The sequence below is a fragment of the Orcinus orca genome, chromosome 17 (assembly GCF_937001465.1).
Source record: "Orcinus orca chromosome 17, mOrcOrc1.1, whole genome shotgun sequence".
NCBI classification, from domain to species: domain Eukaryota; kingdom Metazoa; phylum Chordata; class Mammalia; order Artiodactyla; family Delphinidae; genus Orcinus; species Orcinus orca.
Window position 1 is genome coordinate 17,152,522 of NC_064575.1, and position 121,896 is coordinate 17,274,417.

At 41.8% G+C, this 121,896-nt stretch overlaps 1 protein-coding gene across 1 annotated transcript; it reads right to left on the reverse strand.

Annotated features, from left to right (window-relative positions):
* Positions 1 to 46,361: 46,361 nt before the first annotated feature.
* On the reverse strand, positions 46,362 to 103,016 carry C17H8orf89 (chromosome 17 C8orf89 homolog). Its single transcript, XM_049700384.1, has 5 exons — positions 102,852 to 103,016; positions 101,144 to 101,297; positions 97,079 to 97,134; positions 86,403 to 86,590; positions 46,362 to 50,492 (listed from the first exon to the last, which is right to left on the reverse strand). Exons 1-4 carry the CDS (start codon positions 102,976 to 102,978, stop codon positions 86,451 to 86,453), a joined length of 477 nt encoding a protein of 158 aa, XP_049556341.1. The 5' UTR covers positions 102,979 to 103,016; the 3' UTR covers positions 46,362 to 50,492; positions 86,403 to 86,450.
* Between the last annotated feature and the right edge of the window lie 18,880 nt (positions 103,017 to 121,896).

The window sequence follows — 121,896 nt, forward strand, 5'->3', positions numbered from 1 at the left end:
TTTAATATGAGTGAGTCATGAGCATGAGATACACCCTATTCCCCCCAAAGCCTTCATTTTCCCACCCACTTCCATCCCTTTATTTCCTTCCTATCCCTTTCTTTTAAGTTTTCCTTTCATTAAAAATTACTTATATGGGCTTCCCTGGTGGCGCAGTGGTTGGGAGTCCGCCTGCCGACGCAGGGGACACGGGTTCGTGCCCCGGTCCGGGAAGATCCCACATGCCGCGGAGCGGCTGGGCCCGTGAGCCATGGCCGCTGAGCCTGCGCGTCCGGAGCCTGTGCTCCGCAACGGGAGAGGCCACAACAGTGAGAGGCCCGCGTACCGCAAAAAAAAAAAAAAAAAACTTATAACTTTATAGCAAGAATTGAGGTCTATAAGAAACTATCATAAACTAGAGAGCTAAATGCCAGGAAAAAGAGAGGAGTTTGGAAAACAAAATTGATTTGGAGCAAAGCAGAGAGCAAAATTCGCAAATAACAGGTTGAGTGCAAATTGCCCAAGGGTTTGAGTCTGTGGTTCATGTCTGATATTAAGTGGACTTTGTAAATAGCCAGTCGTCTAATGTACAGACATTAATTTTTGAAATATCAGTAGACCTAGAAGAAGTGGATGTTTGACCCAGATAAATATTACAGACAGCTATGAAATTCACAGCTGCCGAGCAAATATGGCTCAGGAAAAGCGCAAAGAGCAGTGAAATTTCCCTGCATTTCATGAAATCACTTGTTAGTCCGTTAGGCGTGTTGTCAAATGATGCTCTTTTCAGAGTCTGTTTCATTGAGGGGTGGATAGATATGATCCTTGGGAAAGTTGCTGGAGGGAAGAGAGATTGCTAGACAGAGAGTTAGGAAAGCTGTCCCTGCGGAGTAGGGTTTGGAAAAGGATCCGTAAGGAAGAGACAGGGGCGATCAGGCAGGAAGGATGTGGGAGGCTCTTTCAGCCCGGGTTGGGGTGAGAACAGAGACATCCTGAGGAGCAAGGGAGAGGTCAAGAGTGTGTCTGCTTGGGAAAAAAGAGAAAAGGAGCCCGATGAGAGCGTCACAATGTCTCATGCACAAATGCAGAGAAGGGAGCGGACTCCTGAGCAGGAAAGAGAGGTGTGCCCGGGTCAGAAAGCCTGGAGAGTGAGATTGCTCCGGAAGCAGCACTTGGCCTCAAAAAACACAAGAGCATTGTGCTGCTAAGAGTGTGAGTGAAAGCCTGCAGATAACCTTGACAAGGTCTGTCCTTTGAAGCAAGTTTTGTTTTGAGTCAGCAGATGTTAGAAACCTTCAATGCAACATCGATCTACACAGGCTAAGTATCGTCCCCATCTCTGTGATGTATTGGGTTGGCAAAAAGAGGGGTAGAAGTCCAATGCGTAGAGCAGTGGTTCTCAAACCCAGGGTGACTTTACCCGTCCCAGGGGACATTTGGCAATGTCTGGGGATAGTTTTCATTGTCACGACTGTGGGGGGTTGGGGAGAGGGGCGGTGCTACTGGTGTCTAGTGGGTAGAGGATGGGGATGCTGCTAACCACCCTTCAGTGCTCAGGACAGACCTCCCTCTCCCGCAGCAAAGGATCATCCAGTCCAAAATGCCAAGAGTGCTAAGGTTGAGAAACTCTGGGATAAACTGATCCGTCCTTTCCCTTTCCTGTGTTCCATGCTGAGGACACCCGTGCGCAGGTACATGCGGACTGAATTCAGGAATCCAGTCTGGGTCCCAGATGTCAGTGTGTTGGGCTGTCATCTGGAGACCAGAGAGTGACTGAGTAATGACAACAATAATAGCTACCAGTTTTGAGTATCATGTGCCTGGTCCTGTGCTTTACTCATCTCTCATTTAATCTCCACAACAGCCCTGCTTGTTAGGTATTCCCAGTTCACCTTCACAGAGGAAGAAACTGGGACTGCGACCTCCTGTAAGACAGGGACCGCATCTCTTTCATCTTTGAAATCCAACTCCAGGCACATGGGTGACACCCAGTGAATGTTTGTTGAATGACTACTCTGTTGGAAAGTAGGCCTCCAACACAAGGTTTTGATGACTCAGGAGAACTGGTGAGCGCTTCCACTCACCACTTCTCTCCCTCAAGAGGGCTGGCACAATTGTTCAAAGCCATCACTCCGCAGCAACATCGGGCTTTGGTTACTTCAAGCATGGGACTTGGCGACTGGCACCAACAGATACAAAGAGAGTCGTGGTATTTGTCGGAAGAGAGCTTGATGGAGAGACACGGTTTTCTCTGCCTTTTGTTATGCTTCTTTCTTTTTTTTAATTCTTAAAATTCAGAATAATAACCTACATGTTAAAACTTAAATTTTTTTTACATTTTTTTCAGCTTTAACTAAACATTTTATTTATTTTTAAATTTTTCATTGAAATATAATTGATTTACAATGTAGTGTTAGTTTCAGTTGTACAGCACAGTGATTCAGTTAAACATATACATATAAATATATATATATTCCTTTTTTTACATTCTCTTCCATTATGTTATTATAAGATATTGAGTAGAGTTCCCTGTGCTATACTGTAGGTCCTTGTCATCTATTTTATATATAGTAGTGTGTATATGTTAATCCCAACCTCTTAATTTATTTCTCTCCCTGCCCTTTCCCCTTTGGTAACCATAAGTTTGTTTTCTACGTCTGTGGGTCTATTTCTGTTTTGTAAATAAGTTCATTTGCATATATATTTTTTAGATTCCACACATAAGCGATATCATATGATATTTGTCTTAAAAACTTAAATTTTTAATGCTCATGTTTATGTGTTGTCGTTTTAAAGCAAAAGTTAATTTAATATCCAGTCAAGAAGAGGAGAGGAAGAAGGAAGGGAAAGAAACAAAGTGTTGTTCTAACTGTGGGATCACCCTGTTGTTTCTAAAAGAAATGGGTGGTTAGAAAGTTGATCTTGGGATTAAAACACAAACAAGCTTGACTCAGTAAATAGTGCTTTTCTCTTCTGTTTTTTTTTTGCATTGATACGTACAGTGCACTGAAAGAAAATGGTTTTTGTAGTTCTTGGCTTGATAATGACCCTGGAAAATGATTTTGGAATGTTAGTGACTGCAAGAGATTGTTTATTCCATTACTTTCACCCTGACCAAGCCCACATCTTTCTCTAAAGCATGTCTTATTTTTAGAGTTTATAAATCAAATGTATTGTCAAGATGGAATGCAGCATGAAATGCACTTGCAAACAAAAACCCAGCCTTATTCAGCAGTCCTTACACAGCAGAAACCAAAGTGCTGCCACTATGACTTTTCTCTCCATGAGGCTATAACTTTGGACCCTTCTTGAGTATTTACCATGTGTTATTGTAAAAAAAAAAAAAAAGATGAAGAAGAAGAAAGAAGTCTACCTTTAAAGAAAATTTGGTTATTTGAACAAATATTTAGCAGGAAAGACAAAAACCAACACATAATTCTTATTCATTCCAACATTTGAGACCACTAGTTTTAAATATGTAAAACCCACTGGAGTATATGAATATTTAAAATGGGCATGAGAAGGAGACTAAACAGAAGAAAGCAATTCATGAACATACGATCACCTCCACGTCTAGGAAGAAAGTGTAGGTCTCTGGCAAATCGCTGATTCTCACTGCCTCCCAGGCCCCTCACTTGAGAGATGAACAGGTTGAACCCTGTTTTTCCAGGTCCCTTCCAGGTCTCACACGTCATGATTCCCTCTATCTCACTCCCAAGTCCATTAACCACTTCATAAGTCAAACATATTTTGCAGAACACTGATTACAGCCATTTGAAGGGTTTTGTTTTAGACCAGAAAATTCCAGTGGGAATCTTGAAGTCAGCCTGATAATGGAACCAGCTTCCAGGGGAAATCAAGCTGCTCAGAGAGGGACCAGCTCAACGGCACTTTACCGCTGATGAGCTGACACTAGATACATGATGGGAGCACCTTCCCTTGTCTTTGCTGATGGCATCCTAGTGTTTAAAGAGCCTCTGCTCCTTATTCCCCTGTCAGGGGCCCCAGCCACGGGGACCTTCAATTGCCCATAGCCGTCCCACTTTCTGACTTTGAACCTTAGGTTCACCACTGCAGAGCTGTCTCCTATTTCTGATTATATCTCATTCAGATACATACCTTGAAACCCATTGTGTGCCTTTCATATGGGCCCTAGTGACCTTATACCTCAGAAAGTTTTTATGTTTATTAGTTTAAAGTTTTTATGTTTATTAGCTCACTGGTTGTTTGGAAATGGCAGTGTCCAACAGTAATATCAGAACATCCAGTTTCGAAACATAGTCCTACTATAAAACAAACCCCCAAAAACCTGTATTTCACTTTGCCTTAATTTGCTCATCTGGAAAAAATGACGACTAGTCACAGCCTTTGCCTCCTCAGTCAGACACTGTAAGGAAAAAATGAGGTATATATGTAAAAGAGGTCTGAAAATTTTTTGCTAGATATGATATCAATATAAAGTAATATTCCACAATGAAATTAATGTTAGGGCCATCTCCAAGAAATATTTTAAAATGTGTGTGATGCCTCTTTATGTCAGGTGTTAGATAAATTATAGGTTTCAGGTCCAAGTTAATAGAGTGGTGGGAAAGAATTCTCTCTCTCCCCACGCCTCCCACCCCCTCTTTTCTCCTTGCCTGAAACATCTGGCAGCCCTTTGTAGTTCTGGATGATTTGATTTGGAATTCATTAGTAATAATTGATGTGTTTTCTGGAATTTGTTTAAACAGTTAATCGTGTGGTGGGCAGCTAAGCCAAAAAGGATTGTGTCCCAAGTACTGAGATGGGCAAGAACGAGTGCCTGGTGCCTGAGGCTTTAGAAAATCTCCCCCAGGGCTGCCCCTCCCCCGCTGGGGGTGGGAGGGAGCTTGGCTGTCGTGGGGGAAGCTCGGTTTCCTTGCAGTGTTTGTTCTAAAGGCTCCCTTTCGGCAGAGTGAGGAGGCAACAACCAAAGACATTCGTGCTTTAATAACTATCAGTGATGTGGCCACACAAATACATAGGGCTAGGAACTGGCATTTAGGTTTAAAACTTGGAAATCTGGAAAAGAAAGTGTCCACACTGGCAACTCTAAGCAGAGTGGGGAGGATTCCCCTAAGGCAACTCTGGGGCAAGGGTTCTTCAACATTCTGTGGGTCGTGGACCTCTACAAGCATCTGATGAAAGCTACCGTCAGATATGTGTGACACGTGTATGTTATATATATGAATATGTGTGTGAGTGTATGTGTGTGCAATTCCCCTGGGCACACAATTGTGATGGGTTCACAAGTGCATCTAAGACTTGGGTTAAGAAGCCCTGAAACACTGATGGTAAAATAACATTATGTCCGTTATGAATCTTTCTGTTATAAGTAACAGAAAACCCATCTTTTTTTATAAGCCCCATTTAAAATTCAATGGGCATAAAATTACTTTGTTAAATTGTTATAAACATTTCAAAATGTATACTTTCAACTTCTGCCCGTATCTTGTCAACAAACACTTTGTAGACTGGCCTGGGTCCATGGGTCTCTCTGAGTCGCTAGCCCTGGACTAATCACAGCCCCTCTTACGCCTCTGGACAGCATCACTTTTCTCCTCTCCACTAGTTAACTGTCATCAGCATTCAAACATACTGCTAGTTCGAACTGACTTAACCATAAAGAGAAGTTATTTTATTTATTTATTTATTTATTCATCATGTTATTTAATTCTTCCTCTTGCCTTCAAAACGTGAGCATGGGATTCAGCCTTCCTTCCGCATTCCACATATTGACAAGAATCCAGTATATTAACCATGAAGGGAAGTTATTGATACTACGCCCACAGAAAAACCAGTTGAAGTATTTTAAAGGCTGTTTTATCCTTAAATCGTTCAGCATGCCTTTCTAAAAATTAAACTCTGTTTTCACATAACAGTTATGCTAATATCACACTTAAGAAAATGTAAAAATAATTCCTTAATATCATCGAATATTCTAATTTCCCCCATCCATCCCCCCATGTTTGTTTACAGTTAGTTTGTTTTAATCAGAATCTAAATAAGGTTCACACATTGCATTTGTTTGCTGTATATCCTTGGTCTCTAATAATCTTCAAAGTTTCTCCCTCATCAACACACGCCTGCCATGTTTTCCTCATGTCACTGACTTGTTGAAAAGGTGGGTCAGGTCTATTGTAGAAGGTTCCACATTCTGGTGTTCTCAACTGACTTTTTCATGATGTTGTTTAAACAGTTCTTCTATCACTTATATTTCCTACAAACTACTAAGTTAGATCTAAAGGCTTGATTAAATTTGGGCTCCAATTTTTGGTAAAACTGCTTGGTAATGTTGCAATGTATTCATAATGTATGATTTTGGAGGAAAAATGTCTTACCCTCTCACTTTTAAGGAGATGGAAATTGATCAGTGGGTTCGAGTGATGAGAACTTTATCCCTTCCTGTAAAGATATTCTTCCCTATTTATAATCAGCAAATCATCCGTGGGTTCATACAAAGTGCTATCAAATATCAAAGATGTCTACCTCTGCAGTAATGTGTTGGATTTCCTTTTTGGTTTTTTGCCTCTCTTTTTCTTGACATCTATAAGCAATGCTTTAGAAGGTAGTTGAAAAGTAAAAGTTTTGAGTCCTTGTATATATCAAATGTCATTATTTTGCCATCATACTTAATTAATAGTATGACTGAAAGTAGGTTTTGAAGAATTAGCTGAAACTTGAGTTTATGTAACTTCTTATGTGGAATGTTATTTCTTTCAACTTCCTTTGTGAAACACATGTAATATTTCTGAACAGGTTCCAGCCTCCAGGAACTATGATAAATATGGAAATTCCTGGACAAGTCTGGGTGCTTTTTGCTTTAGTGTGAATTCAGTTTCTGTAGTGTGCTATGCTCTTCTTATCCAGCCCCTAGTTCTCTTCCTCAAGAATATAGAAGCTGACAAATCTTGCAAAATTGGTGACACTGAATATTTGGGTTTTTGTTTTCTACAAAGCAATGATATATATTTTTTTTTTTCGGTACGCGGGCCTCTCACTGTTGTGGTCTCTCCCGTTGCGGAGCACAGGCTCCGGACGTGCAGGCTCAGCGGCCATGGCTCACGGGCCCAGCTGCTCCGCGGTATGTGGGATCTTCCCGGACCGGGGCAGGAACCCGTGTCCCCTGCATCGGCAGGCGGACTCTCAACCACTGCGCCACCAGGGAAGCCCAGCAATGATAATTGATCAAATATTTTTCAAGTTTTCTTTTTATTTCACAGTGATGTTATTTTCTCCTTTTCATCTCTTGCTCTTTTCTCTGTAGAACTTCAGGCTATTTTTTCTTCCTTTGTTTATAGCCAAACATTATCCCCATGGGAAACCATTTGTTAACTTAATATGCTTCCCCAGAGCTTATGAATTCATAGATGATATCGTGGAAAGATTGGAAAGACCTTTTTTTTTTTTTTTTTTTTTTTTGGCCACACCGCGCGGCATGCGGGATCTTAGTTCCCCTACTAGGGATGGAACCTGTGCCCCCTGCAGTGGAAGCACGGAATCCTAACTGCTGGACTGCCAAGGAATTCCCAGAAAGACCCAACTTTTCATACTTTTCAATACACACCTTGGGTAGAGGCAGTTTATGTTTTGCTGGTATTCATTCCATTTGAAGTAGCTAACTTTCTTTTGGAATTCTAAAATTCTTTCAATTTTGTGAAGATGTGACAGTAACAGTCATAAGGGATGATGGCTTCCAGTTGCGTTATTGAAATAGAATTTAAGTAATAAGAAAAATAGAAAATTGGGAACTTATGTTCAAGACAAATAACATTGCTATTTATAAGCCTCTGACAAAGACATTTACTATAAATCTTTTTTTTAAATTTATTTATTATTTATTTTTGGCTGGTTGGGTCTTCATTGCTGCGCGCGGGCTTTCTCTAGTTGCGGCGAGCAGGGGCTACTCTTTGTTGCGGTGCGCGGGCTTCTCACTGCGGTGGCTTCTCTTCTTGCGGAGCACGGGCTCTAGGCGCACAGGCTTCAGTAGTTGCAGCACGTGGGCTCAGTAGTTGTGGCGCACGGGCTTAGTTGCTCCGTGGCATGTGGGATCTTCCTGGACCAGGGCTTGAACCCCTGTCCCCTGTATTGGCAGGTGGATTCTTAACCACTGTGCCACCAAGGAAGTCCCTACTATAAACCTCTAATAAGTGTTTTTTCAGGTGCAGATATTGGTATTGCTGAAGTTTTCTAAATACATAAGAATTACAGAATTTCAGAGTTTTGAGGCACCCTAAAGTGATGATGTCTAACCATTCATCTTACCCATGACTCCCATATTCCTCCAAATAAAAGGGCAAGCGCCCTTGGCACTAGCCCTTCCCTGGAGCAGAATCTTCCTGCCTCTTACCCCTCCCCCCATCCAGTGAGCACCTGCAGTGCACCAGCTGCTGTGCCAGGGGCCCAGGGACCTCAAGAGGCAACCTTGTGGGCACAGAGAATAGGAGGAGGATAGATGAGGATGAAACAAAGTGAGACGCTTCTAGATGCTAAGAGTCAAAACAAAACAGTGCATCCCATAACATGCGATAAGAATTCCCACTTTGCCATCCTCCCCCCACCCGTCCCCCAACTGGCCAAGCTGGCAAGTATTACAGCATGCTTACAGAACTGGTCTTATTTTATGTTCTGAAAAATGTCATTTCACCTTTCAAGTAGTGTTACGTTGACCCCCATTCCCTGTGGAAAGATTTCATGATCTTAATCTTATAATCGTTAAGATGACATTGAAAAAGAATGGGGAGGGTTGTTTTCCCAGTTTTTGTTCTCTCCTGTCTCCCTCTGGTTTTACCTGAGAATAATCTTGGGGACTTCATGGGAATCCTGAGAGCCCAGGGATGGTCAGTGTGTCCTTGTCATTTCTTAGCCCATCCTTCCCCCAATGTGACTCTGAGTACAGCCTATAGACAGTGCAGGTAACCTGCCCACACGCTGTCTCAGATCCTGTCAACCAGGAAGAGGAGGGGGTGAATGTCCAGGGCCGGCTGTACCACGCCTTTGTAGGTATGTATATAAGGGTCTCGAGCATCCATGGATCTGGGTGTTTGTGGTGGTAGACGAGGGTGGGGTTGTGGGGGAGAGTGCAGTGTCCTGAATCCAGTCCCCAGCAGGTACCGGGGGACACCTGTAACCCTCTTCACGGACATGGAGGGTTATGCCTCCCCACTGTCCTTGAGGTGTTCTATGATCTATTTCTTTTCTGCTTCCTATCTCCTTTCTTCTTCTTCTCTATTTTCTGTTTCCTTCCCCTCCTTCACTCCTTTTGTTCTCTCTTCCTGTTTCTATTTGTCTCTCCCTCTCTCTCTGTCTCTCTCTCTTTGTCTCTCTCTCTCTGTCTCTCTTTATCTCTGTCTCCACATCTCTCTTTATCTCTGTCTCCGTTTCTCTCTCTTTGTCTCTGCCTCTCTCTCTTTATCTCTGTCTCTCTCTTTGTTTCTGCCTCTCTCTCTTCATCTCTATCTCTGTCTCTGTCTCTCTCTAGCTCTGTCTTTCTCGCTGATGATGGGACAGCATTCTGGACATGGATCTAGAGACAGAGATAAAATGTTGCAGCAGCAGAAGGAGTACAGAACATGGGGCTAAGGTTCAGGAAACTTGGATTCCCTCCCTGACTTTGTCATTAATATTTGTGACAGAATGAGATGAAAGATGCGAACGTGCTTTGAAAAATATCTCAGAGTACAATTGTCCATTCTTCCCCAGCTCCTGCTCTCAAAGTGAGATGAGGACACCCAACGACCGTAAGAAGTCTCGTCAGCCACCCTTGCTGTGCCTGGCGTTGGTTCGGAGACTCCATTCAGCATATAGAACTATTTTTGAGTTTTAAAAGGCCCAACTTAGAGTGAGAAAATCTGAAGAATTTGTGCAATACCAGACACGGGTGAAACCTGAGAATACAGTAAGTCCTGAGCTCAGCTGAAAGTCCAGATCAATATTGTCATTCTGGAGTTGCTGTTCATTGAGCTCCACGTGGAGGATTACGGTCACGGTGAGTGATGGGACTCTTGGGTCCAGCTCCGTACCATGAAGGGCATGACACAGACACATGTCGTTACCCCTAATGACATTCTTTTCTTAAATTTATTTTTATTGAAGCATAGTTGATTTACAATGTTGTATTAATCTCCGCTGTGCAGCAGAGTCACTCCGTTATACACATATACACATTCTTCTTTATATTCTTTTCCATTATGATTTATATTAGGATATTGAATACAGTTCCCTGTGCTATGTAGTAGGTCCTTGTTGTTTATCCATTCTATATGTAATAGGTTGCATCTACCAACCCCAAACTCCCAGTCCATCCCTCCCCCATCCCCCCATCCCCCTTGGCAACCACAAGTCTATTCTGTGAGTCTGTTTCTGTTTTGTAGATATGTTCATTTGTGCCATATTTTAGATTCCACATATAAGTGATATCATATGGTATTTGTCTCTCTTTCTGACTTACTTCACTTAGTATGATAATCTCTAGGCCTATCCGTGTTGCTGCAAATGGCATTATTTCATTCTTTTTTATGGCTGAGTAGTATTCCATTGTATATATGTACTACATCTTCTTTATCCATTCATCTGTTGATGGATGTCTAGGTTGTTTCCATGTCCTGGCTATTGTGAATAGTGCTGCTATGAATATATGGGTGCATGTATCTTTCTGAATTATGGTTTTGCCCAAATATATGTCCAGGAGTAGGATTGCTGGATCATATGGTAGTTCTATTTTTAGTTTTCTGAAGAACCTCCTTACTGTTCTCCATAGTGGCTGCACAAACTTACATTCGTACCAACAGTGTAGGAGGGTTCCCTTTTCTCCACATCCTCTCCAGCATTTGTTATTTATAGACTTTTTAAATCATGGCCATTCTGACCGGTGTGAGGTGATACCCCATTGGTTTTGATTTGCATTTCTCTAATGACTAGTGATGTTGAGCAACTTTTCTTGTGTCTCCTGGCCATCTATATGTCTTCTTTGGAGAAATATTTATTTAGTTCTTCTGCTCATTTTTTGATTGGGTTTTTTGTACTGTTGTTGTTGAGCTGTGTAATTACATTCCTGAATGGGTCACTACTGATCTCTCTGATACGGGCCTATCCCCAAACACATGCCATGGGGAATGAAAGTGACTCTTACAAACTGCTGTGTGCATGCCTAGTGTAATCATTCCTTCATTATCCCCATACATTCAAGTCCTCTTTTCACTCTCGAATTTCTCAAGCCAACGGGTACAAATAAATAAAATGGGACACTTCGGAAGCTGAATGACCTGCTGCAGTTTAGGGCTTCAGTGAGATAAAGCAGAAGTTGTCAAAGTGTCCACCAGCATCAGCATTTCCTGGGAACTTATTATATAGTAAGTCCCCTACATATGAACCTTCAAGTTGTGAACTTTCAAAGATGCGAACATGCCCAGAGAAAGGACGAAGAGAGACAAGAGGAAGAAGAAATAACTGAAGGACTGAAGAGATTCACAACGCAGGAAATGGCAAGGGGATTTTCTTTATTTGAGGAGGCACTGTTAGTTTTGGAGGCACAGGACCCGAATGTAGAACAGTACACGAAGTCTGCTGCAGCTGTGCAGAATGCCGTCCATGTCATCTATGACGAGAAAAAAAGAGCTACTACCCAGACATCCTTGGATCATTTTTCCAAGAGGGCAGATAGAAGGGCTTCCCTGGTGGTGCAGTGGTTGAGAGTCTGCCTGCCAATGCAGGGGACGCGGGTTCGTGCCCCGGTCTGGGAATATCCCACATGCCGCGGAGCGGCTGGGCCCGTGAGCCATGGCTGCTGAGCCTGCGCGTCCGGAGCCTGTGCACCGCAACGGGAGAGGCCACAACAGTAAGAGGCCTGCGTACTGCAAAAAAAAAAAAAAAAGAGGGCAGATAGAATTGAATCCATCAAGAAACCAGGACCTGTGCCATCAACGTCAGGCGTGAGTGAAATTGCAGCTCGCCCTCCGTCTCCTATTGCTGGCGATCCTGCAGCTCTACCATCTCCCACCTCCTTTCCCTCCTCCAGTCAGTAACTCTTCTTGCCTGTTCACTCGATACCAGCCCCTGGATGCCAGCTGTTATACTGTACTACTGTACTTTTCAAAGTACTGTACTGTAAGATTAAAAAATGGTTTCTTGGGCTTCCCTGGTGGCGCAGTGGTTGAGAGTCCGCCTGCCAATGCAGGGGACACGGGTTTGTGCCCCGGTCCGGGAAGATCCCACATGCCGTGGAACGTCTAGCCATGGCCGCTGAGCCTGCGCGTCCGGAGCCTGTGCTCCGCAATGGGAGAGGCCAAACAGTGAGAGGTCCGTGTACCGCAAAAAAAAGAAAATAATGGTTTCTTTATTTTTTGTGTTTGTTTTTTATGTATTATTTTTATTTATATATTACAGTATAGTACTATGTAGCCTATTGTGTTAGTTGGGTACGTAGGCTAACTTTGTTGGACTTACGAACAAATTGGACTTATGAACTTGCTCTCAGAATGGGACTCGTTCATAGGTAGGGGACTTACTGTAAATGCAAATTATCAGGCCTCAGTCAAGACCTACTGAGTCAGAAGCTTTGGGGGATGAGCCCCAGCAATCTGGAGCTAATTCAGCCTGCCAGGTGCTCCAATGCACATAAAACGTATTCGTTTTCTATCACTGCTGTAACAAATTCCCACAGATGCAGTGGCTTAAGCAATACCTATGCGTTATCTTGCAGTTTTACAGGTCAGAAGTCTGACATGGGTCCCATCAGGCTGAAATCAAGGTGTTATCAGGACTGCTTTCCTTTCTAGAGGCTCTAGGGAAGAAACTGTTCCCTTGCTTTTTCCAGCTGCTAGAGGCTGCCTGCATTCCTTGACTCATGACCCCTTTCCACCATTTTCAAAGCTAGGGACAGTGGATCCAGTCCTGAGATGGCAGGTCCTCTGACCCTTCTTCCACTTTTAAAGATTCATGGGATTAGATTAAGCCCGCCCAGAAAATCCAGATGACACTCTCATCTCAAAGTCAGCTCATTAACAAACTTAGTTGTATCTGCAGACCTATTACCTTTTTGCCATGTCATGTAACATATCCACAGGTTCCAGGGATTAGGATGTGGGCATCTTGGAGAGCACATTATTCTGCCTGCTACAGTCCACCCCTCTGGCCTCCAAAGATCCACATCTGTCCCACATCCAAAATGCATTAACTCCTTTCCAGGTCCCCCTAAGTCTCAACACATTGCAGCATCAACTCAAAGTTTAAAATCTCATCTAGATCTCATCGGCTCAGAAGTCCCAAATCTCACCATCTAAATCGTCTAAATAAGGTAGGGGTGAGCCTCTGGGTATAATCCATCCGGGAGCACAATTTTTTTCTACCTGTGGACCTGTAAAGCTAAAGAAGCAAGCTATTTATTCCTAAAATACAATGGTAGGCCAGGCATAGGGTAGCAGTTATAGATGGTCTCATTCAAAAAAGGAGAAAAGGAAGGAAAAAAGGAATCCCAGATCTCAAGCAATTTTAAAGTCCAGCTTCAGTTTCAGGGCCTTGGAATAATTCTCTGTGGCTCACTGCTCTGCTCTCTAGGTCATACCTCCCTTTTTGTAGCATGTCTTTGTAGCCGAGTAGCTTTATCAGCCTGTGTCCTGGATTTTGGAGGATCACCAGGCTTCTTTCATCTCATAGTCTCTCTGTCCCTTTCAGTCCAAGCTGGAAGTGTTTCCGCTGGTATAAAATTCTCAGGAACCTGGGTCTTCCATGTAAGTCATGGTGATTCACTCCATTAGACAACAGGATCCTCTAAAGATCTTTCCTAGATAACCCCAGCTCCACTTTTGGCATCTGCTGAGATGGCTGATGGGATCTCTGAGCCCCATTCTTCAACTACAAAGAGATTTTTTTGTGACTCAATCTTCTGAACTTTTAGTCTTTCTAAGGTGTTAGCAAAGGGTCCAGCCACACCCTCTGCTTTTCCTCCAGACCACGCTCTTCTGACTGTGAATCTCTTCATTTTAGCATCTTGAGACATCTGGATAAACTGAGAATTTCCCAAATCATCAAGACCCGGTTTCTTTTGGTTTACCTGTTCTTCCCTCAATTTATCTCATCCCTCTCCCTTTTTACTTCAGGCAGCAAAACCAGGTCACACCTTCAACACTTTCCTTGGAAATCTCAGCCTATGCAATACCATCATTCACCAGTTCTGCTTTCCACATAACTGCAAGACACAATTCCGCTAAGCTCTCTACCCCCATGTAACAAGGATGTCTTGTCCTCCAGCTTCCAATAACTGTCCGTCTCCCTTCTAAGTCTTCACCAGCAGCACCTTTAACATCCATATTCTACTAGCAGCTTTTTCTCCATGATTATGGTGTTCTCTAGGGCAATTTATATTTTCTCTACCATGTTCCTCACTTCCTTCTAAGTCCTAATTAGCAGAACCATTAACATCTAAATTTCTGCTAACTTGTCTGTTCAAGGCAATCTAGACTTCTTCTGTCATACTCCTCAAAATTCTCCCAACCTCTGCCCAATTCTAAAGCTACTTCCACACTTTTAGGTATTTGTTATAGCAACACCCCACTTATGGTACCAAAGTTTGTATTTGTTTTCTATTACTGTCATAACCAATCACCACCAACTTAGTGGCTTAAAATAATACAGATTTCTTATCTTACAGTTCCATAGGTTGAAAGTTCAACAAGGGTCTTTCTGGGCTGAGGTGACAAGCTGTCAGATGGGTGGAATTCTTTGTACTTAGACTTTGACTTGGACAGGTTGAAAATGTGTCTCAGACCAGACAGCTGGCACTATGGTAGAGCATCTAGCCCAATGCTTAGAATCCAATAGGAGCCTAATAAATACTTATTGTAGGTAGATATGACCGAAATTTGTACTGCTGGCAAAGAGAAGATTGAAATATAAACACTATGAACACAAAGACAAATACAAAGAGATAAAAGGAATTAGAATATGCTAACTATAGAAGACAAAGATGTTCCAACATAAGAATAAGTGGTATCCCTGAATTAGACAGTCTGATACATGGATTAGTAAAAAAATCCTAAGATATTAGATGGGGAAATTTTCCTGACTTGGAGGATAAACTGAGTCTGCAGATCAAAAGTTCATACCATATGCCAAGAAAAATGCATACCAAACAATGTAAATGAGATATACTCTGGTTAAGTTATTGAAACTCACAAATTAAAATCTCTAGGGATCCAGGAAGAAGAAGAAAATCGCCTACAAGGGGAAAAATTAGATACTAAATATATATATATATATATATATATATATATATATATATATATTTTGTGTGTGTGTGTGTGTGTGTGTGTGTGTGTGTGTGTGGTATGCGGGCCTCTCACTGTTGTGGCCTCTCCCGTTGCAGAGCACAGGCTCCGGACACGCAGGCTTAGTGGCCATGGCTCATGGGCCTAGCCGCTCCGCGACATGTGAGATCTTCCCGGACCGGGGCATGAACCCATGTCCCCTGCATTGGCAGGAGGACTCTCAACCACTGCATCACCAGGGAAGCCCCCCAAATATATTTTTTTTAAAAAGAGAATAAATGTAAGAGAAAAATCTCAACATGAAATAACTCAGGTAATACTGTTTTTTGATCCCTGCTTTAAAAATATCTGAAGAAATTCAGGTATCTGAAAAATAAATCAAAATAAAGAAAACAGAAATGGAAAAGCCATAACAAAAACACTATTGTTGAACTTTGCTCCATTTAAGTATATAGTTAAGACAAATATTTAGGGTATTTTGGGTTGCAAAATGGATATAAATGCTATGAACTCTGCCTAACAAAATAAAAATAATGTCACAAAATCGGGGGGTGGGAAGTGAGAACTTTGAAGACGTTTTCATAGTAAAGCAATGACTGATACTGCCTAAAATTTTAAATGTAATTACAAAGAAAATAAAGACTCAAACTTCTAAGTGTTAAGAATGTCACACCAGACCCACCTTTAGAAGGTTCACAATATACCTGAAGGTTTTAAAGGAGCTGAGTAGCCACAGTAAACAAACAGAACAGAGTTTCTCAAATTAACCACAGAATACTTTTTCATGTGGTGTTCCAGAGAACATACTTCCAAGAATGCAGCTCTAGTCACAAGTAGAAGATGAGATCCAGCAGGAATTATGCAGAGAACTGGGGCTGTGTGATCTAGAAAAAAGAAAAATGGAGCAACCATAGTCTTCAAGTCTGTGATGGTTTATTGTTAATAAGAGAGTCTCGATGGTCTCTATATATACTAATAAAATGAGAAAAAAAATAGACTACACTATCCAATCAAGTATTTATTGAACGTTAATCATGTACTCAGAACAACGTGAGCACCACGGGAGGTGAAGTGGGGGAAAAGGTCCACAGTTAAACCATTCTCACCGGGAAATAAAATAAGCCTCGAGAAACAGTGTAAAACCACATCAAGTGGTGTCATTAAACTCCCTGTTTCTTGTCAAAACATAACGTGATAAAGATCATGGGGGTGGGGTGGGGGGAGGGAGAGCAGTGGGAGGGGTGCTATCAGGGGAGTTTTGTGGAGGGGAGGGACCTGAATCGGGCTTTTGAGTGAGAACATGGGCACCCAATGGGAGGGGACCAGGTGGAGGGCATTCAGGGTAAGAAGAGCAGGAGGTAGGTCTTGAGAATGAGGATAAGGCCCTTGTGCAGGGCATCCTGACTAATAAGACAAAGATAAAGCCAGAAATATTTGGGCTGAATAGCAGGGAAACTGGATTTAAATTCTTTAACAGCAAGGACCTCATCTTACTCACCATCCTGTCTCTAATATCCAGTGAAGTCCCTGCTGCTGAAACAGCACCCAATAAATACAGGTGGGATGATTGGAGCTTTCTTAAACCTAGGGCTTGCTGGCTTTTAAACTGTTAATAAGGAAGTTGTAAGAACCGTCCGTCACTATATCTTGAGTGTCTACAATGTGCTGGGTTCTCTGATAGGTATGAGAAAACAGTGGAGGCAGGTAAGGAGCCCACCTGCAGGGGACCCTATTAAAGTGGAGATGTTTGCCTGGAAAACTCGATGTGTCACAGTCCACTGACACGGGTGAGTTAAACACAGCTTTGACTAAGGTCGGAGGGGTGAATTACATCCTCTTCCACCCGTGAGAGTCTACAGCCAACCCTGAATGGTATGAATGTTCTGTCCACTTAGCACAATGCCTAAAGAAATGCTATCATAACTTGGTCAGGTGAGGGACAGACCCACCCTGACCCTGGAGGAGACCTATGAGCACCCATCCCATCGATGACAACATCCCAAGTCAGGTTGTGCGGATCCACCTGATCACAGATAGCTCTGTGTGTTATCGCAGAATCCAGTGAAGGCTCACCCAGAATGATCCATATGTTAAGCACCATGATGGGCTGGCCCCCTGCTGGGGTTAAGACCAGAATCAGTGAAGATATGTCTTAAGCGGGTAGGGGTCGGTGGGAGGTACTTAGATAAGCACTCAGGGGCTTTCCGAATATTCCAGTCCTCTTTGCAGGAGTTTCAAAGTTGAACCTTATGCTGATTTACATCCTATAAAAGGATTCAATGTGCTTTGAACTCACAGAGCCAAATTTCATCATAATTTTTTCCCTAGATTAACATTCAATTAAATATGATGATGGAGAAGATATCCTTCAAAGTTTTATCAGTTGCCTCATCTTTCTCCTCCCACCTCCCTCCTGCCCCTTGTCCCCTCCCTTCTCGACTTAAAAGTTGGAGGATCTGAGTACATTAGAAAACGTTAGTTAGTGACATGTTTCCTTTACATGTGTGTTGAGTCAATAAGCATTGGATCATGGTAAAATAAAATACTTGGAAGGAAAACAAGCCCAATTCTGTGTCTTCATGTTATTTAATTGTTTAAATTCCTTTTCCAAATCTGCCATATCTATATATCATATCTGCGTACATAACACCTTGCTAAACACGTAATGCCATAAATCAAATCAATTGTTGATTTCAGTTCATTGCTTTCTGTTCTTTTCATACAGATGATACATCAGCTCCTGAATATTTGCCCAAGAATTATCCACCTTGTGAATCATCTTATTTTCAAGAACCACTTTCTCTACTCATTTGTCATTAGCAAACACTGTGTCAGGAGGTTCGTGTTGGAGAGTCTTTAGAAATAACTGAATTAAGGGTGGTTCTAAAATCCAGACTGAGAATCCAGCAATTCCGCTTCTAAGCATGTATCTAAAGGAAACAACAACACTATGTTGAACAGATATCTGCACCCATGGATGAACCTTGAAAGAATTATGCTAAGTGAAATAAGTCAGACAGAAAAAGACAAATACTGTAGGATCTCTCTTATATGTGGGATCTAAAACAAACCCAAACTCATAGAAACAAAACAGATGGGTGGTTCCCAGAGGCAGGGGCAGGGGTGTGAGTGAAATGGGTGTAGGTGGCGAAGAGGTACAGACTTCTAGTTATAAGGTAAATTCCAAGGCTGCAATGTACAGCATGGTGACTGCAGTTAGCGTGCTGTACTGTATACTTGAAAGTTAAGTGAGTAAATCTTAAAAGCTCTCATCACAAGAAAAAAATTTGTATTTATACAAGATGATGTATGTTAACTTACTTTGGTAATCATTTTGCAATATATATATATATATATATATATAATCATTGTGTTGTACACTTTAAAGTAATACAACATTATATGTCATTTATGTCTCTTTTTTTAGTGATTCAGTTATATATCTATATATACATTCCTTTTTCTTCAATTCTTTTCCATTATAGGTTATTACAAGATATTGAATATAGTTCCCTGTGGTATACAGTAAATCCTCGTTGCTTATCTATTTTATATATAGTAGTGTGTGTCTGTTAATCCCATATGCCTAATTTATCCCTGCCCCCCCCTTCCCCTTTGGTAATCATAAGTTTGTTTTCTATGTCTGTGAGTTTGTTTCTATTTTGTAAATAAGTTCATTTGTACTACTTTTTAGATTCCACATATAAGTGCTATCATATAATATTTGTCTTTCTCTGTCTGCCTTACTTCACTTAGTATGATAATCTCTAGGTCCATCCATGTTGCTGCAAATGGCATTATTTCATTCTTTTTTATGGCTGAGTAATATTCCATTGTGTGTGTGTGTGTGTGTGTGTGTGTGTGTGTGTATCACATCTTCTTTATCCATTCATCTACTGATGGACACTTACCTTGCTTCCATGTCCTGGCTGTTGTGACTAGAGCGGCTGTGAACTAAAACAACAACAGCAACAACAAAAGTAAGACCTTGCATGTAAGATCACAGCACTTGCAGCCTGCACAAATTTACAACCAGGAACTTTCTTAGAGAGTTCCAGTAATAAAATAAATGAGATCAACATTTTTACAAGTTGCTTCAATCAAATGTCACTCACCTAAAACCACTGTCACCAAACACCTATTTCCAAGGTGTCATTCCTTCGAATCTGGCATCAACAGATTGTAAGCTGGTCCTATGAAGTAGCTGGGTGGTATGCAGTGTTTTCATACAAGTTCTAAACTACTGACCGAATGCATGTCAACGTGGAAATACTCTTTTGGAAAAAGTAGCATTTTTCTTCTACAATGATAGAAACAAGGTTTTTTCCTCCAGCAACTGGTAAGATGTTCAGTACAAAAGGTTGAGAACCATTGCCCTGATGGCCACCCAGAGGATATTGTAATTTATCCAAAAGATCAGTTCTCGGGAGTTTCTGCATTTCGGAAATACTGTGGCGAGTGGCAGCTTGATGCAGAACAAATTTTGACGTGACAAATTCCTTTGAAATTGTGAGTCCATGATGGAAATATGTAAACCCTGAGACCTCAGGAGACTTCAGAGATCAATAAGGTGGAAAAGGACACAGCAAAAGAACGTACAAATTTCCCCTCCCTAATGTGGATTTTTGTTTTATTTTGATTTTGTATCCAAACAGTATTCTTTACTCGCGCGCAGATGTTCAGTAAGAACTGGAAATAGTAAGTTCAGTCAAGGGTGCCATTTGCTTTGTGTTCAACACACATAGTCAAAACAAAAACAAAAAAAAGAGGCCTCCAGAGAGTCTTCCTTGTATGACTGCTCTCTCTTTCCAGGTGACATGAAACGAACACAGTCGCCCACACCAGCTGAGCCCTGCATCCTGAGGGAGGCGGTTCCGCCTTACGTGTGCTGGAGCATCCAGTCTCCCACGGAGAGAAGGGTGGTGAGGTTTGAGCTGCATCTTCAGATGCTGTTTTCGCAAAACGTGAGGACTGCTTTATATGAACTCCTCTTCTTAGTAAACTCAGTTCCAACGGGAATCCATCAAGCTTCACCCTTCTTTTTAAAAAGAATCCTAGAACTAGTCTATTTACCTTTTTTTTCATAAAGTCTATGGTGGAACTTCCTGACTTTCTGTGTATTTCTTCCATTGGGCTATTTCTTTTCTTTCTTTCTTTTTTTTTTTTGCAGTACGCGGGCCTCTCACTATTGTGGCCTCTCCCGTTGCGGAGCACAGGCTCCAGACGCGCAGGCTCAGCGGCCATGGCTCACGGGCCCAGCCGCTCTGCGGCATGCGGGATCTTCCCGGACCGGGGCACGAACCCGTGTCCCCTGCATCGGCAGGCGGACTCCCAACCACTGCGCCACCAGGGAAGCCCCTGGGCTATTTCTTGAATCACCTTACTTTTTTCTTTTTTTTTTTTAACCTTTAATCAGCAAGGTTTTTTTTTTAATCTGTATTTTTAAGTTGAAGTATAGTTGATTTACAATGTTGTGCTAGTTTCAGGTGTACAGCAAAGTGATTCAGTTTGATATTTATATATGTATATATAGATAAATGGAATATTTATAAATGGAATATTTCCTGCCGTATAAATAAACAAAGGATGTCACGGTCACTGATGATTGCAGTCCTCCGATGTGAGCTGGTGAGCCCTGAGGAAACTCAGGATGTGAAAATAGGGCCCAAGATAGCTCAGGTGCACATCAAAGGAATGATTTCAGTGAGCCCAGACTTTTGCATCTTCCCATAAATAGAAAAGCGTTAAACTCCTTAACTTGAGATATCTGGTTTTCTTTATTTAACAATAATCTTCTGACATTCCCAATTACCTGCTCTTTGCTGCAAAACTCCTATATATCCTGGCCCCACCCTCCCCTCCTCAGAGCAGTTTCTCAGAGATACCTGAAATGCTGTCTCCCAGGCGGCAGTCCTCATTTTGTCCTAAATAAAACTTAACTCAGGACTTCCCTGGTGGCACAGTGGTTAAGAATCCACCTGCCAATGCAGGGAACACGGGTTTGAGCCCTGGTCTGGGAAGATCCCACATGCCCCAGAGCAACTAAGCCCGAGCGCCATAACTACTGAGCCCGCGCGCCAAAACTACTGAAGCCCGCATGCCTAGAGCCCGTGCTCCACAACAAGAGAAGCCACCGCAATGAGAAACCCGCGCACTGCAACGGAGAGTAGTCCCCGCTCCCTGCAACTAGAGAAAGCCCGCGTGCAGCAGGGAAGACCAAACACAGCCAAAAATAAATAAATAAATAAATTTATTTAAAAAAAAAAACTTAACTCACAACTCTCACATTGTGCATTTTTTAGTCAACTATATATATTTTTTTTTTCAGATCCTTTTCCATTATAGGTTATTACAAGATATTGAATCTACTTCCCTGTGCTATCCAGTAAGTCATTGTTGTTAATCTATTTTATATATAGTAGTGTGTATATGTTAATCCCAAACTCCTAATTTATCCCCTCCCCCTTTTCCCCTTTGGTAACAGCAAGTTTTCTTTCTGTGTCTGTGAGTCTATTTGAATCACCTTTTGAGGATATAGCCCTCCTTCAGAAGACTGGTATGAATAATCTATGAACGCAAACTATATGATGACACACCTGGAGGTTTCAGAAGAGAAACTCAGAGAGGCCAAGATGGTTTCTTCTGGAAAGCACTAAAAAAGTACCTAAAAAACTTCTTTGTGTTGGAAGTCCAAATGAGAACCTTGGTCCACCTCATCTCAGGCAAAGCATCTCAGCTCTCTAACCCTCAGTCTTCTTATGATAAAATCCTTTCCCAGAGCAAATTGTATTAGGTCCTTAATAAATCAGAAACTGTGGAGGGTCTGAGATTTTACTCCACTTGCAAGCTAACAAGTTAGCCTGCCACATCACAGGTTTATGTTTATACCAACAGAAGACACAAGACCTCTGTATCTCTGGGTCAGAGACAAAGACCATTTCTTATCAGAAGCAGCAGCCAGAGCAATATCTCGCTTTGGTTCACCAACATGACAAGGACCAGATGTTCCTGCACATACAGTGGGGTATATCAGAGGAGAGGAACGCTGAAGTTAGGAAAATCTGATTTTATATGGGGCTGCTGGTAACCTGCCCATCCTCCCCTCTAAAGAGAGAGATTACTTATTACTTTGGAATGTAAGCTAAGCTCCTCCAGAGAGCAAAAGAAAAGGGCGTTATCTTTATTACCCTGGGATGTCTCCAGAGAAAAAGAGAGACATCTCTAAGCTTTGCTATCCTGGAGTGTCTCCTCATACAAACAATGGGCATATGTGCCTTTGCTCAGAGGACCTCAGACATGTAGCATGTAGGAGCACGAGGAGTCCATAGGTAAATGGCCCCCAGCAGTCACTCGCTTGGTTGCAACCCTCCATGGATTTCCTCTGTAACTAGAATAATATCCAACCCTGCCTTGTCATAACCTAGGAGGGCGACTCGATCTGGTCCCTTCCTATCCAGTCTCATCTCATTCATCTCCACTGGTCTCATCTGTGTCTCTTGGACATATCAAGTTGATTTTCTTTCTCTCTGTTTGAAAAATTTTTATTGGGGTATAGTTGATTTACAGTGTTGTGTTAGTTTCAGGTGTACAGCAAAGTGAATCTGTTATACAAATACATATATCCACTCTTTTCTAGATTCTTTTCCCATATAGGCCATTACAGACTATTGAGTAGCCTATCAAGTTGATTTTCACCTTGAAGTTCTTGAACTTGCCACTTCCTCTGTCTGGAACACTATTCCCTGGGGTCTTCCCATGACTGATTTCTGATCTCCATCAAGGACATAGCTCAATTGTGACCTCCTCAGAGAAGGCTTTCCTCTCCCCAACACCAGTCCCTCTCAGTCACATCACCATCTCATTGTCTTCATGGCCTTTATCATTATCTTCTGTTTCGTTCTCTGTTTACTGTCCGTCTGCCCTGCAAGAATGTTAGGTCCTATCAGGGTAGAGAACTTTGTACCCAATTCTTAACCTAGTAGCTAGAATAGTATCTGGTTTATTTTAGTAAATATTTGTTAAATGAAGGTTGAATCTGTAGAATGGAGATAATCATAGTTATTCCATAGAAGCTTAGATAATCTATAGTATGTGAACATGCTTTGTAAACTGTAGATAAATATAAGGGAAATGTATTAATAATGGCTCCAATCATGTAGGGATTGAGGGCAGGGTATGATATAAGAGTTAGCCCTACACTGTACTCTAAATAGTCATCAGTCTACCCTAGAACATAACATCCTCTGGCAGAGGACATATATCAAATTCAAATCAATTCAAAAACCTGTAAGGATTTGGTGCTCGTTTGTATACGCATTTTACTTTTGATTTATCTGTGAAAAACTAGGAACGGAGAAATGAATTTGATGCAAACATATTGTAAAAATGTCTTTAGAACTTTACCCAGTAGGGGACTAGACGCTCAGTAAATGTAAATTAAAATGAATTGAATTAATAATCCAATATGTAAATAAAGATTATTTTCTTCATTCAACAAATATTTATTGAGAATTTTCTGTTTACAGGATGCTGTATTAGGGTCTGGGGATCCACCAATGAAAGTGAGTTTCTGTTTTCAAGGAGCTATTTATTATCAGATAGAGATGGACAAATGAAATGGCCAAATCTAAGGTAATATTACTATCTAGTAACATTGACGGAAGCAGAAAATTCATATTCTTTTTCTGATTTGGCTCATGACTTATCCTCTCAATGGTTCTGAGAACATGCTGACCCAGACTGTCTTAATGTCCTTCTTCCAGATTCTCTTCCTTTATGAGGATAAAGGCTTCCTTCTCAGCTGTCAAGAGCTTCCATCAATGGGGAGAATAGGACCTGCCACATTTCTCAATGCCAAGATCAAATGAGACTATATGCAAAACAAATTGTTTTATAAACCCTAAACTTCCATACAAATGTCAATCATAGGAATTCCCTGGTGGTCCAGTGGTTGAGAGTCAGCACTGTCACTGCTGGGGCCCCAGGTTTGATCCTTGGTTGGGTAACTAAGATCCCGCAAGCAGGGCGGTGCGGCGATAAAAATTATTTTAAGTAAAAAATACACACACAAAAAAGTCCCAACATATATAAAATTATATTTATTTTAAAAAATGTAAATCATTGTTATCTACCAGTTCCTCATCACCCAGTAATCACTGAGTGCCTGTTAAGTGTGGGACACTGTGCTGGGCCCTGGAGCTGCAGTAAGAAGGTCTTTTAGTAGAGCGTCAGAGACAAGTTGGAAATGAGCATGAGGATCAGATTGTAGCGTGCATTAAAGTCTGAACAAGGGAATTCAGACTGATCCAGTGAGGAAATGGGAGTCATGAAAGATTTACCAGGCACAGAAGAGTGATGTGGGCAGACCATGGTGGCAGTTGTGCTATTTGCCAACAGTCAGTGGGAGGGCCCGCGTGCAGCTTGCCTGTGGTCCTGGTGGGAGGTGATTAGAATCCAAAGCAGGGAAGTAATAGTGAGAATGAGGAAGAGGGATGGATATAAGCATTACTAGAAAAAGAATTGGCTGCCAACTCATCACTTATAATATACTACTAGTTACATGCGTGGGATCTTGGGATTGGCTTGCCTGAGTTCAAATCTTGGCTCTACCACTTACTAAGGTTGTGCATGTGAGCAGTTAACTCAATCTTTCAGTTTCCTCATCTATAAAATGGGGATAATATTAATATAGGGTTGGCCAAAATGTTCATTTGGGTTTTTCTGTAACATCTTCCAAACGAAATTTTTGGCCAACCCAATACCTACCCCATAGGGTTTAAGTACATACAAAGATCTTAGAACTGTGCCTAGAAACACATAAGCACCCAGTGAAGATCAGTAATTACCATCATTAAACTCTTCAGAGATGGCTCACAGATTCCCATTACACTCAACTCCTCTCATGAACCTGGGAGGCTTACATGTACATTGCAGATATAATGCCCTTGCCTGGACATTTCCATACTTTCTCTGTTTAATGATCTCTTTAACTTTAATTATTTTCATCTCTATATCTATATATTTCTAGGACCACACCTGCCATCTTATTATCGAAACTAGAACTGTTTTCATATCAGAAATCTTAAGCTGCAACATTCTACTCTCTGCACAATGTAGCTCTCTCAAAAACTCATTTCTACTACACCAGTTCTTCAACCTCAAAAATCTCTAGTCTCTTTGCCTTCTATTTTCTCCCAGTTGATGAACTCCTTCCTGGTATCTCTTCTTTCTCTTCTGCATCTGGACCCCATTGTGTTTTTTTGTTTTGTTTTGTTTTGGGGTTTTTGGGGGGCCACCTCATGTGGCCTGCAGGATCCTAGTTCCTTGACCAGGGATCCAACCCGCACCCCCTACAGTGGCAGCGTGGAGTCTCAACCACTGGACCACCAGGGAAGTCCCTGGACCCCATTGTTGACAGTGTGAGCATCTTTCTCTCCTCTCTTTCCCTAGCATCCCTATACAGAAAGTCCCCTACATACAAACCTTCAAGGTGCAAACTTTCAAAGATGCGAATGTGCGTTCACATGTTCAATCATGTAAGTTAGTTCACGTGTCTGGCGTACATTGTCACTTGCATTCATCTACTACCAGTGGCTGTGCTTTTGTGTACTTTACTGTACAATACTGTATAGAGTACGGTAGTATAGTGTCTTTATTTCAAGCCCAGGATGTCTGGAAGCAAGTGTAAAAGCAGCGGTGTGTAGCCAGTTGTGTTCGTTGGGTACCTAGGCTAACTTTGTTGGACTTATGAACAAAATTGGACTCACAAAAGTGCTCTCAGAATGGAACTTCTTCGTACGTAGGGGACTTACTGTAACTCTGGGGCTGGTGACCACCAAGCCTACATCCAGGTCATAACTCCCCTTTCTAAGGCTACCCCCAGTCTGCTCGGTGCTGCTGGGGAAAAGTCACACAACTCTGAGGATGGACGCTGCTTGTGTTGCACTTGCCCTTGGTCGGCTCTGTCCCCCAACTTCTCAAAGATGGTCTTAGCCTTCACCACTCTCCACAGGCTTCTTCACGAAGCCCTCTTTTCTCAGCTGACGACCTCCGCTGAGGAAACAGAGATCTTCAAGGGCAATCTGTTTTAACCTCTTGCTCTCCAGGCTGCCAATTTGTCTCCAGCCATACCCATTCTTACCTATGCCAGTCTCAGAGGATGAAGAGTCAGGAAGAGGTGTTCAAGACCAAAATCTCCTCCTGTATCCTTAATGTCTTCCATCGCCTCCTCAAAAATCTGCTTCCCTTGAACAACCTAGCCCACCTCCTGAATTTTTTAAACCTTTGTCTATTTGGTGACTTTCCCCTTCAGCCTCCTCTAAAGAAGATTCTTTCAGACTCAGAGAAAAATAACATCTCTTTCAACTCCAGGCTCCCCTCTGGTTACTGTCAAATTTCTCTCTCTTCTCTTTCTCATGCAAACACCTTGAAAGAGTAATCTACATTCACCGATTCTAAGTTTTTGCTCCTGTTTCCCCCTCAAGGCCTTGTAGTGTGACCTCTGCCATTATTCAGCCACAGAAAGAATGAAATAATGCTTCCCCTACTCTTCTCTCTATCTTTCTCTCTCTCTCTCTCCAATGAAGTTCTAACTGGCAAAGCTGATGAACATTTTTCAGATTACTTTATGGACCTCTCCTCCATTGAATACTCTTGTTCTCACTCTCCTTGAGACATTTCCCTCCCGTACTGTCCACAGTGATGTCTTCTTCAGTTGTTTTCATGCTCCTCTTACTATTATTTCCTGTCTTCTTCATGGGCTTTCTTTTGCTCTAGCCATCCTTTATTTATTTTTTAAAATATTATGTATTTATTTATTTTGGCTGCGCCGGGTCTTAGTTGAGGCATGCAGACTTCTTAGTTGCGGCATGTGAACCCTTAGTTGCGGCATGCTTGCAGGATCTAGCTCCCCAACCAGGGATCGAGCCCAGGCCCCCTGCACTGGGAGCGTGGAGCCTTAGGCACTGGACCACCAGGGAAGTCCCTCTAGCCATCCTTTAGATGTTTTCTAAGGTCTCTTCCTTAGCTGACTGCTTCTCTTATTCTACATAATTTCCCAGAGCAGTCACAGGTGATTTTATTCTTTTTTAGGGTGTTAATTACTACATATTACATGCCAATAACTCAAAAATCTACCTCTTCAGATCCTTCTCTCAAGCACCAGACTTATACACCCAACTGCCTCTGGACACCTCTACCCCGTACTCCACTGATATTTGAACTCAAGGTGTCCAAAAGGCAGCTCACTATGCTTCTTTCTGAACCAGCTTATCTGCCTCCCCCCACCCCGCCCCACCCCACCCTGCCCTTAGTTTGTAGCACACCTTTTATTCTGTCACACAAACTAGAAACTTGGTGGTTATCTTAGATACCACCCACAACTTTCCTTCCCCTCGTGTCCAACAATCATTTACACTTGCCAGTTTTACTCTCTAAATATTTCTCGGCTCTATTCCCTCCTCACCACCCTAGTTAGGACTCTCACTTTCTCTTACTTCTCTTGGACCAGTGTAATCATCTCTTCATTGGTTTCTCTGCCTTCAGTCCTGGATCCCACAAGTCTGTTCTCTTTTCTTATTGAATCAAATCCAGGCTCTTTAATATGGAGAAATGTCTCCATAATCTGGCACTTGACAAATTCCCTAACTTCATTTTATTCTTTCCTCTCTCACAATTCACACTCTAGATATGATGACCTGGTTTTACTTTGCAACCTTACTCTCTTATTTCAGACTTCTAGTCCTTGCTTGGCCTAGGCTCACTGACCAGAAAGCCTTGAGCACATTTCTCTCCTACACACACCCCCCTTCACTTACTCAGGTTCACTTTCCTGGAGAGCAGTCTCTGATGGGTTTTCAACCCCCCTTTATTTTGGCTTTTGTCTGTGCTCCTTGTATAAGTCTCAGTCACTGCACTTACATTCTTTTATGATTTTCTCTTTGCATATCTGCTTTCTTCACTGTACTCACCTCCCCTGTGAGAAGCTGTCTGAATTATTCTTTCATCTCCAACATCCAATCTGTTATAATTATGACAGATTAGGTGCTCAAATAATATTTGTTGAAGAAAAGACAGAAAGAACGAAGGGAGGGAGGGAGAAATGGAAGAAGAAAGGAAGGAACAAAAGAAGGAAGGATCATTTTTGTAGTGGAAAAAATGTCACTTTCAAATACAACTGTTGATTAAATACAGTGATGATAAAAAGAGACATAAACACTTTGATTCCATCTCGGTTAAACCTGGAAGAAATTATAGGTTAGCATCAACTGGATGTCTTGGGGGCAAAATCCTCTTATGTCAAGTACTAGTCATTAATAGACAGGTGGGCTGAACAACTTTTCATCCCTATAATCTCAGCAGCATAAAGAACAAAGAAATCAGACAGAGGGAAAATGTCTTATTTATATTTGAATGATATGGGCCATGACCATTGCTACGTTTCCTAAGAAGAAACAAGAAGTTTCCTGAAATATTCACAAGTTCTTCATGGGTTTTTCTGTCTAGGATGGTCCTAAAATTTAAATACAAAATTTCTGGAATGTAAACTTTAATCTCAAAGCATGTAAAAGAGGGAATTGTTTATTTAATCTATAGAACATGTTTGTTTCAGGGACTGGAATTTGCTCACTTAAATGGTAAATTAACTGTTAATCTGACTCATTATTATATAAATTGTGTGGAATTATTTGTTCACTAGAGAAAATTATTCAGGTCCCTGGGTCTAGTTTTCCTCTATGACAATTTTGCAATGCATAAAAAAAATAAGAAAGTCTTATAACTAACTTAAACCCAAACACCATGAGAAGTCTAGTATCTTTGCAAACATATTATTGCTTTAAAATTTTATTTTATTTTATTTATTTATTTTTTTGGCTGCATTGGGTCTTTGTTGCTACACGCTGGTTTTCTCTAGATGCGGTTTACTCTTCGTAGTGGTGCACGGGCTTTTCCGTGTGGTGGCTTCTCTTTCTGTGAAGCATGGGCTCTAGGCTCACGGGCTTTAGTAGTTGCAGCACGCGGGCTCAGTAGTTGCAGTACATGGGCTCAGTAGCTGTGGCTCGCGGGCTTAGTTGCTCCATGGCATGTGGGATCTTCCCGGACCAGGGCTCGAACCCATGTCCCCTGCACTGGCCGGCAGATTCTTAACTACTGCACCACCAGGGAAGTCCCCATATTATTCGTTTTTCCCACCACACACTGTTATGCATTCAGGTTTCTAAAAAACATTACTGGAGGTCCAGTCTTTATAGTCTCTGCATAGAAATTTCTTTCAAAATATTACAGACTTTATTTTTAAACTTTTTAAATGTAAAAAATAATACAAATACCTTCTACTCTGCCCTGGTTGGAATTTCCCAAACATTGGAAGCAATTTGAAGTCATTCCTCTATCATTTTTTTCCATTTCAGTAATATTTTCCCCATTCCTCTTAAGGAAAAGATTAAGATTATTTTCCATTTTATGGCTTAGCTGCTAATAAGAGGGCATTTAAGAACAGATATCAGGAAAAAATTAAAGAGCTGGGGAGTAGGACACTGCCGAGAGCAGGTCCTCATTCACTGTCTAATTACATTATCATGGATCCAGAATGAAATTGCTTCTCTCCAAGAAGCATGGCCAGGTGATGACCCAATTATTAGGGGAACAGGTGAAGGAGACACTTGAGCGCTGGTCTCAGAAAGCTGTACGAAGCAGGACTCCGATTCTGTGGGTGGTGTGGCAGGCGTGTGGCAGGCATGTGGCAGGCATGTGGCAGGCGTGCAACACGGCTCATCGGTGCTACAGTGACCACCTGAGACAGCAGCAGGCCTGGGCCAGTGGGCAGGCATCTTGCTGTGTGTTTATATCCATTAGATGAATGGCCAGTTACACGAATGATGGGCTATTCAGTTGGAAGTGGCCTTCGGAAAAATAAATAACAAATCCCTGCCTTTCTAACATCTCCGCTCTTTTGTAGAAAGGAAAGACTTAGCCTCATCGTTCTCTTTTGAAATTAGTAGATTTTAAAGATGTCTTTGATAAATTTCTTGGATTTAGGAGTAAGAATTATGATAGGATTAGCTGCTCTTACTATATGCTGCACACTTTACATTTATTTTCTCAACGAAGCCCCTCAGTGACCCAATGAGTGTTATTGCTCCCTTTCACACAGCTAATAAATGGCAAACCCAGGTCTGAACCCCCAATCTGTCCGACTCCAAAGCCCTTGTCTTGACCACAACCTATGGCACTTGCCAGGTCTTAAGCCAAGTAGAAGACAAGCATATCTGCTGATCAGGCTGGCCAGCCTTGGAAATAAGCAGCCACCAGGACCATAGCTCCTGAAGGCTCTCCTAAATGCCTGCCACCGAGCCTGGAAGATAAAGTGAAGGTGAGCCATGGTGGTGGCAGTAAGGAGGCAGAACCCGTGGGACTTGATGATTGCGTGAGCCAAGGATGGTTCCCAGGTTTCTGACTGGAAGGCGTGAGGCAGTGGTGGTGCCGTTTGCTGAAATTGGAAACAGAGGTTGAGTAGAAGGTTCGTGATGCTGGGTTCAGATTGGGATGTGTTGGGTTTGAGATGCCTGTTGATATTCAGGTGAACACATAGACAATTAAACCTGGAGCTAAGGAGAGAGGTACACATTGGAAAATAGAAATGTGGATGTCACCAACTTATTGGGACACATGAGGTCAGAACTATGGATAAGTTTGTCCTAAGAGAGCCTGGGGAATAAGAATGGGAGCCTTGGTCTGGACACCTGAATGCTACCAACGTGTACAGAATGAATAGAGGAAGTGAAACTATGAAAAGAGATGGACCGGGAATGACCAGAGAGAGGGAAAACCAAGGGGCATTATTCTAAAAACCAAAAGAAGAGAAAATGTCAAGAGAACTTGCCCACCCATCTCTAACACTCCAGATAGGTCAGTAGATGCGTTCTGTACTCCCAAACACCTGCCCAAGACTTTATTATGTCTTAACACTGTTTGTTTACCTGTGTCTCTAATTCAGGGTCAACAAGATCTTCAAGGGCAGGGCCTGGTTGTCTCTGTATTCCCAGGATCTAAAATATGTCCAGTGACTTGGGCAACTGAGAGCAGTTTCAATGAGTTGTAGGGGTTGACTTCTGGTTGGAATGAATGGGGGAAGAGGAATTTAAAATGTGGCTCAATCTCAATTATCCACACTGAGGGAACAGAACAGAAATGTGGGTGGAACACAGAAAAAGAGGTAAGCTCAAAAGTTACACTTGACTTTGAACACAGACTCCATAGAGAGCTTATATTCTTTCAGAGACCCAGGCAATCCCTCCTCCAGTCCTAGCCCTCCTGTGTTGTGGCCTTAATGTCTGCAGTTGAAACCCTCCCAGGAGGAGGAAAGAGGCAGTCAACACCTGGAACGGGATGAGTCCATGATTAAGTGAGAACTGACTAGTATGGAAGGGGCGTAGAAGAATGAAGCTTCGTGTAGGTAAAACTCTGCTGCTGTAGATAACAGAAGGTCTGAGCATTTGCAAGCCAGTAAAACATTTTCAAGCCTTGAAGATTTTCAAGCACTTTAAGAGTTTGGACTAATGTCATTTAGAGAGTGTTTCCTTTATAAAGGTATCATTACAATAATGAATGTTTTGCATTTGGGGAAGTGGTGTCATACTTGGAATGTTCAGCCGAAGGGGAAAAGATTAGTAGCTATTTAACGACCTCTGGAGAACAGGAGGATTTTCGTTTCTTGAGTCTTCTTTTTTTTTTTTTCACCCCAAAGTCAAATGAAGGGTGGCGTAAGGAAAAATTGAAAACAGAAATAAGTGAGCTGGTTTGATCATAATAATTTAAAAAGTACTTCATGGGCTTCCCTGGTGGTGCAGGGATTGAGAGTCCGCCTGCCGATGCGGGGGACACGGGTTCGCGCCCGGGTCTGGGAGGATCCCACGTGCCGCAGAGCGTCTGGGCCCGTGAGCCATGGCCGCTAAGCCTGCGCGTCCGGAGCCTGTGCTCCGCAACGGGAGAGGCCACAACAGTGAGAGGCCCGCGTACCGCAAAAAAAAAAAGAAAAAAAAAAAAAGTACTTCATGTACGTATCAGTCTGTTTTTTAAAGTACTTCCACAGGCATTATCGGATTTGATGGATATTTATAAACAAACAAACAAATGCAGTTAGCTGTGATAATCCTCATGAAAGAAATGAGGAAACTGAGCATCAGATATAGCTTCATCTTCCGTAGCACCATTTTTTTTTTTTTTTTTTTGAGAAAATGCCCAAATCAGCATTTTCTTCCTGGTATATAATGATCCTGCCACCTGCCTGCCCTCCCTCCCTTTCTACTTTCTTTTTCTTCCTTCATTCCTTCCTTTTTTCCTCCCTCCCTCCCACCCTCCTTTCCCTCATTCTTTCCTTCCTTCCTTCAGAAAACCATTAATTGAATACGCTGCTATTGTGATATAATAAGAAGTATATATTTTGTTCTTCATCCCTGGCTCCAGAAACAGCTCCAGACTAATAAAGGTGAAAGGAGCATCTTTTGTTATTCATTAGCCCCTTTCCACCACACCCGAGTTTATGTTAATGAGGTGACTTTTGGAAAGCCCCGAAGGAGAGGGGAGGTGGGTTTCCAGGGCAACCTGATTAGAGGGCTGGAATTTTCAAACCCACGTTTGGCATCAGAAGTAGTAGCAGGAGAGAGGGAAATGGAGTTTTCTTTTTAGTGGAGAACTATACAGGGCACTGAATCTAATAAATATCTTTATTATTATTTTAGTACTATTTTTATTATTATAAAATATATTATTATTATAAAAATCTAATAAATATCTTACCTGTGCTCCCAAGTTCTTCTATCTTCAAATAGACCTTCTTCCCGGAAGATGTGAGCGTTCATGGTAGTCCAGGGCATGGCCCTGGGTCCACTGACAAGCTCTTTGACCTTGGGCCAGTTGTTTAAACTTTGTGTGTCTCAGTTTCCTCACGAGTAAAACAATACTTCCCTCAGAGGGTTGTTAGGAGTTTGAAATGAGTTAGTATTTGTCAAGTGCCTACCTGGCACACAATAAACATTGTTTAAGTGTGTGTTTAATAAATAAATGAGCTGGGTTACCTCAACATTCCTTCGTGGGAGAAGAATTACTCTTTATTCCTATTGCTCAGCAACTTGTTCACACAATAGAACCCATCTCCGAATACATGGGAGCGAGATATTCTCATTATTCTTTCTTTCCACCAACTAGAAGAAATTCCATAAATGAAAGAGTTTATGAGAACCAAATGCATATAACCAAACATCTCTCCTAAGGGCTCAGATCCAATGCCTACTTAAGGAAGAAAGTCTAACTCCTTCATAGGGAGTGCCCTTTACGCAAACCCCCAGGGGGCTTTTCATATCTGAAATGGAGAGTTGATGATTCCAAGAGACCACTTTTTGAGATTGTTGAAGTGATTTCATCAGTTTATGCCCTTTGTGGGTGGCTGGGAAGATTTTACAATCTGCAACCAATTCTTTCCAACCGCTGGAGAAGAGGAATATTCACTCATGGTTGTTTCTACTCAGGTCCCGAGGTCACAGCATGATTTTTTTCTTTTGTCCTTACAAGGAAATCTTGAAAACTTTCTTCAGACGGGGAACCAAAAATAGTGACAAGGAGGAAGGGTTGCCAAAGATGTGTCCTTTATTTCCCCCCCCCCTTTATTTCATTTATAGTAAAATGTTAATTCTATGAGAGTGGTTTTGCACGTCCCTCCCACTAGACACTGTTTATCTCGAGGGGTAATTCATGCCCCATTTACTCCATAGCTCTCAGGATCTCTTATATTTAAACACCTACAGCAGCTACTATTCCTTTCTATTCATTTTTACTTACCAATAATTTTTCAGAAGTTTACACTCAACCTCTTTCTGTCTCTGCCAAATTTCACCAGATTTCTATAATCTCTAAGAGAGGCAGCATTGGATAAATGCTAAATCAGATAAATGCTAAATGCAAATCAGAGCACCATGGGCTCTGGGGGCAGAACATGGGTTCAAGTTCTGGATCCACCACTGGCTTTGAACTTGGGAAAATCATCTGTCCTATTTCCTCACTTTTTTTTAATAAGATTTTGAAAAATATATTTATTTTATTTATTATTATTTATTTTTGGCTCCATTGGGTCTTCGTCGCTGCGCTTGGGCTTTTTCTAGTTGTGGCGAGCGGGGGCTACTCTTTGTTGCGGTGTGAGGGCTTCTCATTGTGGTGGTTTCTCTTGTTGCAGAGCACCAGCCCTAGGCGCACAGGCTCAGTAGTTGTGGTACGCGGGCTCAGTAGTTGTGGCTCGCGGGCTCTAGGGTGCAGGCTCAGTAGTTGTGGCACACGGGTTCATTTGCTCCGCGGCATGTGAGATCTTCCTGGACCAGGACTTGAACCCTGGATTCAACGTGTCCCCTGCATTGGCAGGCAGATTCTTAACCACTGCACCACCAGGGAAGGTACTTATTTCCTCACTTAACAAATGTAGGTAACAATACAGATGGCTCCCCTTCCTTCCCCACAGAGCTATTGAGAAAGTCAAGTGAAATGATGTAGAAGCACTCAAAAGCTCTATTTTAAAATAAGTTACATTTATGCTTTATGCATTTTTGGGTCTGCACAGCCAATTGGGCACTTAGCAAATGCCACCTGAAATTTAAAAATATTTGTTCTACTGCAATGTGAGTGCCTTGAGTTCAGACATATCATTGGTGCTTAATAAATGCTGATGGTTGATATCATGTTCATTTAGCAGTTTACAATTTCTTTTAGTAGACACGAATTGGGCATCTCCTGAATGCTTTGCACTCTATTGAGCACCAATGGGGAGAAAAGGTAAGACTCGGACTCAGCTGGCGGAACAGAAGTGCAAAAAAATCATAGTTATTCAAGATTACATATGCTAGTAAAGAGCTTAGAGAAAGCATTAGACTAGAGGCTACTGACTTATCCTGGGAAAGTTGAAGCCAACTTCACAGAAGAAGCAGTGCTTTCGAAAAAATGTGGGTGGGAGCCATTCACACACATTCCATCAGTGGCCCTTCACAAACTCTTGGGAAGTAAGCAGGGCAGTTACTATATCCCCACTTTACATGAAAAACTGGGAGCAGAACATGTCAGAGGTTTGCCCAGGAGCTCCTGGCTATGGAGAGAAACAAAGTGGGCACAGAACTGGCTCCTAATCCAGTCCTGTTTCTACCATGCCTCACGGCTTCCCTAAGTAATGACCATGAGTTCAGCCCTGGAGGAGGTCAGGTGTTTCTTATTTTCTCAGTTAGAATGAGTCAAGCAACCCAATTCATTTAATTTATTGCTTTTCCCCTTCCATTTTTCATAATTCTCTTATTTATGAGGCCAGAGTTCTAAGTGATTCCCCTTCCAGGAATCTTCCCTAAGGAAACTGTCGAGAGACAGACATAGATTTATGAACAAAAACTTTCCTTGCAGAGCTATTTATAATGACAGAAAATAGGAAACAACTGAAATTTCCAACAAAAAAAGACTAGTGGGCAGCCCCTAAACAGCTTTCCATGTATTTTATAATGACATTTTTTAAAGTGCTTACAATTAATGCTATTTTTTAAAAAAGAAGACAGGATGAAGACTCATGTTCCCAGTTTTGTTGGGTATACCTGCCAACACATGCGCAGAAAAAAAGAGAGGGGCTCTCAGCAAGATGTGTACAGTGGCCATCTTGGAACTATTTGTATTTTCAATACAGTGTGCATTTTATCATAAAAAAAACAATAAAATTTGTTTAATAAAATGCAAAATTCATCAAGAGGGCAATAAAACAGAGACCAGATTTCTGTATTATTCACGGTTCTCCAGAGAAATAGAAAAAATAGAATTATACATATACATTTATATACATATATATACATAGAGAGAGAGAGAGAGAGATTGATTTTAAGGAATTGGCTCATGTGATTGTGAAGGCTGGCGAGTCCAAAATTTGCAGGAAACCCAGGAAAGAGTTGACGCTACAGTTCAATCCAAGGCTATCTGCTGGCAGAATTCCATCTTAATCAGAGGTCAGTCTTTTTCTATTAAGGCCGTCAACTGATTGGATGAGGCCCACCCACATGATGGAGGGTAATCTGCTTTACTCAAAGTCTACTGGTCTAAATGTTAATTTCATCTAAAAAATACCTTCACAGAAATATCTATTGTAGAATAATATTTGACCAAATACCTGAACACTGTAGCCTAGCCAAGTTGACACATAAAAGTAACCATCACATTTCCCCAACCACTTAAGATTTCTCACCAGTTGACTCAACTGTGTGAAGACAGGCCCTGTCTCCTCTCTGTCTTCCTGTTGTTTGGTACAGGTCTGGCTCATGGTTGAGCAGGTGTTGGGATTAGTGTGTGGGTGAGTGAGGGACTGATCTGCTAAGAAGTTAGCCAAGAATATTATAAAATTATCTGCTCAGAATATCCCAAATCTACAGTCAGGGTCGCTTAAACTGGGACCAGGCCAGCCATGCCAGAGGAAGCCACATCACACTCTAAGGGCAGGCTCCAGCCACCATAATGACCCCAAACTCTACTCTACCCTCGTTTGTAGACCTACGAAAAACTTGCCCTGAGCCCAGAGATTACTGAGGACATGGAGCCTCCCCAGTGGTGTTGTCCTGCCAAAAGCAATGGTCAGGTGGAGGCAAGTGTTCTTCAGGACCAGAGATGTGGACCCTCTGGGGGCTGCCTGAATACCGGGTCCCCCCTGGTTGGCCTCCATTGCCTCAGTCCAGGCAGTGAAGAGAAGCTCTTCATTGTGCGCTACAGCCGGACAGAGTTTCCTGCTGCCTCAGCCCCTGATGAGAGTATATAGCTTCTCCAGACACCAGAAAGTTCTCACCCATCTTTCAATATGGGCTTTGTCCCTTCAGGGCTTCTTGTTTTACTGACTAGGTCAACTCTTGTGTTGGGCTAGAATCTTCCCTGCAGCCATAGAGCCCCAGAGCTTCTGACCCTCTGCTGTTCCACCTCCATCTGGAGCCTCAGAAGGGCTGGACTCTGGGTGCCCAGTCAGTTCAGAACAACCTGGATTGGTAAAGACATTTCAATAGCTATAATTACCAGAGCACTAAGGCCAGGAAATTCAGGAGGCTGATAAAGTTATTTGAAAGAAGAATCAAAGAGCAAGGTTGGTTTCCGTATACAATGGATGGGTAAAAATCTTCTATTTAATGAAGTGATCTTGTTCTAGTTGTACAAAAGGTATTTTTTTATTTTGAAAAATCTACTACAAGGAACAAGTTCTAAGATCTCACTTATTTCATAGGAAAATTCAGACATAAGAGTCCTTATTAATCAACTATACTTCAATAACATAAATTTTTTTAAAAAAGAAAGAGTCCTTATGGAGGGAAGGAGAATATACTTTCGTTTAGGGATGGGGATAGTGGTTGTGGTTGGCAGACATCTGACCATGTCAGTGCCCCAGTCAGTGGCACGCTTGAGGTGGGGGTGAGGGGAGCAGGCATCACCCCATGAAGGAAGGGACCTATTAGGTGGGCTGGTCCCTTTCTAAGCACAAAAGTGCTAGCATACAATCTGGATAGGAGGGTGTTAGCTCCGTGTACAGCAGGAGAGCATGCTTGGCGGGCAGGTATCCCAGAAAACCAACAGCTTGAAAAGTATGGGTCACAGCCGCTGTCTGATGTGATGACAGATGTGATAACACCTTGATGGGGCATTTACCTACAGCCAGGCACAGTTCCAAGTGCTTTGCATAGATAATCTCCTTTAATCCTCACAATGTCCCTATGCCGTAGCTACTAAAATTCCCCCACTTTATAACTAAGGAATCTGGAGCCTAGAGAGATGGCATGATTTGATTTGCCCAGAGGGCTCAACCAGTAACTGATGGAGCTGGGAGTTCTTCCAGCAGTGCGATCCCACAACCGTCACTCTTAGTCTGTATGCTACACACACACACACACTCACATACATACACATACACAGATTTCTTGGGATGCTAAAGTCAGATGCCTTTTCTTTTTCCCTCGTGCAGAAAGATGACATGCACACTACTCACTTTCCTCCTTTCCCAGTCCTAGCCTGAAGCAAGTTTCTGACCCCTACCCCTGTTCCACCTCACCCCAAAATTCCAGCTGCAAATCTAAGCAGCTGTGTTCAGGTCTTGAGCTTTCCTCCTTTACGTTTCCTGCTGTGAAAGCTCTGGGCTAGGAGGTCACCACGTACTAGGATGAATGGGCGCCCTAAGCCCGTTAGATGGCCGCCCTTGGACACGTGTTTCTCTGGTGCTGTTTAGGGGAGCAGTGTGGAGGAGAAGCAGGTGAGCCCCGGGCTCTGGAGACCTCAACTCTGCCTCCAAACAACCAACAAGGATTCTTCTCTCTAAACTGAAGAAACTCGTCTCAGCCATCTCTAAAACTCTAACAAAGGGTGCCTCGATGGTCTGTTTCCAGGTGTGTAAGACGGTCAGTCCTCCTTTTGTAGCCACCAGGCTTTCCCAGGGAGCTTGATGGGTCTATCTTTGGGCAGGAATGAAACACAAAGAGGTTAATTTTGGGAAACTGGCCATCCACACACACAAGTATTCATGGTGTCCTTTGGGGCATAAAAAAGCAAGACCCAAACACTGATGGCGAATGCATCTTTGCCAAGTCCTGGAGGGGAGCTTTCTGATTTACAGGTTCAAGTTCATTCCTCAATCCAGAACAACTTGTTCCTCTTCCTCTCCTTTCTGGATATTTGTGGAGGCGAATTCTAGGATTACCTAGTCATTCAGTGAACATAAAAATGGTGTGAGACTAAATGACTAACCTTTTTAGATCAATAAGAGTTTCCTGAGACCTATTTTTGAGAAAGGTAAATACTTGCTGTTTATCCATTCTGTGCATTAGACAGCATTAGGAAAGCACTAAAGAACAAAAATGACTTCTGGGAGGCAGGCAGGTGCCCAGAGGCATTGAGTTGGAGCCAGGGGGCCGTGTATAGTTAGGGAAACCACCCCCCACAGAGCTAGAAGATAGCCAGTTTCAGTTTGATGCACCACCCTGGGCTTTGGGATTTGCTGAACCTTCCTTAGAACGGCAGGGTTAATGCTGTGATCTCATCCTCTTTCAGACTTTGCTGGGGCCAACCAAACCAAGAGAGAAAATAAGTATGGTTAGTGGCTTGGCAACCGATAAGGTGGGTGGGGGACTGATACTGTGTCATTCCTGACTAGCTGGTTTCTTGCGTTTTGAAGCTCTCCTTCTCAAGCTAGGAACCCCCCAAAACTATACTTTCCAGCTTCACTCATACCTATAGTATAGACATGTAACCAGAGCCAGCTACGTAATTTGTGGGGTACAGTGAAAACGGAAAATGTGTGGTCCTTTATTAAAATGTAGGAGTGAAAGTTACAGTTAAAGGCACTAAAATAGAATTCATTTTTCTTTAAACATATTTTATTACTCATAAAATGTACTATGGGGTAATAGTGATACATTAATACCTACATAAATTTATAAATTGCAAAAAAAGTTGCGCCATGATTTTAAATAATATTCTAAGGAAGATACTTTATTAATGTAATATCTTGACTGATCTTAAGATTTTTCTAACTTGTTTTTCTAAAACTTCACTTATTACCTTCTCAGAATTTATGCTTTTAACAACATGATTTCAATCAATATAATCAAAATGAAGTCAGTTGCTCTTAGCAAATGTAAGATCACAAATAACTTTTCACAATTTGTAATTTTGAGAAGGACTTTTCTGACACCACTGCTATTGGCGTTCTTAAGAGTATTTTGTAGTCTCTGACAACACTGGGATAAATTTTTGATAAATTATTTTGAAATACAAATTTTAGTACATCTAGAGTTGACGATTCTTGCAGAACGAATTTTCTAAAAAGATTTAACTCCTCATACAAATCAGTTTTGTGTAAGTCTGAAATTAATTTTAAATGTAAATTTATACAATGACATTTTGATGTTTCCTCTGACAATTCCTATAATTTGTTGAGGTCATACAGGAAACCGAAAGTGGTCCTATGATTTGTGCATAATTCAAAACACACCTGTTCATACATTCTGTCACGGTATCTTCAAATACAAAGAAAAATTAATCATAAAATTATCTTCCTTGTTAATAATTGGTTCATCCAAAGCTTCATATGAAAAGAATTCTCTTTTCCATCAAATATGGCAATCTTAAAAATTTTTAACTTTCCTCTCTAACCCGGTGGCAATTTGCTTTGCAATGTTGCAGCAGTTTTAAAAACCGGATTCTAAATTCTTGGAAGAATTCCAATTATTTCCTAATACGCTTTATTGCAATGTCTATATGTACACAGCTTTTATTTTGAAAAAACGTAATAAGCACTAGCAGTTCCCATCCTGGTTCTCAGGCTGGAGAATCTAGATTCAATTCGATTCACTGTATAAATATTTGTATAGATGCTGCAAGAATGCACAGACCGCCTGGTTTCCCACCGTAATCCCTGCCCTACTCCATATGCAGCCCTCTCCTTCTCCCAGGGAGCGGCCACTGCCACCACAGCTGCTGCTTCTTTTACTGTCGCTGTTGCCATCACCACCACCAATCTGGGCCCAGGTCCCTGCCCGCTCCCACCTGGGAATTTCACAGTACCCAGGACTGTCCCCAGGTGAGGCCACGGGCACTGGGCATCCAAGCCAATGCTCAGGGTACACACTTCCCTCATGCCTGAGCCCATGTGTGCATATGCTGCCACCCAGTGCGTCTCCTCTGCACTCGCACATGCTCCATCGCCCCAGCAGGCTTCACATACAAAACTAAGTTCAAAGATAAGATTATTCAGAGTTTCAAGACAGCAGCAGCAGCAGCAGACCATTAAACCAAGCATGGGCCGCTTCTGAGAGAGGAGCCCTGTGCACGAACTTGCCAAGGTCACGCACCATAGAGCCACCGTGCATGTAAACACGGTCCCAGGGATCTGACACACCCCGGAGAGAGTTCGATTCAGGAGTGAGCTGAGCAGAGAAACAGGTGTGGCAGGGAGCCTTCTGTTTTGCCAACACAGTTGCCCGTGGAAGCAGTATGTTTCTGGGGTAGACAGTATTGCCACACCACTGCAACTAGAATGGTAGGGTAGAGGCAGCAATGTCTCCATCAAGTCCATGAGGGAGCATTATTCTGGGAGGGACTCCTGGAAATGTACCCTGGAGCCCATTTCTCTAGATCCTCTGGGGTCCTATGGGCCATCTACTATCTCTTAATAAATCTCTTTCTGCTTAAACTAGGTTGAGAGAATCCTTGTTTGCAACTAAGAACGCTGATATTCTGGTAAATGTTTTCTCCATTTTGCAAATGAAGAAACTAGGGTTCAGAGAGAATTTGTCTATGGCCCATTGAAGTAGTGAATGGTACAGTAAGGATTCAGACCCAAAGCCTGGGATCTTGGCTACTGCACTGCATCAGTTCTTCTTCATACAACATCAGAGAACTCACGAAATCATCCTCTATACTGCACCATAACTTTGTACCGAATATTCGTTAATTTTTTCCTTGAATAACATCTTTTTTTTAAACATAAGTTTATTTATTTTTGGCTGTGTTGGGTCTTCGTTGCTGCGTGCGGGATTTCTCTAGTTGCCGTGAGCGGGACTACTCTTCGATGCGGAGCGCGGGCTTCTCATTGCAGTGGCTTCTCTTGTTGCGGAGCACGGGCTCTAGGTGCGCAGGCTTCAGTAGTTGTGGCACGTGGGCTCAGTAGTTGTGGCTTGTGGGCTCTAGAGCTCAGGCTCAGTAGCTGTGGAGCATGGGCTTAGTTGCTCTGTGGCATGTGGGATCTTCCGGGGCCAGGGCTCAAACCCGTCTCCCCTGCATTGACAGGCGGATTCTTAACCACTGTACCACCAGGGAAGCCCCCTGAACGGCATCTTTTCCTTGGGGGAACTGCCTCTTCTGCCCTTGAAGGTACTGTCAATCACATGCCTTGACTCCTCCCTCAGTGAATGGGAGGTATGTGATATAGCCTGGGCCAATCAGAATATCCCATCTTCCTAAACACAATAATGGGTCCAGTGGTAGACTTTTGACTCAAGCAAGGTCATTCAGAGTCCCCTTTGGAGGATAATATGCAAATTAGTTGGGGTCATCTTTCTATCCGAATGGAGTAAGAAAGTAACAGAAAAAAGCAGAGCTGAAAGACACTCCTGATGATATCATTTGAGCCCCTGGATCTAGCCATTCCTAAGGCTTAATAAGTGAGGTGATGGGGCTTCCCTGGTGGCGCAGTGGTTGAGAGTCCGCCTGCCGATGCACAGGACGCGGGTTCGTGCCCCTGTCCGGGAGGATCCCACGTGCCGCGGAGCGGCTGGACCCGTGAGCCATGGCGGCTGAGCCTGCGCGTCCAGAGCCTGTGCTCCGCAACGGGAGAGGCCACAACAGTGAAAGACCCGAGTAACGCAAAAAAAAAAAAAAAAAAAAAAAACACGTGAGGTGATCAATTATTTTTACCTATGCTACTTTGAATTGGTTTTCTTGTCTCTAAACATTAGATACTTCGTACAGCAGAAGGGGCAGCGGGCTTGAATCATACTCTTGGCTACCACCTGCTGGCTGCTTCCATAAGTGCTTGCGAAGACTTACTCTGACCCGAAAAGCTCCTCACCAGGGGCCATTTCTCTCCCATTGTTTATTTTCCATTTCTGTTCACAGTGGAGGTCACATTGAGCAGAAATTACTGCTACAACCATCCACTGTACATATAATTCATGTATCCTTTCTTCTCTTTACCCTCTCTCCCCAGCCATGCCTGGCTCTCAAATAAAAGGCATTACCAACCCTTGTCAGAGACAGAGAAAGGTACGAAGAACTTCTCTTTAGACTTTTGACTGTCTATTCAACCTCTGGTAGCGCCAGAAACAACATGAAATACTGCAGATGATGTGATTCATTATAGATCATGTGACTTGGTCAAAACCAGGGTCTGGCTTTCTTCAGAAATATAAACTAAAAGGTACTAAAAGGAACCACGGAATTGATCTCCTTCAGTCTCAGTCAGTGTCAGCGTGTGTGGCTCTCACTGGGATACAAGAGACAGTTTCATAGGAACATGGACATGGAATTAAATAGCATGGAATCAGAAGTATGCCCATCTTTCCCAAATCTAATAAGAGGAAGCATCAGACAACCAGGAATTAAGGGTCAGTCTATAAAGTAACTAACCTGCATTCTTCAAGAATGTCAGTGTCATGAAATGCAAAGAAAGGCTGAGGAATTGCTCCAGATTAAAGAAGAGTAAAGAGAAATGACCACTAAACGCAATACGTGATCAGAACCGGTGCCTACACTGGGGAAAAAATGCTATAAATGTCATTACTGGGTCAATTGACAAAATCAAATTATAGCCTGCAGTTTGATAGAAAAATTGCAGCCCTGTTAAGTTTTCTGCATGTGATTATTTTACTGTGATTATAACAGAGAATAGCCTTCTTCTTAGGAAATACATACTGAAGTAGAAAGGGCATGGTTGATGCAACCAACTCAGTGGCTAAAAAAAAAATGTTATAAGCATATATAGAGAGGGTAAATGTGGCCAATATTCAAAACTGGTAAATGTGGATAAAAGCTCTACTGGAGTTCTTTTGTACAATTCTTACACCTTTTTTTTTATAAGTTTGAAATTATTTCCAAATAGAAAGTTTTCTTACAAAAGAGTTAGCCAGTCTTTTAATTTTCTTTCAACCCTCATGATTATGTCAAAGAGAAAGTATCAGTTTGGGATTAATATATCTTTAAAACTTTTCTAACACTTGCTAATCTCCCTTTTTAATAAAGAGAGCTCAGGCCTCTGGCTCAGTCTTTGGCAAGCAACAGTTACCAGCTAGAATTTAATACCTCAGTTTTGTTTTCATTGTATTTACTTTCTATTTGTGGGAAGTGGGGTAGCTGTCCTTGCGTGGTAAGATATACAATTACCTTTTAAATAGATTTATATAATTAGAAATGAGTTAATATAGAGAAATATTTATGTTTCATTTTAATGTAAAGTTAATAAATATTAATATAAAAGTGCAGGTAGGGCTTCCCTGGTGGCGCAGTGGTTGAAGGTCCGCCTGCCGATGCAGGGGACGCGGGTTCGTGCCCTGGTCCGGGAAGATCCCACATGCCGCGGAGCGGCTGGGTCCGTGAGCCATGGCCGCTGAGCCTGTGCATCCGGAGCCTGTGCTCCGCAACGGGAGAGGCCACAACAGTGAGAGGCCCGCGTACCGCAAAAAAAAAAAAAAAAAAAAAAGTCCTATCTTTACCCTCCAAATGCTACTTGCATTTTTTTTTGCTGAGCTGTGTTTCTTATTGTACAGCTGGTCTTGGCACTCCTGTGTCATGAGTCACACGGCAATGGGTGGTGGAATGGGCAATGGCCAGGAGGGCTCCCTCATCTGCGTACCTGCCCCACCATCATCACTAGGGACTGTGTCATTGTAGAGCAGCCACCCAACGTTCATAGTTCCAGTTTCCCTTCCTGTAAGATGAAGCCATCACAATAGACCCAGAATAGACCAAGAATAGAAACATTAGTGCGTACTAAATGTCAGGCAATTTGTGATTAAACGTCCTATCTTGGGCTTCCCTGGTGGCGCAGTGGTTAAGAATCCGCCTGCCAATTCAGGGGACACAAGTTCGAGCCCTGGTCCAGGAAGATCCCACATGCCGCAGAAAAACTAAGCCCGAGTGCCACAACTACTGAGCCTGCACTCTAGAGCCTGCATGCTGCAACTACTGAGTCCCTGAGCCACAACTACTGAAGCCCGTGCACCTAGAGCCTGTGCTCCACAACAAGAGAAGCCACCGCAGTGAGAAGCCCACACACCACAACGAAGCGTAGTCCCCGCTCGCCACAACTAGAGAAAGCCCGCGCGCAGCAACAAAGACCCAACGCAGCCAAAAATAAATAAATAAATAAATAAATAAATAAATAAATTTTAAAAAGGAAAAGAAAGAAATAGTTGAGGGAAGCAAAGCTGGGTGTTCCCATGTCCTGAGGCCCCAGCCCTGTCCCCAGCTCTCACACTCAAAGTTCCTGGAGCTGACAGTTAAAATACTTCCTTTTTTTTCTCATGTATTTACTCTCACACGATGCTATTTTCCATAAATCTGTAGGTGGGTTTTAGTTGCCCTTTGGTGAAAAAGCAGAGGTACTGGGGTTGAGTCAATGTGTATGTATGATCTAGTCCCTCTGCTGCTGTCATCATGGAATTCAACCTCAGGAGCAAGAGGAGAATTCCCTCTGCTTACAGGGGTCCCAGAGGAAGCCGTGGGACAGCTTCCTTGGTCTCATCCCAGGCTTGACCACTCTGACTAGCCTCCCTCATGCCACCTGAATCCACCTGGGCACGAGTGTGTGTGTGCCTCTTCTGTTCCTTCCTCCGTGGACAGCAAATGTCCTCCAGTCTTTGTAAAATAATCTTTATGTGTTTGAAGGTGATCACTAACCTCCTCAAGTATCTCTCCTCAAAGTGAATGTACCCACTTTTTCCATTCCATGCATAAAATAACACTTTCCAATCTATTCATCATCCTCTGAGCTTTTGTGTTGTTTTCTCCTGTCACTCTAAAGCTGTGGAATCCGGAACAGAATACGGTATCTTGAGGGTATGTGCAGTCAGTGCAAAAATGCTCAACATTCCTGCTTCCTTGGGAAGACTGACCCTCCTCTGGTCTGCAGGTCCCTCTGGACTCTCCAGGCCTGAGCAAATCTGTTCTGGGGGCTTTGGTTGTTCAAGTTCCATCCACGCAGCATTTTAAGTAAGAGGTAGTGCAGGAGGGTCCTCAGAGATACACCCTATAACTCCATAATTGGGGAGTCCAGCTTAGTACCAGGTCACTACTAAAAGGTTGACAAGTCCTAATGTTTCCCTAGGGAATCAAATTAAATTAAAATCAGGCATTCAGGTCATTCTGGAACTTGACAAACTCCTACCAAAGCAGCCTATTTATGGGAGGCTATTATGCAGAACGATATTAGGGACATTAAAAAAATCACAAAGATGCCCCTCTCCCCAGCACTAGGGGAGAAATTCTACACTGTGCCTGAAAATTTCAATTACTGAACACATATGAGCTTCTTTTTTTTTTTTTAACATCTTTATTGGAGTATAATTGCTTTACAATGGTGTGTTAGTTTCTGCTGTATAACAAAGTGAACCAGCTATACGTATACATATATCCCCATATCCCCTCCCTCTTGCGTCTCCCTCCCACCCTCCCAATCCCACCCCTCTCGGTGGTCACAAAGCACCGAGCTGATCTCCCCATGTGATGCTGCTGCTTCACTAGCTATCTATTTTATATTTGGTAGTGTATATATGTCAATGCCACTCTCTCACTTCGTCCCAGCTTACCCTTCCCTCTCCCTGTGTCCTCAAGTCCATTCTCTGTGTCTGTGTCTTTATTCCTGTCCTGCCCCTAGGTTCATCAGAACCATTTGAACACATATGAGCTTCTTTTAGCAATTCCATGTAAGAATCTTGCCCTGCCCACTTTGCAGGAATGCACTAATATATGGTGATATCCTTTAAAAACTGTAAAAGCAGAGAGAGGAGAGAGGGAGGTGGGGGTAGAGCGAATTTTTACACAATCTGTGTCTGAGGCCATCTCAGAACTGCCCCAGCCCCTGGCTGTCGTGAGGCAAGTTCAAGGACCCGAGCACCCACCTAGCAGGGTTAAAGATTCAGCCCCAGGACTTCCCTGTGGTCCAGTGGTTAGGAATACGCCTTCCAATGCAGGGGACATGGGTTTGATCCCTGGTCAGGGAACTAAGATCCCACATGCTTCAGGGCAACTAAGCCTGTGCGCAGCTACTAGAGCCTGCGCACTACAACAAAAATCCCACATGCTGCAATGAAAATCCCGTGTGCTGCAACTAAGACCCGACACAGCCAAATAAATAAATAAATAAATATTAAATAAATAAATAAATATTTAAAAATAAACTCAGAGTTAATTTAAAAATAAACAAATAATAGGGGAAAAGAGAGGGGTTTAAAAAAAAAAAAAGATTCAGCCCCAAATTTCCCAGACTCCCTCAGGGTTGAAGGGGGGTTGTCAAATGGCTGCATATTAGACAGTCTACCCAAAAGGCAGGAAAAATCTCTCTTAAACAGAGTTTTATGCTTGTCATTGGAGGCCAGTGAGTCTAGACTTCTCACTTTTTGCATGGGGAAACAACACAGAGGGACTGACTGGTCCAGGAACATGCAACAATTAGTGGCAGAACCAGGACTAAAATTGACCTGTCTTTCCTTGGCCATTTTGGCCCTCTTTGAAAATACTAGAGCAGCAAAGCACTAAATAGAATGGGAGAAATTCCTTCGTCTCTCTACCCGGACACTTGCGATAGATGGGGCACGCCAACCACAATTTTCTGGTTCAGCTCAGACGGCAGATGCAGGATGGGTAAGTGGGAGGTAGGGATGAACCCTGTGTGTGTACATTCCAACTCCTTTCTTTGCATTTTGGTTCCATTTAACAACGTGTTACCTCTTCACAGAGTAGTTTATATCATTGCAGGATGCCAAGAATGACATCAACATCTATTAAAACCTAATGTTTCACATTCTCAACTGTAAACATTAACATTGCTTAGTTTCCAGATATAAACTCACAGTCATTCTGAAGTTGGATGGTTTCTTTCCAAGAAAGTTGATGTTACTGTAATGAAATTTACCTAATTAATCTCCTTAAGGAGGGAAGGAATCCAATGATGACGGTTAATAAAGACCTCAACGTTCTTCTTGTAATCAGAGCAAAGCAATCTGTGGATTCGTTTTGGGAGAGACCATAACTTTCCAAATAAATCTTAGTAAAGCTCTGCAGACAGGGTTCTTGAGCTATTTCCCCACTTGGCTGGCTTCCTTTCAGCTTAACTAGCCCTGTGTAAACTCCTATAGGACCTCTGGATATACTTATATTCACCTGTGACGTTGGACCCCAACATCTAGGGTATTGTTCTTGGTGCCAAGAGCTCATATGAAAGGGAAATTTGAACCAGTCATTGAAGGAAACTCTTGGTTTGCCAGACTTCAAAGCCATCCCCTACCTGGGGCATCATCTGCATACCGTGTGCCTGGACCCACCTCCTGATACCTGCACAATGTTTTGGCTGCACCAAGCAGTGAATACGAACAGCAGCCGTCAGCCACCGCCAGGGTCTTCCCTGGACCCCAACGGAGCCATCTACATATACGTAACCAAGAATCTCTCCTTTTGGGGCTTCCCTGGTGGTCCAGTGGTTAAGACTCCACGCTCCCAATGCAGGGGGCCTGGGTTCAATCCTTGGTCAGGGAACTAGATCCTGTATGCCGCAACTAAGAGCCCACATGCAGTAACTAAAAATTTCACATGCCACAAGTAAAGGTCCAGCATGCTGCAGCGAAGATCCCGTGTGCCACAAAGAAGACCCGGTGCAGCACACGGTGTCACACCAGGGTATAGGAAGCCACAGTGGGGAGTAAGGAGAACATTCCCTGGTCTCCCGGTCCTGAGTTCAAGAGGACTGCAGAAGTGGCACCCACAGGAAAGAGTCTTCTGAGAGACAGCCTCTGTGAAGATGTTGAGGGAATGGGGGTGTTTAGGAACCCCGGGACCGGGGGTCTAACAGGTATGAAGGGAATCACTGGGTTGGAATCTTGGGATGTTAGGTCAGAGCAGTATGGGTGTGATGGTATGGAAGGGTTTGGAAGGTTATAGAAAAAGCTTAGGAATGTGGCAGGAATCCAGTTTTTCAAATTGGTACAGCTGGTCATGGAGAGGCAAACAGCCAGGGTAACTTGATCCTCAGCCCCCGAATACGGAGCTGGATCCGTTTAAGTCCTTGCTGATTCAGGACCTGACCGGACTGGGAAGGGAGGTGGGGCTGGGTTTACAGGTGGCAGGCGGGACAAAGGGTGTCAAGGCAGGTAACCTACCAGGCCTGACACTATCTCGGCAAAGAAGGCCATAGAGAGCCTCAGAAGGCTGGTGACCTGAGTAGAGTTTTGAAGAACAGAATCTCTCCGCCACTCCCTACCCCATCCAGGGAAAAATATTGTTTAGGTCTTGCTACGGTAACATCCTGGAGTAATTCATCCTATGGCAGTCATCCTGTGCTTTCTGCAGCCTCCACTATCCTTGTGAGGGCCCTGAAATCTGGGACTGAAAATTACAAATTTATTGTAATTTCTGGTCTCATCATTTATGTCCCAAGTGGGATTGTAAGCTCCATGAGGGCAGGGAACAGATCTATTTCCATAGATCAAGTTCCAGCACAATGCTTGCCCTCAGTAAGTATTTAGCAAAAGAATGACTAATTCTGGCAGATGACATTATTATGCTCAAGTATTCAATTCCTCCTTCCTTAGAGCACAACCCTTTGGGATTGGTCACGTGACTTGCTTTGTCCAACAAAATTCAAGTGGGCGTGACGCATGCCATTTCCGAGGAGCGGACTGAAGGGAGAATGCACGGCTTAGCTCAGCCTCTTGTGCTTCTGTTCTCTGTCACAGGGCTGCGGGTTGCAGGTAAGGGTTGCTCCTGCAGCCCGAGTCCCAGAACAGGAAGATGCTAGAAGCCACCCTATAGTCAGCCCACAGCCTAGTGCAGAGCTGTGGCCATTCCACAGCACGATGGAGACGTCAATGTCTGTAAGCCACCGAGTCTGGGAGTTGTTACCATGACAAAAGCCCTGAGGTTGGGGGAATAAATTATCTCCTGTTTAATTTCTCCCGAGTGCTGTCACAGCTGCTTTCAATACCTCCATCTTGCCAAAGCTGAGAGCAGATGGCAAACCCACCTGCCTTGCCCCCCATACCAGCAAGCGAGCAGTCTCTCTGCTGTCCTCTCCAAAAGAACACAAGTTTCCACCGTCCCAGAGAAACCTAATGGTTAACTGTCAAGGCCGTCTACCATGAAAAGTGGCCTGAAAGCAAGTTTACATATCATATTTTAAACATTTACAGTTTTAAAATAAATACAAGACTGAAGCCGGCTCCAACCCCCTCCCTGTCTTCACCTGCCAGTGAAGCATGTTCTCTCCAGTTCTTCAAAAAGCCAGAGTGGTACTCAGGGGCTGGAGGTGGAGCGTTGTCTGCAAGTGATGTGATTGAAAGCTCAGGGTCTTCTCCCTCTGCACCAGTCTTCGAGTTATCTTGGGAAGAACTTGGAATATAAAATGTACACAGACTTTGCACGGAAGGAAAGGCAGACCCAAAGAAATCCTGGAGACACCGTACTCTTCTCAGTTCTCTTATTATTCCCTGGAGCTACCTATCTTGAAGAGAGGTGAAAAAAATGTAGACAGAGCTATAAGAAACTAAGTAGCTAAACATCTGGAAACTAAACAAAATGGTTCATATTTTTATCAGACCCTGTAATGACATCCACCTTCCTGGTCTCAGCCTCCACCAATGTGCTGATAATTTCAAACTCTACCTTTCCAACCTCGACTTTTCCCACAGGGTGCAGATCCTTAGAGCCACTTGGCTGTCCACAATACTTCAAATGCAATATGTTTGAAATGAAACCTTGGGCATCCCCTTGAGTATGGGCTTCTTTCTCTTCAGTTTCCATGTTGACTGATGGTACCCCATCCACCTCCTTGTCCAAGCCAGAAACTGGGGATCTTGTTGGATCCTTTTCTCTCCCTCAGCCCCTGAATTCATCTCATTATCAAGTCCTACGGTTCTACCCCAAATCCTTCGTGGGAGAAAGCTGGCTATAAATAATTCATACCTCCATATATAAATAAAGGCCCTACTTACATTATCTCTGAAATGTCCCTAAAACTCCTTTTTCCTATCCTACTGTTAAGGAGGAAGAAAACTTTCCTCTACCCTTCTAGGTTCTTCTGGTTGGTATAAGACTTAAATCGACATGAGACAGAGTAACAGGAGAAAATTAGATTTAATTATGCACATACAGAAACCCCACACACATGAGAGGGTCAGAGACAGAAAGGTAAAATGAGGTCTATATGCCATCCTGAGTGAGAAATGTTATAGGAGCCTGGGGCTTCCAAGGAAAGAAGGTCCCTCACAGGACAATAAGAGGAAGAGCAGATGCTTGGTATCTAGATATTTGCCCTGCCATACAGATGGGACAACTTGGATAAAATTTGTCTCCAGTAATAACTCTTGGCTGGGAAAAATCCCCAATTTAAATTCTTGTAGGTAGTTAGGGGAGGGCCAGTAGTTTCTCTTGAACCCACAGGGTCTCGACTGCCTTTAGTTCAAAATAATCCTCCTCCAAGAGTGATACATTTGGGGAGGCTCATTCTGACCCCCATATCACTCATGGTCCCTCACCCTAACTGTCTCAGTTCATCTCAACTCCTGCAAAAATCTCCTAACTGGTCTCTGCCTCCAATCTGGCTGGCTGCTGCCCCCCTGACCTGCAGTCTATCCTTCAGACCAGAGTCCTCTTCCTAAAACACAAATCTGATGGTATCATTCCCTTCCTGGAAAGCTCACTGTGGCTTTCCATCGGCTAGAGAATAAAGCTCCACCTTTGATGGCTCATGGAGAACTTTGCGACCGGCCTCTGGGTATTTTCCAGGCTCATTGCTTACAGTGTCCAAGCTCTGAGCATTGGGAACATGCTGTGTTCTTTCTTCCTGGGGACGCTGTATTTACCTAGAGGACCCCTGCTTAACGTTTATGCCTCCACCCAAGAGACTGCCTCGCAGTCCTCTGCAAAGGCTGTCCTACTGCTCCCACCCCTCAAAGACTTGGGCAGCGCCCCTTCTCCCCCAACTGTCCGAAACTCTGCTACAGTCACAGCAGGATTGCTTCTCGTGTTGTGTTCACACGTCTGCCTCTCGTATCGAGCTGTGAGTGATGTGAAGGTGGCACACTTGCCTGAGTTATCGCTCTAAACTCAGGGCCAGGCACGCCGCATACATTCTGTCAACATCACAGAATAAATGGAGGAATGAATGTAGGAGTAAATTCTCTAGTCATAGCCTAAGTGTCCTTATGTGGATAAATGACTTAGCATATTAATTTTCCTATCTGAAACTGAAAGTCAGAATGAGAATCAACAAGTCAGGGCTTTTGCTTTTTTTAAGCAATGTTCCAAAGAGAAGGACAAAACATTATGCTATTGCAGCATGATTTCTAGAAGGACGATGGCATTTGTTGTAGGATCAGAACATAACAAATACGCTGAGAATACAGATACGCTGACACATAGCATTGATGTCCCAGGGCAGTAATGTTAAAGGGGACATAATAGGGAGCAAGGTGTTTAGAACCTAAGCTTGTTCCTTTGTCATGAGAAAGCATAAAAGCTTATTTGGCAGGGCTCCCCAGACTTCTCTTTTGTGAGGAGTATCGTCCCTAAGAGCATGAACTTTGGAGCCCAAACTCTCAAGCTTTGAGTCTCAGCTCCAGCACTTATTAGCTCTGTGACTTTAGGCGAGTAACTTAAACTCTCCGTGCCTCGATTTTCCTGTCTGTAAAATTAGTATGTTAATAGCACCTACCTCGGGACTTCCCTGGTGGCGCGGTGGTTAAGAATCCGCCTGCCGATGCAGGGGACACGGGTTCGAGCCCTGGTCCGGGAAGATCCCACATGCTGCGGAGCAACTAAGCCCGTGCGCCACAACTACTGAGCCTGCGCTCTAGAGCCCGCGAGCCACAACTACTGAGCCCGCGTGCCACAACTACTGAAGCCCGCGTGCCTAGAGCCTGTGCTCTGCAACAAAGAGAAGCCCTGGCAATGAGAAGCCCGCGCACCGCACAGAGAGTAGCCCCCTGCTCGCCGCAACTAGAGCAGCAACAAAGACCCAACGCAGCCATAAATAAATAAATAAATTTGTAAAAAAGAAAAAAAAATAGCACCTACCTCATAAGTTACTATAAGGATTAATGGAATTAATGCAGATAAAGTACTTACTACTTGGGATAACACAAGAGCTAGTTAAGAGATATATTTTCCCCAAAATGTTAGGATGCATTTTCAAAGTATCAGAGATGGTTAGATCCTCTTTCTATGGCATTTCTGCTACATAATCAAGGATTTTAGGTATTTTTATCATTCTTCATCATTAATTATTGTCCACAGTTTTACAAAATCCACACAATTTTCACAACGGCTATATGAAGATTTAGAGAAATAGAGCCAAGATATAGGACTTCAAGGAGTTTATCCCCAGCTCCCTTTCTCAATAACTAGCCTGCAGCTTTTGTTCAAGAGGGATCAAGCCCAGAACAGTGAGTGCAGGACACCCAGAGGCTCACCACGATGTGTGTGCCAGTGTCACTGTGCCATCTAGTGGACTCAGAGTTTAGCCGCTGTTTGGAAGCCCTCCCAGAAGAGCTGGATTCCAGGGAAGGGTTTAGCCATAACTGCTCTGGTCCGTCTGGCCAGCTTCCAGGTGATCTCATAACACCACTCCCTTGATGTGCACCATCAGTGCTAATCGTGTGGGACGTCCGGAATCCCTCTTCTAAGGTGACAGCTCTACCAATGCATTCAGCTTGTCCATCCCCCGTCACAACCATCTTCGCAGAAGTGGGCAGAGAAGAAAGGAATGAAAACGGACAGTACAGTATTTATAACTGCGAGAAAGAAGCCAGCCAACATTCACCTATGTTTTAATAAGGATCTACCAAACAAGCCAGAAAGCAAGACATGCCAACGCTTAGTAACTTTTTGACCTTCATTTCTGGCTTCAGTGCATCTTGGCACAAGGCAGCCTGGGGCTGACAAGGGCTGAGCCAACTAAGGCCTGAATCCCAATTTATTGAAGTGTTTTTAGAGGCGGCCAACTGCTCTCTGCAGGTGATTAAAAGCTTATCCCCAGAAGGCTAGTAAACACTCCCCCACCAATAACTCAGCTCTGGCGTGCAGGGCAAGGGGTATTGAACACCATAATGGGAGAGAATATCCACATAAAAACCCAATTAAAGGCAAGGTTTGCCTTTGAGGGGCATTTGGAGGCCCATAATCCACCTCGTCTTTATGTTCTATTCAGAGTTCTTGGCCACCGTGACCAGGCGGACCGATATTCAACTTGAAAGGCAATGGGTTTGATATCAGCAACTAACTGAAATCACTTGCTTGGGCCTCAGTTCAACACATTCTGGCCACAGACATGGCAACGGGTGGGTGTGGCTGTGCCTTGTCCAGGATGCAGGTACTCTGGGCGTTCCACGCATTTCATGGTCCTTCAAAATTTTAATACTATCATGAGAAAGAAGGAAGTCTCTGGGACACTGTTTATCCCAGAAAAATTCCAAATCAAGGAGAGGATTTAAGTAGGAAAAATCTAAAAATATTTCAAAAGAAAAGTTTCAAAGAAAAGGGAGTATGTAGTGAGACATATAGCACAAGGACAAAGTGTGGACTTGTAGGCAGAGTCCCGTTTCCCCCCTTTTTGGCTAGTCCCCAGGTTTAAACCTTGTTCTTTTTTAAAAAATGTTTATTTATTTATTTATTTTTGGCCGCACTGGGTCTTTGTTGCTGTGCGCGGGTTTTCTCTAGTTGCGAAGCTAGGGCTACTCTTTGTTGCGGTTCATGGGCTTCTCGTCGCGGTGGCTTCTCGTTGCAGAGCACGGGCTCTAGGCGTGCGGGCTTCAGTAGTTGTGGCACGCAGGCTCAGTAGTTGTGGCTCGTGGGCTCTAGAGTGCAGGCTCAGTAGTTGTGGTGCACGGGCTTAGCTGCTCCGCAGCATGTGGGATCTTCCCAGACCAGGGCTCGAACCCGTGTCCCCTGCATTGGCAGGCGGATTCTTAACCACTGTGCCACCAGGGAAATCCTAAAGCTTGTTCTTCTTAAAGGCCAGTTAGAGAAAATAAACTGAGTCAAGGCACCATTTCTTAAAAATGCCAAAGAGAAGCAGCTACTGAACGATGTCATTCATGCTGCAGAAGTTGAGAGGAGGGAGCAAAGTCTTGTCCCATGCCTGGTGACTAGCTGTCCTGAGCAGGGAAGGTCCGTTTAGGCTCTGCTGGGTGGCCCTTTGTGGACACTTGTCCTTGAGCATCTAGAACCCAGAGAGTAGGACCTCAGTCCACACACCCCAACCCCCAAGCCTTCACTCTACCCAACAAACAAGGCATGTCCTAGAGAGGTCAAGGTCCCTCAGCTAGTGAGTGGCAGAGTTGGGATTCAAGGTTCCAAAGCACATGTTCTTAACTTCATTTCATTGCTTTTGCAACAGGAACCTGTTTTGGAGGAAATTCATTCATTCAAAAAATTTTTGAGCTCCCATAAAATGGGAGGATATCATGGTGAATAAAATATAGCTCCTGCCCCCCAGTAGGTCTGCCATTCAGCAGAGAAAATAAACAAGTACATCAACAGTTACAAAGAAGTGTGGTGAGTTGCTCCAGGTGGGGTCGTACGCTACGCATACGTGACAGAAGGCATCCAAGTCAGCTCTGGACAATAAGGGAAGACTGTGTTAAGAAACTGGAATCCCAAAGGGTGAATAGAAGCTAAACAGGAGAGAGAGGGAAAGATATTCTAGAAAGGCCTCCAGACATGGGAGAATATGATAAATTCAGGGGACTGCAAAATTTGGACACGGTTAGAGCAAAGGGTGTCTATATGCACAGTGTGTGTATGTGTGTGTGTGCGCACGTGTGTGTGTACTGTGGGGGGTGAGAGGTGTGTGCAGTGGAAGAGTAGATGAGACCAGTGAAACAGGTTGCAACCAGATCATAAGGGTCTTGAACGTCATGCCAAGGAGTTAAAATTTCAGCTTGAAGGTAATGGAAAACCAATGCAAGATTTTTTTTCTTGATGTGGTTTAATACACATTTACAAAGAGAACTTTAGCAGTAGTGTGGAGCTTGAATTGAAAGGGGAAAGCAGTAAAGTTCAAGACGGTTTCAAAAAAGAAATAGCTTGTTTCCCTAAACAATATATTCTCCGTAAATATTGACTATTATTTGACATCTTTTATGGGACAAGGGTAAAAGTAAGGAGTCCTGAGCCACAAACCCTCTTGAGACCCACACTCCCTCCGTGGTTCCTGTGGGTGTCTTCCTGCTGCCTGGGACCCCTCCACCCTGGCCACAGTTGGTTGGACTAGGGTGGGCACCAGACCTGAGACAACCCATTCAGGACCTAGGGTATGGCTTGGGGCAAAACTGCCCATCAGGCATGACAATGACCTTCTATATTACTCAAATCCCATTATCTGAGGAGTTGGAACAGGAGACAAAAAAAGAGGCTTGAACAGTAGTGGAAGGAGCAGAACTTGAAAAAACTATTTGCAAAAACAGGATGATCTGGACATGGTAAGGGGTACTCATGCCGCTGATGGGGCACCAGAAGAACACAGACCTTTCCGTTCCCAAACCACGTCCATCCTGGGTGAGCCCCAGCTCTTCATGGTGCCCAGGAGGCTGGGCCCTGTGGCAGAGGTTCCTCTGGCCTTATTTCTATGGTGTCCTAACAACAATGCCCTTGAAGTCGAGTGAGTGCGCTTCTGTTCCTGGTCACCCAGGAAGGACGAGGAACACACACAGGCGTCCAGGGAGCCAGACCCCGGTGGGGATTTGTCAGCAGCGTACGGACTGTTATTTAACCTCCTATCGTGCGGTTTCCTAGTCCTGTCTTGGGAAGAGAAGTGTACGTGTCCACAGTCCTCATCGTGCGGTGACAGGGCTATGGAAGGTGTCACAGAAGCACCCTGAGCAGGGTCAGGAAAGCTTGGAACCCATTAGCCGCCTAGGAATCAACCTGTAGGTGCTGGGAAACACTGGGCTCCACCCTCGGGCCTCCCCTGGGGTTGGGATGAATGAGCACAATGGCAGTGACCTGTTTCCTGGCCACAGGGGCCCCACCCCCTCCCACTTCTCCTACAGACGCTGCTCTCACCATTTTTAGCTTCATTGCCCACGCCTCACTGAATGTGTATGGGGTGCTGGGCTGTTCCAACTATCTAGAAGTTCCAAGGCTGTAGATAATGAAGGGGAAGAAAGCAAGAGAATGTTCTAAAGGAGCTTGAGGTCTCTCTGTGGAAATGACGTAGACTCAGGAAATGGTGTGAAAATGTGAAAGTACAAATGAACATCGATTGAGCACCTATACTCTGCCAGGCACTGTCCCAGGCATTCGGGACATTATCTCTAGCCCTGATCACAGCTCTACGAGACTGGTAATATTGTACCATTTTATAATAAAGTACAAGATCCAGAGATGTTAGTTAACTTTTCTAGGACCAAAAACCTGTGGAGAACCATAGTACCTTCCCAGGAGAAGAGTAATATAATTGCAATGGCACTTTGAAAAGATTAATTAAGAGATGACATTCAGGGTTATCCCAAGGTAGAAGAAACCAGAGATTTTATACGAATCTGTGCAGAATATGAGACAGGACTGTTGTGAGAATAAGAGGAAGAGAAGGTTTGGAAAGAGAGACGTATGATCACCAAGGGGACAGAGAAAAGATGCTGTAAGAGCCGACCCAGTTTAAGTTCAGAAGAATGTTCACTGATGACTAATGGTAGGTACCATACTTCCTATTCAAAGCCCCACATCCTCTTTCAGATTGGGAAAAAATTTAGAAGGAAATATGCAAAGTTAACAAATGCGCCGAATCCGAACTAACTGTGGCATTGATGATGTTTGGACTGGCAAAGCCACAGTATAAAGCAACTTTAACTGTCTGCCCCAGCCCAGCCCTAACCCTATCCCCAATCCAGAGCTTCTGCTGGAGACAGAAGTTTAGTTGGGCACGGTTGTCCATGACCCCGTCTCCAGCCTATGCCTGTCAGACAAGGAACGGATGTCTGGTCCACCGGCCAGCAGCAAGTCAACACTCCCTCGAGACTCTGAAGTACAACAGAGAGACAGTACTCAGAGCAGAGAATACACCTGGCTCTGAACAGTGCCCACATCCCTGTTCCCATGAGGCTGGATGAACTTTGGATCTTATATCCAAGAAATTATCTGTTATACTCTTCTAAGCCATGGTCCTTTACACGAGGTATCTCGAGTGGAGCTCTGTTCTTCACAACCAGAATCTCCTCTTGACTAAGAGAGGGAGGCAGGTAGATACAGTCTAGGCTGGGAGTTGCAAAACGGCGGCCTGCAGGGCGGATCACAGACGTGTTTACTGTGGCCCACACGGTGTTGAGGCTGTTGTTTTCAATTGAATTTGGCAGCCTTCAGGCAGAGCATCCTCCTTTCAGTTTGCTGCAGCCTTTCTACTACCCCTTGTATTACCAGAGTATCTATCTGCCTTTCCTCATTCATTTCACATTACCTGCTTCACCTCTGTAATTAAATGAGCTTGTAATCTGTGATCTAGACCTGACATGGGTTGTGAGTGTGTATGTGTGGCTTGTGTGTGTGTAAATGAAGGCACCAATCATAGCAGTCGTAAAATAGAAAGAGTACTGGATAGCAGCAGAGTCCCCCTTTGTCTTTTCAGTCGTTTAAAAGCAAACATATTTAGTGGGCAAACACTGTTGGAGACAGAGGGAAAGTACGGTGTTATAATCAAATAAAAGGTACAGCCAAGTGTCCCTGACACAGTGCTTGGGGGCCATGAATGGATACAATGGCTGCATTCGCTGGGATGCTTTTGGATGCAAGTGGCAGACACCCAACTAAAACTAGATTTTAAAAAGAGGGAGGGGATCTACCTCATAGCATCAAAGGAAGAATTTCTGTAGAAACCAGTCTTCAGGGACAGAGGACCTTCAGGGACAGAGGACCTAGTACCACCAGACTTCTCTTTTTCTGTTTCTCATCACTGCCTGTTTCCTTCTGTCTCTTTCGTCTTGCCTTTATTTTGAAGAAAGATCTCTATCTCTGTCTCTGGGGAAAGGAAAATGATGCTGGCACCTCTAGATTTACGTACTCCAAGTATAGCAACCCCTTTGAAAGGAGAGCTTCTCTCTTCCACCACTTTGAGAACATGGCTGATTCTTGCAGGAGGATTTTGAATAGCCCCAGTTGGGTCAGGATCCAGAAGCCTTGAATTCTCCGACTGGCTCAGCCCAGGCTATGTACCCACATGTTTATGGCCGGGGCGGGGTGGGGTAGGGGGCAGTGGGGAGGGTGTCTGCTACCAAAAGGAGGGAGATGGAAGAAAGTTTGCTAGAAAACCAAAAACCATAGCTAGACAACCCACTACAATTTATTAAAATTCATTGTAGTTAAATGACTTTACTAAATACTATTTTGCCAGGTGAAAGCAAGCATTTCTGCACTCAAATGGTAGAATCTGGTCAAGCAGTTCTGTAGGTCCCACTAAACAATTCCCTGGATCTATCAAGCAAGGAGATGTTCCCACCCCTCTGGCCCGGGTTGCTAGGGCTTGAGTATTTCCAGAAAACAAAAACTTTCTTCCCATCCTTTCTCTATAGAATCTGCTCCCAAACCATCAACAGAAGGGAGTTATTCACACCTGTGCACGGGTTAATTTATCAGAAAACTTTTGCTGGGGTATGAAGTTTGGCAGGAGACAGGAAGGAAGGGAATGAAAGGCACTTTGGGGGTTTCTGGAGAAGGGAGGAAGGAGTCACTTGTGGGTGGCAGGTGAGAAGGTGCCAAAGGCAAATTCACTGTTTTGAAATTTTCCCTGAAGAGAAGGTCAAATGTCACTGGTTCAGGGCTTCCCTGCACCTCTGTGTTGGGAAAAGCTGGAGTGGGACCCGCTAACTTCAACCATACTCATGGCGCACAGAGTAGAATCCAGGGCACTGGGAGCCAGAACTCAGAAGGTTGCGGGGAAGGTGAGCCCAGAAAGCAGAAATCCAACCGCTCTGAGAGAGCAGAACAGGGAAGAATAAATTCCAAACGAGTGCGATAGGCCAGCTGAGCAAGTTGAAGGATGCGCCAGGAGAGTAGCTCAGACAGAGGTGAGCTGGGAAGAGCTGGTCCATGTGGACTGAAAGCACAACTTAATTTTTGAAGAGAGAATGTGACCACAGATATGGCTGGAGAGGCCACCCCCCACCCCCACTGAGAGTCCTGAAAGGGGAGGAGGAGAGTGAGAGTGGGTCAGCCTGTCTCCAGCCGATGGATGCAGGAGTGGGGGCCATCCTGCCCTGACCGCTGGGGATCAGGTGTGCAAACAGTCACACTCAGGACGATCAACGAAGATCATGTACCGCCATGTTTTCTTCTTGGCTCTGAACCTCCAGCTGCCCAAAGTTTTTCATCGTATGTTAGATGCACCATCATTTTACGTACCACAAAATAAAAACAATTATGCCAATTACACTGTAATACAATGCTTTCCTATCCCTTCGGCATTTAATCACTCAGAGGATTTGTGACTTATTGAGATACAGATTTTATTAATACATCAAGCCTTGTGCACCCATAAAAGGAAAAATGGAAGGGAAGTAAAATGGCTAAAATGGCTTCCTAAAGCTTTCTCATGTCTGGTGTCTAATTCTCTGAATCACTTTTAGATTCAGAGCCTTTGATGTTTCTGTTTTTTCCTACACAGTCATCCTCTACTTTCAACAATGTTGGTGACGCAGCACTTCTTAAAAGAGAATAAAACTGATACACGTATTCTTTCCACTAGAAATTTGAATATGGGCTGCATATCAGATAATATTAAGATATCAATGTTAGATTTCCTGAGCATGATAATAATCTGCGGTTATCGAAAAGAATGTCCTTGTTCCTAAAAGATACGTGCTGAAGTATTTAGGAGTGAAGTGTCATGATATTTGCACATCATTTTCAAAATGATCCGGCAAACAAATAAATAAACAAACAAAACCACCCCAAAAAACAGAGAGAGGAGACACAAATGTCTCTAAATGATATCATTAAGAAAATCTAGGTGAAGGATATCTAGGTATTTGTCAAATAACTTTCTAAGCTTTTCTGTAAGTTTAAAAATCTTCAAAAAAATGTTATGAGAAAGAAAAGTGTTCTACTAAGAAATCCACTCAGGGGACTTCCTTGGTGATGCAGTGGTTAAGAATCTGCCTGCCAATGCAGGGGACATGGGTTCGAGCCCTGGTCGGGGAAGATCCCACATGCCACAGAGCAGCTGAGCCCGTGCGCCACAACTACTGAGCCTGCGCTCTAGATCCTGCGAGCCACAACTACTGAAGCCCGTGTGCCACAACTACTGAAGCCCTCATGCCTAGAGCCCGCACTCCACAACAAGAGCCACCGCGATGAGAAGCCCACGCAGCACAACAAAGATTAATCCCCACTCGCCGCAACTGGAGAAAGCCCACGCGCAGCAATGAAACCCCAACACAGACAAAAATAAATAAAATTTAAAATAATAATAAAATAATTTTTAAAAATTTAAAAAATTATTTTAAAAAAGAAAGAAAGAAATCCATTCAGATTTTCTTCCAAGTTTTCTCAAGCTGTCAATACCAGTTTGGAGGGTTTTGGTTCCAGTGCTTTCTTGATTTTACCAGATGGATGTCAGTAGAAGTTTTCAGACAAGAATCATGACTCAAAATAAAATAAAATAAAATATTAAAAATTTCAAAAAAGGAAGGAGGAAAAAACAAAACAACAACAAAAGAATCATACCTCTTATTCTCCCCCTAAGTGGTCCTCACTTGTTTGCTGACTGAAGCATGAATGGCTGTAGTTTTCCAGGCATGTCACAGGAAATAACACCCAAATTCTTCTATATGCAGGCAACAGCAACTGTGTCGGAGCTGCTGTCTGGCTGGCAGTAGTTGTAGAATGAATCCCTGTGTCAGGGATGTTAAAACGTGAGGGTGAAAGGTGCATCTTAAAACTGAACAGTTGACACACACATCCATGACAGTTGGCAGTCATGGATCTCCTCGTGGACTAACAAGTTGGAGAACTGGTTGACATGTCAGTCTTTGCAGGTTTGGTGAGGAGAAGTTACGCCCCTTGGCATGAACAGTTTCTGGAATTGCATATCTGGATCTCTTGGCCCATGTGGCCCCAAGGCACCACCAGTCCTTTAGACCCTGCCTGAGGAACCAGCCTGCCTCTTCTCCCAGTGACACCTCTGCCTGCTGGCTGAGGGAAGTCGCAGTCAGCACTGTCTAAGAGGGATTTTACACCATGTGCATCCCTTGTAATAGGATGGTAACAGGGAATTGGAGGTCTCATCCTACTTCTATTTATACCACTAACTTATCTGGTATCTGAGAGTAACAATGTCTGTGTTGCTTGCTACCATCCTCAATAAATATTAAGTTGCTGCTACACCTTGTGGGATTGTTGTGAACAATCAAAGGGTGACCCCCCCCCGAAAAAAGTATGAAGGCCTTTGTTAATTACAACAAATTATACAGAAACACTAACCAAAGACATATGCTGCAATAGTAATGGTGGTGATTTCCGTGGAGTGAATTATGGGATTTCCTGCTTCCTTTATTTTTATTTGGAAATGACTATAGATTCAGAGGAAGTTGCAAAAAATGGTACAGACATGGCGCACGTGCCCTTCACCCAGCTCCCCCAAATGGCAAACCCCTGGTTTTTTGCTCACCTTTTTTTTTCTTTCCTTCTCTTTCTCCCCCCCCCTTCCTTCCTTCCTTCCTTCTCTCCTTCCCTCCTTCTCTCTTTCCTTTGCAATCACTGTGTTTTACTTGGATAACAAGGAAAAGAAATGATTAAGAGCAATTTTAACAATGTAAATTGCACCCACCCGGCCAGTACCCTCCCTAACCAACATCTGCATGGAGAAGGGAGTAGCATGGTCCAGCTGGGCCTCCCTCCACCCTTAGGCTGGGTGGTCTGCTACAGCGTTCTCAGGCTCTACTTGCACTTGGTCAGAGTCTCCTAAGTGTTGGGTGGAAGGCTGTCTTGCACTTCAACATGTCCTGAACGTCTCTGGCTGCCTGTGCTCCTGGTAGGAAAGCGTATGGTGATGCTGTTGCCACTGCTGCTGAATTGCTCAGTTCAGTGTGTCCAGGTCCCCACCCCCATGGTGGCCAGTGTCCTCTCGCCAGGGCAGTGGAAGGCTGCTCTCAGCCCCTCCCACTGGGATCATCCACTTCCAGCCTAGTTACTTTCTGTGCAACGCATTAAACAGACACCTCCTCTCAGTCTCCCAAGAGCTCAGGAGGAGCTTGGTGGCATTGTGGCTGACTCGCTGTGTGCCCCTTACTGCAGGGGTGACAAGAGAAACACCAAGTGACAGTCCTCATTTTCCTCCTCTCCATAGATATCGTGGATATCATCACCAGTCCTGCCCAGTGTGAAATTCCAGATGTTCTTATTGTCGTTCTGTCTTACATTTTTCTTTTCTTCCTGACTTAGATAGTTCTAAGGTTCTGGGATAACTTCTCAGGAAACTGTCCAAGAAGCTTCTTTTCTAAAAGTCACTCAGAACAAGACAGATAACAGCCACTGAGACATCAGAGCAGGTGGCAGCCTTGGAGGATGACTCCTCAGCCTTTGCCATGAACAGCGCCAGGCTGACGGCAACACTGGCCCCAAGCTACGTGGCTGATGAACGAGGCAGAATTTTGTTCCACAGACTCTGCAGGCTGGAGCCTTAAGAATCTGCCCACCCCCCAGGGGCTCCCTCCCACACACTAAAAATTGATTTGTGAAAAGGCATGGAGAAAAAAGGGAGTTCTTAATTTCATTGTAAAATACTATGAAGCGGTTTAGTAGGTAATCTGATTGAATCCCTAAAGTTTTGCAAAACCAGCAGGTTTGCTAGAGGAGATATCCAGCAGAATATTCAGCACATGGTCAGAGAGAGGCTGGGGAGTGCTTTGCCATATTGGCTAAGAGACGGCCTGGCATGTTGGCTAAGCTTGGACTCAGATCCTTTTGCATGCAAGTCCCAGCTTCAGGATCAAACAGCCGTGTGACCTTGGGAACAGTAGTCAAATCTCCATTTCCTCATCTGTAAAATGAAGCTGATAAAAGTACCTAATAAGAGTGATTTGTAAAAATCCAAATAACAAATGCTGGAGAGGGTGTGGAGAAAAGGGAACCCTCTTAGACTGCTGGTGGGAATGTAAACTGGTATAGCCACTATGGAGAACAGCATAGAAGTTCCTCAAAAAAACTAAAAATAGAGTTGCCGTACGATCCAGCAATCCCACTCCTGGGCATGTATCCAGACAAAACTTTAATTCAAAAAGATACATGCACCCCAATGTTCATAGCAGCACTATTTACAATAGCCAAGACATGGAAACAAACTAAATGTCCACTGGCAGACTACTGGATGAAGAACATATAGTACACACATACAATGGAATATTACTCATAAAAAAGAATGAAATAATGCCATTTGCAGCAACATGAATGGACGTAGAGATTATCATACTAACTGAAGTAAGCCAAAGACAAATATTACATGATATCACTTGTATGTGGAAGCTAAAATGTGACACAAATGAACTTATCTACGAAACAGAAATAGACTCACAGACATAGAGAACAGGCCTGTGGTTGCCAAGGGGGAGGGGAGGTGAGGGAGGGAAGGATTGGGAGTTTGGGATTAGCAGATGCAAACTAGTATATACAGGATGGATAAACAACAGGTCCTACTGTATAGCACAGGGAACTATATTCAATATCCTGTACTAAACCATAATGGAAAAGAATATGAAAAGGAATATATAGGGCTTCCCTGGTGGCGCAGTGGTTGGGAGTCTGCCTGCCGATGCAGGGGACACGGGTTCGTGCCCCGGTCTGGGAAGATCCCACATGCCGCGGAGCGGCTGGGCCCGTGAGCCATGGCCGCTGAGCCTGCGCGTCTGGAGCCTGTGCTCCGCAACGGAAGAGGCCACAACAGAGAGAGGCCCACGTACCGCAAAAAAATAATAATAATTATAATTATAATATATATATATATACACACTTTGCTGAGTCACTTTGTTGTACAGTAGCAATGAACACAACATTGTAAATAAACCATATTTCAATAAAGTAAAATTGTTTTAAAAGAGTGACTTTTAAAAATTCAGTGAGACAAAGCATATACTGTGCTTAATGCATGGCCCTGGCCCACTGCAGGTATCCAAAAATATTAGCTGTTATCATTTTAATAAGTACATGTGAGTACTAATGATTAAAAATAAAATCATAGGAAAAAGCATCTCTGCCTCTAAGTAGCTAGTGTCCCCAGCCACTCTAGGGTTGGCCAGGAGTGAGGTATTTTTAGCTGTGGGCATGAGACAGAACTGACCCAGTGCAAACGCAAAGTACAAGAGGAGACTCCAGCTTTCTGGACACACACCATGAACTCTTGCTTGATAAAAGGCAAACTTTAGTTGTGCCTGCTTTTTGTGGGGTTTTTAAATACATTTATTTATTTACCTTGGCTGCGTTGGGTCTTCGTTGCTGCGCGCAGGCTTTCTCTAGTTGCGGCCAGCAGGGGTACTCTTTGTTGCGGTGCACAGGCTTCTCGTTGCGGTGGCTTCTCCTGTTGCAAAGCATGGACTCTAGGCGCGCGGGCTTCGGTAGTTGTGGCTCACAGGCTCTAGAGAGCAGGCTCAGCAGTTGTGGCTCACAAGCTCCAGAGCGCAGGCTTCAGTAGTTGTGGCGCACGGGCTTAGCTGCTCCGTGGCATGTGGGATCTTCCCAGACCGGGGCTCGAACCCGTGTCCCCTGCATCGGCAGGCAGACTCTCAACCACTGCGCCACCCGGGAAGTCCCAGTTGTGCCTGGTTTTTCGTTATCAGTGTGTCCTGAGAGATTGCAGTGAAACCAAACTTTATACACAATCATGTTTTAAATGCATAAGGGAATTCTCCTTTTTAATAGACTCTTTACAATAAGTCCTTTTATACTATGTTATTATAGGTTTTAAAAATGCAAGTGATTGTTCAGTTTCTTTAAAACGGGACATCCTGAAAGATTTTTAAATTGCCATTACATCAACAGCAGTTTTATAGATGTAACAGAGTGGGGGAAATGGTCATCTTAACATCTGGCCCCAGTACTCTAAACACACTGATAAGCCATTTGGGCATGGAAAATGAGACCTTGAAGATTCAACCAAGTAAGAGAAGTGGCCAAACTTCACAGGGTTATAAATTAGCAGGCATTTGGGGTGGGCAGAGAGACTGGGATATTAAGCAGCTTTTTGCAGTAGAAAAAGAGTTTTGAAAACTAGGGTGGCCATTAATTTTGTGTGTCAACTTGGCTGAGCCATGAGGTTCCCAAATATGTAGTCAAACATTATTCTAGATGTCTCTGTGATGGTGTTTTGGATAGATTAACATTTAAATCGGTGGACTTTAAGGAAGGCAGATTGCCCACCATAATGTGGGTGGGTCTCATTCAATCAGTTGAAGATCTGACTAGAGCAAAAGACTGACATGTCCTCCCCCGACACACCCCAACAAGAGGAAATTCTGCCAGCAGGTGGCCTGTGGACTTGAATTGCTCTTTCTTTGGTCTCCAGTCTGTCAGCCGTCAGACTCAAACTGCAGAATTAGGACTTACCAGTCTCCATAATCACGAGTCAATTCCTTAAAATCAATCTCTAGATAGATAGATTATAGATTATAGATATATAGATCAATCTCTATCTCTCTCTCCACACACACACATACACCCATGCACACACACATTCTATTGGTTCTGTTTTCCTGGAGAATCCTGACTAATTCAAACAGGATGTCTAATATTAAATGTGAAGTTGTGCTGCCCTGAAGTCTATCTCCACGCCAATCAAACACATTCAGCCTGCAACTCACCCACACGTCTCGTTCGAGTGGAAGTCCCTATGATGTATTTTAAAACCCAAAACAACACATTCTCGGAGTTAAGTAGAAAGGTCACCACCAACAAAAACATCTAATCAGCCTCATTATTATGTTCCTTTAGCCACATTTCTCTTACTTAATAGAGCATGTCTCCTCTGAAGAAGCTTTAAATTTCACAATAACACATGCAAAGACCAAGAAAGGAATCTGTGTGATGCAGCCAGGACCCAACAGGCCAGGAGCATCTGCCTCAGAGGGAGAGAAAGGAGGGGGGAAAATTTAAAGAGGACGATCAAGTCTCTGATATGCGCACATACCCGCCAAGCTTAATAAAGTTTCGCTAAGCTACCCATGCATGGAACTACAATAACCCTTGTTACTGAGCGTCCCCATGCCTCCCAGCAGTGGCAGACTCCTGCCTGGGATCAATGAAAGATCTTAGGCCCAAGATTCCAGAAGCAACTCGCAGTCTTATTTACCTAATAATCAAAAGAGTTAATAGAGTTGTACTATCTCCAGTTTCTCTTGAATGAAATACAGTGTTTTTGTGATTTATGGATTCCTACCAAGTCTAGATTAAAATCTTCCTTCAAGGGATTATTAAAGTCTCTCCTCTGTGTCCTTGGCCACTGCTTCTCTGTCTCCTTTATGCTCCCTCCTCCATCCTATGTCAAATGGGTGACCTTTTCTATCATCTCCTTTCCCTGGGTAACCTCGTCCAGTCCCAGGACTTTAAATATCATTTCCACACTGTTAACTCTCACAGGTAAACTGTCAGCCCAGAACTCTCCTCTGAGCTCTGGACTTGAGAATCCAACTTCTGACTTGATACCTCTACTTGATCGAGGACTTCACATCTCCAACACAGAACGCAATTTGCCCCCAGATCTGTTTTCCTATCAGTAAGTGGTCCCAACATTCATTCCTTTGCTCAAACTAAGCCTAAGAGTCATCCTTGAGTCTTCCCCCCTCCCATTCAGTCCATCATCAAATCCTCTTAGTTTACTTCTAAAATATGTCCCAACCCCTCTTTCCCCTCTGTCACCATCCTCGTCCAGGCCACCGTTCTCTCGTGATTAAACTGCTCTGTTAGCTCCTCAATGGTCTCCCCACTTCCACTCCAACCTACCCTAAAATGCATTCTCCACAAAGCAGCCAGAGAGAGCTTTTAAAAATATAAATCCGGGCTTCCCTGGTGGCGCAGTGGTTGAGAGTCCGCCTGCCGATGCAGGGGACACGGGTTCGTGCCCCAGTCCAGGAAGACCCCACTTTCCGTGGAGCGGCTAGGCCTGTGAGCCATGGCCGCTGAGCCTGCGCGTCTGGAGCCTGTGCTCCGCAACGGGAGAGGCCGCAACAGTGAGAGGCCCGTGTACCACAAAAAAAGAAAAAAAAAAAAAAAGTAAATCAGATAATATCACTTGGCTGCTTAAAACCCTCCAGGAAGCTTCTGCTTCCGCTTAGGGTGCAAGAGAACATAGCTTCCCCAGCAATGAGAAAATGGCAGATAATCTACAAAATCATAATTTTCTTGAACACATCAAGGAGTTGAGGTCACAAGGCGACTGTAAGGATACAAATATTGTTTTGGGCAAGGAAGGAAGAGGTGGTTGCCATACAAGTGGGTAGAAAGAAATTATCTAACATTTTGACGTATTCTTAAAAGCCAGTGTGGGCTAGCTGGTCAGTTTGGAATAGGTAGGATCACCAGACGCAAGAGAACTCTGCACTTGCAAGCTCTTTACCACTGGCCTGTAGCCAGTGCCTATGAGAAAGATTGGAGAAAGAGCAAGAGACCAGAGAGAGACCCTCTTAGTGATACAGGTGTAGCTAAAGCCCAAGTAAAAGGCTATGATTCTCAGACTGGATTAAAAAACAAGACCCAGTGGACTTCCCTGGTGGCACAGTGGTTAACAATCCACCTGCCAAGGCAGGGGACATGGGTTCGAGCCCTGGTCCAGGAAGATCCCACATGCCGTAGAGCAACGAAGCCTGTGGGGCCACAACTACTGAGCCTGCGCTCTAGAGCCCATGAGCCACAACTACTGAGCCTGCGAGCCACAACTACTGAAGCTCGCGCGCCTAGAGCCTGTGCTCCACAAGAGAAGCCACCGCGATGAGAAGCCCGTGCACCACAACGAAGAGTAGCCCCCGCTCGCCGCAACTAGAGAAAGCCCATGGGCAGCAATGAAGACCCAACGCAGCCAAAAATAAATTAATTTTTTAAAAAAAACAAGACCCAAGTATAATGTTGTCCATCAGAACCCCACTTTAAAAAGAGGGAAACACAAAACTGGTTCAAAGTGAAAAGATAGAGAAAAGATATGCCATGAAATTACTACTCAAAATAAAGCATAAGTGGGTACATTAATATCAGACAACATGGATTTCAGAAAAAGAGGAATATTACCAATGGTAAAGGGAGACATTGCATAATGATGAAGCTGTCAATTCATCAGAAAGATGTAAAGATCCTTCATGTGCATGCACCTAACAGAGCTTCAAAATATGTGAAAGCATAAATTGACTGAACAAAATATACATAAATATACAATTATAATTGGAAATTTTGGTACTTCTCTCTCAATAATTGATAAAGTAGACAGGAAATCAATAAGCTATAGTAACCAACGCTATTAAACAAATTGACCTAATTGACATTTAGGGAACACTTGAACCAACAGCTGCTGAATACACATTCACTTGACATGCTTATGAAACATTCGCCAGGATAGACCACATTCTGAGTCATAAAAAAAGCCTCCATGGGCTTCCCTGGTGGCGCAGTGGTTGAGAGTCCGCCTGCTGATGCAGGGGACACGGGTTCGTGCCCCGGTCCGGGAAGATCCCACATGCCGTGGGGCGGCTGGGCCGGTGAGCCATGGCCACTAAGCCTGCGTGTCCGGAGCCTGTGCTCCGCAATGGGAGAGGCCACAACAGTGAGAGGCCCGCGTATGGCAAAAAAAAAAAAAAAAAAAAAAAAGATGGGAAAAAAAGCCTCCATGATGTTTTAAAAATTAAAATCACACAAAAAGTCTGTTCTCTGACCACAATAGGTTAAAACTAGAAATCAATAACACAAGCACAGCTAGAAAATTCACTCAATACATCCTATTAAACAACATCCTTCTAAATAATCCTTGGTTAAAAGAAGAATTCACAAGAGATATTAGAAAAGATTTTTAATAAGGTGAAAAAGAAACCATAACATACCAAAATTAGAGGGACGCAACTAAAGCAGTTCTTAGAGGGAAATTTATAACACGAAATGCTTATATTAGAAAATAAAAAGATCTCAAGTCAATAATGTAAGTTTCAACAACGTAAGAAACTAGAGAAAGAAAAGTAAATCAAACTCAAGCAAGCAGAAGGAAGCAAAGTGCTTCATGACTTTATTATTATTCTCTTATTGCTGAAGCCAAATATTGGTATGACAGTGCTCAGGCCAATGTTTTTACGTGAGTCATAATGTTCATAAACATCATTTAAAAACTTCAATTCCAGGGACTTCCCTGGTGGCACAGTGGTTAAGAATCTGCCTGCCAATGCAGGGGACATGGGATCGAGCCCTGGTCCGGGAAGATTCCACATGCCACAGAGCAACTAAGCCCGTACACCACAACTGCTGAGCCTGCGCTCTAGAACCCATGAGCCACAACTACTGAAGCCTGTGCGCCTAGAGCCCGTGCTCTGCAACAAAGAGAAGCCACCGCAATGAGAAGCCCATGCACCGCAACGAAGAGTAGCCTCTGATTGCTGCAACTAGAGAACGCCAGCACGCAGCAACGAAGACCCAGTGCAGCCAAAAATAAATAAATTTATATTTAAAAAAAAAAACTTCAATTCCAGACTCATTGCGTGTACATTTGCCTGACTTGCTACCTATGGGTCCCTAAAGAAAAGTATCTCCAACAGCCATCTCAGAGAAAGGTATAGGTAGATGGTCGAGAAATATGTGAAGAATTGAAGTGGATTTCTCACATTTTTATACATGGAATGTATCTAAAGACTAAAGAACTGATTCAGATCAATTAAAAAGAATTTATTAGGATCTGTAATCTGAAACCTTTTAAGGAAAGGTTTAGGCTCTTTCACTCTGACAAAACTAAAGTGCGCGCTTTAAAAAATGAATAAGATGTTAGCACTTCTACTTTCCACATTAATCATCACTTTAATTAAAGTCTTCTGCCTTCTACAAAAGTATGAACAATAACTGCTAAATCTTTTAGTCAATATTTTCATATTCCAACAAAAGCAAGCAGGATCTGGAGGTTTGTTTCACACTGGATTATCAAAATCTGATTCATAAATTTGCTACCAAGTCTTTCCTATGATAGATATTACCTTTTGCTTTGACTTTAACCTTGGCTCTTCATTCATCTAAAGTGTCCACAAGGGCAGGGCAAGTGTTTGCTAAAGGACTGAATGGAGGCCAGGCCTTGTGGGGCATAGAAACCGTCAGTAAAAATTCTACCCATTCAGACACATGGGGGACAAGTTTAACCATGCCCTGAATGTGGTACATCATAGTGATTAAAAGTCCTGGGTTTGGAATCAGGAAGACTCATGTTTGAATCCCAGCTCTGCCACTCACTTGCTGTGTGAGCTGAGGCAAGTTACTTAACTTCTCTGAATTTCATCTGCAATATCATATTTACACTTACATCACAGGGCTGGTGAAAAATTTTAAAAGATGATGGATATAAAGCATTTAGCACCCTAATAAAATATGGGCTTAATAAATGATAGCTATTATTAAGTACTTATTGAAGGAAAAAGTTTGTGGAATTTTTTATTATATATTTATTACTTTAATATACATTTATTAACTAAACTACACATGATGACTATCATAATGTTAGACAGAATTATCAACAGACATTTCTGAAAACCTGTTTAATTTAGGGGACTCTGTGCCATAGGCTAAAGAAGGGGTGAATAACTAGTTGAAGAAACAGGGTTTGTTTTTTCTTTTTAATTTTACTTTCACGTATTCTTTCTCTGATGCTCTTCCTTTCTTTATGTAGATCCAAGTATCTGATCTATATTGTTTTCCTTCTCTCTCAAGAACTTCTTTTAATATTTCTCACAAGGCAAATCTACTGGCAACAATTTCCTTCATTTTTTGTTTGTCTAAGAAGGTCTTTATCTCCCCTCCACTTTTGAAGAATAATTTCATGGGGTATAGAATTCTAGGTTCGTGTTTTTTCCTCTTGACACTTTATTTACTCTTTTTATCGCGGGGGCAGGCACTGCACTGCGCACAGACTCTTAGTTCCCCAACCAGGGATCAAACCTGTGCCCCTTGCAGTGGAAGCGCAGAGTCTTAACCACCAGACCGCCCGGGAAGTCCCGAAACAACTCTTAATATAACCTAGTAAACATCTTGAAAGGATCTCCTTAAATGACCATGTAAAAATGACTTGAATTAGCATTTCAGTTGTTTGTCTTTCTGCTAGAGCTTATAAGTACTTGGAAAAAAATTTTTCCTGAGTATTTTACTTATAATCTCTGTTATACTACTAAGGGTCCATGAAAACTCATTTTATTGCAGAGAGTACAAAATTAAATTCTAACTAGTATCTGTGTGAATGGCACAACATTTCAAATGAGCACGGTCTGAGTGATGTGTGTTTTCTCTTCATGTGCATTTGTATGTACGCAGCGTGATGTTTATACATAGCACACGCGGAGACATGACAGAGTCCTCATAGGAGATCGACGCACCTTGGGGTCAGTCACTTTTAATCCAATTAATGTCAATTTAGCACAACAAAACCTTCTCCACTAGGTAAAGGTTATGTGCTAAAGGCTGGTGGGCCCACGGGCTACTCAGATTAGAGACATCCTTCATGCATTTCACAGTTGCACATCTTAGTTCCCCGACCAGGGATTGAACGGTGAAAGCGCAGAGTCCTAACCACTGGACCATCAGGGAATTCCCTGCTAATTAATGTTTTGGACGTATAGAGCTCTGGCAAAGAGGCTGATTCTCACGGAGCGTTCCCTGCTTGACAGCTTGGGGCAAGACACGGGCTCAGAAAATGGACCTTTTTCAAAATTCTGGGTTATGGTTGACTATTGACTGCCCCAGGATGAATAATATGGAGCTGGGCCCGCTTCAGTTTATTTTGTCAATCCCCTGGCATGATCCCCTCCTGCGGGTAGAGTCAGTAATTAGGAATACAAGTCAGGGCAGAATTAGGTATTCATGAGGATTGGAGGAGGCAGCGGCTCAGAGGACCTTCAAACACAGTCTCATGACTGAAACACCAGGAGGGAGCCTGGCTGACTAACAGAGAACAGCCTTGACCTTTCAACCCTACAAATTCAAATGCAATTTGTCATCCAATGTAAAATGAATTTGGCCATGTGTAGTCCTGTGGGAGGGAGAGATCTTGTCCCAGAAAAACTCAAGAAACATGAAAGAGGGGCATTGAAAACTAAAATCCACAAAATGGTTGAGAACACACATCATTACGCTCATAATAAATTCCTTTTCCAAGATAATGGCCAGCCCTGTGATTCCTTGGGCAGTACAGACTCTGTTAACACAGAACGGGCCCAAGTGGGGAATTGATGCTAATTTTCATCTCTCCTTGGAATTGGAATTATGTTTTTGTATTTATGTTTCATTATCTCCTCTTGTCATTTAAATTAAGCCATTCTGTTATGAGTATGTGTTCTACCTCTCGTTGTGATCGCCAAAGAGGAAAGATTGAATTGCCAACAGTCTTTCTTTTATTCCAGAAATTTGTTCTTTCTTTGAGAACCTTTCTGAGTGGGTCAGGAGCCAGAACTGGACAGAACTCATCCTCTGGGAGAGGCTCAGAGAACCAAACTTGAAATTGACGCACCAAATCCCTCAGGAGATGTCCTAGGGGTTCCAGAACCTCCATCGTTTTTTCAACCACTCTAGCGTTATCCCAAAGCGCACTCTCAAATTAAGTTTCCTTTTTTTTGCCGTAGTTTCTAATTTGCTTACGTGTCATCATTAATTGAGTAGCAGATATAAAGACTGGAATGGACTGGAAGCCCTATGACTTATGACATGCATTGAGTTTTTCATTTGGCATTTGGAGTTCATTATTAATGTCCATTTGAAAGCTTACAATTATGAAATAGAGCAACCTTGTAAATAGCTAGAAATAATTTTCCAGTGGATTCTTTGCACGCACATACTAATTCATGGAAGTTATTTGAATGATAAGAGTAAGGAAACAAAAACTTCTGTGGATTTACTCTTTGTCCTATCTATTTTATCTTGAAGTGTTGTTTTTAAATTTCTTTCCTCCCAAGATCAAGAAAATATTCAAGAGTCCCACCTCCATTTGCCAGAGTGCCTTCTTATAAATGATCACCAGTCTTGCCTCTATGTAATTGTAAAAAGAACATCCCTCTGCTTTCTAGAGTTCTGCTTGAATGGAGAGCTCAGTGTCCAGAAATTGACCATGACCCAAAGGAATTATTATGCTCTTGAATATTTGGAAAGATAAACCTTTTTCTAAAAAGAGTGGTCATGAACATTATACTGCTTCCTTTTTTCCTACTTTTACTGATATGAAGTTGTGTTTAAACTACAACACGAAGAGATTTGCTGCATATCTTTGTCATAAACCCTTTTTAAGGGGGGGTCCCCAACTTCCTCACCTCCCCATACACATCCGATGCCTTGGTCACAAATTACTCACTATCCCGCAGTAATGACCCACACGGTCAGACCTCCAAGCCGTTGAATATACTGTTCCCTTGACACGACCTCTTCTTCTCTTCTCTATGCACAAAGCCTCCTCCAAAAGTTGAGACTCTCCTCGAAGTCTTCCAAGAAAATTAGCCCTTCTAACTTCCGTGCTCACACAGAACCTTACGCACACTCCCACTTCTGCACTTGGACTTCAGGATTAGAATTGTTTGCTTGTGGGTCTGGCTTTCCCTCCACGAAGGGCCAAAGGGACAAATCATCTCTGCGTTCCTAACTCCTGTCACAGTGCCTATCCTGTTACCACCCATAACACAGCTAGTGCTGAATTGTGGAAGTGAATCTGCAATAATTAGGGGAACCCACCCTTCCGTCACTCTATGGGCCTGCAACTTGGCCACCCCTGGAGAAAACAGTACTCTTCATTCGATAAAAATATTGGGATTTGTCTGCAACAGCTCACAAATCAAATCTTTTTTTGTGTGTGTGGCTGCACCGCGTGGCTTGCAGGATCTTATTTCCCCAACCAGGGATAGAACACAGGCCCTCTGCAGTAAAAGTGCATGGCCAGTCCACCCCTGTCCCCAGGCTGTTTCCTCATCTGGTAGGACCGTGCTGGGCCTGTCATTTTGCTTACGGGGTAAATGTTCACGTCTTCACGCGACTGCCTTTGGGGAAAGTGCGCCTCAGTCACATTGGGACCTGAGTCTACCAGTGCGACTCTTCCCTCCTGTGACAAAATCAGATGCTACATGTGTTCTGCTTGGTAAACAAATAGTGATGGTGTGTTAAGACACAATGACGTGCATTCCAGATCATTCTAGACTATAAGTTGCTTGAGTAGAGTGTAACCCCACAAAGGGTCCTGCATCCTGGAGTGGTTAAGAGCATGGGCTTTGGTGTAAGACAGACATGGGTTCAAATACTAGTTCTAGCATTAACCAGCTATGAGACCTCAAGAATGTTACCTAATCTCTCTGAGCCTCATTGAAAAATGGGGATAATAATAATAACAATCATACCTGGCTCACTGGGCCGCTGTGAGGAATAAATGAAACAATGTTGGTTAAATACTTAGCATCTGACATCGACAGGGCAGACGACAGCAGTAGTTACTGATCTGCGCATCTTCTAAAAGTCACCTGCTTTGGACCCATCCTCAGGTCTCCAAGGAGATGTCACACTTCTTCTTAGCAATCTAACAACTCTTATGGTTTGCTGTTCTCAGACTTCTAGCAATACTTCCTTGGCAACTAGGGGAGTGGGGGTGAGGGAGGAGACAGCAAAAGTTGTTGTTCTCAAGACAGAGGCAGAATATAGTAAGTCACTCAGTGACTGGCAATTTCAAGTGCACTGGTCATATGTGTCTTTCTTGTATCAGGGTTAAGCACTGGGCAATAGGGCTGTGAATAAAGGGAAAAAACAAACAAACGAAAACACTGTGAGGAGAAAGCCACTAGAGGGCTGCCAGAAGGGGTGTGTGGGAAGGAATCCTAGATTCTCTGCTGTTTTCTTGAACCAAAATAGTAACAAGGGTTGGATATTGCTGTTCTTTACTTGGCAAGTGAAGGCGAGAAGAAGGGGCCAATGTAAAAGTTCATTTAAGAGAATACGTATCAACATTTAAACTCTGATATGAGCATTTACTTATTATCTTTCAAACACGGAGCTAGGGACATACTCACTTTCCCCTGAGTTTACAATTGTGAACAGGTCATTTAAGAAATCAGAGCCACAGGCCTGGCGGGAGAGCTCAGGAATGCTCAGAAAAGTCTCCCCCAACACACCTGTACCACCACCCGCATCTTACCATCAGCAGTTATCAGAAGAGGACTCGAGTTGGGCTCCTCTCCCCTGCCTGTGCCCCTGAGGGCAAGCCACGTCTCAGTGGGGAGCACCAGAATCTCCCTTCCCTGTGGATTCCTTAATCCGCTTCCTTACGATGATCCAGAGAAGGTGTGAATACACGGCGGTAGCCTGTGATTTTCTTTGTTGTCAGGAACCTGCAAGCCTCCTTTCATCTTATTAAAATTATACCCTTTCTGGGCTTCCCTGGTGGCGCAGTGGTTGAGGGTCCACCTGCCGATGCAGGGGACGCGGGTTCGTGCCCCGGTCCGGGAGGATCCCACGTGCCGCGGAGAGGCTGGGCCCGTGAGCCATGGCCGCTGAGCCTGCGCGTCCGGAGCCTGTGCTCCGCAATGGGAGAGGCCACAACAGTGAGAGGCCCAAGTACCGCAAAAAAAAATTTATACCCTTTCTGCCAAGATTGAAAAGAAAATCAGGAATTGGTAATTGTGTCCCACTCAACCCCTTCCAAACTGGGGAGAGCGTCTGATCAGCCCTTCTCGGGTTACAGCGCTATTCACGCAGGGCGTCTGTTTCCACACCACCCCTGACACTCCAAGGTGGGAACCATCCCCAAGGATTAAAATAACATAATTAAACACCAAGTGGCAGACATGGGGTTGGGAGATTTATATACATTATTTAACTCTCCCAATAGCCCCAAGAAGTAGGTATTGTTATTATTCTGGATTTTTTTTTTTTTAACTTCTCCCTTTTCCAGGTGACACTTGGGGAGGCAAAGATACCTGACCACAGTTAAACAGCTAGCAAGTTTCAGAGTGGGGATTTGACCCCAGGCAGCCTGACATCAGACGCCACGTGGTCAACCCATATTCTAACGTGACTCTCAGAACTCCATCCAGCTGGGCAAAGATACTCACCATGTTGCTGGGAGGTCTAAGGTCCAGGATACTGCACATTCCCCAACTGTTCTGACAGCAACACATGGGGCACCCAGGAACCAGTCGGCCATGTGGGGCTTCAGTCTGGCCCCTGAGGCCCTCTCCCTGACCCTGGGCTGGATCTCAGGAGGGACTAGAAGTTATTTCAGGCCATAGCCACACCCTATGGTTTGGCTTGCCAAGAAGTAGAAAGGGGTAGATGAGTTCACCTGCAGGGTTGACAAATGTTCTCAGCAAATGAAGCTTTAACTATTCCATCTTAAAGAGGCAGCTATCAGTTTCAGCCGTAGCAGAGCCATCACTTAGACAGCAGGTGGCAATAAATCTGGACTCGTGGCAGACGATCTTCCTTCCTCTGCCCTTTCTTGCACTGCCCTTTCCCCCCTTCCGCTCCCTTCCCCTCTGTGCCCTGTCTACCCAAGCACTGCAGGATTAGGCCCATTACTCCTTCAACAACTTCAGGGATCAGGATGCTCCAGGGCTCAAATGATCCTGAGAAGTTCCACCCAAGAAAGGGATGCAGAGACCCAGGGGGACCAGATGCTTCTCCTTACACTGCGTTGTCAGTGGCTGTCAGCTTCCCCTTCCTGTGTGTCAGACTCTCAAGGACAGGGACTGTGCTCATTTTTCTTTGGATTTCCAGTCACTAACTTAGGGCCTGATATATGCGAAATCAATTCATATTGAAGTAAATTGATTAATTAGTCATTTTTCTTGAAGATTTCCTCACAACTGTATTTCACTTATTGGTTTCATATACCCTCCATACCAGAAGTGAAGTCTCAAAGAAAGTCAGTGCTGTGTATTTACCTAAGTTTACAACATTTATGCCATCCCATCACACAGCTATCCATGCTCACCCATCTGCGTTAGCATGTAAAATCCTTGAAGGCAAGAGCTGTATCCTACTTCCCTTTAAATGTCCTCTGCTGTGCTTTGCACGTGGTCAGCTTGGCGGTTGTCGAGTTGATCTAAATAATCTCTAATAAGCGGAAACCCTATGCTTAGATGGAAATGCTCACCCAAGGCCATCTACAACCTATGCTAAAGTTGTATAGGAGTAGACTTCTAATTTTACCAAATTATAAAAAAAGATTCCTTGAACAGGTTTCACAGGAATTCAGGGGATCGAACTACATTGTAACAGGAGTGTCCTGTCTTCCTCTCTTGGAAGGCTCCATTCCCAAAGCGGAGGCTACATCTTGCCACTGTGTGTTGAGTTCCCACCACAGTGCATGACCAGGACTCTGTTTTCAGCCCTATTCAGTCTATGTACACATATCAGAGTGCCTGCATTTCCCTGAGAGCCTGCAACTCTTTCTCCAAGACCAATTTCCATCATTGTTGAAGTCAGGTTTTGATTAGATATCCTGCCAGGGGTGCTATGTGGACCATTCTATTTTTGCTTTTGTACAAAGTGTCAGAATTTTTTGCCTATGGGTTACGATGGCCAGAGTCAAGCCAAGAAGACAGAAGTGAAGTAGGAGAGAAGAAAGGAAGTCAGTCCTAAACAAAAAACCAAGAGAATGCAAGGTTGTCGATGGCAGGGTATTAATGCCACTGAATTGAACACTTAAAATATGTATATGTATAACTGATACACTTTGCTGTACAGCAGAAACTAATGCAACATTGTAAATCAACTATACTCTAATAAAAAAAAGATATTGAAAAAGAAAAAAAAACTTCCGAAAATACTGAATCATCAATATGTTGGTGTTTCCTCTTTCTGCCATCCACTAGAAAGGGAATTTTAGTTGTAGAAATGCATACATTGAATCTGCATGGTTTTAATGAATGGGATTGAAAATTTAATGTATATTAAACTTAATAAAATTGAGACAGGATGTGTGCTAAAAAAAAATGGCTAAGATAGTAAACTTTATGTTATGTGTATTTTACCACACACACAGAAAGACTGTCCAAACAAGACTGTAGTGGGGGGATGGATAGCCGTCCATAATTGTTTCAAGTGTATGTGCCAAATCTTCTAAAGTATAAATCAATTTGTGAACGTATTTAATCTGCTAAAATACATTTGCATTAAATGAAATTGACCTGACATGTGCCAGAGATGTCTTTTCTTCCATCTTTTTGTTGTTGCCAAAACACCGCTCCATAAGCGTGGACTTTAAGTCTGTCATATCCCTCAGAGTTATCAATTTTAGGATAAGGTCCCTGGTGGCCTTATTTGACCAGATTCAGTTTTTTTGGAAGATAGGATTTTGGTTTCTCTTCATGAGCACATTATCTCAGCTTATACTCAGGTTTGTGGAGCTGTAGAAAAATTACAGACTGATATCTCTTTAGTTTCAGATTAAAAATTTAACACAAGAAAAACACGCCATGAATCAAAAGCATTCTTCTCCTCACATGTCCATTTTATGTGGGTATCAACCTGTATTCTGAGGAAGGTAAATTATGCCTGTAACTGTGAACTCGTACATTTTCTGTGTTTAGCTGAATAGTTTGATGGAATCACCAGGCACTGGTGGCAATTTCTATACTTCTTTAAACACAGGCATCAGTCAGGACACAGACCGTAAGCGTTCTGAAAAAGCCATACATTAAGAGGGAAGAACTGCTCGAGGAATCACAAATATTTATTCTAAAGCAGGTCTTAGTCCACCTTTCTTCTGACTCGGGGTGTCTGCTGACATCAGTCATTTATTCAACACCCCAAACCCATTCCAACAGGAGCCAGTTCATAATTTCACTTGGCAGTCCACCCTGATTTTCAAAGGAGAAAAATCCAGATGGAAAAAACAAATAACTGTCAAGCACTTGAAATTATATGGCTGATTATATGAGTCTACAATGGACCTAAAGAAGATTTAGAAAGTGTTTCTGATGGCAAGATACAGTGGAGCTGCCTGTCAGTAACCGTGTGGACCAAGGGAACCCTCTGCTATCCTCATCCAAGAAGTCATCCACATGTAACATCCCTGTGTAACGTCATCTTCCAAGGTGCTAATGAAATTGTGTGTGTAAGGGCTTTGTAATCCATAAATCACTATATAGATGCCAGTGATTATTTAAATTTTAAACTATTCCTTAGGGTTCTATAATATTTCTATTTGTTTTTTGAGGTGGGAAAGCTAGACTGTCACTCTGAAGCTTCATGCCCTACATGGCGTGAGGAAGGAGGAATTAGCGACAGGCGACAATGTCCCCACAGCCCTCATCTAGCACCCAGCACAAATGGCCCATCCATTAATTGCTGTCGATAGGTGAGTCTGAGTAGCGCAGGCAGGGACCTGCCCACAAGCACTTTTTGAATTGGAAGGACATTTAAGATAACATTTTCAAAGAGGGTTGTACTGTGATGGAGAAAGCAGGGACCTGGGATTCAGGTAAACCCAGGTTCAAACCTGGGCTCTGGAACCTGTGAGCTGTGGAAACTTGGGTAAGTTATTAAATCACAATTTCTTTGTCTATAAAATGGGAAAATAATACCTTCACCTTGCCAGGCACAGTGGAGAATAGCTGACCTAGAAGAAACACTAAAATCATCAACAGCCAACACAGCTAGGGGAGAAAAAAAATTCCACAGATTAATCAGAAAGAAAATAGAAAAATATTGACAAATCTTATTTTCCAACTCGCCAGATACTGAAAACAGATAAAGATGATCTCAGGCATGTTTGGTGTTCCTGAAGTAGAGAATTCAAAAATATGGGACAGAAGGAGTAAGTATTCAAAGATACAATGAAAGAAAAAATTTCCCAAAAATGTAGAAAAAATGGAACATGCAGCTTTGAAAGAACATACTATGTTCCAGGAAATTTTGATCTAGGACAACACACAGTGAGTCATACTCTGATTCACTTTCAAGAATCAAGAAAATCTTTAGACATCCAGGCAGAAATGGCAAATAATCTACAAGGGATTAAAAAATGGTGAAGAATCAGATTTCTCCACAGCAACAACTAATGCCGGGAGACAACGTAATAGTGGCCATAAAGCTCTGAATAGAAGGAAAAAGGTTATTTCAATTTCTTGATATTTTTCATAATCTCTTAACATTTCGATGGTAATCCTCAGACCTAGTTGCACATTAGGATCCCTGGGGAGATTTTAAAACTTACCCATGTTCAGTGGCCACCCCAAACCAGCTAGATCAGATTCTCTGGGAGTAGAGCCTGGACTATGGTGTGTCTCAAAAATGCACCAGGTAATTCTAAGTGCAGGTGATTCTCAGGCAGGCTACTCAAAGTGTGATCCGTGGATCAGAGTATCAGCATCACCCGGGAGCTTGTTAGAAATGCAAATTCTCAGACCCACCCCAGACCTATAAGAATCTGTATTTTAACAAGCTCTCCAGATCTGGATGCACGCTTAACTTTGAAAAACCTTACAGAAGAATCTCTCTCTCTGTCTCTCTCAACATTTTGTTCACTTTATTAATGTTATAAAGATTTGCTGGTTCTGCAAAGGGGTTAATTATCTTTGGGTGCGGTGACTTATTGTCCCATAGAAGACCCTTTATAAGTGTGAGTGACTAAGTGAAACAGAGACCAATCCTAGTGGAGAATGCAGTTCAAGTCCCAAGGTCTCTGTATAGTACTTATGCTTAAGTTTCCCTTGCAACAAAGGCAGTATCTGGAAACTTTTTTAACTCATCTTTAGAAGACTAGGTAGGTTTTTCTAAGTTGACAAATGTTTTCGACCAGAACCAGAAGTTTCTTGAAGAGGAATATTTTAGGAAAAAAAAAAAAATCTCTTTTAGGAAAGAAGATCTAGACCTATATTATAAAATATTTTAAAATTCATAACATTTGGATTTTAGCAATGACTTCAGTTTCACTTATTTCTTTTACAAGAGTAAAATTAACTTTACTTAAACATAGGAGGCACAGAATGATCCGTTTTAATACAGGTATTTCTGTATCTATCTGCATATATGCAGAGAAAGATGTTTACCTGATGTTATTTATGAGTGGGTGAGATTTGAAGTGTTTTGTAAACTTTTTGTTTGTACTTTTCTACATTGCTGACATTCCTAAAAATGTATACTATTTTTCCAAAAATACTAAAGTTATTTTTCTAGTAAAAAAAAAAACCCCTCATTTCATTAATTTGCCCAGGATGATCAGGATCTGCGTACCAATTCACATCAACCAAACTCACAGAGACTGTGAATCAGAATCACAAGATATTAATTAACATACCCATTCCTTAATCTAAGACATGGCATCTGCTTCACGGTGACCATATGTACTCAGGAGTCTAAATTACATATTAAAATGTTGCTTGATGAACAATGTCTTCTCAGGAAATGTCTTCGGAACTATCATTGACTAATGGTTTGTCCTTCACTGAAGTAATCATTCTTTGTAAAGAACTGTTTTCTCATCCTAAAATCAGGACTCCGTTCTTCCATCCTAAATATTTATCGTAAGGTCTAGTTTCCCCAAATTGTGACTGATATTGCTTACACTGGAGGAATTTCCAAATCACAAATGCAAAAGGGTCATGCTGGCAACATTGTCTTCATCCCAAGCATAAAATTAACATCCACGGTAGCTACAATATCAGAAGTTGGCATCTTATCTTTATGTCTAAATCTTGGGTGTGCTCAACTGGGGACGATTTGAGCCTTCTGAGTACCAAATACATGTTGGTTTTTCTAAAAAGTTCATGAGGAACAAAAAGAGTAAATGCAATGTAAGGAAGTAGAGCCTGTGTTGTTGGGGTTTTTTTTTAAGATTTAATGAAAAACATGTTAAATTCAATCCCAAGATGATTAATTATCGTTAGCATATCTCACTTATTAAAAAGAAATAAACATTCCACTCCTTTCTTGAATTGGCTTCAGTTGAACTCTTTCATAGGGGAGATGGGGGAGGGGTCTACCTACTCTACTGGTATAAATGCTCCAAGATGTGTTAGTGTCATAAGTCAGGAACTCAACTCAATACTAGGAGATATTATTTTCTGTGCAAGTATTTACTATCTTGCTCTAAATTTTAAGTAATTAAACCATGCTGTATCAACTAAGTTTAAGTTTTAAAACAATTATTATTCTACTGATTTTATGTATATGGGCTTTAAATCCTAGTAGGTTAGAATTCTAGTTCTCCTATTTTTAGCTGGAGACCAAGTATAAAACAATCCTCGATCTACTTATTTTATAAAATAGGAATAATATCACCTACCTACTTTTTAGGGTTTTCATAAGGTTTACAAAAGTATTAAATGTTTAGAGTACATGTAGGAGCTCAATAAATGAAATCCATCTGATAATCAAAGGTGTTTAGAAGTGCCTATCCACAAAATATTCTCTGACATAAATTGTACCGTGTTCTTAGAATGTATATATATGCATAACTAAATCACTTTGCTGTACAGTAGAAATTAACACAACACTGTAAATCAACTATACTTTAATAAAATAAATTTTTTTAAAAGTTCATCAAATTTTTGTTTGAGAAAACCTTTTCTCCCGCTTCTCATTTCTTAAATCATTGGCCACACTTGGAGGAGGTGGTCAGAACATAGAAAAGGTACAGGTAATATATAAATCATTCTCAGTCAAAATTCAGATGTAGGCAAAAACACATCCACTTAAGTTTACTTGGTTATTTCCCTAGAAACTAATGCATCATGTAATGCATATAAACACACATTAATAGTGTATTTTATACATTAATATAGAGCATGCAAGGACATAGAATATGTTCATCCTCCTACATCTGTGACAGTTTATTTTTCTTCTTCCCCTTCTTCTTCTTCTTCTCTTCCTTCTCCTTCTCCTTCTTCATTTGTCTTCTACCTATTTCCTCTCATCCCTTATAAATTTGGGTTCTTTTCTCTCTCTCCTCTTTTATTGGGGAAAACACAGCCTTGGCTATGCAAAAGTTTCTCAAAGTTTTAACTCCAGTCAGTATCTTTTTCTGGAACTACACATCTGCTTTCAACTACCTGCTTGGCATCTCTCTGTGGACGTCCTGATGGCACATTAAATTGAATATACCCAAAGTTGCACTCATCCTCATTTTCCCCCAAACTAGCATCTCCTGAGAATCTTATGTCTAAGACCAGAAATAAGCTGGTTTTGATCCTTCCTCTCCTGATAGCCTATATCAAACGATCTTAAGTCCTTTGCCTTGATGTCCTTATTATCTTAATCTGTCCTTCCCATTCCTATTTCTACCTTTCTACTGAGAGATTCCTACCTCAATTTTTATAAAAACCTCCTGACTGGTTTCCCTATCTCCAGTCTCCTCCCACTACAATCTAGCCTACAAATGAAACCTGGATGAATCTTCCTAAATCAGAAAAGCAATAATTTACTTTCACTGTCAAAATCTTCCATTGTGAAACAGAGGAAATATAGACTTATGCTTGGCATCTGAAGGTTCTCTACCAGATGTGATCAAGTTATGAGCCCTATCGCCCTCTAGTCCTTTGATCCCGAGGATGCATAAATAAATGGCCCCACAGGGACTTCCCTGGTGGCACAGTGGTTAAGAATCTGCCTGTCAATGCAGGGGACACGGGTCCAAGCCCTGCTCCGGGAAGATTTCACATGCCGCGGAGCAACTAAGCCCATGTGCCACAACTACTGAGCCCATGTGCCGCAACTACTGAAGCCCGCGCGCCTAGAGCCCATGCTCTGCAACAAGAGAAGCCACCACAATGAAAAGCCCGTGCACTGCAACGAAGAGTAGGCCCCGCTTGCTGCAACTAGAGAAAGCCCACGTGCAGTGAAGACCCAGCACAGCCCTATATAAATAAATAAATAAACAAACAAATTTAAATAAATAGCCCCACAAAGCAAGATCTGGCTTGCCCATGTCATTTTCTTTGGCTTGCACAATGGCTTTATAAATTTTTAATTATAAGTTGCTTATTTTGAATTAGTTGCTAATATTTACACATTGGAAGATTTCACAAAAATCCAGATTCTGGCTTCTCATGAAAGGTTAGAATATCGGGCAACTTTGGGTCCACATTCCCACACGACCAGAGGGCTGAAACTAGGCAGTGAGTGCCTGTTTATGAATGGAGAAACATGACCCAGGTCACCACAGCCTTCATCTGATTGGTATCATTCAATGCGCTACTGGCTTGGTGTCTGTAGGCACGTGAATTGATGCAGTTTGCCCTATACCACCTAGTGCTCCAGCCAAGTATATCGTTCCCAAATGCATAGTATGTCCTTGCTATGTTATTCCATCTTTCTAGAAATGCCTTCTCCCTCCATCTTTCATGTCTTTAAGGCCCATTTCTAACACTGCATCCCTCATGAAGCTTTCTCTACCTCCCTGTTGGACATTACTGCCTCATTTTCGTTCCTCTGTTAACACTGTGTTGTTCTCTGATGGCCCATTTCTCATTCTCTGCTGGATCGGCCATTGGTATCCTTGATTTCTCCCTGTTTTTCAGGGACTTGCATTGACAAACACCTCAGGCTTTCTTGAGGAGGGGTTTTTCCTCTTGACCTAGACCTTCTTCCTCCTCCCCTAGAGACTGAGCGAGTCCCTCTTCCCACCCACTTTCCCTTCAGGGATCCGCCTGTCTACGCAGCAGAGATGCCTTGTTCTGCTTGGTAGCAAAGGCCCAATTCAGCAGGTGAGCCTGAGGTGAGCCATACCTGAGTGTGTACATTTGCCCAATTCTGAAGTTCAGTGTTAGGAAACCCACTGTTGCCACACATCTAAACCAGGATTTCCCTTCCAGGTTTTATCAGCAAACAAAACTAATATTTTCATTTTCATCTGCTTGAATACTTATCTCACAACTGCTTTCAAGCTCGAGCAGGGAAAAGAAGGGGTTCTCATGGGGAGCCTCTAACCCTAACAGTGAGAACTCATTCTTGAATCTTCTGCAGCTCCTAGCAAACATCATTGTGCAGATACTCAAAAAACATTTATCAAACTGAATCAAAAGATATAACCAATGTGCATAAAATTCATAGAATATAATTCTTCTTAGGCTTATGTCCCCATATATAAACTGTATAAATAATAACTTAAACGTCTGTAAGATTAACAAAATACAACATATGCCGTATATAACAGAAAATATTTGTTTCCTATTTACATTTCCATTGTATGTAAATCACCGCACATCATAGCATATATCGAAAAAAGGAAAAGAAAGGAAAAAGACAAACCTTAGAAGTCAGTGAAGAAAGCATCCCACGAAAGGATAATCAGCAGTCTCAAGGCTCTTGTTTCTTGCTCTTTTTAAATTTTCTGGTTGTTTCTTGACGAATGGTATCATACTCCAAAATGGCCATTTTAGAAAGTCTCTGTAAGTACTGAGATGGTGCTCCAGTGAGAGGATCGCTGAAGCCAGAACCTGTAAAGAAAAAACCCCAAAACTGTTATTACAATTAAATTAAGCACACATGAATGATATTCTCTAAAAGAGTATACACCAAATATCTGTTCCTCAAATCACCATTAAACACCACTAGCTCGGGCGGGAGGGAGGGAGACGCAAGAGGGAAGAGATATGGGAACATATGTATATGTATAACTGATTCACTTTGTTATAAAGCAGAAACTAACACACCATTGCAAAGCAATCATACCCCAATAAAGATGTTAAAAAAAAAATTAAGCACAGCCAAACAAAAAAACAAAAAACAAAAAAACACCACTAGCTCTTCATATAACACATTCTTTGAAGTAGAAATGAAAGCTACTTAACTTTCTAAAGTGACTGGGATGGCAAGTCATCTCAAAAAATATTTAACTAAAAAATGCTTAATGTTTATATTTAATGATATAAAACTGAGTCTGTCGTATGCTTCTTAAAACATGGGATGGCTGTGGAATTTATTCCAAAACAAAAGGCATGATCTCCATAAATAACTCATTTCATACCTTACATGCTTATCAAGTTACTGTCTCCAAACAAAACGATTTCTCATAAACGTTGAGGTGAAAGAGTAAAATTATAAAGTAAAATAAGTCACTCACTAACTGAAACAGCATTAATCAAGCTTCTATTTTGAAGGATAGTAATAACAATAATAACAGATAACAATTATTGAATGATCTCTCTATTTCAAGTATTTTTCATCTATATCATCCACACAACAATACTATGAAGTAGGTAACTAGTACTATCTTGGATTACAGATTTAAAAAAGAGTCTAGACATTGTTAGAGGCAGGATTTAAACCCAGATGCATCAATTCGGAGTTCCCATGTAATCACAAATATTGCCCTAAATATGTAATATGTATAAATACTTTTATTTAGAAGCATACAAGGCTTTGAAAATAATACACTGATCCATATTGCTTTAAAATACTATTGTTTAACTTCAGTTTCACGTGCCAAAAATAAAAATTGACCTCAATTCTCCAATGTGGTTGGTATTTTTGTTTGTTTTGTTTTATTTAGGTGTGTAATGAGAGTGGGAATTTCAGACAGAGAGTAGAAGGGAAGAATCGATCAGGATTCCAGTTCTTAGCAGTAAGATGGACTTGACACTTAGACTCTCTGGCTACAAAATAACTAGATTCTAAGCATTAAGCAAACCTCAAAAAACTTTAAAGAATTGGTATCATACAGACCAATACAATTAAGTTGGAAGTTGTTAATAATAAGTCTTAAAATTCTCAAATATTTAGAAATGTATACACACATTCTAAATTATTCATCCATCAAAAAAAGAAATTGTAATAAACGTTAAAAATACTTGTAACTAAATGATAAAGAAAATATTACAAAACTTGTGTGATGCAACAAAAGTTGAACATAGAGGGGTTTATACCCTAAAATTCCTGTGTTAGAAAAGAAGACTGAAAATTAGTAGGCTAGATATAAGATATATGTTAGGAAAAGAATAACCCAAAGAACATGGAAGACAATACAGGAAAGAGGAGAAATCAATGAAGTAGAAAACAAACTTACAAGTAGAAAGATTTTTAAAAAGACAAGAGTTCTTCACTGAAAAGACTAATAATAAAGGAAAACTTCCAGGTAGATTAATTTAAAGAAAGACAGAAGGCCCAAATAAATAATATGAGGAGAAGTATAGGTAGAGCAAAGACTAAACTTTATGCCAATAAATTTGAAAACTTAGACAAAATGCAAAACATTCTAGAAGATATAACTTACCAAAATTGATGGAAGGAGAATTAGAATGCCTTAAGAGTCCTAAAATTAAAATAACTGAATTAATATTAAAAGATTCCTCCAAAGAAAACAAGTGATCCAAATGATTTTACAAATGAACTCTATCAAACTTTCAAGGGAGAGATCATTCCAATTTTAGGTCATATCCTTCAGAGAATAGAAAAAGCAGAATACTCCCCAGTTCATTCCATGAGGCCATTACAGTCTTGACACTGAATCCAGACAAGGAGAGGACAGAAAGGAAAATTAGTGGTAAGCTCACTCATCAACATAGGTTTTAAAACCCAATAAAATATTAGCATATTAAATATGGCAGTACACAAAAAAAGATAATACATCATGCCTTCAATGGGGGTATCCAAGGAATGTAAGAGTGGCTTAACATTACAAAATCTACAAATGTTATTGTCCACATTAGAAAATTAAACAGGGGACTTTCCTGGTGGTCCAGTGGCTAAGACTCCACGCTCCCAATGCAGGGGGACTGGATTCGATCCCTGGTCAGGGAACTAGAGCCCACATGCTGCAGCTGAGAGTTCGCATGCCACAACTAAAAAGATCCCGCATGCTGCAACTAAGACCCTGCGCAGCCAAATAAATATTTTTAAAAATATGAGAAATTTATTTTAAAAAATTAAACAGAAAATCACATTCAGAAAAATGTTTGATAAAATTAAACTTTCATTTATATTTAAAAAAACAAAACAAAACAAACAAAAAACAAAACTCTCAGCAAATTAAAGTTAAAGGGAACTTCTTTACCTTGATAAAGGATATCTACCCAAAACATACATCAAACATCATTCTTTATGAGAAGACATTAAAAGCATTTCCTTTAAAATCAGAAACAAGTCAAAGATGCCGACTTTTCATTTCTCTTCACTATTGTATTGGTGGTTCTAGCCAGCTTAGAAAACTCAGAAAAATAAAGGCATAGGATTTGGAAAGAAAGAATAACACTGACATTATTCACATATGATTATGATAATCTATGTAGAGAACTCAAAAATTTATATATATCATATATAATATGTATGTATACACAGCATAAAATGTATAATATATATCAAGAAATAAGAAGGGACTTTAGCAATGTGGATCAAATTGCAAAAATTAACTATATTTCCAAATATCTGTAATAGAATGTTAGAAATTTTAATTATAAAAGAATTATGGGGCTTCCCTGGTGGCGCAGTGGTTGAGAGTCCGCCTGCCGATGCAGGGGACACGGGTTCGTGCCTCGGTCCGGGAGGATCCCACATGCCGCGGAGCGGCTGGGCCCGTGAGCCATGGCCGCTGAGCCTGCGTGTCCGGAGCCTGTGCTCCGCAACGGGAGAGGCCACAACAGTGAGAGGCCCGCGTACCGCAAAAAAAAAAAAAGAATTATGGCAGACTACTAATGATCTTTTCAAAACTTTTTACTCCTTCCAAAACAGGATTTTACTGAGCGCAAGGTCATCCAGGTAGAGATTACATTTCTCAGCTTGCTTCAGAGCTAAGTAGAGCTTTGTTAATAAGTATGAACCAATAAGATATGAGCAAATGTGCAACTTTCTGGTCATCTTTAAATTATAATCCTCTTACCCTAGATTTCTGGGCTTTTTTGTTTTTGTTGGGATGTTTTTGATAACTGCTTCAATCTCCTCATTAGTTATAGGTCTGTTCAGTTTTTTATTTGTTCATGATTTAATCTTGGTAGGTTGTATATTTCTATACATTTATCCATTTTTTTCTAGGTTACCCAATTTGTTGACATATAATTGTTCACAGTAGCCTCTTATAATCCTTTTTATTTCTGTGATCAGTTATAATGTCTCTTCTTTCATTCTCAATTTTAGCTATTGGAGTCTTCTCTGCTTTTTTTCTTAGTCTAACCAAGGATTTGTCAACTTTGCTGATCTTTTCTAAAAACTAAATCTTCATTCTGTTGATTTGTTTTCTGTTCTCTATTTCATTTATCTCTTCTCTAATCTTATTATTTCCTTCCTTCTTGTAAGTTTGGGCTTAGTTTATTCTTCTTTTTCTAGTTTCTTGAGGTATAAGTTTATGTTGTTCATTCAAAATCTTTTTCCTTTTTTTAATGTGTTTACCATAAATTTCCCTCTTAGCACTGCTTTGGCTGCAATCTATAGGTAGGTTATATTTCTGTTTTCATTTGTCCCCAGATATTTTCTAAATTCCCTTGTGATTTCTTCTTTGACCCATTAATTGTTTAAGAGTATACTGTTTACTGTAGGAGTTTAAAAAAAGATAATCTGTATCAAATTAGGAAAGTTCCCTTCTCATAGTTTGCTAAAAATATTTTTAATCATGAATATAGAATTTCATTAAAATATCTTTTGCAATTATTAAAGTGAACATATGAGATTTCTCTTTTATTCTATTAATAAGATGAATGACACCGATTGCTTTTCTAACGTTAAATCAATCTCGCATGCCTTAGGTAAATCTGATATGATTGTGTTGCATTATCCTTCTTATATATCGCTGAATTTGAATTGGTAGTGTCTTGTTTAGAATTTTTACTTCTATTTTATAGGAAAAATTGGTCTATAATTTTACTTTCTTATAACGTCAAAGCTAGGTTTTAGAATCAAGGTTAGAGACCTCATAAAATGGGTCTTTAAGTGTTCCCTCTTTTCCTATTTTCTGGAATAATTTACGTAACATAGTTTTTTTTTTTTTTTAAATGTTGGAAGAATTCACCAGTGTCAATTCTGTGTCAATTCTAAGTTGTGTTTTCTCTTTTCTTATATAATATTGGTAATTTCTCTCTCTCTCTGTCTCTTTCTCTCTGTCTCTCTCTCATCAGAATTGCTACACATTTATCAATTTTATTCACATTTTCAAAAAACTAACTTTTGGCTCTGTTGATTTTCTCTACTGAATATTTGTTTTCTACTTCATTGATTTCTGCTCTTTATTATTTCTTCCTTTTATTTTCTACATTTTAATTTGCATTTCCCTGATGACAAGTGATGTTATGCATCTTTTCCTGTATCTACTACCATTTGTATGTCTTCTTTGGAAAAATGTCTACTTAGGTCCTTTGCCCACTTTTAAATTGGGTTATTTGGTTTTTTGCTATTGAGTTGTAGGAGTTCCTTATATATTTTGGATATTAACCCCTTATAAAATATATGGTTTGCAAATATTTTCTCCCATTCCATATGCTGCCTTTTCATTTTGTTAATTGTTTCCTTTTGCTGTGCAAAAGCCTATAGGTTTGATATATCCTACTTGTTTATTTTGCTTTTGTTGCCTATGCCCTATCATCTGTTAAATCTAATCTATTATTGTATTTTTCAGCTCAATAATTTCTATTTATTTTTTATAGATTCTAATTCTCTGATATAATTTTTCATCATTTTCTCTATTATCTTGAATATATTAAATATAGTTTTTTAAATCCCTGTCAAATAATGCCTATTTGGATCTTTTGTAGGTCTGCTGATATTGTCTGTTTCTTCTCTTGGTTTTTGTCATTCTTTTATGCCTGATAAGTTGTACTTTTTAAAATTTTTTTATTTATTTACTTATTTACGGCTGCATTGGGTCTTCATTGCTGCATGTGGGCTTTCTCTAGTTGTGGCGAGTGGTGGCTGCTCTTCACTGCGGTGTGTAGCCTTCTCATTTCAGTGGCTTCTCTTGCTGTGGAGCACAGGCTCTAGGTGCACAGGCTTCAGTAATTGTGGCATGCAGGCTCAATATTTGTGGTACATGGGCTTAGTGGCTTTGTGGCATGTGGGATGTTCCCAGACCAGGGCTCGAACCCGTGTCTCCCGCATTGGCAGATGGATTCTTAACCACTGCACCACCAGGGAAGTTCAAGGTGTATTTCTTTTAATGTCTGGTAAGTTTTGATTGAATGCTTGAGACTGTGTGCACAAACCTGTAAGGCTCTGGTTTATCTTATAGTTTTCCAAAGAAAATTTAATTTTCTTCTGGTAGGCATATCACTTTAATCCAGTCAAAACTGGGTTTTAACACAATAAATAGAAAGTGTAAAAGGATGAGCTAAAGAAGAAATAAATAGCATGCCAAATGTCAAAAAAAATGGGGTTTTAGGCTTTTTTAAAAGCTAGTCTATTGTATGCCGTTATTACAGTGTGTAGCTCTTCAACAGTTTCAACTGAAAGCTTGTCTTTGCCAAGGGCTTTCCATCTTGGCAAGCCTTAAACTCCCTTCAACTCCCACCTCTGTCTCCCTGGCAAATGCTAAGTTACTGAAATCTCTGCTCAGTCCTTTAGCCTCCAAGAAGCTATTTTCTGCTTCATGTCCTAAAATATTACCCGGCATACATGTCACTTAGAAACAGGCAAACACCTGTTGGGGAATTTGCTCACAGACATTTGGGCTCAGTTCTCTGCAGTTATTCCTTCAGAATCTCAGCCTTTTGAGTTGGAAATTATTGCTCTTGACAACTTAAAACATTGTTTTTTAAATACTTTTATTATTTTATATTTTTTAAAAAATGTTTTTACCGTATATTAATATATATGTAATATATTACTTTTATACTTATTTTATATATCATAAAATATATTTAAATTATTATTTTTATTTATTTATTTTTTGCAGTACGCGGGTCTCTCACTGTTGTGGCCTCTCCTGCTGTGGAGCACAGGCTCCGGACGCACAGGTTCAGCGGCCATGGCTCACAGGCCCAGCCGCTCCGCGGCATGTGGGATCCTCCCAGACCAGGGCACAAACCCGCGTCCCCTGCATCGGCAGGCGGACTCTCAACCACTGCACCACCAGGGAAGCCCTAAATTATTTTTTATGATTAGCTCTTATGCGAATTCTTGGTAGTAAAGTTGGTCTGATATAAGTTATTCCATCATAATCAGAGATGGAAGTTCTCTGGGCCATTTTTTTGAAAGGTGTGACCACATGATCCTTTCAAAATTTAACTCAGATCACATTAAAATCATTCTTCTGTTAAAATCATGTAATGGCTCCTCATTTCAATCAAAGTTAAATATAAAGTCCCTTTCAGGGCCCCACAAGGTCAGATACTCCATTACCTCTCTTACCTCATCTTCCACCCTCTGAGATTAGCCATACTTGACTCCTGATGTTTTTTTCCAACAGGTCAGGTACCATCCCACCTTGGGACCTTTGCTGGCCCCAAGAGAATAACATTTTTCCAGAGTTTAACTCCCTCACCTCTTTCAAATCTTTGCCCAAATATTACTGCCAACCACCCTATTTAAAATTGTAAATCATCCTTCTCTCCCCAGATCTCCTGATCTACCTTACCCTGTTCTATTTTTTGTTGTTGTTTCTACTGCACTTCCACCTTTTAAAATACTATGTATTGGGCCTTCCCTGGTGGCACAGTGTTTAAGGATCTGCCTGCCAATGCAGGGGACATGGATTCGGTCCCTGGTCCGGGAAGATCCCACATGCCGTGGAGCAACTAAGCCCATGCGCCACAATTACTGAGACTGCGCTCTAGAGCCTGAGAGCCACAACTACTGAGCCTGCATTCTGCAACTACTGAAGCCCATGCACCTAGAGCCTGTGCTCTGCAACAAGAGAAGCCACTGCAATCAGAAGCCCGTGCACTGCAACAAATCGTAGCCCCGCACTCATCGCAAGTGGAGAAAGCCTGAGCACAGCAACGAAGACCCAACACAACCAGAAATAATAAAAATAAAATAAAATAAAAATTTTAAAAGTAAGTTAAAAAAATAGTATGTATTTTAATATACTGTGTGATGGATTTATTATATTTAATGTTTGTTGGCTGTATTCTCTCACTAGAATGTAAGCTCCACAAGGGCAGGGATCTTTGTTTTGTTGAGAGACGTACTCTAGGCCTAAGAACTAGAACAGTGAATGGCACAGAGTAGATGCTAAATTCATGTTTGGTGAATGAATGAATGAACTGCCTTCTTATATGACTCTGAAGGAAAAGGAACAAGTATTGATATTTACTGAAGACTCCATATGTTGTAGGATTGGTACAGGCACTACAGAGATACAAAGGTGAATAAGACATAGTACCCAGCCCAGAAGAACCATAAAGTTGGCCTACTGGAAAATAGGCAGGCAAATATTCATTTGGGCCAAGATGCAAAACAAATGTCTTTTGTTCTAATTAACATTTATATTTTTATTTCATGTTACCTGTTGATTACAGAAGTTGTTTATAGCTGATGGAAATTCAGATAAAGGAAATATCCAAGAAGTTTATGAACTTCCACAGGCTAAACTTACAAAGCTGCTAACAAATCAATCTGACTGCCACTGACAATCTCAATATCTTACTTAGTAATTTTCATTTTTGTTGTTTGTTTGGAGGTGCTCTATTAACTCCATTACTCCATAAGTGCAAAATCATGGAAGTGATGAATGCACTATAAGAAGACAACTATGATTATGACAAAAATTAAAAATAAGTAAGGTTTAAAACATGTTATGCTGGTAAGGAAATAACTGTTGTGCACAGGTAAAGGATGAAACACTTGATAGTCTGAAGGACAAGTAACAGATAACATATAATGTTAAAGATGTAATGCTTAAATCAGTGTTTCTCAGTTGAGGGTGATTTTGCCACCCCAAAGACATTGGGCAACATCTGGAGACATTTTTGGTTACCACACCTTGGGAGGTGCTAGTGGCATCTAGTGAGTAAAGGTCATGGATGCTGTTAAACATCCTACAATGCACAGGACAGACCCCCACAGCAGAATTATCCAGTCCAAAATGTTAATACTGTCACTGTTGAAAAATCCTATTTAGATAATAATCAACAGAAGCCAAGAAAATATAATGACAAAATGAAAAATGTTTGACTGTACAGCTCAAGAATCTTCACCACTGACTTTGGGTAAAATCACTTCAGGAAATGGCTAAGAATTTATTGGAGAACATAAATGCTAGACATATGCACTGTCTCATATGCCATAAATGGTCCCTTTAGTATGTTGCCCCATGAATCTGTAACACATGAAGCAAGGAATGAGGCAGTAAGTGTAGATACCAGAGCTGCCAGGAAATTCTCCAAAATCTTGTAGGCATCATTAAAAGTGTAACTAACTGACTCAACAGTGTCTGTTTTTGAAAAACAAAATTCTGATTAAATGTATCAGAAAGGTGGAAGTGAGAATGTCTGGTTTTAAAGCTTCAAAGGACAAACTCATACTCCAAATAGGTGGAAATGCTCCTTGGTGCTGTAAAGTCTCTTAGTCACCACGGAGTAGTTTTATGGAACCCAAACTGTTGGCATATAGATAGGTTTTTGTAGTTGGATGTTATAGGTACACAGGTTCATGAAAAAATTAATTAGAAGATAAGACTAGAAAGGAAAGTTAGGGGAAGACGGTAAAGAGTTCAAGGCCAAGCTAAGGAGTTCATACTTTAGTCTGTAGGTAACAAGTTGTTTTGTTTTTGTTTTTGTTTTTGTTTTTTGTGGTATGCGGGCCTCTCACTGTTGTGGCCTCTCCCGTCGCGGAGCACAGGCTCCAGACGCACAGGCTCAGCGGCCATGGCTCACGGGCCCAGCCGCTCTGTGGCATGTGGGATCTTCCTGGACCGGGGCATGAAGCCGTATCCCCTGCATCGGCAGGCGGACCCTCAACCACTGCGCCACCAGGGAAGCCCAACAAGTTGTTTTTGAAGAAGGGAGTGATGTGATTAGAGGCCAAGTTTTAGGCTTTTGTTGTAGTGTTAAAGGACTTCCAAGGTCAGAAACTCTTAAAGCAAGACCATTTTGCAGGTTATGCAATGGTCCACATGAGAGATGATGAGGGCCTATCCCAGGGTCCTGAGAGGTATGCCTGTTAGCATAACTGATGCCATCTTGGGTCCACACAGTTTCTCCTGTCCTCCCACTGACCTTACCCGGGACTGTACTGTGCAGTCAATCACTTCTCTGTTGTTAAGGGCTTTGTAGTTAATAGATATTGCTTAATAATCATTAGGACCAGGTGACCTCTATGCCCTGTTAGCCTCCAAACAATGATGAAGACCTCCCTGACATATTCCTGGCGTCCATGAGAATAGTTACCCATTCATAAATCTTGACTTAGGAACACACTTCCTGTTTTCAAGCACACACTCCCCATGCCCTAGGTTAACTATAAAGTTGTCTCAATGGCCCCTCGGCAGTGTGGAGTGTGACTACACGTTTCCAGATGGCTGTCCGCTCAATCCCATCCTGTGAGTAAGTTACCATATAATAAGCTGATCCATTGATTAGGTGGAGCTGCCCGCCTCGGCTTTTGGTCTCAAGATGCCGTCTCAGTTCGGTAGGCACTTTTTGTTCCCTCCATCCTCCAACATGAGATAATAATGGTATGTATATATTGAACACAACATCCACTAAGTTTATAAACAAAGCTTAAAAGAAACATGAACAAAACAAAGACAATTAAGTCAATGGAAAGAAAGGAAGTTTAAAAAAGATAAGTATGGGAGCTTCCCTGGTGGCGCAGTGGTTGAGAGTCCGCCTGCCAATGCAGGGGACGCGGGTTCGTGCCCCGGTCCGCGAAGATCCCACATGCCGCGGAGCGGCTGCGCCTGTGAGCCATGGCCGCTGAGCCTGCGCGTCCGGAGCCTGTGCTCCGCGACGGGAGAGACCACAGCGGTGAGAGGCCCGCGTACCGCAAAAAAAAAAAAAAAAAAAAAAGATAAGTATGGAATAGTTAATAAGACATGTGGTAGGAGAAAAAGATGACCCAGCTACCTTTTGATTTCTCCTGAAGTAGTGCCACAGTACATGCTGGCTTAGTCTTCTTTAACCTAAAATTATATATTATCATAAATTCACTCTTACATAAATCCAGGGTACATTAATTTTTTAAAATACAGTAAGAGATAAGAAATTTGCTTTCAGTGAAATTCACTTGTTGAAGGACATCATATGAAAATTAAATAAACGTTAAAGAAAGGAAACTCCTTCTATCAAGGAAACTCCTTCTATCACAAATAATCCAATCAGAAGCAGATATGAACCAACTCAGTATCTCGATTTTTTGTTAATAAATTTTACCAGTGGATGAGTGTTAGGTCTGACTTTTCCCACCTTTATCTTATCACTAATCATGATTCAGGAAATGCTAGAGGAAGGGACTCAAGATTAGAGGAACAGGGTATCTAGATATGCCAGATACCAATTATCAGTTATTTGTGCTCTTTTTACCTATTAATTACCACAATCTGAGTTTTGTCATAATTAACTTTTGTTCCTATTGGAATAGATATAGATAATGAGTAGGTTATTAGAGGAAATATGTCACGATTGAATCTGCTGTGGGCGAGATAACCCATAAGAATTCCAAATTTCTTGTAACTTCATTAAACTTTAGAAGTCAGCTATAACTTTTTTTTTTTGGTTCTCTATTCAATCAAAGCATATATTAGTTCTCAATCCATGTGATACAGTTTAATGAAGTCAGCTTACACGGCTGCTTGGAGGTATCCTAGCAACTTATTACCATGGCAACATCACACTTCCTAGTTGTCAAATATGGGTACAGTCAAGATGAGCCGACCTAGTATTCACACTGAGGTTTGGAACTCAAGACCAGCCTTAATGATTGTTATGTGATAAGGTTTTAGTGGTCCCTACGGACACTCCTCAGATTCTTTTCCACCTACTGACTGATAACTGAAATTCTATGATTCATCTCCTTAACCCTTAGTGAAGGGCTTTATGTCCTTCAAAAAACATAGAACATCCAGTTTTTTAAAACAGTGTCCAATATCAGAACAAATATCTTTGTGTATTGGCTGCATGGAACTTTTAAAGATAACATTGGTGAGTTGAGAGGTCATATTGCTTCAGTTTCATAATATTAATTTAAGGGAATTAAACTCACAAATCATCGTTTCAGGTCTGCTAGCCTGCCAGCTAGAGGCAGTTTGTCATACCGCAGGATAGCTGTAATTTTTAAATGCACTTCACCTCGGAGACTATTTTCAGTTATATTACCAAAGTATGCCTTGAGATTCACTGAAAAATTTTATCATTTAAGAAATTTTAAAATACATTAAACTTTTATCAGAGTTTTTAAATCAAATATCCACATACGGAGATTTTTTAAAAAAAAGGATACAGGGTTATATACAAGACAGACAAAAATTAGTACTTCCCTGCTTTGCCAAGACCGTTCTTTCACAAGGCGTTGTTAAATATGCAGAGAATAAAATACTTGTAGGCAACCCGACATGTTCTCGGTAGAATGGCTAAAATAAAGACACAGGGAAAAGAACCAACATTTACGTTCGCCAAGCAGTTCATAAGCAGTGTGACACTCAGCCACCACTCTTCCACTTTGTGTCTGAAGAACACTTGTCATAACACAAATATAATATAGTCAAATTATTCTTCATTAAATTAAGTAAATTCACACTCAAGTCAACATAAAATATTAAGGGATTATTTCACAAACAGCCAAATTGCAAATGAAAAAAATAATGAACTGAAATCGGATGAAATAGGAAGCAAATTGAAGACTTAAAATCTAGAGGCCCGGGCTTCCCTGGTGGCGCAGTGGTTGAGAGTCTGCCTGCCAATGCAGGGGACACGGGTTCGAGCCCTGGTCTGGGAAGATCCCACATGCCGCGGAGCAACTAAGCCCCGTGAGCCATAATTACTGAGCCTGCGCGTCTGGAGCCTGTGCTCCGCAACAAGAGAGCCCGCGATAGTGAGAGGCCCGCACACGGCGATGAAGAGTGGCCCCCGCTTGCCACAACTAGAGAAAGCCCTCGCACAGAAACGAAGACCCAACACAGCCATAAATAAATAAATAATTTAAAAAAAAAAAAAAATCTAGAGGCCCAATGGGTTAATTGTTGGTGTTTTCTGGGTTTCCAGTTTCTTTAAGATGATCATATGCATTGAAAGACTGGTCTGTACTGAGACAAGTCCATGGCCATAGGCAGCCCTACATACGTTTGCCCAGAGGTCAAGAGTGAGCTGAGTGTCAGGGATACAGGTGTCTCGGTAACGGTGGAAACTCACTGCCCTTAAGTAGGTTTCATATTCATGTTTCCAATGGTGTCTCCTCTTTCTACATCCCTGCCATCCCTCCTCTTTAACTGCTACCATCTGCTCCACTAGCAACTCACAATCTCTCTTCTACCATCTCTGATTCTGCCTTATTTCACCATAACCTCACTTCAGAAAGAGTAATTTTGCTTTTTATATTTTTATAGCTTGACAATCTGTCCTCAAATGATATTAAAAATGATGGGGGGGGGGGCTTCCCTGGTGGCGCAGTGGTTGAGAGTCCGCCCGCCGATGCAGGGGACACGGGTTCGTGCCCCGGTCCGGGAAGATCCCACATGCCGCGGAGCGGCTGGGCCCGTGAGCCATGGCCGCTGGGCCTGCGCGTCCAGAGTCTGTGCTCTGCAACGGGACAGACCACAACAGTGAGAGGCCCGCGTACCGCCAAAAAAAAAAAAAAAAAAAAAAAAAAATGATGGGAAAAGCTTTATGTATGTTATTGTTCATTATGGTGTTATTTGCAAAATCAAAAAAATGTCAAAGCAACTTGAAAGTCCAACAATAGGGAAATTAAATAAACTATGGCTCTAACAATGAAATTTAATGTGGCCAGTAAAGACTGTTTGAAGATTATGTCATAACATGAAAAATACGCATACGTGTAATATTAAGTAAAAAAGGGCAGAATAAAAAATTGTAAGTACACTAAAATCACAACTCCAATAAAAATCCAAAATGAAGGAGGGTAGAAGAGAACCTCCAACAATAAAAATGGATATGTTAGGATGGATAAATTATCAAATAATTATTTTTATTTTTTCCCCAAATTTTCTACAAAGTTCTTATTTTCATAATTTAGATATAAACTATCCACAACTTTTCATTTTCAGTATATTCTAATTCTTTATTTATATTACCAAAATTTGTTTCCAGAGTAATTAACGAGACCAGTAATACTAGTGGATAACTCAAGAAATATATTCTGAAATTCCAATATGTGTGTGCTATGCATAACTAGATGACTTCAAAGCACACTATGGCAGGAGATAATATGAAAATATACATTCTCCCCTAAAGAGAGCTACAACTCAGACTGCTATAAATGCTTCATCTTTTTTTAGGCTGGAAAAATGAATTAGTACTAGGCATTCAATAAATACTTGATGAATAAATAAATAAATCAAAGCAGAAACCAAATAGGATATGAGACTGTCTTACTAACTTACAGGTCCCTTTGGAGAAAGAGGTTTTCTTTTAATGCTATGTCAGGCAACCTGATTTAAAGTAGGAAAGGTGTTTATCATAATGTGTTTAAATGCCAGTATTCAAAGTCAGTGGGACTTTTCTGGCTGACAAACTCATTTCATCTGATAGCAATGCAAGGTCTTCATTAGGCTGACATCTCATTCAGGATCTCCCCTCACACCACTTCAGTCAAACTAGAAATGAAACACAAGGTTCTCTATTCAGGGTACAGAAACCTGTTAATATTGCAAAGAGTTCATTTATTTATATTGCTAAAAATTCCAATATTCTCATGAGCAATCTATGCTAAAGAAATAAAGATTTTTTTAAGTAAGTCCTTAAATTCCTTCTGGCAATGTCACTTGAAAACAGAAAAAAGTACCTACTGGTCAAACTGAATAAAATTGCTAATTGAGATTTTTTAAAATTAAATCCTTTATGCAAAAAATAGTAGGCAAGAAAGAATTAGATTCACTAGCCAGAAAAACCTCTACATTCAGCAGTGTTACTATAAATAAATATTCAACAAAAGAGAATCGAAAAGAAATGACCTACCTGACAGGAGGCATCTCGGTATCAGCATGCAGGAGTCTTTTATGAACCTCTGGTGGAGTGGAACTTACACTTTTTTGGCAATTTTGCAATCCTGGTAAATATGGCATTTTGACACATTCTTTGAATTCTTCTAGACCAAATGCTGTGGTGTATTCTAATTAAAAATAGTATAATAACCATCTGTATTACTTCTTAATTAAATGTATATAATTTTTTTTACTATATACTAAAATGTATAATAAATATACCAAATCAGTCATTAAGAAAATAAAATTAAGCTACTGTAATTGAGCTAGCATCTTTCCCAAGAGAATACCTTTCAATTCCAAGGATAGGGACTGTAGGCAAGGCTGACTAAGGCGCTAAGAACTATTAGAAAAAGGAAGAAGGGCAGCTTCACAGATCTCCCATAGTCATCACTGTCCTTCATTATTTTATTTAATCAGAATTCCCAGAACATTAGATACATTCACATTGAAAGACAGATTAAAGGCACTTTCAAGAATCTTGTAATATCTGCTACTTTAAATCCTTTCACCTTCCTGCTTTTGTGTAGAAATCAAGAGGTACAAATACATGATTATCGGAGCTAGCAGTGAGAGAGAAAAGAATTCCATTTCAGGCATTGATTTTAACTTTCACTCTGCAAAGTCCCCCATCAAATCTATAAACAGCAACATCTGAAGCATCAGGAGGGCTTCTTCTACTGACCTCAGGTATCACTGGTATAAGACGTTGTTCAAATTTTTCTTTCTTTAAAAAAAAATTCAAAATGAAGACAGTAAATGGAAAAAGAAGATTAAGAGATTAAAGGTTTGGATGATTTTTAAACATAGAGAATTGTTTTCTAAGCTTTCTCTACTAAGTAAATCTAGCATAGCAATAGAAATAGCATTTAATGGGACTAGAGTAATATTAAATGCTCAAAATGCTATTTTTCAACCTTTGATTATTCTTTTTTGGAAAAAATAGTTTCTCTTGATCAAAATCATGTAGAGTTTCTTTTCAGTAATTAGATTTGGAGGTAGGAGAACAGATAAACTGGTGTATCTTTAATAGGAATCTAGTAAAAACAACGAAAAAATACAGTAACACACAGTCAAAACCAGGAGTGATGAAATGGCTGGGGAGTTTGAATTTTGCTGTTTTCAAGAATTCTATCTCCATTAATAAAGCCAAAGGCAAAATTCAGTATAAACAAAAAATACAATTATAATTTGAAATTAAGGGGGAAAGTTATTATACTCATATACAAGTCAAAAGTTCTGAAATTAGTCTTTATTGAGCAACTATAAGATATAAGATACTTTCCACATAGCTCACTCAAAAAATAAAGTTTGGGTTAGAATTATTAATACAAAAAGGTGCTGTTAAAGATTTGAGTTTCTTAAAATATAAATACCAACTTGAGGTATTTTAAAACAAACATGACTTACAAAAAGAAGTATGATCCAACAGAGGTAGCACTACACTGAGATCAAGAGTAGTTCTTTAGAATTTGTTTTTTATCATGAGTTATAGAATGACCTTAAGTAAATTATTCCTTATCTGCTTCCATTTTTCTTTTCCATAAGCCTATGGTATTATCCTTCTTACCTAAATGTTACAAAAATTATTTAATGTCTCTTGACTGATTAAAAAAGTACATGTAAATTCAAGGTACTACTTCTATATTTTTGTAAGTAAAATAAGAATAAAATGAAGTTACCTTTCCTCATCTTTTGTGTTTCTAAAACTGCTTTCCTCCAACTTCTCTCAAAAAGAAAACAACTGTCAAGGGAATTTCTGGTGACATTAGAAGGTTCAAATTTGATTTCAGGAGGCAGCATTGGCATTTTTTCTTCTTTTTTCAACAGTGCTGATGAAAGTAAGATGCTGCACCGGATTCAGGACACAAAATACAAAAAAAGAAATTGTTTTCCATCATACAAATTAAATACTAACATAGATTTAAATGAAAAGTTTACTTATAACACGTAAATACATATTCTTGGGATTTTAAAGCAAGAGGCCTTTAAGAACATAGCTAAAATAAGTTGTAAGACTTTTTTCTTTTAAATATTTTATATTTTAATGAATTCTTTCAAATTTGAGGTTACAGATATTTGGCAATATAAAAAAATCTAAGGTTCAACAGCAAATTATCATGTACATGACAATGTAATGCTTAGGATTCTCTCAAAACTATTACCATTATGCACCATGACCAAGTGAGATTTATCTCTGGGATGCAAGGATGGTTCAACATACAAAAATTAGTTAATATGATACACCACATTACAGAATGAAAGATTAAAAAATCACATGCTCATCTCAATAGATACAGAAAAAGCTTTTGATAAAATTCAACACACTTTCATACTAAAAACTTTCAACAAACTAGGAACTGAGAGAAATTACCTCAACATAAAAAAGGCTGCATATGAAAAGCCCATAGCTAACATAATCAAAGGTAAAAATTGAAAGCATTCCTCTAAGATCAGGAGCAAGGCAAGGATGCCCACTCTTACAACTTCCATTCAACATAGTATTGGCAGTCCTAGCCAGAGCAATTAGAAAGAAAAGGCATCTAGATTGGAAAGAAAAAAGTAAAACTGTCCCTGTTTTCAAATGGCATAATCTTATATATATCAAAAACTCAGGACTCCACAAAAAAATGTTAGAACTAATAAAGGAATTCAGGAAAGCTGAGGGATACAAAATTAACAAACAAAAGTCACTTGCATTTCTATACACTAACAACAAACTATCTGAAAAGGATATTAGGAAAACAATCCAATTTATAATAGCATCGAAAAGAGTAAACTACTTAGGAATAAGCTTAACTAAGGGAGTAAAAGATTTGTATGCTGAAAAACTATAAAACATTGATAAAAGAAATTAAAGAAGATGCATACAAATGGAAAGACATCCCATGCTCATGGATTGGAAAACTTAATATTGTCAAAATATCCACATTACCCAAAATGATCTACAGAGATTCAATGCAATCCTTATCAAAATGCCAATGTAAAAGAATTTAAAATTTTACTAAAAACAATTTAAAAATTCATATGGATTATAAATCAATGAATTTAGAACACTCCGTCACACCATACACAAAAATAAACTCAAAATGGCTTAAAGACTTAAATATAAGACATGACACCATAAAACTCCTAGAAGAGAACATTGGCAGAACATTCTCTGACATAAATTGTAGGAGTATTTTCTTAGATCAGTCTCCCAAGGCAATAGAAATAAAAGCAAAAGTAAACAAATGGGACCTAATCAAACTTATAAACTTTTGCACAGCAAGGGAAACCATAAACAAAACAAAAAGACAACCTACAGATTGGGAGAAAATATTTGCAAATGATGAAACCGACAAGGCTTAATTTCCAAAATACACAAACAGCTCATACAGCTCAACATCAAAAAAACAAACAATCTGATTAAAAACTGGGCAGAAGACCTAAATTAAAAACTGGGCAGAAGACATTTCTCCAAAGAAGACATACAGATGGCCAACAGGCACATGAAAAGATGCTCAATATCCCTAATTATTAGAGAAATGCAAATCACACCAGTCAGAATGGCCATTGTAAAACAAGTCTACAAATAATAAATGCTGGAGAGGGTATGGAGAAAAGGGAACCCTCCTACACACTGTTGGTGGGAATGTAAATTGGTGCAGCCACTATGGAAAACAGTATGGAGGCTCCTTAAAAAACTAAAAATAGAGGTACCATGTGATCCAGCAATCCCACTCCTGGGCATATATCCAGAGAAAACTCTAATTAGAGAAGATACAGGCACTGCAATGTTCATAGCAGCACTATATACAATAGCCAAGACATGGAAGCAACCTAAATGTCCATTGACAGATGAATGGATAAAGAAAATGTGGTAAATATATATACAAGGGAATATTACTCAACCATAAAAAAGAATGAAATAATGCCATTTGCAGCAACATGTATGGACCTACAGATTATCATACTAAGTGAAGTAAGTCAGACAAAGACAAATATTATACCATATCACATATGTGGAATCTAAAAAAAAGTACAGATGAACTTATTTACAAAACAGAAACAGACTCACAGACATAAAAAACAAACATATGGTTACCAAAGGGGAAGAGGGGGGAGGGATAAGTTGGGAGTATGGGATTAACAGATGCCCACTACCATATATAAAATAGATAAACAACAAGGATTTACTGTATAGCACAGGGAACTATGTTCAATATCTTGTAATAAACTATAATGGAAATGAATTGAAAAAAAAGAATACAGATATATACATTTACATGTATAACTGAGTCACTCTGCTGTACACCTGAAACTAATGCAGTATTGTAAATCAACTATACCTCAATTTAAATAAATAAATAAATAAAAATTAATATGGATCCCAAAGGACCCCAGATAACCAAAATAATCTTGAAAAAGATGAAAGTTGGAGGCATCAAACTTTTTGATTTCAAAATATGTCACAAAGCTAAAATAATTAAAACAATATAATACTGGCATAAAGACAGAAACATAGGTCAATGGAACAGAATAGACTCCAGAAATAAATCCATACATATACAGTAAACAGATTTTTGCCGAGAGTGCCAAGAATACACAATAGGGGAAGGATAGTCCCTTTAACAAATGGTGTTGGAAAAACTGGATATCCACATGCAAAAGAATGAAATTAACCCTTATCTTACACCATACACAAAAATCAACTCAAAATGAATTAAAGACATAAACCTAGGACCTGAAAGTGTAAAACTCCTAAAAGAAAACACAGGGATTAAAGAAGGTGTGGCCAAGATGGTGAAGTAAGAAGATCCTGAGCTCAACCCCTCCCACTGACACACCAAAATCACAACTATTTACAGAGCAACTATAGATGAGAAAGACCAGAAGATTAGCAGAAAAAGATCTACAACTAAAGATATAAAGAAGGAACCACAAGGCAGGTAGGAGGGGCAGAGATGTGGTACAGTTGAGACCACATAACACCAGGTAGGCAACCCACAAATAGGAGGATAATTACAGTTTGCAGAGGTTCTCCCCAGGGAATGAGGAATCTGAGCCCCACATTGGGATCCCCAGTGTGGAGGACCTACACCAGGAAGATGAGCTCCCAGAATGTTTGGCTTTGAAGGCCAGTAGGGCTTAAGTTCAGGAGAACCAGAGGGCTGTGGGAAATAGAGACACCACTCTTAAAAATCCACACAAAATCTCACACATCCAGGACCCAGGGCAGAAGCAGTAATCTGAAAGGAGCCTGGGTCAGACACACCTGCTTATCTTGGAGAACCTTCTAGAGAGGCAGGAGTCCCCTGGAGCTCACCCTGGGGACATAATTGATGGGAGCCATTCAGGGACTCTCGTTCTACCACAAGGACAGTGGTGCTGGCAAGTGCCCTTTTGGAGTCCTTCCTCTAGTTCATTAGCACTGGGAACCAGCCCTGCCCATCAGCCTTTTGACATCACTACTGGGACGCCTCAGGCCAAGCAACTGGCCAGGCAGGGAGGCAACCTCACCCATCAGCAGGCTGGCTGCCTTAAGAACCCCTGAGCCCACAGCTGCCCCAGGACCTGGCTGCACACACCAGTGTACCAGCATTAGCCCTGGGACCAGCCTCACCCACCAGTGGGCAGGCAACAGCCCCAGGACCCCAGGGCCCTGGTCCAACCCACCAGCAGGCCAACACACCAACCCTGGGACATGCAAGGCCCTACAGCCAGAGACCCCAGGACCCAGCTCTGCCCACCAGTGGGCCAGAACTAGGCCTAGGACCCAGACTCACCCACCAGTGGGTGGGCACCAGCCCCAGGATCCTGTGGGCCCCAGCCTGGCCCACCAATAATTCTAAAATGTATATGGAAGCACAAAAGGTCCAAAATAGCCAAAACAATCTTGAGAAAGAAGAACAAAGCTGGAGGTATCATGCTCTCTGACTTCAGATTATACTACAAAGCTACAGTAATCAAAGCAGTATGGTACTGGCACAAAAACAGACATATAGCTCAATGGACCAGAACATAGAGGCCAGAAATGAGCCCACACTTATATGGGCAATATGCTATAAACATGTAGGTGAAAAGCCCAGAAGGCTGCTTTTTTTTTTTTTTTTTTTTGCGGTGCGTGGGCCTCTCATTGCTGTGCCCTCTCCCATTGCAGAGCACAGGCTCCGGACACACAGGCTCTGCGGCCATGGCTCACAGGGCCAGCCGCTCCACGGCACGTGGGATCTTCCTGGACTGGGGCACGAACCCATGTCCCCTGCATCGGCAGGCGGATTCTCAACCACTGCGTCACCAGGGAAGCCCCAGAAGGCTGCTTTTTAAAAAGACGATTCTTACCTCTTCACATATCTCTATTTGCCTGGAGAACAGAAGGGGGAGCAGAAGAGCTAAAACCTTTCAGCCAGCTCTTGCCTCAGTTAGTATCACTATAGAGTGGACAAGCAGCCTTCTGGGCTTTTCGGCTACATGTTAATAGCATCCTGTCATTCTCTTCACAGCACTTATCATAGTTTATAATAATGTATTTATATGTCATTATTGTCTGTCTCTGACACAGGTATGTGAATAAAACTCCAAACTCTTTTTTGCCAGCTCTTTCGTTTTGCAAACAGAATCCCCTAGGATCTGTTCCCGACCTACCTTTGCAATCTTGTCACTAGACAGTTTCCCCTCTCCCATACTCTAATTCAGGGGTCAGCAAACTGTCCCCAGGTCAAATCCAGCCTGCTACCTGTTTTAGTAAGTACCTTCGCATTGGAACACAGAAACAAATGTCCATTTGTACATATTTCCTATAGCTTCCTTTGGCCTACAAGAGCAGAGTTAAGTAGTTGCAAATGAGACTCAATGGCTCACAAAGTCTAAAATACTTACTGTATATATTTTACTAAAGTTTGCCAGCCCCGGCTCTAATTCATTCAACAAGCATCTACTGAGTACTTACTAGGTGTTATGCTAGATGAAATTTCTGAAATTTAAAATATATATGTTACAGGAATTCTACTTTCTTTTTCAATGGATCATACCCTGAGGTGCATGCACCCTAGTGTAGAGGCCACAGCTATAAACAGTGGGAGCTGGTGAAGGACTAGACCTAAGATTTTAAAATACTGCTTTAACTTTGGCACTATTAGAAGACAGATGGGAATGAGAAGGCCAATTAGGAAACTATTACAATTGTTTAGGTGAATGGTAGTGAGGGCCCAAACCAAGGAAAAAGCAGACTGAGACACAAGCTGGATAGAGTTTAATGTGGTAGCATCTAGAGGACCTGGGAACTGCATATGACTGGCACCATTCACGATGTTAAGAGTTAGGGATGAGGAACCAGCTTGAATGAGAAGCGAAATTCAGCTGTGGATAAAATGAGCTCAAGGTACATGTGGTCCAGAGGTGGGAGTGGGTTTAGCCAAGAGATACAGATTTAGTAGTCATCAGCATAGTTAAAGTTCTGAGAACAGATAAGGCTGTCCAGGGCTAGTGGAGGGTATAAGTGAAAAGTTAAGAATAAGAGCAAGTCCAAGGGCACCAATATTTGAGGGACAGGCAAAGAATAGGTTGACCACAAAGGAGACGGAAAAGGAAAGGTTAAAGAGACAGAAGAACCAAGATGGGGTGCCGATAAAAATCAAAGGCAAAGAGAGTTTTAAGAAAAAGGAAGCAGTGAACAATTTCATTAGAGAACGATAATGTCTAAAGAGCTATATTTAAACACGAGAGACTCTTGATCATGGGTATAGTATTTTGAGGATGAAGACAATTAAAAGAGAGACACTGAAAACACAGAAGTTGAAAATAATTGATTAAGCATTTTCCTGGGGGAGATGAAAGAGTAAGGATCAAGAACATCTGCTTTTTAAAATCCAAGATTAAAAAATAAAATGTCAGGCTTCCCTGGTGGCGCAGTGGTTGAGAGTCCGCCTGCCGATGCAGGGGACACGGGTTCGTGCCCCGGTCCGGGAGGATCCCACATGCCGCGGAGCTGCTGGGTCCAGGAGCCATGGCCGCTGGGCCTGCGCGTCCGGAGCCTGTGCTCTGCAGCGGGAGAGACCACGGTGGTGAGAGGCCCGCGTACCGCAAAAAAAAAATAAAAAAGAGGGAGGGGATATGGAGACATATGTATGCATATGGCTGATTCGCTTTGTTGTGCAACAGAAACTAACACAGTATGGTGAAGTAATTATACTCCGATAAAGATCTATTAAAAAAATAAAATGTCATCATTAAACAATAGCAGACAGAATAAGGAAACAGAACCAAGAAAACAATAAATATATATTACTTTGTTAGGCTACAATAACAAAGTACCACAGGGTGGCTTAAAAAACCAGAAATTTATTGTCTTATGTTTCTGGAGGCTAGAAGTTCAAAATCAAGGCATCGACAGGGTTGGTTCCTTCTAAGGGCTGTGAGTGAAGGATCTGTTCCAGGCCTCTCTCCTTCGTTTGCAGATGACTCCCTTCCCCCTGTGTCTTCACACTGTCTTCCCTCTGTACATATTTCTGTGTCCAAATTTCCCCTATTTATAAGGACACTGGTCATACTATATTAGGGCCCACTCTAATGACTTCATATTAATTTGATTACCTCTGTAAAGACCCTATCTCCAAATAAGGTTACATTCCAAGGTTGGGGTTAGGGCTTCAACATATGAATTTCGGGGGCAGGGGCAGAGGGGTACAATTTAACACATAACACATCACAGCCAATATAAAATATGTGTTGGAGACAATTAAGAAAAAAAAACACTACTTAAACAAGCAGACATAGGGAATTCCCTGGCGGTCCAGTGGTTAGGATGCAGCACTTTCACTGCCAGGGCCCAAGTTCAATCCCTGGTTGGGGAACTAAGATCCTGCAAGCCACGTGGCACAGCCAAAAAAAAAAAAAAAACAAGAAACAAGCAGACATAAGAATGTATTCACTCCTACCAAACCAATTTCTAAAGAAAAAAAGAAAGGATAATATAGCTATAATTGGGACCTTCACAATTCTACAGTACAGTAATGACTACTGATATTCATAGCAATGTGAAGGAAAGATTCTTAGAGGTCTTTATCAGTGAGAAGGCTAAGTTCAGTAATATTTTAGTGTTACATGCATTTACTATACATGAATCCTTTAAAAATTGGAAATCCATGGTAGCTCCTGTATCATCATATTTTTTCTTAACAGCTTCATTGAGATATAAATCACATACCATACAATTCACCCATTTAAAGTGTACAATTCAATGGTTTTTAGTATATTCACAGATGTGTACAACCATCACAATTTTATTGTTTTGTTTTTTTTAACATCTTTATTGGAGTATAATTGCTTTACAATGGTGTGTTAGTTTCTGCTGTATAACAAAGTGAGTCAGCTATACATATACATATATCCCCATATCCCCTCCCTCTTGCATCTCCCTCCCACCCTCCCTATCCCACCCCTCTATAGCTCCTGTATTATTTAGCTTCAAATGACAGAAAAATCCAAAACAAGTGGCTTAAACAAGAAGATTTTCCCTTAAATAAAAGCCTAGACAGACCCCCCTCTCCCACAACAGGGATGGTGCCAAGGTATCAGGGACCCAGGCTCCTTTTATCTTATGGTTCCACCACCCTGAACATACAGTATCTACCTTCAGAGTTCAAGATGGCTGTTTGAATAAATGAACATTCATATCAGTGCTGATGGGAACAAGTATTATCGTGTGGAAGAAAAAGATACAGATCTAACATCAATATGATAAGTTAAAAACCCCAAAGTCCTAAATATGAATTGGAAGTATCAGTATAAGACTTCTATCTTAAAAGAAAAAACAAAAGTGTTTCTTAGCTCTGTCCACTGAACCTAGTAACTAGATTGTGGGCCCATTCCTGACTTAAAAAAAAAATCCAAAACTAAAAACAGCTAGGGCCCCTTGAAGAAATACTTAATTCCAGGTCTGTGGCAGGAAATGTACAAGATGAACCTAGTACATCTTTTCACTCCAGAAATCTAGGAATCTAAGATGACTACGATCATGGTAGTCACCAACTTGAAGAGAATCCAACTAACCAAAGCTAAGAGTATAAATATTAATAAGATATTAACTGTAATGAATTGAAATATATTAAACATGTATATGTTATATGAAATATACTTGGAAGGTATACAAATATATTAAATGTTTATAATGATACTTTAAGAAAACAACACCTCACTCATCATCTTCGGAGGGCACTAAAGAATCAACTTGATTTGAAACCCGGGTCATGTAATAGAGGAATCAAGCATTTATCCACATGAATGATGATAGGGAAGTTTCTCTTCACAGAGTACCCCAGCTACTAAATGAAGAAATGATAGTATTACAGTGTTATAGTCTTGCAAACCTTAATTAATTAACGGATCTTGGCAATTGTGATGGTTAATTTTATGTGCCAACTTGGTTAGGCTCTAGAACCCAGCTATTGAATTAAACACTAATCTAGGTGTTGCTGTGAAGGTATTTTGTAGATGTGGGGAACACCTACAGCCAGTTGATTTTAAGTAAAGGAGATTACCCTCAAAAACCTAGGCGGACCTTGTCTAACCAGTTGAAAGTCTTTAAAACAAAACTGAGTTTTCCCTGAGGAAGGAAATTCTACCTCAAAACTGCAATATTAATTCCTGCCTGAGAGTTTCCAGCCAGTCTGCCCCCATAATCCCATAAGCCAGTTCCTTGAAATCCCTCTCTCTCTCTGTGTATATATATATATATATATATATATATATATATACATATATATATACACACACACACACACACACACACACACACGTATATATGTGTGTGTGTGTGTGTGTGTGTGTATGTGTGTGTATATATTTCCGGACAGATACAGCAATGTTTATCAAAGGCAGTTCTTGCCAAAACAAACAAACATGACGCTGACCAAGATTTTAGATCTATCAATTTAGAAAAAAATATAGAGCACAAAGGAACATATTAAATGGCATCACAGGGATGCAATCAGCAATAACAGATTGTGGAGTTTCGACTTGTGACAAATAATCTTGTTCCTTCAACCAATAAATTGTTATAAATAAATAGAGAGATGGATGGGAGGGATAATATATAGATTAACAGAGACGAGACATAGCAAACAGTTGCAATGTATGGACTTCATTTGGATAAACTGTTAAAAAAAAAAAAAAGAAGATCCGTTATGAGACCATCATGGAAATCTGAGCACTGACTGGATCTTTGGTAACGTTAAGGGATCACAATTAATGTTTTAAGGTGTAACAGTGGGTTTTGTTTTGAAAATAGTGGTTTGTGTTTTTAAAAGAATTCTTATCTTTAAAGAGACGTACTGAAATATTTATGGATAAAATGATAAAATGTTTGCGATTTGCTTCAATACAACGGGTGTGAGAGGGTGACGGTGGTGGTGAGAGTAGAGGTGAAAGAAGGTCAGCTGTGAGCTGCTAACTGTCACAGCTCAGGGGCTGGGACGCTGGATTTTATTATCCACCACCTTCTACCTTTGGATACGCTGGGCACTCTCCACGGTTAAAAACTACCAAACTGAGCTCCAGCTTACAGAGAGAAGGAAGGGAAGAGAGAGAGGTACTCTCCGTCTCTTTAAAGTCACTTCTTGGAAGTCATACAATTCTGCTTACATCCCATTGGTCAGAACGTAGTCACGTGGCCACAGCGAGCTGTAAAAGGAAGTGATAAAATATCTTCCATTCTGGGCATCACGTACCCAGCTGAAAAATCAGGGGTCCTTTTACTAGAAAGACGAGGGAACAGACGCTGTGAGAAAACTTTAGCAGTCCTGCCACACTGGCTAAGGCAAAATATCTATTTAAACATGTGAACATGTCTTTCCCTCCCTCCATGTCTGATAACATAATACAGGACCTATTTAATAATGGTCCAGCAGAATTTGAGCAAAAGGTATCAGAGTATGACAGATTTTGGGTCGTTATGTCACAACTCTTTAAAAACAGACAATAAGGGCTTCCCTGGTGGCACAGTGGTTGAGAGTCCGCCTGCCGATGCAGGGGACACGAGTTCGTGCCCCGGTCCGGGAGGATCCCACATGCCGCGGAGTCGCTGGGCCCGTGAGCCATGGCCGCTGAGCCTGCACGTCCGGAGCCTGTGCTCCGCAACGGGAGAGGCCACAACAGTGAGAGGCCCGCGTACCGCAAAAAACAAAAACAAAAACAAAACAGGCAATAAGTCGTTGCTCTCCTAAAATATAAAATCAAGATGAAAACTTATCAGTTAACTATAGGTCAAATACTACTACAATAACCCACATTGTAACGATAGTTTCTGTTATAATAGAGAATTTTTCCAAGCCCAATAGAAAAATTTGAATAATCAGTACAGTAGAATCTATATTGATGGTAAATAGTGGCAAAGCCACAACATCCCCCTCCATTAATGTGGGCCACAGACTCTTCCAGGGACCCTGTCACATGATAAATTCATCCATTCATCAGACCTTTCCGAGCACTTAATATATGTAAGTAGATTTAAAGAATGATCTACTAAGCGTTCCTCTGGACTCTGCCCGCATGTACTACTGCCTCTTTCAATGATGCAACATCAACAACCCAGCTCATTAAGGACATGATACAACCACTTAATACAGCACCTGGAACGGAGTAGGCATCAAAAAGCTTTAGCTTTCACTGGACTATTCTTTTAAGATCAGCATTACTCAGCATTTTAAACATACTGCTTTTTTAAAAAATTAAGAATGTATTATATTTTATTGATTGATTGATCGGCCACACCACCCAACATGCAGGATCTTAGTTCCCCAATCAGGGATCGAACCCGTGCCCTGTGCTTTGGAAGCTCAGAGTCTTAACCACTGGACTGCCAGGGAAGTCCGTTAAGCATATTGCTTTTAAAAGCAGAATCCTTAGCCAAAATGTGTTTTGTTTTGTTTTGCTTTGCAGTACGCGGGCCTCTCACTGTTGTGGCCTCTCCCGTTGCGGAGCACAGGCTCCACACGCGCCGGCTCAGCAGCCATGGCTCACGGACCCAGCCGCTCCGCGGAATGCGGGATCCTCCCGGACCGGACTGGGGCACGAACCCGTGTCCCCTGCATCGGCAGGCGGACTCTCAACCACTGCGCCACCAGGGAAGCCCCCAAAATGTTTTAAATGTAATAAAAGGTGGCTTCAACAGAAATCTGGTTAGATCTATCTTTAGTTTTGAAAGTACTAAGAAGGTAAGAGGTACCTGTTAACAGAGACTGAACACACTGAAGTAACACTAGCATGTTAATGAAAAGTTGCTGAGGTTAATATAGGAACTTTCATTAAGAACCTATAGTATCAAGAAAATCTTTAATTTCTTAGTGATGGAGAATAAAATTGTTCAGTGAAATGAAAAACAACTATTTAAAACCTCTGTTTTTAAAAACAGCCTGGGCTGGGAATTCCCTGGCAGTCCAGTGGTTAGGACTCTGGGCTCTCACTGCCTGAGGCCCCGGGGAAGATCGCACAAGGCTCGGAGTGCAGCCTAAGTAAATAAACAAACAGAGAGAGAAAAAAATAAAAACAGCCTCCGTCATTGCAGTAAAAATTCATTCTTATGGAAGAATTCCTGGAATTAGAATTGTCCATACTCCCACATCCACAAGCCAAAATCTAAAGATGAGGAAGGAGATAAGTGAAAGTCATTGGAAATTTAGTAAGGTAAGCATAGGTTTTCAGTCAGGTCTATACATCTGTATAAAAAGAATATCTTACTGCTGTCTGAATTCCAATTTTACTTGAAAATTAAGGACCGGTTCAACAGAAATCACTGACTTACAGACCAGTAAGAGACCTAATCTTCTAATTTTTGAATTAAACAACTGAGGTTTGGGAGGGTTAAATGCTTTACCTCTAATGTGTATATAACAAGGAACAAAAAAAATAACTATTAATTTTATCAAATTCTTGCTCTTTATTTTTTTAGGAGGGAGGACAGATGGACAAAGGAAAGCAATTTAAAAAGTATTAAGATTAAGCTCTAGCAAAATTAAAAATAAGAAGCATGCAAAATACTAGGGAAAGTAACTGCTAAAACTGTATGCAAAGTTCTTATCTGGACACAAGTATTTCCCATTTCCCAAAATTCATAAGCAGTTAATTAGCCCATTTGTGTTTAAATATTCAACTCACCGGAAGAGTTACTTAAGCATTCTCTAAGTTAAGAACACACTAGCCTGTGATTTAAGAAATGAAGAAATAGGGACTGCCCTGGGGGTGCAGTGGTTAAGAATCCACCTGCCAATGCAGGGGACATGGGTTCGATCCCTGGTCTGGGAAGATCCCACATGCCGCGGAGCAACTAAGCCCATGCACCACAACTACTGAGCCTGTGCTCTAGAGCCCGCGAGCCACAACTACTGAAGCCCGCGCGCCTAGAGCCCGTGCTCCGCAACAAGAGAAACCACTGCAATGAGAAGCCCGCGCACCACAACGAAGAGTAGCCCCTGCTCACCACAACTAGAGAAAGCCTGCGCGCAGCAACGAAGACCCAAAGCAGCCAAATTAAAAAAAAAAAAAAAGAAATGAAGAAATAAAGAATCAATAGCTTCTACAATATATCCACACCCACCTATACACCCTAAAGCCCTCTGCTCCTTCCCCATGCCTGTCACCCAATCCTGGATGGAAAAAACCCACTTATTTTCTTGTTAACCTTTCTGTGCCTCAGTCTCCCTACCTAGGGAATAATAATCTCTGCCTTACAGAGTTATTGTGGAGTTTAAAGGGAATTTAAGAAAAGCACCTAGCTAAATGCCCAGTACACTGCTCTAATCTCAAAGAAGAATCTTCAGTTCAGACCACAGTAAGGTATTTTTATACACAGAAACAAACGACAGCTGCTATTATTATCATAGTCATCATGACTGTTATTGTTATAGGACAAGAGTCAACTAATACCTGGGGTCCAGGAGGTACTGGTTGACTCAGTGCTGCTTCTTTCCCTGTCAGGGTAAATATGCAGCCCTAGATCTCTCCTGTTCTTACTCATACTGTCCCATTCTTGCCTTACAGTTTCCATTCCTTCCTCTCCTTGAATAATATTAAATTTTTTTCCAAGATGTCTATTATTTTTAGTTTTCCCATTTGCTGCATTCACCAAGTCTCCTTCCTTGTGGTTCCATTTCCTTATATGATTTGTAATCTTTGACTGCGAGCTCATCTTTAGAGAGATTGCTATCTACAGGAGTCCAGTGTTCCCTGAGCTGTCGAAACTGTGCTATACATCTCTCTGTATACTTCCCATTGGTCTCTGCCTGGCCCTGGGTTTCAGAGGTGCCAGGCCAGTTAATATGCCAATTTCTTAGACTGTGGTCCCTGAGTCATATAGTAAAGTGAATTCAGACCTCAGACTTGAGCTGGTGCGGGGTATGATGCTCTAATGTCTAGCAGCTGACTCTTTCCTACCATAGTTCAAGTGGATGGCAAGCTTCCTTACAGTCTCCCTAGGCCAATGAGGGGTATTTTTCTAGTTATCATCACTTTGTCAAGGTACTTGTGTCAGGTTGTATTTTCCAAAGAAGGATGCACCAATACATATCATCTCTGCAAGTTCTTCCTTCAATGTCACATTGACACTCTTCCAATCAAGAGGTGAGGTCTGTGTTCCTTTCTCTGAAACTAACTTCCTTAGTCAATAAAATGCAGTAGAATTGACACTGTGATGTTCAAGGCTAGGTCATAAAAGATGATACGATTTCCACTAGCTAGCTCTCTCAGGACACTCACCTTTGAAACCCGGCCACCATTTTGTGAGGAAGCTAAGTGATAGGAAGGGGCCACCGTAGAAAGGGTCCATCTGACATCCACAGCTGAGGTCTCAGTCCACAGCCAGGATCAGCCACCAGACACAGGAGTGAGTGAGCAGGTGACTCCAGCCCCGAGCCTTCAAATCTTCCATCTGAGGCCCCAGACATGGTGAAACAGAGCCAAGCTGTCCCTGCCGTTCACTGTCCAAATTCCTGCACTGTCCCACAGAATCCATGAGGACAATAAAGGGTTGTTTTGCACCACTAAGTTTTGGAGAAGTTTGTGATGCATCCATGGCAACTGGAACAGTACTCCTTTGTGACTCCCAGCTCTCAGCAGATGCTCAACGCTGCCTTCCTGTGTGAGCATTCCCTCATTTCTGCCACCTGGGGGTTTCCTCCTCTTGGTTCCTAGCTCAGCCACATGGCCATAAATTATCTTAATATACTTTACCCCGCATTTGAAATATATGGAAGCAGTATGGAATTTCTTCATGTCGCCTTCCTCTGCCACACTGACCAGAAGTTCCCAGAATAGCTCTTCAAACGATGACATAAAGAACTGAAGAAGTTAATTTCTCTTGTATGTAAAGATACTTAAAAATCAATAGGAAAGTGGACCCCAAGATAATGTGTTTATTAAAGAACAGATAACTCATTACAGAAAAAAAGGTCAATAAAAGTTTGCCCTCACTAATACTCAAAAAAAAAGCAAAATAATACAATGAGCTACAACTTTTGCCCTGAAAATAGCAAAACTTTTTTTCTCTACTACTGGACAGTGTAAGATGGTGTTCAAGGAAACAGCTACTCTCATAAGGTTTCAGTGGAAGTATTAGTATATTTCCAGAGAGCAACCTAGCAATACATATGTCCTTATAATTTTATATACTTTTGACTCAGCAATTTCACTTCCAGGAGTTTATCCTAAAGGAACAATCAATGATACATCCAAATATTTACCTTCAAGGATGTCAAATCCTACATTTTCTATAATAGAAAAGCAAAAAAGCTGAAAATAGCCCAACATCAAAGAGCAGATGGTAAGATTATCTTTATTTTTAGCTTTGATTAAACCAAAATAATCATCAAGTGAACATAAAGAAAGGCAAGTTGTAGATTCATTGAGAAAGCTAGTTATTTATATATTTGCAATGCCAGTCATTGTGCTAGGAGGTGAAATACAAAAATGATTAGGATGCAAAAGCGTACAGTCTACTGGGGGAACAAAGTAACCAAACAATTACACTTCACTATGATACATATTGATGATAAATCTGTGTTTAGATTTTGTGGGACAACAGGGCCTTTGCTGACCTAACCAGACTGGGGAAGAAGGAGAGTTTTGCTGTTGTTTATGGGCAAGGGTTGTTCAAGCCAAGTCCCACGGGTTTTGATAAATAGAAATGGACTGTGGCAGAGAAGACTGGATGCCCAAAATTCTGGTGCCTCCGGAGAATACAGTTGTTCCTAGAAAGTGGTTACCTCCTTGTGGTTGGAATGGGAGTGAATGCAACGTGTGACACTTTGTGCAAGAAACTTCAGAAGCAGGTCTGCTTTTTTTTTTTTTTTTCTTTTTTTGAGGTCACGCAGCTTGTGGGATTTTAGTTCCCCGACCAGGGACTGAACCCAGGCCCTACGACAGTGAGAGTCAGGATGCTAACAACTGGACCGCCAGGAAATTCCCCCAGGCCTGCTTTCTCCATACTTCCTCCTTCCCATCCTGCTGGCCGCAGTTAGCCGATAGTGAAGCTAATGAATGGCAGAGCCTGGGTCCTACTATCAATGGGAAGAAAGCTGCCTGCTGACCAGGAACACCTGCCTTGGAACTGTTATGTGAGCAAGAACTAAAGTTCTGTATCCTAAATCACTAAAATGTTGGGGACTGTTTGTCGTTATAGCTATCAATACCCTAATACATGCAATTTTTTATTCCCAAGGGTGAATATATTAGCTCACTTACTCAAATATATTCACTAAGCATATACTATCTGCAAGTCTATGTGCCATGTGCATGACAAATACAAAGGCGAACTAGAGATTCTGCCTTCACAGATTTTCCAGTCCAAAAGGAAGAACTGTAGCCACTCATACAACTATAGTATAAGGCAAAGTGTCACATTACAGCCTTAGGGGAGCTAGATGGCCAGATATACAGTATCTCACATCTGAGGAATTCAGAGGAGGGAGATATAATTTTCACAAGGGGGTTCAAAAAAGACTCGGAAGAAACTAGAAAATGACATTTAGATAGAAATGTGGGTAGAGACCCTGCTGGAAAAGGTAAAGATGTGAAAGTTGCCCTGGAGAGTGGAGGAGGGGTTCAGCACTGAGGCAGGACCACAGACACATTTGAACGCCGGCCAAAGTGGCTTGTACTTTCTTTTTTAGCAATGAGAAGGCATGAGGGTTTTCGAACAGAGGTGTGGCATATTCACAGTCATGCTTTAGGAAGATTAAGATGGCAGAGACTGGAGCCAGGTTAAGAGACTACATATAATAGTTCAGAGTGCTTAAATTAGAGTAGTAGAGAGAATTTGACAACACTGACAATTGATTGAATATTGGAGGTTCAGGAAAGGAAAAAAAGAGTCAAAGAGGACTGAGGCTGTGAACTAGGGTGACCAAAAGAATTATGGAACCATGAATTAAATTCAGAGAAAGTGTGAGTCTGGGGGCGGAGGGCAACAAGCAGCTCAGTTTTGGATAAAATTAGTCTAGGACATTCAGGTGGAGATATATAACCTGGATCTAAGCTATAGGAATATTGAAGACGATAGGTTTGGTTGGGAGATGAAGCTTTTAAGAGTTATCGATTTACTGGTGAGAATTAAGGCCAGAGATTGGATAAAGTTGGCAAAGGAGATTTTCCAGGGAGAAGAAAACCAGATTCCCTTAAAATATATGCAAGCCAGGAAGATAAAGAAAAGGCAGAAAAGTGACTGGAAAGGCAAATGATCCAGAGGAACCAGAATCGTAGGAAGAACCGGACCATGTCCAATTCTACAGGAGTTAGTAGAGAAAGGAACCACATATTAATAATACTGTAACACCAAACGCATGATCTCATTTAATCCTCAAACAACCCAATGAAACACAATGCCCAGTCAATTACTGACCAGGAATTCAGATCCGACAAAGAACATAAGCATTGCAATTAAATGAACCAGGATTCTAATCTTGGCTCTGCACTTCAATAGCTGCATAACCATGGGGTCATGAAGAAAATAATAGTGCCTCTGACTCTCATAGGGTTAGTGAGGATTAAATTTTAAAATGCATGCAGGATTTTGCGGCTTTGAAAATTACCACAAAAATTAAAAATGCTACTTTTGAAGTTAAAAAAATAAAATAAATAAAATGCATGCAGGGGCTTCCCTGGTGGTGCAGTGGTTAAGAATCCGCCTGCCAATGCAGGGGACACAGGTTCAAGCCCTGGTCCAGGAAGATCCCACATGCCGCAGAGCAACTAAGCCCGTGCACCACAACTACTGAGCCTGCGCTCTAGAGCCCGCGAGCCGCAACTACCGAGCCCGCGAGCCACAACTACTGAAGCCCACGCGCCTAGAGCCTGTGCTCCACAACAAGAGAGGCCACCATTATGAGAAGCCCGCGCACCGCAATGAAGAGTAGCCCCCGCTCGCCGCAACTAGAGAAAGCCTGTACGCAGCAACAAAGACACAACACAGCCAAAAATAAATAAATTAAATAAATTTATAAAAGAAAAATAAAAGTAAAATGCATGCAAAATGTTCAGCACAGTGCTGGGCATGTAATAAACACTCAATTAGTGGGAGATATTGATTTGTTTTCTAGATGATAATAAATACAGGTTTTTTTCACCACAGCCTGTTGATGGACATGTTAATCAGTAAAGACTTTTTGGAAGGCAAGATCCCACCAAAAGTTTTTAACGTACATACATCTGACCCAGCAATTCTGCTTCAAGGAATTCACTTTATAGAACTGTTCCCATGTGTAAGAATGCTCACTGTTGCATTGTTTGTAATAAGGAAAAATTGGAACCGATCTTCAGGAGAAATGGTTACATAAATTATGATACATCTATACCATATAATCATACATCTATGTGACACATCTATGAAATATTCAACGAAGACCTAAGTAAACTGCTGTGAAAGGTATTCTCCACATCTTAAGTAAAAAAAGCAATTTCTCAAAAGAAACCATATATTCCACTGATGACCAAAAACAAATGAAAAGAGAATAAATACTAAATTAACTGTAAGAAGTGTTTGAAAGTAAAGAAAGGACTAGAAACTAAAGAGGGCTTTCACCTCTTAAGTCTATATACTCCTGCACCCGAGCCGCCCGGAGCCTCCCCGTCAGGTCTTCAGCCCCGGCCTCCCCGCCAGCTCCCCTCCAAGAGCATCACAAGGATCCTTGGGGCGACCCGTGTGCGTTACTAGAATAAATGCCCTTCTTGGGAGGGGGCCCAGCCAGCTGACTTCAGGGACCCACCTCCCTTTCAAGCCTGACCCGGCCACCCTCCGTCCCCTCCACCCCCGGCACGCCCCTGGCCGGGGTTCCCCGGGACCGGTCGCAGTCACTGTCCCGGCAGCTCCGCCGTGGAGGGGAGGGGCTTCTTCTCCGGCTTGGCCCGCGGCGGCGGCGCCCAGGTCTGGGGCGGGGGCACCGGGCAGCGCGGGAGCCATTGGCGGCCCGGAGCTGAGCCGAACCACCGACCCAGACCTGCAGAACCGCTGGGCTGACTGCGGCGGCGGGGCGGGGCGGGCGGCCGCGCGCTCGCTCGGGCGCCGCTCTCGGGACGATCATGCTGGGCGGGCTGCAGCCCGACGACGCTCGGGAGCGCGGCGCACCCCCGCCCCGCCCCGCCCGGCGAGAGGCTGCTGCGGCCGCCACCCCGCCAGCCCGATGCGCGCCCGTTGCTACGCGCCCGAAGCTTCCAGGATGCCTTCCGGGCGGTCACCCGGCGCCGTCCCGCAGGACTCCGGGC

What these genes read in the sequence shown, in the direction of transcription:
- C17H8orf89 (XM_049700384.1), bottom strand. Translation starts at nt 102,978, where the DNA reads ATGCCAATGCTGCCTCCTGAAATCAAATTTGAACCTTCTAATGTCACC. An exon ending in AACACAAAAGATGAGGAAAG is followed by an intron (nt 101,298 to 102,851) that starts GTAACTTCATTT and finishes ATTTTTAATTAG; the next exon opens with AATACACCACAGCATTTGGT. An exon ending in ACTTCAGGAGAAATCAAAAG is followed by an intron (nt 86,591 to 97,078) that starts GTAGCTGGGTCA and finishes TTTTCTTTACAG; the next exon opens with GTTCTGGCTTCAGCGATCCT.